This window comes from Benincasa hispida, chromosome 3 (genome assembly GCF_009727055.1).
Source record: "Benincasa hispida cultivar B227 chromosome 3, ASM972705v1, whole genome shotgun sequence".
Classification (NCBI taxonomy): Eukaryota; Viridiplantae; Streptophyta; class Magnoliopsida; order Cucurbitales; family Cucurbitaceae; genus Benincasa; species Benincasa hispida.
In genome coordinates, this window is record NC_052351.1 from 52,800,779 (window position 1) to 52,937,445 (window position 136,667).

A 136,667-nucleotide genomic window follows, 5' to 3' on the forward strand; every position below is an offset into this window, starting at 1 on the left:
GGAGGCCAGAAAACTTTAGTTGATCGAGCTAGACGAATGGAGAACTCAAGCATATGAAAATGCCAAAATCTACAAGGAGCGCGCAAAACGTTGGCATGACAAACAACTATGCGAGAAGAATCTCTAAGTTGGACAAAAGGTCTTGTTATACAATTCTCGGCTACGACTTTTTCTCAGAAAATTAAAGTCACGATGGTCCGATCCATTTATAATCAAAGAGGTATTCCCGTATGGGGCGGTTGAGTTATCCAATGAGGACGGGATCAACGCATTTAAGGTCAACGGGAAAAGAGTTAAGATATATCACGGAGGAGACTTGCATCGCGAGAAAACCTCCGTGGACCTGAGGAATTCCTAACTAAAGAAGAAATGAACTCACTCTACCTTTTGATATCCTTTTTACACCACCAACTCAGAAAAAGAAAATTATTACCAACTCTATCTTTTATATTTTTTACCCTTTCGATTTTTTTTAGCAACGATCGGGGTAAAAAATTGCGGTGGAGCTATGTGATAACCGAAAACCGCGACCAGTTCGTTCAGCCCATCACAATCAAAGAAATCAACTTGCTGCAAAGAAGGATGCGTTCATAGATGATGCGGGTAACAGAGCAAATTTGGGGGTTGTATCTTTCTTTGACTTTGTTTATTCCAAATTTTGCATTCTCGCATCTCATTTTTAACTTTGATAATTTTATCATCGCATCCTCTTTAGTTGGTGCAATCATTAAATGTAGATTACTCTAGTTAGTCACCGTATTTTTTTTTTCGTACCAATTATGATTTCAATGATGAAACGTATGCCTCTATTTCTCATCCATATACTCCAACTTAATTTTAGGACAGTCAATTCATAAAATATTTCTAGAAGTTAGTGGTCCACCAACTTTCTTTCAAACTGACTTTTACGAAACTTCCTAAGAGCATTGCATGAATTCTTTCAGTCTATCAGCAATAAGGATATTGCTGTGTTTAAATTTGGGGGTGCCGGTAATTATTTTCAACCTTGCTACCTTTAGACATTTTAAAAAAAAAATCATAACGTTGAAATCAGATCCTACTCATAGTTGGATGTTCGCATGACACCCGTGGAGGCAAGCTAAAACGAAGGTAAGATCGTGATCAACACATAAATAAAGTGATCGCAACTTCGCTACCAAATGGGCATGAGTTTAGACTGAGAAAGAGCGCCTTGCTCGTAGTTGGATGCTCGCATGACACCCGTGGGGGACCGCCAAAACAAAGGCTAGGCATTTGGATCAGCATAAGATCATAAAAAGAATATCTAAACTACACAAGGATAAAAATCATTTGGAAACACCTCGTTTGAAAAAGTTTTGAAATAAATCATGCGATGTCCTGGAAACAAGTAAAGTCTTTTTTAAGGTTAAACTTGTGGTCCCTAAATTTTAGAAATATTTTAAGAAGTGACCAGGATAAAAATTAAGAAGATTTTAGTTCATAAAATTTGAATAAGGCACCTCGAGAAATCTAGGTAAAGAAAAGTCGGTTGACTCTCTAAAGAAAATCTTTAGTTTATGCTTGAGGACAAACATTGTTTTAAATTTGGGGGTGTGATAACGGGCATAAATGCACGTTATTACAACAAAGATGTAAAACAATGTGGGTATGCGATGATAAAAATATACAAAATCATGTCCAAAAGCGTTAAACTAAGAATATTGCGATCGCATGCGCCCATCGCATAAAAGTAGCTAATTTACTTATTTTGTGTAGGAAAAATGCGTTGGCGCAAAGCAAATTGCGATCCAAGGAATTAGGCGACCGCGCGCATTAGAAGATTGTGATCGTATGCGCTCACAAAAATTCACTCAAGAAGGTGGCCACATTGAGACGGCGTATCAAGGTGAAAGCATAATAAATCATGATGGGACGAAAAGCTGATGATGTTCGAATCTGAATTTAGTTGACAAGCCGTTAACAATACACTGTAGCAAGTACATTCAAGTTTTCAGTGACCATTAATTGACGCATCAGACAGAAGATTTAATGACCTCCCATCATTGCAATCATTAGAGAGAAAAGCTCTTCACCCTGAAGCTCTATCAATACCGAAGGCCACTACTGTTAAACGAGTTCGAATTCTACACAGTTCGCCATATACATAGAAGATAGAAATAGTTAGCCGTTAGTCTATAGTTGTTCATATACTTAGAGGCGGAGGCGAGCGAAGAGAATAAGACGCCGAGAGATCATTTCTGGTTAGCTCAAAAGATTGTCAAGAAGCGCTGAAATAGGAGAAAGGACCGACACTTGCGAAAGCAAGGATATTCTTCTAGACAGAGTAGAGTAAAAGACAGTGTAAAAGCCTTGGGAAGCAAGACATTGCTATCGGGCTTCTTATCCCTACTTTCCATTGTTGTTTTGTATTCTGACTTTATTTATAAAATGGAATTTGCATCTCAACATCTGTTCAATCTCTTCACATTTCGCATGAGTAGCTAAATTTCTGAATGGATTGAAAAGCACTTAGCTAGCATGACCTAAGATATTCACTTTATGCGATCATCTTGTCTTATGTATGCGTCTTTCACCCTTGAGAGATACTTGAGAGAGTAGTCTAAAGAAAGAACCTAGACTTGAGAGAGTCAGGTTAGAATCTAGGCTTGAGAAAGTCAGATTAAAACCGCATAAGCAAGAGATAGAGACTTAGAGATAAATTCTGTTTGTTATCAAGCATCGCATGCACCCAAGAAATAGGATATGATAGTATGCGGTCACCTTGTATATGTGTGTATCATTCATCATCGCATAGACAAGAATAGAGGCTTAGACATAAGTCCTATCGACATTATTGTATACATCGCATGCGTCCTAGAATTAGGAACTATGGCATTTGCATTGAGAGATGACATGCTATTGTGTGTGTGTAGCATGATCGCATAACTTGAACACAATCTTAGGAAGTGTTAACTAAATCCCTTCTCAACCCGTTCCCCGCATATTCATTGTAACTTTCACTGTCATAAACTCTTTACTCAATTCCACCGCATAGGATCTATACTCAAAACAACACACCAACCACTTATTTGTATTTGTCACCGCAAAGGAATAAAAATTTACGAACGCATAATATCTCAGTAGTCCCTGTGTTCGACCCTAAACTTAACAGGAAACCAGATTTATACTTGGGTTTTACTAGGAAAACTTGCATGTACAACGCATAATCCACCACCGTAATTTACACCATTATTTCATCACTTTTACAATGCATCACCTCCATACTTAGACATTATTTTTCTTTCTTGACAAATCCTATGAGTTGCCCATCATGAATTCTGCAAAGTTAGCCTTTATTACCTTCTTAACTTCCATGGCTAACTCTTGGAGTAAAGTTGGCCTTCATGGTTCTTGTTGATCTTATGACGGGAATTGATCTCTTTAGCTCTTATGGTTGAGCCTATGGATCGGCCGTTATATACTTTACCAAATAAAACATTCTCGTGGAATGATCCATTGAGTTGTTCCCTTATAGCTAAGTACTTAGCTATATTTTTCTACTCACAACAATACATATACCATATATATGGAACGTGCAATAACCTATAGGATGTAGAATTCAAGCATCTGACTCTCTCGTTGAGAGTGCATGTGTCTTAACTAGTTGAAGTATTTTATTAATCGATTAAAATTTTATATGTAAATATATCATTTTTAATTCTTTTTTATGGGAGGATATATAAGTCATGACGACCTCCATAAATTTTGTATAAATGATCAATTAAGGATCCTGTGAAAATTTCACAATATTTCACCTTTCTTCCTTTTTATTATTCTTTCCCTTTCTTTTCCTTTTCTTTCTTTTTGCCTTTGTGAAAATATAAACTTTTCCCAAACTTTAAAATACTAGTTTGAGAACACATATAATATATTTGGTTAAAAATCTTTAAAACATAAATTTGTAAATGAATATACTTTTAATTAAATTTAAATATTAAATACATGACATGGAAATTAAATGTAATAAAGGAGATTAATGGATAAGACTATATATATATGTGTGTGTATATTATTTGGTTAATTTATAATAAAATGAAAGATTATTAGATTAGTACATCGGTGCATCTTGGGATGCATTCATCTTTATACATCCACTTTCATCACATACATAAAAAAAATTATTATTTTTTTTTTAAAAAAAAAGTAAGAAGATTTTTTTAAAAAAATGTTCATATGTCAGACAATAAAAGAAATCAACCATCAATGATATTTTTTTTACTGAATTGATTAGGTTATTTTGATTTTGGTGCATATATGTTCAAAAATCGGCATTAAATGAAAATTGAAAAACTTTCGAGGGTACGATATTCTATTTGTTCATACTGGATTTTTGGTTAACAAAATTATTTTAAAGTTTGTAAGCATCATGTTGGGTGAAAATTCAAGTTTTTACAAGAAAAGAAAAAAAACTTTTGGTTGAAAATCCCATGTTGATTATTTTTTAAAAAGGAGTCTCCTTCTTATACTCTCATCTTGGGCCTTGGGTTTGGGTCCCAAAGGGTACCCATATTTTAGAAGGCGTAAGAAGATAGATAAATGTGGGCATGGTAGATATCTCACACACGCACGCCGTCGTCCATCCGTCTGTCTGGCGAGGCGAGGCGTGTATATGTGATTATTTTTCAATAAAATATTTAATTTTTATTATTTTATTTATTTATAAAACTAATAAAAAATTTGGTTCCAGTCTTCAATCGCTCGCGTTGACTTCCACCGGCGCACATTCTATGGTTGGACTCGTTTTTCTCTCCGGCAGTTTCGCACTGCAGTTGGCCTTCAAGGCCTATAAAAGGTGCCAACGTTCCATCATTCCTCACAACTCCAATCTGTCTCAATTCCTTCCTCATTTTCCATTCTTGTTTTCGTTTTTTTTCGAGCATATCATATTAAAGAGTGTGAGTTCTTCGATCGGGTACTGTGCAGCTCCGATCGAGACATTTTTATACATTCTGGGCCATTTTATCCTAGGGATGACATCATAATCTTGTAGAATTGCTTGCACACTTGGGAAAAGCTACGAAACGTCTTAAACATAGCAAGATCCGCAACTCAACCTGTAACGAGTTTCCATTTTGCAGGTTCCATATTTCTCATGACTGTTGAAAATTGATTCGTTGTCGTGTTGTCGTCAATCAACTTGGTAGGTTGCTGACGACTTATGTAAATGTATGTGCTTTGCGACAATAATATTATGTGATACTACGTTCTAAATGATGTATTTGATGCTTAGATGCTTTCGTAGTATGCGTTCGTGTAGTGTTCGCGTGTCATAAGTTTTCTTGTGTTGGAACCGAGTATAATTCCAACACAAGTTTCTCAGAGTGATCTGAGGTCGAACACGGGGATTGTTGTGATTAATGCAATACTAATGTGGTATATGCAACCGGTTAAACAAAAAGAATAATGAATTGGGTTTTAAAAGTAAAATGCAGTAATCAGTAAAATGCGATAATAAAAGTAAAGCGATGATAAAATAAATTGCGGTGATAAATAAAGTGAGAGAATAAAATGCAGTGATAAGTAAATTGCGGTAATAAAGTAGAATGTGGTAAAAGATAAATGAATAAATAATTAAATATATAAAGTGAGGACTAGCTGTGAAGATGCACAAAAGTATCTGATGAATGCGGGGGCAAGTCTTGTGAAATGTGTCAAAAAAATAATGGGTTGAGGGAAAGGACATCGCAAGTTCGTCAATCTTGTTGAGGACGCAACTAAGGTTCCGCTTTCCTTGGCTTACATTTTTCAGTGATCGGCCGCGTTTCTATATGTCTATGGTGAAACAGGGATGAACGTGATGAACACAAGGTTGTTTCCATCTCTGAAAATACTTCTCGCTTTAGTTAACGCATTTTTCCAACCTTCTTTCGAGAGGTGGAATAACATCTTCACTTCTGCTCTCACAGGTGAAGATGTCGTTGAGCATGCTTTAGCTAAACTCAGTTAATTTCTTCAATAAAGATTAACTTACTCGCTTAATCCTTCCCCTTACCCTGGGGATTAGTTACACACGATGAAGAGAATGGATGATGAATGTATGGAGAAGAACAGAGAAACGACGATGAATACAATAATGATATTTAAATTTAGAGATAAGCATTTCTTACAGATAGTGAATGAAAGATTAGAGATGAACACAGTAGATGAATAGAAAATGAGAACAAATACAGAAAGAGTGTCAATGTCTTGACACAGATCCCGATCGGAGACGATTTACTTGTCGACGTGTGATAAGAATGGAGTGGAAAGCTTCCCTCTCGGGCTTGTTTTCCAGGTAGAAGTGACCTTTTGCATAGAGCTTCTTCGGGAATGGAAATAATTGCTTTCTCCAGAGACTTACCTTTCGGTCTTGTCTCGTCTTTCTCCCCGAATTTCTATAAATTGTCTCTTCAGACCAGCCTCCTTTCTTTGAATTTGATGTAGCTATTTATAGACCTTGACACCTTCTGCATCAATGGTCTCGCTCTGAAAAGCTGATAATTCCTGCCATGGCTTAGTGGAAACGTCTACTCTGCTCCACATTTAAATTGTCAGAATCGTACAAAAGAAAAGTTGTACAATGTCAGAAGTCCTTGTGACTGCGTCGCTCTTTACATCTACGATCGATCGCCACATGCAGTGTAATTGTTTTGATCTTTTATCGATTGCCGCATGCGGTGGAAATGTGTTGATTGTTTGAGTCCATGATCGATCGTCGCATGCGTTGCAATTGCATTGTTCTTTCTTTGTTCTTGAATGATTGTCGTATGTTGTGATAATGTGTTGTTCATTTTGTCCTCAAGCGATTGTTACATGTGGTGACCTGTTTTCCTACAAAACAAAGACTTGGACATTCCATTTTGCCATCGCAATGGGGTTAGCTGGTGTGCTTACGACACTTTAACATTTTTGCATTTCTAGGCCAATTTTTATACTGTCGATGCAACTTTTCCTTCTTTTTTGCCACATAATCTAAATAAAACGGTATAAATAACTTGTATTTCTACAAGTTATCAACTTTCATTCGTGACTATTCGTTGCTGTTAAATTTGACCGTCGAAGGTTAGCCAATTACAACAATTAAGACGATCCAAATTCATCTGTCACTGTTTCGATGGCCCTTACAAGTCATAATGACATTACGACATCCAACCTCAATCATTCATTCCAGTTCGAAGGAGTGGACTTCAAACGGTGGAAACAGAAGATGTTGTTTTTCCTTACAGTCAAGAAAGTTGTCGACGTTTGTACCACGGATAAGCCAACCATTCCAAATGAAGATCCGATTGAACAAAAAAATAAAAGAAGTTGTTGATTGGGAAGATAAAGATTTTTTTATGTGAAATTTCATATTAAATGGTTTGACTGGTGATCTGTATGATTGTTACAACACAATGAAGACAACAAAGGAAGTTTGGAACGCCCTGTAGAAAAAGTACCACACTGAGTAGGCCAGGTAAAAAAAATATGTCGTCGGTCGTTACCTCAAGTTCCAGATGACGGGTGAAAAATCTGTGGAAGCCCAGTCCCATGAATTGCAAAAGATAGCCCATGAAATAATAACTGAAGATATGCCCCTAGACGAATAATTTCAAGTTCCCGTTATTATTGACAAACTTCCCCCTTGTGGAAGGATTTTTAAAACACCTTGAGGCATAAAACCAAGGAGTTTTCTTTGGAGAGTCTTATCACCCAGCTAAGAATTTAGGAGGAAGCTCGGAAGTAGGACTAGAAGGAGGAGGTGAACATCGTTCTTAGAAGATCCACCTCTGCCGCGATAAAGCCTGACCAAAAGTCCAAGAGGACAAAAAGGAAAGGTCAGAACCGTGGTTCCAGAAACCAGAATCAACTGAAGAAACAGAAACCCCTTCAGGAGAAATGGTACAGTTTTTTTTGCATTAACTGTAATAAACCTGGACATATGGCTAGGAATTGTAGGAATAGGCGTCATCCTACTTGTCAAGTGAACCTGATAGAAGAACCGTTAGTTTTCATGATCATAGAAGTTAATGTGATTGGTGGTTATGAGAGGTGGTGGATAAACATTGGCGATACGCGTCATATCTGTCACGACTTTTGTCTCTTTAAAACTTATACTAAAACTAAGGATAAAAACATTTTGTTGAGGGATCACCACTCTACGAAAGTTGCTGAAACCGGTGAGGTGAAGCTGAAGTTTACATCCTAGAAGACTCTTACCTTGAAAGATGTCTTGCATACTCCAGAGATAAGAAAGAACTTGGTCTCAGGCTATCTCCTCAACAAGGTCGGGTTTACCAAACAATAAGGACAAATTTATATACCCTTACGAAGAATAATGTATTCGTAGGGAAGGGTTATGTAACTAAGGGAATGTTGAAATTAAACCTAGACATAAATAAAAAGAAATCTTCTGTTTATATGTTGTGTTCTTTGAATGTTTGACTTTGAAGGAAATCTAAACAGAGATATCCATGAGCGAAAGCAAGATCTTTCCAAGCCCATTGTGCAATAATAAATGCATTCACAAACATACAAGAACAGTTATGCATTATAAAGAAAATTACAGCATGCTATCTTAACTAAATACAACAAGAATTTAGAGACATACCTTGAAGAACTATTTTGGCTCAGTTGTACTTACGAGCAATTTGTGAAGGGTAAATGCATCGTTGATTGGTTATATCCAATTGACACATAAATATATATGTGGTGTGAATATTGCAGTTGTCGATTTTTAGTTGAGTGACTGGCAGTTAATGGAAGTTGGTTGATTTAATTAAGGAGTTCAATTCATTAATCAAGTACCACTGGAGCTTCAATCTATAGATCCATAAGACCCCCGGTAGCTCAACTAGGATTAATGAGAATCAAGTTAATTTTGGATTAATTTGAATTGTTCAAATTAATTTAGAGAATTAATTATATATGATATAATTAATATAATGTATTTGATACATTATTATATAAAGTTTTATTTTTTGTTCTGACTGATTCCTCATTCAGGATAAAGTCTCAGGTCCACCCTTATATACATGCAAGAGCATCAATGGTTTGTATACAATTCCGAGCATACCTAGCTTGTCAATGTCTTCATCTCAAGTGAATCCAAAAACTTGTGGTATTTTAGCAAATAAAGCATGCTTTATCGGGCACCATCGGTTAGATCATCCGTCACCTAAAATTTTACGTATTACTTTGCATTGTTTAGGTCTTTCTACTAGCAATTTATTCTCTACTTGTTCTTGCACTAGTTGTTTGCATGCAAAAAAACATCCAAACTTTCTTTTCCAATGTCACATTCTTCTACTTTCATGCCTTTTGAATTAGTTCACAGTGATGTATGGGGACCTTCTCCAGTTTTATCTCTTGATGGATATCGATATTATGTTAGTTTCGTTGATGATTATAACAAGTCTACTCGGTTATTTCTGTTGACTTATAAATCTGATGTCAGCTCTATTCTACATAAATTTGTTCCATTTGTTGAAAACTTGCTATCTATTCGTTTAAAAGTATTTCGGTCAGATGGAACTGGTGAATTTTGTAACTTCTCTGTGTCTTCTCTATTTAATTCTAAAGGAATATGGCATAAAAAATCTTGTCCATATACTACAGAACAAAATGGGGTTGTTGGGCAAAAGCATAGGCATATTGTTGAAACAGGAATGTCCTTACTCTTTCATTCATCTATTCTTATTGAATTTTGGCTCTATGCCTTTTTCACTATTGTTTTCTTGATAAATAAAATGCCTACTCCTACTTTAGACATGTTGTCTCCCTTCGAAAAACTCTTTGGTCACACTTCTGATTTGCTTCACCTTAACGTTTTTGGATATGCTTATCATCCTTTATTAAAACATTATAATAAACATATACTCGAGCCTAAACTTCGCAATATGTTTTTCTTGGCTTCATGCTTGAATACAAAGGTTAATTTGTTACAATCTTCAAACCAAAAAGTCAATTGTTTCAAGTCATGTTATTTTTTATGAAACAATTTTTTTCCTTTTCTTCAATTTCTTCTGCATCTTCCCCTCTGATTTTGAACACACCTACCTCTCAATTTTCTCATCCTTCTCCAGTTCTAGATCCTCCTATTTTATCACCATCTACATATGTACCACTTGTCATTGTGTCTAATGCTCTAGTTGCTTCATCGCTTCCTTTGTCGTCTTCACCACTTTTATCACCTTCACCCGATAGCCCTGCAAACCAAGACCCATGTTCACCAACCCCTATTTCTACTCACAATAATCCCATTAGCTCTTCCTCTGATCTTGTCACTACCAGTTCTTCTGAATTACCCACAACTATTAATCTTCATCTTATGCAAACCCGCTTCAAATCTGACATCTTTAGACCTCGAGCGCTACATACCTTTCTATCTCCTCCATCAGATCCAGTATCTTATACAGAGGCATCCAAATTTCCACACTGGCAGACCGCCATGGTTGATGAAGTCATGGCTCTTCAAGAACAAGGAACTTGGTATTAGTTCCCCAACTACCTCACATGAATGTTGTGGGGTGCAAATGGGTCTTTTGCACTAAATATCATTATGATGGAACTGTTGCTTGGTATAAAGCACATTTAGTTGCCAAAGGCTATTACTATTACAAGACTTTGATTTTGATGAAACGTTTAGCTCGGTTGTTAAGAAACCCACTATATGTGTGTTTTTCACTCTTGCTGCTAGATATAATTGGACTTTACATCAAATGGATGTAAAAAGTGCTTTCCTCCATGGTCATTTGTAGGAAGAGGTCTACATGTTAAAACCTGTTGGCCTTGTTGATAAAACTTGTCCTAATCGCGTGTGCCTTCTTTGTAAGAGTTTATATGGTCTTAAACTGGCACCTCGGGCGTGGTATGATCATCTTACTTCTTACATGTTGACACTTGGCTTTGTGGTTTCTATTGCTAACTCATCCTTGTTTGTTCAATCAGTTGATTCTTCTTTGACTTATCTATTACTTTATGTGGATGACATAGTTCTTCTTGGACCTAATTTCTCGTATATTCATTCTTTGAAAGCTCTGCTGGCGTCTGAGTTCCAGATCCCTGAATTAGGTCGCTTAAAATACTTTCTTGGCCTAGAAATTGAAAATCGTCCAGATGGCCTATTTATTAATCAAGCCAAATATCTCACTGATTTGCTCATCTCTTCTGGGATGTCACCTGCCAAATCTTGTTTGACGCTAATGTTAACTACGTTGATCTCATGCTTCCGCTCCACCTTTTTTGATGTGACATTTTACAGACGTCTTGTTGGATCTCTTTAGTATCTTACCTTTTCACAACTCAACATTTCCTTTGTTGTTAACTAGGTCAGTCAATTTATGCATCAACCAACTGTTCTTCACTTTGCTGGGGTCAAACGTATTCTCCGATATCTTGGAGGGACCCTTACTCTTGGTACTATGTATAAAACCTAGCTCCCTCTCTCTTCATGCCTTTTGTGATGCTAGTTGGGCTAGCGATGCCTCTGATCATCATTCAGCCATAGGTTTTGTTGTTTTTCTTGGATCTAATCCTATTTCATGGTCCGCCAAGAAACAGTCTACTGTCTCTCGATCTTCTATAGAGGTTGAGTACCGCACACTTGCAAATGCTACTTCTTATCTTTTTTGGTTGAGACAATTGTTATGTGATCTCTGTATTTTTCTTTAGGATCCTCCAGTTTTGTGGTGTGACAATATCTCTGCTATCTCCCTGACCAGTAATCCAGTATTTCATGCTCATACCAAACATATTGAGCTTGATTATAAAAAGTGGTTCACAAAGACATTGTTATTCGTTGTGTTGCTTCCAAAGATCAGCTTGCAGGCTTGTTTACTAAAACACTATTATCTCAGACATTTCAAAGTTATCAAGCTAAACTCATGCTAGCCTCTATGTTAGGAATTTGAGGGGGTGTATTAGGTGTTTGTTTAGATCTTCTTCTTGTAACAGATTTCTCAAATAGTTACCATGTGTAGACCTCATATTTGTAGGTGTCAACCCCTTTGAGATAATTGAAAAAATCAAGAGTTTTGTGTACCATCCGATGAAACCGATAAATAGGAGATTTGATGAGATTTGGTATTTCTATGGAAGAGTTGTTGAGTATGCGACATGGGCGGTTGTGAAGGGCAAGAAGCGAATTTGGGGGACGAGGAAATTTTGGTATTGATGAATCTAATGTGTAAATTATAAAGAAGAAGCCAATCAATACTATGAGAGGTTGAGAAGGAGCAACCAAAGTTGTTTTCTAAATATTTAATTTCTACTATTCCTATCACTTAGGTTTTTGGTATAGAGTATTTGTGCAGTTGCTGATAGTTGTACATAGCATTTGCATTTGGATGGCTCAATTTAATAGCTTATTCTCATAAGGTATATGTGGGATTTAAGTTATAGGTGTGACAGAATATGAAGAATATTCTAGCTATTACAAGGTAATTGCACCACTTAGACTAACAAAGGTTTTCGTTGTTGTAATTGATTTTTTTTAGTACATATAATTGCATTTATCTGGCTTCATCTAAAACAAGGTATTTGCTTTTTTCATGTCTAAATTATGAATTATTACTTATAACTAAATATTCTAGAAGATTAACTAATTTGTTGATGAAAACCAAATTGATCTCATCTTAGGTTGTTAGATTTTTTTTTTTTTTTTTTTTGTTTGAGATGCATCATAATGGTAGGGATTTGGTGTCAATTATTAAAATTTGAATAGTATTAAAATTAGTTGTTAGGCTATTTTCACAAAAATAATAATAATAATAATAATAATGAATTTTGCCATTTTTCTAAAATACAATTTCATTTTAGTCATGTATCCAAATCACCCTAATTTATGACACTAGGAACTCTACAAACTCAAGGGAGGCCCATTTTTTAAGAATTGAGAAAGTTGGGCCAGACCGCAATGTTGAAGCACAAATGGGGCCCATTATAAAGCCACCGACGGAGATTTAAAACGCACGTGGGAATTACGTTGTTAGATTAAATTGTCTCGATTTTCAAACGAAGTAACAAAAATAAAAAATATGTTTCAATATATATTTTTTGGGAGTTACGATCTCAGTAAAATAAAATAATAACGGTATTAATTTAAATATTGAATTTTCGTATGTGTCTCATTTGTATCGTCCATTATAATTTTTTTTCATAAATATCGTATGAGACTTATAATTTTATCAATAAAAGTCTCAAACCTTCATAAGTGAATCAATTTGGACGTTTAATTCGAATCTTTGTTAATCTGATATTTAAAACAAAAAATTCATACACATGCAATGATTGATGCATTGAGATTTTCTAGGATAAATTTAATAAATGGTACAAATTAATTCACTTATGATATTTTAAAAGTTGAATTGAAACAAATGGGTTTCGCACGGAATTTTTCCAAAAGAAAAAAAATTGAAGTGACTATAAATTGATTCACTTATAAAAGTTCAAAGTTATGCCATTATTAGTTTAGATTTTTAATTGATAAATCTTAACTCCGTTTGGTAACAATTTCGTTTTTTGTTTTCGGTTTTTGGTTTTTGAAAATTAAGTCTATTTTCTCTCTATTTCTTATAATAATTTACATTTTTTTAGTACAATGGTTGAATTCTTAGCCAAATTCAAAACAAAAAAAAAAAAAAGACAAAAACAAGTTTTTAAAAACTATATTTTTTTTAGTTTCAAAATTTGACTTGGTTTTTTAAGTAAATAATAAGGAAAGAATTTTGGAGGTAAAAATAATACCTATAGATTTAATTTTTTTAAAAAAATAAAAATTAAATAATTGCCAAACACAACTTAAAAATTTAAAGGTAGATATTGCTATTTTCAAAAGAGTTGTTTTTAAATATAGAAAAATAAACTAACATATTTACAAAATATAGTAAAATTTTAGAATTATCAATGATAGATGTTGATAAACATTGATAGACTTCTACCAGTGTCTATTAGTGATATTGATAGACACTGATAGTTCTAAAATTTTATTATATCTTGTAAATATTTTTAACAATTTTACCATTTGAAAAAAAAAATCCTTTTCAAAAAGAAGAATAATTTGTTATATTCTTCAAAAATATAATATATATATATATATATATATATATATATATATATATATATATATATATATATATATATATATATATATATATATATATATATATTTGTTTAAATAACGACTCAAATTCCTTTTTATAACCACACAATTCCACTTTCATGTTGTCCTCAAATTAACTGGTTTTTGGCTAAGAAAACATTTCACATTGAAAGATTAATTTAATAATAGTTATTAAATTAAATTAACTGAAATTGATTTAATAATTATTGAGGAAGAAAAACTCAAACTCTATAGGATATGCAAAAGAATAATTTTGTTTTCTTCATCTCTCAATCACTCAATCTTTATCCCATCTTTTATCATCTTCTTAAGAAGAATTTATTACACAACTAATTATCAATATATAATATATATATATATATATATATATTCAAAGGTATTGAAATTAAATGTGGGATAGAAAAGTCGAACCTTTAACCTCGAGATTGATATTACAAACACTATATCAGTTAAGCTATGCTCATGTTGGTATCTAATTGTCAATATTACCTAGAGAGTAAATGACATTCTAGTGAGTAGTCTATGTAATCTAATAAAATTTTCGTAAATAGTTACTATTCGTGAGAATTAAATCAAATTATAGTAATTAAGCTTGCAAGTCTCCTTAACAATCTTGTCTGTTCATATGATTTTTAAGGATTCAATCTTTACGATTCATAACTCAAATTTAGTTCCTATGATTTAAAATTTTTCAAATTATTTAGGTGCGTAAAATTTAGCATCTTTGACATCCTCTTCTAGGCATTATTTGATTTGGAAAAATATCTTTACACGTTACATTCTCTCACCTTTTGACAAAGGTTAACTTGTGTATTAGTAAATCCTTATTTACTATTTATTACCATGTTTCATCATTTCTTTTCTTCTTTATTGTTTATTATTTTTTACCACGATTTAGAATAATCTACATCTCAAATACAGACTATTTTAACTTATCGATTATATTGTCTCATAAACAAGTAAAACTATAATAACTCACTCAACACGCTAAACATAGCTAAAGCAGCACCTTAGAACATAAAGAGAACAAACTCTGAAATTATTCCATAGAGAGGGGAAAAAAAAAAAGAAAGAAAAGAAAAAGCATTCTTACACAACAATGGAGTGTGAGAGAGAAGCATTAACCTCCCCCCTTCCCTTCAAAGCAAGGAACCCCATCTTCATCTTCCTCACACTTCCAAACCCTTTTTCACCCAACAAATCAAATCCCCATTTCTCCATTAATCACTTCTTCTTCTTCTTCTTCTTCTTCTTTCTAACCCCAAAATTTTCCCTGTAAAAATGAGTCTCAAGCTTCTCACAATCTCCTTCCTTCTAACATCCACTTTCCTCTCTTTTCTCTTCATCCAGACAAAATTAACCAAACCCATTTCCGCCATTAGACCTCTAATGAACTCCATCTACTTCCCCAAATCAAATCTCTCATATCCCCTCTCTTTCGCCTACTTAATCTCTGCCTCCGCCGGTGACGCTGCCCGTCTTAAGCGCCTTTTGCCGGCGATCTACCATCCCGCGAACCACTACCTGATACACATGGATCAGGGAGCCTCCGATTCGGACCACCGCGAAATCGCCAAGTTCGTGAGCCGGAATCCAGTTTTCCGGCGAGTTGGGAATGTTTGGTTGGTGGGAAAACCGAGCTTGGTTACTTATAGAGGGCCGACTATGCTTGCAACAACTTTACATGCGATGGCGATCCTTTTGAGGACTTGCAAATGGGATTGGTTTATCAATTTGAGTGCCTCTGATTATCCTTTGGTTACTCAAGATGGTATGGTGAGTGAAAATGGATGTGTGGTTTTTGGGATTTGATGATGATGATGATGATGATTTTGTTTTTGGTGAATTTCTGTTTTGTGTTTGTTTTTATTGATTGATTGATTCATCTGGGTTTGGAGGAAATTTGCTTGATGATGTTTATTTTGGGTTTTTCAGATATGATTCATGCTTTTTCTGATTTGCCAAGAGATCTCAATTTCATTCAACACTCAAGTCGTTTGGGTTGGAAGCTGTAAGACTGATTTCTTTTCTCAGCTTCTCCTAATTCTATTGTTTTATTTATGTTTAAATTTCATTTTGGTACATAAACCCTTTGAAGATGTTTCTTGAAAAGTAACCATTTTCTATTACATTTATTTTGATTTCAATAAATTAAAAGGTGCAAATTTAATTCCTATAATTGGTAAAACTAGAATTTAGACATGGATTTTATATTTAGAATTTGATTCCGACTGAACCTCTAATTTTTAAAGAATGAGGGATTTATGATTAAATTTTGACTTTTTCAAGATCGTAAGGGACCAAATTTGTAATTTAACAAAAAGTTAATAATACTTTTTTTTTTTAATTTTAAATTTTTTAACTAATAATTGACCTTAAAGTATGTAGAAACTTAAAATCGAGTATTGAGTAAGCATTTTTTTTAAAATATTATTTTGGTTCCAGTATCGATTTTAGTCTTTATACTTCCATAAATCTTAAATTTAGTCCTTACTACTAATTTGTTGTTGATTTTTTCGATTTTTTCGATTTTTTTTATTATCTATTAGATTTTTATTATATACTTTCATATTATATTTCATTTTGTAAAAGTTATTTTTAGTTAACCGATTTTGATCAAAATTTAATTTGGTAGACTACATTTAAGATTTATTGAAGATTCAAGGACTAGAACTAAACATTTGATATTACAAAGACTAAATTTAACAAATTTCAAAGTAAAGGACAAAAATGATGTTTTAACTTTTTTTTAAAAGTAATTTAACCAGATCGAAATTGTTCTTAAATTCTTAAATAATGCTTACGTGTCTAACAACCCATGAATTATAAGTAGTATTCATGCGCTAGTGAATTTTTCCAGTAGATTTTTTTATATGGTTTTTTATTTTATTTTATTTTTGAATTCATCAAATATGAGTTGAGAAATCAGGTAATGAGTTTATTTGGAATAACAAGAAAAGTTATATATGGTTCCTATGGTTAGATAAAATTCTTAAACTTTGTTAACAATTTTCCTAGATGATAGGTGAAGTTAGCTCATAAAGAAGTATATATCTTAACTAATTGAAATGTCGATTGGCATTAAATAACACGAAAGTTACCATTTTAGTCTTTGTTGTTTGTTCTAATTTAATATTCTAAAATGCTCCTTTTATTACTAGATGTTTATAAATGAATACTCCAGTCTCTAAAATATGTCATTAATTTGGAATTTGTAAAACTAAAGAGAGCAAATTGAAAACCAGATATATATTTTTTAAATGTAAATATTTAATGATAAATATATATCTGAAATTTGAGATTTGAAAGGTTGAAATTTGTTATTTCAGGAATAAAAGAGGGAAACCTATCATAATAGACCCAGGGCTCTACAGCATGAACAAATCAGAGATTTGGTGGGTTATTAAACAAAGGACTCTCCCCACTGCATTCAAGCTCTACACAGGTTTGTTAAGCATTAAATAGCTTATTAACTTTGATTCTTACTATATACTGAAACCATGTGAGACTCCTTTTAATGATCTTAAACAGAATTAAATTAGGATTATCATATTCTTAGGGAACAGGTGGCATTTTAGTATAGTAACCATGTGAGACTTCTGATGGATCTTAAATAGAATTAAACAGGATTACCATATATTATTTGGGAACAGATGACATGTGAGCTAATTAAATTATTGTTTACCTAGGGACTAGATATTGTTTGTTCTGGACTTACCTGAACTATTATTTTTTATTTTATTTTATTGATTTTCAAATCTGGACTGAGCTTTCTAGAAAAGGATTGCTTGTCTCCCAATACCTAATTATCTTGATAGAAACTTTAGATTTGTAAATTTTGAAAAATAATAATTTTACGTTTTCTAACAACTGTCTTAATCAACTTAATTATATGCAAGTTAACTAGTTAAGCAATCATTTGAGCCTATGATCTTTACTAAGTAACTTACGCTAGAAGCCAAAATATCCAAGCTCAACTAATATCAAGTGTGTGCTATCAATCTCGAGGTCAGAGATTCAATCACCCACCCTACGTATTGTAAAAAAAAAAAAAAAAGCTAGAAAATTATAAAGGAAGAAAGGAAAAGCTAAGAAAAACATTATTTTTTTTTTTAATGAGTGAGTCAATTTTTAACCTTAAACTTGAAATTAATGTATTTGCAACTAAATTGAAAAATGACTCATGATCTAACAAATATAGTACACAAAATTCAATCAACAAGACAGAAATACCTGAACTGAACCCTAAACTTTTTGAACCTAGTTACAAAGTCATGTTGTTAGAAAGTAATTGAACTTAGCAATAAAATGTTGAAATCTTATTGAAGATATATGTAAAACGACTCAAATCGATACCTACAAAAGCAATCTTGTTCAACCACAATAGTACTTATAGCTAATCTTTTAATCTTATTCTAAAAAAGATTTAAATTTGTAGAAGGCATTCAAGTTTAGGATCCAATTTAATAAAATTGAAATCCAAAAATTAAATCAACACCTTTAAAAAGGATGTTCTCATAATTCATTTGTTAAAAAGTGGTTGCTTGTTGTGGTTAGCAACCTAACCAAACAAAACGAAACGAAGTCGTTTGGTGTGGAATTGGAATGTCATTTTCCACTTTGACCACAAGGTCATTTAAAGAGAAGAGACGGTAGGTAAAAGGGAATTATTATATGGGTTTGGGCATTCCATCACTCTTACCTACCAGCATGTGGTTCCCATATTCATTTAATTTTCTTAATGGTTCACTTCACTCCACAACCTTCACAAGTTGGGATTTTTTGGTGATCCATTTGTATTGATACTAAAATTAAAAGAGTCACTAAAATTAAAAGAGTCAAAGTAAGCCGAGCTCAATTGATATAAAAATATGTTAATGACCATGAGGTATGTGGTTTGAGTCCCTAAATTCTAATTGTATGAAAAAAGGACTAAAATTAAAAGGTTGCACACATATAGGACACGAAAAGTAAAACATTGGCTCTTTTGGGCCCATATGAACTTAGGTTGGTGGATGAGGTACCTATTACCGTTACCATTAATGTTGGGATACCTTGAGAGAATTTGTTATCTGACGCTCTGAATGATGTAGCACATGGATCTAAATTATACCCGTATTTATATAATTTGCATTATTTACGATTTTGGCTCGGTGTCCACTATATACATTCTCTAACTCTATTAGTGTCTCTGAATATGTAATATGATGTTTTCCCTCTAATAATAAAATGCTCTCTTCCTCTGTCGAACATAGCTAACACACAATTAGTGAATCACGTAAATTTGTGTATCGATTCTCTATTGTATAGTTTTTTGTTTTCCGTATTTGTCGATTCCATAATAATTATAAAGATAAAATAAGCACAAAAGTTTGGAAAGTAAAATAGTACATTATTCAATCATTTAAGCTCTTGAGTTTCTTTTTTGGCAGGTTCAGCTTGGACAATACTATCAAGATCTTTTGCTGAGTATTGCATAGTGGGTTGGGACAATCTCCCAAGAACTCTCCTCCTCTATTACACCAATTTTGTTTCCTCTCCAGAGGGATACTTCCAAACCCTAATCTGCAACTCTGATGAATACAGAAACACCACAGTTAACCATGATCTTCACTACATCACTTGGGATACACCTCCCAAGCAACACCCCCGCTATCTCGGCCTTGGAAACTACAAGAAAATCGTCGCGAGCAACCGTCCCTTTGCCCGAAAGTTCAAGGAGAACGACCGCGTTTTGGACAAAATCGACCGCGACATCCTCAAGAGACGCCATGGCCGATTTGCCTACGGCGGATGGTGTTCGGGGAGTGGGAGATTTGGCACTGGGTCTTGCTCGGATTTTGAAGCTGATAACTATGGTGTTTTGAAGCCTGGACAGGGGTCTAGGAGGTTGAAGACTTTGCTCAATAGGATTCTTTCTGTTAGGTACTTCAATAAGATGCAATGCAGATAGATAAATACTATTCTTTGGCTGGCACTAGTACTATATAATGCATGAATAAGATCTCTAGTTTGTTTGACTTTGTAAAAGAATAGATAAAAAGGGAAGGAAAAAAAAAAAAAACCGTGTTTGTACTTCTAAATTTGGTTCAATTTTCAGGGAAAGTAATGCCCAAAATGCTTCTTGGCTTGTTTAACTGTACTGTTTGTTAAAGGCTGTCTGGACGTTGAATTTAGAGTTCATATGCCTTGAAGTTCGTATACTGAATTTATATCTGTGTTCGGAGTGTAGAATTATTTGATCTGAGTTTATATGTCTGTGTTTGGGGTTTGGAGTTGAGTTCATATATTTGATATATCTAATATAATTTTTTTTTTTAAACTCTAAATAATCTTCTTTTATGATGGCTATTTTTGTTTTAAAATTTTTTTATTTAATAATTCTACCCATTTTTGTGTTTGATAAAATATGAATTGCATTTTTTTCTTTTAATTTTTAAAGTGTTTTTTTTATTATTATTTTTTTTTTTAACGAACAACAATTAACTCATTACATTTTTTACAAGAATATAGTTAAATAAAATGGAAAACCAAAGAAAAATCAAAACTTTCTATTTTTAATTTTTCTCCATGAATTTCATCTTCTTTTTCTTCTTCCTATGGTTGCTTTGAATTTTTACTGTCATGAAATTTTTTAATTGGGAAAAAAATCTCTATTTTATACATTATGTGTTACATACTATTCAACTACATACATACTTTTCCAAATATTATTATCACTAATTTGATATGTGAATTCAATTAAATAAAAATATATTTTACAAATTTGTACGTATAAATATTACACTTAACGTAGACAATACTATTATTTATATAATCAACAATATTACAACATACTTTAACAGTCATCGGTCTTACAACATAAAAAGTGGTTGTCGAAGTTGATTATTGAAGATGATTTTCGCTGGAGTTTGTCGTTGGAGCTGGCTGTCGAGACCTGAAGTTGGTTGCATGAATGTGGTATTAGAGTTGGTAGCCAAAGTTTTTTGTCGGAAGTGGTTTTAGGAACCCAAAGTTGATCGTCGAAGTTGGTTGCACGAAAGTGGTTGTCGAAATTGATTATCGAAGATGATTTTCGCAGGAGTTTTTAGTCAGAGGTGGTTGTTGGAGCTCGAAGTTGGTCCATGAAGGTAGTATTGGAATTGGTTATCAGAGTTTTATTGTCGGGGGTGGTTGTCAAAGCCCAAAGTTGGTTGACAGAGTTGTTCGCTTGAAGGTGGTTTTTGACAAAGTTTGTAGTCGAAAGTGGTTGTCGGAGCTTACAAAGAGGATTGTCAGAGTTGGTCATCGGAGTTTGTTATCCAAGGTGGTTTCTGAGCCCAACATTAGTCATTGAAGTTGGTCGTGCGAATGTAGTCATCGAAGTTGGGTCACCAAAATTGTCATTGGAGGTGGTTGTCAAGATCTAAAATTGGTCGTTCGAGTTGATCGTCGAAGTTGTAATCGGAGGTGGTTGTCGGAGTCCGGAATTTGCTCCAGAGTGTGGTATCGATAGTCGTCGACAGTAGCTGATGGGTGGAGTTATTAAAAACATAGGAAAAATGGAGAGTTGGGGTGAGTTGTATACCGATTCAATTCCACCAACATTACCAAACATTGAGTTGGTATTTAACTCCAACTCATATTGGTGAGCCAAATATCCTCTTAATATTTTATATATAGTAATGACAAAATTAAGGCTCTTAATTTGTTTAAGGACCCTTTTTTCTGCGGCCTTCAAAGTTAATTTACTTTTAAGAGGAAACTACACAATTAAGTATCATACTTATAGCAGTCCATTCTCAAATTTCTAAAAATAAAAAGAAATATTCACATTTAGTTTCTTAATTGAACATTATTAGTAAGACGTCCGCTACTTTTTAAAAGATTGAAGTTTCAACATTTCACCTAACATTTATAGTATAAAATGATAATATAAATATCCATGACATCTTTTCTTGTATGAAAATTATATTCATTATTATTTAATTAATTTCGATAAAAATAATTGACTTGATTAAAAATTTACCGAAAATATAGAGTCTAAATTTGAGTCTTAATTTGTTTGTTGTATATTTCCTTAATTCTTATTTAAACATATAAGCTAGAATACAAATCACTAATTAAAAGTATCTAACATCTCTTCAAAACTTATCCCTTTTTAGTTGATAGAGAATACTTTTTTACTCACTTCTCCATTCCCACACCTAAAAGAGATTCAAGAGAAGAAAAGAACACTTTGTCTCCACATTTAAGTCCCTAATTCTAACATAGAATGTGTTATCTTTTTTAAAAGTAATAAGAGCCATAATTCATATATGATCAAAATAATTTCATTTTAAAGAGAGGACTGGACAAATGTCTAAATTAAATATATATTCTTGAGAAACGTCTAAACCTAATTTTTACTAAAAAAAAATGTCTAAACGCCTAAATTTTTTATTTATTTAATTTCAAAATGGACTAATGAACTCTTCCTAAAATCTATACATTAAAGGATATTTAAAATGAAATCAAATTTAAAAAATCAAATATAATGAAAAAAAAATCAAATCTCTTATCCTATACTAATCAAATCAAAACTAAGTAAGGAAATTTAAACTCAAAAACTAGAATCGAATAACATTTTTTTGGAAGAATAAAAAGAAAGATCACACCATAGAAAAGTAAATAAATGTTATCTTCAAAAACAGAGAAATACCAAAAGCTATTATCTTTTTGAAAGCATAAGAAATAAAAGCATTTATCTTTACATCTCTTTGAATCTCGTCTCCTTTTATCTCATAAAGGATTTTTTCTTCCTCCCACTTATCCCTTCCAAGAGAAGAAGGGAATACGTCAAGTTACATTTAAATCTCCTACTTCTCAATAGGGGTGTTCAAAAACTTCGATGATCCAAAAAAATCATCCAAAAAAATCGATCAACCCAACCCAACCGTTTGGGTTTCAACTCATTTGGGTTGAGTTGGGTTCAAATAAATGAAAATTTTATAGGTTAGGTTGGTTCATGGATTCATCTAATATAACCCAAATCAATCCGAATTTATTATTAACTTTAAAATGTATATTTTTTATTACTTATAACACAATTATTTATACATATATTTATTTTACTTTTATTTAATTCCAATAATTTTAAATAATTTATTTTTCAATGACTCTTAACACTTTAGATAGAAAATTTTCACTGTCTAAATTGAAATTAAGTTGTTAATCTTAATTCAATATATGAAAACAATTAAATTAGACTTTTACATATTTACGTTTTCTTCTTAGAATTTTTTTTTTAAATAACTGACATGATTAACCTCAACCAATCCAACCCAAATATTTCATGGTTGGGTTGGGTTTATTTTTTAATAAAGATTATTTAGGTTGAAAAATAAATGTGTTGAATCTAAAAAGTCTTTCAAACAAACCCAACCTAACCCTTGAACATCCTACTTTTCAATGATTAAAATGTTAATGTCAATAGAAATATCAAGGTCTCAAAGATCAAATTGTTATATATTTAAATAATTATAAATTACTAAATATGAGAATTAAATTGTTACCTTTTCTTTTGTAGGATTGTTTAAAAGGAAACTTGGAGTCTATTATTATTATTTAGAAAGTAGGCTTTTTCTAGTTGCACCAACGGTCAGTCAACGTGGTCGGCGGTGTAAAAGCTACGGTCAGTGCTTCCATAAATGCTGTAAAGGTGGGGGTTCGCAAACCCACCACCCAACGGTCTTTTTTATCTTTAACTTCATTCTTTTGTTTTTTTTTTTTTTAATACAATACAATATCAAAACTATACTCGAAAATTGATATATTCTGCTACCAAAGTCAATGGTAGGAAATTATTATTTTTCCTCAAAATAAATAATATAATTAAATAAAGCAATAAGCAATAAGTACATCATAATTAACCCCAAAATAAGAGGTTAACCTCGTTGTGGTGGTCTGAAACAAAAATAATAATCAATCAGAAACTTACCATCGTCCATCAGATCATTTGATCGGAAAGCGATGGCAACCGCCGGAAAAAATTGGCCGGAACCGACGGCATGTCATCGCGAAACCGGGGATGGCGGAGGTAATAAAATCCGAAACCCAACGAAAAGGCCTTAAATGGCACAGCATAGAACAAAAGCGACGCCCCTAAACAAATCACCACAAATATTCCGGTGGCACGTGGGTCCCTCCAATTAAACAACGCTTCCAAACGCTCTCCTTGAGCCGCCACGTCACCCAACAACACCTGGGCCCTACCTCCAAGTGCCCGTAGCCGGTCGTATCTGATCCGAATCTGGTCAGCAGATCGTGCGGTGGGGAATCCATCGAACTCCTCATCGAGTTCGTCCGTACTTACGAAGTCCACGTAGGACAATCTGGGGTCCATGCTGTGGGAATTCCGGTGACGGTAACGGAAACGGAAAGTCAGAATTAAGAAAGCGTACATGAAGATGGTTGGGAGGATTAAGTTAGGGCATAACACGACGGCGATTAAGAGGATGTGGATGAGGACGGTGGTTGGTGGGTGGACCCACGTGCGGATTTCGTCAAACCATCGTGCGAGTGCGACGGCACGTGAGAGACAACCGATGACACGAAACCAATTGGCTTTGCTTCTTCGCATGCTCCACACGTGTGTGTCTGAGTCGAGCATGTATTGAACCACTTCATGACCCATGGCCGGTTCAGACCGAGCGAGCCGAGTTGTTACGATTCTCATGGCAGTGTGGCGGAGGATGTCTTGTTGGGTTGGTCCGAATGGACGGATGTAATGCATTCTTGGGAGCATTGGAGTTGAATATGATTGGATTAAGCTTAGCCATGAGAAGCTGGAGAATCGAACGGCGATTTCGAGGTCTCCCATTTTCTTGGCGCCAGTGGGGAGTAACACCGTAAGGGAATATGTGGTTGAGTATACCTGATTAATGTCAAGAGTCGACAATCGGATTCGGACCTTGCCGACACGTAGGTCTTTTCCGGGTTGTTTGGATGAAACGCCATTGTTTTCACGGTTGTATCTACCATTATCAAAGACACCAATTGTGAGGACGGTGCAAGGGTCGTATACATCCCATGTGTACTGTTCGTTCCAGCGTGGATTGAACCGGTCAAGGATCGTACGGGTTCGAACCCATTTCGGGCCGTATTTGGCCACCACGTAAGCATCAATGGTGCCACGTGTACCGTCCTTGGTTTTCACCGGGAGGAGATTACTAGCGCTGCGAATTCCAACTTCTAAGAGTCCGATTGGCGGTTTCGCTAACTGTTTTGCGGCGGCTCTAACATCGCTGGTCACGTGCGCTGCTTCGTCTAGCACGTGATACCCGCCTTCTAAGCAGATTCGGAGGTGGATCCTCCCGGTGTAAGGGCGGGTTTCATCTCCAACTAGATTGAACCATCGTGACTTTGTGTCCGTCCGATCGTCGGTTCTCTTCTCGATGCTTGCCATGTGGATTTTTGCCTGGCCCACTGGTTGTCCATTTGTCACATCTTCTACTGTCACTACCAAAAACGGCTCAAACGGCTCGGCTGCTACAAATACCAAATCCTCGTTCCATGTGGGATTAGTCGAGCCGACAGTGGTCCTTCCCGTTTTGAAAACTTGTGGACCAAGCTGACCTTTGACGTAAAGCTCGAGGTTCCGAGCCTTGGGTTCGGACTCTGAAGCAAACTGCAAATCCTGGGTTTGGATGACCGTTAATCTCAAATACCACAGCTTCGGAGAGAGATAGACTTTGGCTCGGGTTTCTGGTATCAATCCACCGGAATCCGACTGCCAAGCCTCTTGAAACGCCTCGTCGGCTTGAGTTCCTAACCATACAGCGAGCATGACGTCATTTCCCGGCGACTTCTCCGATTCCAGAGAGTACCATTGCGGAGCTAGAGGACTGTCCGGCGGTACTCTTTTTGGAACTTCCTGCAGATCAAACGACACAGTTCCCAAACAATTCTCCGTTTTCTTGTCATCGTTTTCTTTCTTTTCCTCCGCCCAAACAGAAACTTCAAGAGATGTGGAGTTCAAACCTTCTTTATCGAACGCGAACACTTGATCCCAATCTTTCTCGTTTTGGCTCTTCGTTTTGATACTGTGAGTTCCAATCACGAGCTTTGCGTACATAGGGGATCCGCCATCGGAAGATTCTCTTTTCGCTTTTACGACGCGAACGTAGAGAAACGGCATTCGATCAACAAGATCGTACGCACCACGGCTTCGATCGTTCGACATAGAACGAAGCTCGAGATCGTTGACGGTTAGATCTGCTAGTTTCTCCGTCTCCGATTTCGCCTTCTGTATTTGCTTTGGCTTTTCCGTATGTGCAATTGGCGGATTCTCCACTTCTACAGGCTTCTCCGGTTCAACTGCATGGGATTCCTCCGGTTTAGGATTTTCCGGCGGATTTTCGTTGGACTTTTCCTCTGCTTTTGGTTCTTCCTTCGGCTTATTTTCTTCTTTCTTCTCCTCTTCCTTGACTTTCGATTCCTTTCCCTCTTCATTCTCCGGCGGATTCTCCTCAGCTACTGGAGTAGTTTCCGGTTTCTGCTCAGATTCAGCAACAACACCACCAGCAGGTGGATCTTCATCGATATAATAAATCTTGAGACCTAATTCTCCCTTAATCTGAGAGAACACACTACGTTTCTCTAAAGGATAGTAAATAAGCGATTCAGATCCAGATTTCGCAAAAGTACTTCCAGCGACCTTAACCTTACCAAGAAACGTGCTTCGTTTCCCTGTCTTCTTGTCATTATACAAATTAACCTCCAAAATCTCCGACGCCATAGCCTCCATGTCGTGGACGAGAAACTCGTGCTTCTCGTCCCACTGAGGATTCAGATCTCGAAATTTCGTTTTCGTTCGTCGCCGTTGGCCTTCGAAATCCACAATCGCATAAGCACTGGCCGTTCCTTGCCCATCTTTCGGCATCAAGTTCTTGGCGTTACAGACCTCAACGAAGACCTTCCGGCCACAACTCTCCGCCATTTTTAACCTCGAACAGATTCAAACTTAATACAAATATATAAATCAAGAACAGAGAAAGAAAGTAGAGAAATTGAGAAAGAGAGATTAGGAGAAAGTTCAGCGCTACAGTTTTTTCCTATGGAAAATGAAAACGGAAGATACTCTTTGGAGGGTTTTTAAAAGAAGAGAGGAAAGTTGAGAGGCGCCTGGGCCACGTCAGCAATGACACGTGGACGCCAGGAAGATTGTGGGGTCCACAATGAGCCGTTACAAATGGAATCGTACAAATTTTCCTTCCACGCTCATAACGTGACCTTGGACTGGACTTACTGCATTGATAATCACAGTTAAAAATCCTGCTTTAAATTTTAATCTCTTTTTTTCGTGTATTTTAAATTAATCTTCATTTCTAAGTTCATTTTCAAATTTCAATTTTGTTCACTTTTAATTTTTTTAATATTTATATCGGAAAAATCAAACCTCTAATCTTAAAGGTCCGTAATACAAGCCAGTTTCGCTCCCTCTAGCTTTTATTTTTACCATAAATTTGTAATTTTGACTTGACTTTTGAAGTCTTGAGCATTGTTGTCTCCATTTTCTCGATTTCAATTTTAACTAAAATCTTTTTTAATTTTTAAATTTGTATTAAAATCCTAACAACTAGACCATGCCTCTCCTGTGTGGAAGAAGATCGAACTCAATCAAATCTCTTAGGTTCCATTTGGTAACTATTTTATCTTTTGTTTTTGTTTTTGAAAATTAAGCTTATGATACTACTCCCTCATCTTTCTCCCTCTCTTTTTTTTCTTACTTTACACGTCGTCGTCGTCGTCTTCTCCTCTGCGCGTGTTCTTCTTTTTCTCTGACTCGACGAGTCTACACAAGCAGCTCTGATGCGACCAACTCCAATGAGTAAGAGCGAGAGCGAAAGAATTTTGTGAGTGAGGAGAGAAAGTGAGAGATCAAGACCAAGAGAGAGCAAGAGATGTAGTTAGTGATTTGTGAGTGAGAAAAATAAGAGAGGGTGAGAGAAAGAGAGCGAGAGCGATACCAAGAGTAGGGGTATGCATTGATCAATCGGTGTCGGTTTTGGGAGAAAATCGGCATCGAAAACCAACAAAAAAAAAGTTTGTGAAATCTTTTTTTTTTTTTTGGCAAGCAAAGCCAAAGTGAATGAAAATAAAAAATGAATTGATAAAGTGTTATTGTTAAGTTAATATAATTTGCAACTTAAGTTTAAATCAATCATTTTTATGAAAAAATTTAAATCAATCATGTAATGGGGTTGAAATTTATGCAACATAAAAAATAATAATAAATCAATACTAATGCGATAGGCTGAGGTTTGGGTGATGGTAGTGGACTTACTTCTCTACTTACTTTTTAGGGAAAAAAATTAATAATATTTTTATATATTGGTCAGTTGGTAGGTTTTCTAAATTTTTTTATATGAAAACCGAAAATCGATTGATCGAGTCCTAACCCCAATCAACTGAACTCAATTCGATCGGATCGATTTTCGTTGTCTTTATCCTCACCCCTAATCGAGAGAGAGCAAGATACTTTTTTCACGTGCACACGAGTAAAAAAGTGGGATCCACACGGAATCCTTACGTTCATAACGATGGCCACGTGCTAAGTTGGAGGACTTAGTATAGCCTACCCTACACTTAAGTTTTGCTCCAAATATTATGCACTATCAATCAAATATGAAGATGTATGATAATAGAAAACAATGATAATGTTCAAATGTTAGTTGATTGATATTTTATGTTTTATGTTTTGTGTATTGTTATTTTTACTATTTTTAAAATATCCATATAAATTTTGTCGAACACATTGCATTCATTTTTATAGGGTCATAATTTTAATCTACTTTTTTTTCATTCAAGAGGATATGAAAGTTTTATTAAAAAAAAAAAAATAAATGCCTTGTTATTTAATATGCATTTATTTTTCATTTAGATTAATTTAAAAGAAATGCATAAACACATACTTCTGAGTTTAAAAAAATAAAATAAAAATAACACAGGCTTTTGTTTATTTAGGCCTCATTTGATGACCATTTGATTTTTTGTTTTTGTTTTTGAAAATCAAACCTATTTCTTTCACATTTCTTACAATGATTTGCATTTTTGTTAATTACAATAGTTGAATTCTTTGCCAAATTTTAAAAACAAAAATAACTTTTTAAAAGCTACTTTTTTTAGTTATCAAAATATGGTTAGATTTTTCAAATTATTGGTAAAATGTAACAACAAATGAAGAAATTTGGAGATGAGAATAATGTTCATAGGTTTAATTTTTAAAAAAATAAAAATAAAAAATAAAATAATTATCAAATGAGATCTTAATTATTGAGTATATATATATCAAAATGACCTGGCAAGTTTTGAAGCTTTATATTATAGGTTAGATTTTCAAAATAGAAATGTTTAATGAAATAGTAATGATAAGGATTAAATTTTGATGCAGGTGTCGATTATACTCATACACTTACAAAACCATTTTTTTTTTTTTTCCTTTTAAGAATTGAAATTTATTCCAAAAAACTAACTTTTTCTTTAAAATAAGCAAGGATGAAAATATATCTTATATCCGTAAATCGAATGGTTCCAGATCAATATTATATATCAATTGAGATCTCTAATATCTTTACTATATTAAAAGATGCTATGTAGGGGAATCTTTATACGCCCCTTTTGTCCTTACGTTTTTCATAAATTCCTATATTGCCTTTTTGTTGAGTGGTTGTAACTTTTTCGAGTATAGGTATCCATTTGAAAGATGATGGATGTGACTTTTCCAATTTTTAGTTAACAAAATAAATCTATATATTTAAAAATTAAAGTCTTAGATTGAATAAGTGTAATTGATGTTGATAGTATGTGATTCTTCGAGATAGGGTGTATTGGATGCAAATTAAAACCCTCTTCAGAAAGACACCTCGTTTACGAAACAACGCGACTCAAACGAAATCTTTCATAGAAGAGATACAAATAGGCACATATTTATAACTTCTTCCTTTTGGAGTCCAAGCTTTGGTCATGGGCATTCGACTTTCTCTTCTACCTCGCTTCACTTCACTACTAAATTGAAAAAATCCAAGAGATAATATGGTTGAATGAGAAATTTTGGGTCAATCACCAAATTGCGACATCATTACCAAATTAACGATAAAATTACAAATCATCAAATTTGAGACCAATTAAAAGTTGACAGGTGACCCAAATTGAAATTGAAGACATAAATTAGTGAATCCGGATGATGCCACGTATTTTCAACACGACCATTGGATTGAATAAAATTAGTTTGGTCCAATTAGATATTATAATTTGGACTAGTTCAGTAGAGTCTAAAAATGAGTTTAATAAGGCCCAAATGCCAAAATAGGACTAAATCCAACTAATTGGACCCAAAGGCTAAGTCCATAGACTAACCAAGCCCAAGTCACGAAGCCCACAAAAGAACTCTTTAAATAGAGAGATTGAGGTTCTCTTCATTTATGGGGGTCAGCAATTCTACACTCCATAGAGCCTAGAGGGAATTCTCTACAATCAGAAGACTCCTTGACTACTGAAGCTAACCACATTTGAAAACTAAAGTCCTTTGGAGATACAAGCATTCTTCCAATACCCCAACTTCAAGAACATCCACATGCTCCGCTTTCATACATCAAGCGTACACATTAAACCGAGAGAGAATCAGAGGATCAAATACTAAAGATCCAACTCCACGAAATACGATCCAACTCCACGAAATACGATCCAACTCCACGAAATACGTTTCTCCAGAAGCCTTGTGCGAACACTGATCCTCCAAGAAGATCAAGTCCAAAGGCCGATCATCCAAAAAGATCAACAAGCCCAAAGGTCGATCATCCTAGAAGACCATCAAGCCCAAAGGCTAATAATCCAAAAAGATCAACAGCCCAAAAGTCAATCATTCAATAAGATCGACAAACCCAAATGCTGATCATCCAAAAAGATAAACCAATTTAAAGATTAAAGTTTATTTTAAATGCATCAAAGAATTATATATTAGAGATTGTACTTGCTATATTGAAATCAATATAAATACAAAAATTCAAATTCTACAAAGCAAGTTTCTCCGGAAACCGCGTACGAAATTATTAGCACGTCCAGTGGAACCTATACCTCTCATATCTCTTTCAACATTCAAATAAATCAATGGCACCAAAGAAAATTGCATCCAAAGTAATTACTGCAAGTGATTCCTACCCAGAACCTGTCACTCAGATACACTCAAGGGGATCCTGCATGAGCAAGAACAAGGCTCTGTCATCACGGAGAAAATCTGAAAATAGTTAACATAATCTCCTAAAGACGGGATATTTAACAACTCTGCTCTTGCTTCTAATCCATCAGAGAAAGAATCACACTTTGGTGTAGTGTCTGTCATGATCGCTAACATAATGGCTGAGTTGATCATGGCAGAGATGGAGAGAAAGATAAATTTCCTAATGAAAGTTGTAGAGGAGCGAGATCATGAAATCACTGCCTTAAGAGAACAAATGCACGCTCGTGAAGCTGCCGAGTCAAGTCAAACTCCTACTATTAAAGCTAATGATAAAGGGAAAGCCATGTTGCAGGAAAGCCAGCCACAACAATCAATTTTTGTTGCCTCATTGTCAATCCACAACTGCAAGATATGATCGCCAACTTCATCAGAGCTCAATATAGAGGCCCTTAACAATCTTCTTTTATGTACTCCAAGTCGTACACTAAGAGAATCGACAACCTGAGAATGCCTACTAGGTACTAGCCTTCAAAGTTCCAGCAGTTTAATGGAAAGGGCAATCTGAAACAACATATTGCTCATTTCATCGAAACCTGCAAAAATGTAGGAACCAAGGGAGACCAACTAGTCAAGTAGTTCGTTCGTACCTTGAAAGAAAATATTTTGATTGGTATGATTGTCTAAAATCGGAAGTGATTGATAGCTGGGAATAGTTGGAAAAAGAGTTTCTAAACTGATTCTACAACATAAAGCACACTATTAGCATGATGGAGCTGAACAACACTGAGCATTGGAAGAAAGAGTTGGTCATCGATTACATCAACCGATGGAAAGCTCTGAGTTTGGATTGCAAAGATAGACTCACTAAATTATCCGCAATGGAGATATGCACCCAAGACATGCATTGGGAGTTTCTGTACATCCTACAATGAATAAAATCTCGTACATTTGAGGAGTTAGAAATACGTGTTCATGACATGGAGATGAGCATCGCTAACAGGGGAACTAAAGATTTATAATTCCTGAAAGAAGAAAAGACAAGAATGAAATCAAGGGCACTGAAACGATTATGAATAGTAAGAGAATCTATAGTCGTTCATGCAACCCCAATGAAATTTTCTTCTAAAGTAAAAAAAAATAGAATTTGGAAGAAAACACAATGAGGGCGAGAAGCGTAAACCAACTCTTAAAGAAAGGTAAGAAAAAGTTTATCCATTTCCTGACTCTGGTATTGCAGACATGCTGGAGCAACTGATAGAGAAGCAACTCATCAGCTACCAGAATGAAAGTGACCGAAACAAATAGGAAAATTAGATGATCCTAACTACTGCAAGTATCATCGGGTCGTTAGCCACCCAGTGGAAAAATGCTTCGTGCTGAAGAAGCCAATTCAAAAGTTGGCTCGTGAAAAGAAGATTGAGTTGGATCTTGATGAAGTAGCTCAAACAAACCATGCCACAATAGTGACAACTTCAAGTGTTCCAACACCGTCTGCGTCTTATGATCAAAGAAAAAGCATAATCCAGTTTGGAACCTTCGAACCCATAGGTGTTCAGTTCCAACAAGAGATTCAAACGACAAACTCCTAGAAGAAAGATGATACTGATGAAGATAATGATAAAGGGTGGATCCTCGTGACTCGTCGAAAGAGAAGATAGCCAAAATTTACCCAAAAAGAGTTATGCTTCTATCGAAACTATAGAAGAAGGAACAAGGCAAAAGGATGGCATGGAAGCCTAAGCCTTCTAAGGAAGAAGACAAAGACTTCCCTCAACTTCGACGACCGATAAACTTTGACAGAATTTCTCCCAATAAGCTTCCTCGATAATCATCAAAAGGAAGTATCCGAAGTTATTGCATGTCAAGCTCTCAACATAACAGAAGTCGACAACAATCATATAACTGCTAAAGAAGTTAACAATTTAAAAGATATGAAGCAAAGAGTTTATCTCTTCAATCGTATCAAGTCTTCAACTCTCGATCTTCAGTCTTCCAAACATTGAGTATGGCCATGGTAGAAGAAAAAAACCAATGTCCAACGTCTACTTCCACTTGAACTTCAACCTTCAAAAGGCTAAGTATCTCCACGTCAAAGAAGATCGGCCTTCGACATCTGCTTTTGATCGTCTCAAGATGACAAACAATCGACATAAAAGCAAGATGAAAACCTTGACGACAACACCATTTCATGAAGAAAACGACGAGAAGTTTCACAGTCATGTCCCTTCACGCATGAAATGTTGAGGTTGATGCCTTAAACCTCGTGGGTCTAATAATTTGTAATTGTAATGTACAAACATTTTATTATTTAATAAAATATGAGATGTTTTATTCGACAATCAGTAGCATTAACCCACAAAACTAATAAACTAACATCTATAACTTAAACATGTATGTAGAGACATACGCGTTGATCATGTTTAAGTTGAAGGAATTAGTGTGAGGAGAACCTTGAGCGGAAGCGGATCGTCCAAATTCCATTAATTATCATATACTTAGTTTTCAATAAACACAACAGATATGCATTTAAATTTAAACTACAACATACTTTTATAAGAAAAAAGGTTTCAAAAAACCTCACCTTCGAAGAACCTTTCTTCGTGAAACTCCCTCGAATAGTTACGTTCCTTCTTGAAGACCTTCGTCAATGAAACCTTGAACAGAAACTCGGACACAACCACAAAGAAGTCCTTGGTATTCTCGAGGTGAGAACCAAAGAGTGGTGGACTCTGAATATTTTAGTTATGAGTGATAGTTTGGGTGGAGGAAGAAGAAGATTGAGAGCTTTCAGCAAAAACACAAGAGCACATAACTCTTCTGTAACATTCTCAATCGTTCAACGTTCAACAACATTAAATAAGAAAAAAAAAACTATTTTTTCTTTTTATTCTTCTTTTTGCTATAAAAACCATAACCATCCACTAAAGTGGTTGGAGAGAAAAGATGGAGAATATTATTCAAATAATAATAATAATAATTAATATAAATAAATATGATAACTAACTTATCATATTATATTTATATTAAATTATATGTTATATCAAGTATAACATATAACCTATAATTTTAATATTGTATCACATACAATATAAACTATAGTTTCTCTTCTCTATTTTTATGGCATTTAATATAAATTTTATTTATATTAAATTTAACAACTATGAATCACATTCATAGAAAATATGTTTGAATCTCATTCAAATATTTATTTCCTCCCATTAAGTTATAATGTATCGAATACATTATGACAATTATATCATATATAATCGAAACAATTTAATTATATCATATATAATTAAATCCCTCAATTAATTTGAAAAATTCAATTAATCCAAAATCTGATTCTCAACTAAATCCTTTTGAGCTACCAAGGGGACCTTATGGACTTATAGCTTGAAGCTCCAACGGTACAGAAATGATTAATTAAATTCTTTAATTACATTATTCACCATCCGTTAACTGTCGAGCACTCTGCTACAGACCGACAGCTGCACTATTCGTACTATAGATATCTTTCTGTATCCATTGGATATAACCAATCAACAGTACGATTATCCTTCACAAATTGCTCGTAAATTTGACCAAATTACCATTTTGCTCCTGTAGTTACATCTAACTCCTTAAGTACCACTGATTCCTCTAAGAACAATAGATCATAGTCCCACTATGACTAAATCCCTCTCGGGCCAAGAGAGGGTGTGGTATCACATTGTTAAAGACTTGGAATCAACCCTTAAGTGAGCAATTTATCTACTTACCCCTGCTTCGGGGAAGGACTAAATTCCATCTTGTGTAATTGTGTTCCAGCTCCTCAATCAAATGAATCCCTAAAATGATAGGCTTGTTGAGTCAGTAATCTGGCCACTCTCACCCATACAAATCAAAGGACCGCTCTCATAGGCAAGATTTCACAACCCACTTAGGATTCAGGTCATGTTACCTATGGTCATCCTGATGAAATGTAAGTCTCTATTATAAACGGCGTTATATAATGAGACTAAGCATTTCGTGGTCCAATCTTATACAAACTCCTTTTTATAAAATATCCCTGCTTGCATGTCTAATACATGAATGATCAAGATCATATCATTTGTAGCATTTTACAACATTTGTAACACCTACAAAGCGGGTTATACTCGTAGTATCACCAGGATAATGTACCCAACCTTATCCATCTACTACAGACCATTTAGGTTATCACTTAAACATAACCCACTCATATGTCTCCACATACATGTTTAAGTTACAATGATAATCTTAGATGTTAGTTTATGGTTTGTGGTTAATGCAACTAAAATATCACATATTTTATAGACAAAGTGAATAAAATATCATATATTTTATTAACCACATAAAGAGTTTGTTCATACAATAATTACAAACTATAAGACCCTACGAGATTTAGGGCATAAACCTCAACATGAGTGATAACCTAAATGGTCTGTAGTAGATGGATAAAGCTGGATACTTTATCTTGGTGACACTACGAATACGACCCACTTTGAAAATGTTACAATTGTTGTAAAGTGCTACAAATGATCTAATCCTGATCATTCATGTGGAGACATGTGAGCGGAGGTATTCTATACAAAGGGGTTTGTATAAGATCGAACCACGAAATGACTAGTCTCATTTTATAACACCATTGATAATAGAGACTTACATTTTTCCAGGATGACCATAGGTGACATGACCTAAATCCTGATTGAGTTGTGAACTCTTCTTACCTATAGAAGCAGTCCTTTAATTTGTATGGGTGAGAGTGGGTAGATCGCCAACTTAAAATTTTGGGTATTCATTTGATTGAGGAGTTAGGAATACAACTACACAAGACGGAATTCAGTCCTTCCCTGATGTCGGGGTAAGTAGATAAATTTCTCTCTTAAGGGCTGATTTTGGGGCTTGAACAATGTGGTGTCACACCCTCTCTTGGTCCGAGAGGGATTTGGTCATAGTTCGACTATGATTTATTGTTCATTAGAGAGATCAGTCGTACTTAAGGAGTTAGATGTAATTACAGGGGCAAAACAGTAATTTTGGTCCCGCTATACTTACGAGGAATTTGTGAAGGGTCATCGTACTATTGACTTGTTATATCCAATGGACACAGAAATATATATGTGGTGCGACGAGTGCAGTTGTCCGTCTTTAATGAAGTGACCTCGTTAATCGATGTTGAATAACTTAATTAAAGAAGTTTAATTAATTATTCAAGTGCCTGCCTTTGGAGCTTCAAACTACAGGTCTATAAGGTCCCCTTTTTAGCTCAACAGAGATTATTGAGAATTAATCTTGGATTAATTTAAATTATTCAAATTAATTATATGTGATACAATTAATTTAAATGTATTTGATACATTATACTATAAAGTTTATTTAGAGAGGAATTGGATTTGAATATGATTTAAACATTAATTATATGGATGAGATTCATATAACTGGATTTAGTTGATTTATATTAACTACCATGCATTGATGAGAGGATTAAAAACTATAGGTTATATTGGATGAGATTCACATAACCTATATTAAAAATTGTAGGTTATGTGTTATACACACACACACACCTGAAAGAAATCGAACACGAGGATTTCCAGGAGTAGCAGAAAGATTATTCCATATTACAATCATATATGAACTTTACCATTACAATCTCAAATAGAAACATATGGTTATGGATTAATTACAGAAATTACAGCATGTTAAACAAAAGATCAAGGACAAACGCTACACACTTTTGCAGACTCATCGTCAAGCTCCTTGATCACGAACACTCGATCATAGCAACACAGCAACCTCGAACGCTCGTCCAACGCGACCGCTACATTGCACGAACACCGCGCACTCAAACTAAGCGATCGCCTTGGTCACGAACACCCCAAACAACACGAACGACCTTCACAAAACCTCGACAATGTCGAGTTAAGTATGACACCACCAAAAAGACTACCTTGGTATTCTCTGTGTGATAATCCAGAGAGTGGGCTTTGTGTGGACTTGGTTTGAGGCAGAAGATCAGAGGAAAGCAAACGTATAAACGATTGAGAAAGTGGGAGATGGAAGAACCTATCGTATACGTCGATGCCCAATCGTTTCGGAAAAGCTAAGCGATCGTCTAGAAAAAACTATACGATCGTTTAGCTCATCGCTTAGCTGAGTGTCTGTCGCCTACTAACACTCCATGATCATTTTCCTGAATCCAACTTCCCGTGAGTAATTCTGAGATTGGAAATCTAAAAAATTGGCTTTTTTTTCTTACTAAAATTAGGAAAACATTTTTTATTTTATCTCACGGTTACCATGAAACCACCAATAACCTCCCACTCAATTGGTTACTAGAGAAAAAGAGTTGATTATCTAATAATTAATATTATTATAAACGTAAATGATAACTAACTTGTCATATTATATTTATAATCTATAGTTTTAATATTTCATCTCATGAAACATATAAACCATGACTCTTTTTCTATTCCATGGTACTTAATGTAAATCTCATTTGCATTAATCCTCCACTAGATGTATCTCATACATCATAACAATCATATCATATATAATCGAATTACCTCTTGTCAATTTGAACATTTCAAATCAATACCAAGAACTGATCCTCAACTAAATCCATTGAGCTACCAAGGGGACCTTATGGACCTATAGCTCAAAGCTCCAACGGTACATGAATAACTGAGTAAACTCTTTAGTCATGGGATCCACCATCCATTAACTGCTAAACACTCCACTAAAGACCGACAGCTGAACTTTCCTTACCACAGATATATTATGTGTCCAAACCAATCAACAATGCAACAACCCTTCACCGATCACTCGTAAGTACAGCTCGACCAATAACCGTCATGCCCCTGTAGTTACATCTAACTTCTTAAGTACCACTGATCCCTCTAATGAGCATAAGTCATAGTCTACCATGACCGAGTTCTCTCTTCCAAAGAGAAGTTGTGGCCACTATGTGCAAGCCGCAGAATCAGCCCTTAAGGGTGCAATCTCTCTACTTATCCATGTTTTCGGGAAAGAAGTGAATTTCATCTTGTGTATTTAGTTCCCAGCTCCCAAATCAGACAAGTCCCCAAAAATGTAAGCATGTTGAGTTGGCAATCTGGCCACTCTCACCCATACTAATCAAAAGACCCCCTCAAAGACAGAGTTCCCAAAACACTCAAGATTGAGATCGTGTCACCTATGGTCGTATAGGTGAGATGTAAGTCTCTAGTATCGACGACGTTCTATACAGAGTCTAGTCAACTCGTGGTTCGGTCTTATACAAACTTTTGTATAGATACCCCCGCTCGCACGTCTCCACATTAATGGTCAGGATCTACCATCTGTAGTAGTTTACAACACTTGCAAACCTCTACAAAGCGGATCGTATCCGTAGTGTCACAGGATCAGGTAACCCACCTTATCCTTATACTACAAACCTATTTAGGTGATCACTTAAGTCATGGTCCACTTGTATATCACATTTACATGCTTAAATTTACATAAGAAAACCATGGAGCTTTGTTTATTGGATTGAGTAAATGCCAGAATGAAATAACAGTTATTTATTCAGAAAACAATGTTTATTACACACACACACAATAATTAGTTATTATTATTATTATTTTATTATTATGTTATTATTATTATTATTATATATATATATATATATTATAATATATATATATATATATATATATATATTTCTCTCATCAGATTGTGTTGAGTGGGGAAGTTTTCAACGATTGATCTTTTTCTTTACAGAATGGTGTGTTTTCGGTTAATTAACAAATCTCTCTTAAAAAATTTTCCCAGAGAAACCTTTCCTTCTCTCTAAATCTTCTCCTCCTCTTCCAGAAATCTCAAAGCCCACACAACCCCTGAGGATTCTCTACCCAAAAGAGAATACATAAGGCTCTACTTGGTGGTGTCATCTTTGGGTATTCATGATTACGAATTGTTCGTGGCTGATTCGAGGGATTTCGTGAAGATTTTCGATTAATCAAGGATAATGTAATTTCTAACCCTAATATAATCTTTTTCCACTCTCAGGATGCTGTAAAATTACGTGTTATTGCATAATTCATGTTCTAATATTCATTTTGAAAAATTAAAATTGGAACGATCCTCACTTCCATGAAGAGAAAGTTGTCTGTTGATATAAATACAGAAGGTTTCTTGATGGTGAAGCCAAAACTCATCATATTGATGAAGCATACAAATGAAGAGGGTGATCAAAGTCATGATGAAATAAGAGCTTCAAAAATTTGAATGTAGAAGCTCCTCATAACAAAAGCCTAAACTGCATGTTTCTTCTGGCCTGTATGAACTTAAAAGGTGAACTACCCAAAAAAAAACATTATTTGGAACTACGTTATGACTTTGTCCATATTTATTATAAAGGGTACGTGGGCAGTTTGAAGAAAACTCAAGTTCAGTCCAAAAGAAAAATCTCTCTGCAAACTATGTTATGACTTGATCCCTGTTTATCATAAAGGGTATGTAGGCAGCTTGAAAGAAACTTTAAGTTCAGTCCAGGCAAAAGGGAAAAAAAGGTAGAAAAAAAATATTTCTTCTGAACTACGTCCTAACTTGATCTCTTTCTTCAAGGGTACATAGGCAACTTAAAGAAATTTAAATTCAGTCCATGAAAAAGGGTACCACAATCACCCTACGTGTATTGTTACATAACAAATTAAAGATGTTTATCTTGTTGAGATTGGTGTTCTAAATCTCTCTTGTATTCTCGTAATTTGTAAACTCTATATAAATAAATTGTTATTAATAAAATAGTTGTTATTTTATGAACATACACTCAATCCAATAAATGAAGATCCTAGATTATTTTATGTAATTTAAACATATATGTAGAGACATATGGATGGATCGTGTTTAAATGATAACCTAAATAGTCTATAGTTGATGGATAAGGCTGAGTACCTTATCCTGGTGACACTACGGATGCAGTCCGCTTTGTAGATGTTACAAGTGTTGTAAAGTGCTACAAATGATCCGATCTTGATCATTCATATGGAGACATGTGAAAGAGGGTATCCTATACAAAGAATTTGTATCAGACCGGACCACGAAATGATTAGTCTTATTATATAATGCCGTTAATTGAGACTTACATTTTACCAGGATGACCATAGGTAGCATGACCTGAATCTTGAGTGAGTTGTGAACTCATGCCTATGAAGGCAATTCTTTTATTTGCATAGGTGAGAGTGATCAGATCGCCGATTCAATATGCCTACCATCTGATTGGGGAGCTGGGAACACAGCTACACAAGACGGAATTCACTCATTATCTGATGTCGGGGTAAGTAGATAAATTTCTCCCTTAAGGGCTGATTCTGGGGCTTGAGCATACTGGCCATAACTTCTCTTTGGAAGAGAGGACTCAGTCATAGTTCTGTCTCTTATACACATCTAGATGTGTATAAGAGACAGACCGACAGTTAATGGATATTAGGTAATTTAATTAAAGAGTTTAATTAATTATCCAAGTACCATTGAGGCTTCAATCTATAGGTCCACGAGGCCCCCTCTATAGCTCAACGGGGATTTAGTGAGAATCAATTTTGGATTAATTTGAATTGTTCAAAATTAAATGAGGAAATTAATTATATATGATATAATTAATTTAATTTACTTATATATGATATAATTACTATAATGTATTTGATACATTATAAGATCTGTCTCTTATACACATCTAGATGTGTATAAGAGACAGGTCCTACTCTATAGCTCAACGGGGATTTAGTGAGAATCAATTTTGGATTAATTTGAATTGTTCAAAATTAAATGAGGAAATTAATTATATATGATATAATTAATTTAATTTACTTATATATGATATAATTACTATAATGTATTTGATACATTATAATATAAATTTTATTGGAGAGAAAATAAACATTTGAATGTAATTCAAATATTAATTATGTGAATCGGATTCATATAATTAATTTTAATATAAATGGGATTTATATTAAATACCGTGCATTAATGAGAGAATGAAAAATATAGGTTATATTGTATTTTATTCAATATTAAACTATAGGTTATATGTTATATTTCATATAACATATAGTTTAATACATATTATATGATAAGATGATTATCATATAAATATATATTAAATGGTTTATGTTATATTTTATATTCAAGTTCAGAGATTTCATCGATGCTCCTCCATCTTCAAGTTCAGAGGCTCCGTCGATGCTCCTCCATCTTCAAGTTCAGATGTTTCGACGATGCTCCTCCATCTTCAAGTTCAGAGGCGCCGTCGATGCTCTTCCATCTTCAAGTTCAGAGACTTCTTCGATGCTCCTCCATTTTCAAGTTTAGAGGTTTCGTCGATACCCCTTCGTCTTTAAGTTCAAAGGTTTCGTCAGTGTTCCTCCATCTTCAAATTCAGAGGCTTCATCGATACTCCTCCATTTTCAAGTTCAGAGGCTCCGTCAATGCTCCTCCATCTTTAAGTTCAAAAGATTCGTCGAGGCTCTTCCATCTTCAAATTCATAGGCTTCGTCAATGCCTCTTCAGCTTCATCGATGCTCTTCCATCTTCAAATTCGGAGGCTTCACCACTTCCTCTTTGAAGTCAAGTTTGGGTGTTTCACTCCCTCTTTAAAATTTTGGTGCAGTTTCCTTCATTCTCCAAAATGTTGGTGCAATTTTTCTCATTCTCCAAAATGTTGGTACAACTTTGCTTCCTCCCCAAAAATGTTGGTGCAGCATCGTTCCTTCTCCAAAATTTTGGTGCAGCTTCACTTATTCTTCAAAATTGTTGGTGTGACCCCGCCTCATATGCGAGATCAAGTTTGTTTTGCCTCATGCACGAGAACAACTCTGGTCCGCCCAGCTCCGCTCAAAAGCTTGATGGCGTATCTGCCCCATCTTCAAAGCTTGATGGCATATCTTCCTCATCTTTAAGGTCGGATCAAGAAGTCTTACAATATGATAGAGGCTTGGAATGCACACCAGTTCCAAGTTCATCTAATATTAGTTGTGCCTAGCAGGAATCATATCGTTGTTTGGCAGAGCTGGCAACCACATTTGCAAGCTACACAGTCATTCACATAGGAGTTGTGTCTAGTAGGAGTCAGCTCATTGTTGGTGTTGGATTTTATGCTCTAAAACTCATGGTTTGTAAACAATAAACTTATTATGGTAATCAATATAGATATTATTGAAGTTGCATTCAATAAATTTGTTATTGAATGTATGAATTGCTCATTTCAATTTAGAAATAAATTCAATAAATTAGAGATCCATGGCTATTACATGAGTACTTGAACTTTATCTGGAGACATAAGAGTGGATCTGAAGAAAATCAAGCATGAGGATTGCCATGAGCAGCGGAAGGATCATTCCAAATTCCATTCGAAATTGAACATAAACAATTACAGTACATGAACGCAAACTAACTGGCCATGCACAAAACGAAATTACAATAAGCTTACTAAGAGAATCAAGGGATAGAGTATGCGTACCTTTGAAGAACCATTCTTCAAACTCCTTCGATCAATCCACAAGCGTTCACAGCACAGCACACGAACGCAACGACTGAAACAACACGATCAACATAAACAGCCAAAAGCTCCTCAAACACAACGATCACGAACCCAACGAACGGCCTCCACGAACCAATCAAGTCACGCTCGATTTACAAAGTGAGTGAGGACACCACCACAATGGTTACCTTGGTATTCTCAGTATGAGAATCTAGAAGTTGTGGGCTTTTTATGACCTTGGTTAAAGGAAGATACTGGAGGACCACAATCGTGTAAACGGTCGAGCAAGTGGGAGATGACACAGTATATCGTACAGACGATGTGCTTAATCGTGTAGTAAATGGCAACCTATCGTATAGACAAAGCCACGCGATCGTTTAACTACGATCAGCTGATGAACTATCGCATAATCAAACTCCACGATCGTTTAGTCTCTCTATAGCTATCGCTTAGTGAAACTTTCACTTGATAGCTTAATCCGTGAATTCCTTTCTGAAAGTAGAAACTCTCTAAATTAGAAAAAACATTTTTCCTTTTATCTCACGGTTACCATAAACCACCAATAACCTCTCACTCAATTGGTTATTAGAGAAAAAGAATTAATTATCAAATAATTAATATTATTATAAATAAATATGACAACTAACTTACCATATTATATTTATAACCTATAGTTTTAATATTTCATCTCATGAAACATACAAACCATAGTTCTTTTTCTATTTTATGGTATTTAATGTAAATCATATTTACATTAATCATCCACTGGATGTATCTTATACATCACACCAATTATAATATATATAATTGAATTTCCTCTTGTTAATTTGAACATTTCAAATCAACCCAAGAACTGATTCTCAACATGAATCCATTGAGCTATCAAAAGGACCTTATGAACCTGTAGCTTGAAGCTCCAACAGTACGTGAATAACTGACTAAACTCTTTTGGCACGGGATCCACCATCCGTTAACTACCGGACACTCCACTAAAGACCGACAGTTGCACTCTCTTCACTACAGATATATTTATATGTCCATATCAACTAATCAACAATGCGATAACCTTTCACAAATTACTCGTAAGTATAGTTGGGCCAATTTACCATTTTGCCCCTATAATTATTGGGGTTGATGTCCTAAAGTCTCGTGTCCTATAGTTTGTAAATAGTTTGTATGAATGCTTGTATTGTTAATATATGATATTTACTTCACATCTTGTTTTTTTTTGCTCAGTTACTTGTTTTATTTGTTTTACCACAAACTAATAAACATAAAATCCCTAGTTATTTGTATGTGACTCAAGTAAATATGTGGTGACATACAAGTGGATCATGTCTTAAGTGATAACCAAAATGGTCTGTAGAGTATAGATATAGGAGGGAAACCTTATCCTGGTAACGCTACGGACGCGGCCCGCTTTGTGGAATGGTCACAAGTGTTGTGACTTGTCACAGATAGTCTAATCCTGATCATTCGTGTTGGGGACATGCGAGCAGGGGCATCCTATACAAAGAGTTTGTATAAGACCTAACCACGAAATGTTAACGTCTCGTTATATAACACCGTTCATGACAGAGACTCCACTTCACTAGATTACATAGGTAACATGACCTCAATCCTGAGTGAGTTGGGAACTCCTGCCATTGAGGGTGCCTTTGATTTATATGGATGCAAGTTGGCCAGTTTGTGGCGATTCAAACTCTACCATTTTATGGATTCGTCTGACAGTTTGGAGTTGGGAACTCAGCTACACAAAGATGGAATTCATCCTTCCCCGAGGCAGGGTACAGTAGATGAGACACTCCATTAAGGGCTGATTCCGGAGCTTGAAACGATGTGGCGGCCACACAGCATTCTCTTGGCCCGAAAGGTGTATCGACATAGTTGGAGCTATGTTGTAATATTCATTAGAGGAATCGTGGTCTTAAAAGTGAGATGTATTACAGGGGAAAAACGGTATATTGGCCTAGGACGTCACTTACGAGCATCTGCTGAAGGACATTGTACTATGATTGGGTTATATCTAACTGGACACATAAATATATGCTGGTGGTAAGAAGATTCAACTTTTTTGGTCTTTAGTGGAATGTACTGACAGATAATGGATGGTGGATCTCCGTGCTATAGATAAATATAGTCAGCATATTCATCGAAAATTCGTCTGGAACGCTTCCGAGACCAACCAGGCGTCCCATTAACCAAGTCCTCTGGGAGTAGCTTCAGGGATAAAGTCGAGCAACGACACATGTTAGTTAATTTGAAATGTTCAAATTGACAAGAGGAGTCATAGTAATCGATTATATGACTGGATAAATAATGGACTGTAATTATATGTGATATAATTGGCTAAATACGAGATAAATTATTATGAAGAAATAAATGATAAAATATGATTATATCAAAGAATAGAGAAAATACTATAGTAGATATGTGATATCAAAACTATAGAGTAAAAATATAATATGTTTATATTGATTAAATTATATGATAATTAATCCAAAAATAACGTTGGACGTGGTTAGTGGATCCATCAGTTATTGTAACTGATGAAGTTAAAATGAAAAAGGTTTTCATTTTGAATCGTCCGTCTGTCAATCGCCAATAAAAAGGTTTAGAGAGCACGCTTGGAGAATGTAACGATCGCTTAAGAAAATCGAGAGCTTATACAGATAGCACTCTTCGCCTAAACGATCATCCTTCGCGCGCCAAAACGATTGCCACGCTATTTCTACACGATTGGATAGCTTCTCTACAACAAATCGTATAGTGTGTCAATTTTACTAAACGATCGTGTACCTTTTCCTAAACGATCGTTCAGTAAATCCTACACGATCGTGTAGATCCTCCTAAATGGTAAGACTTCTGCTATGCGATAGCATCGTTTTCCCTCCCACTTACTTATCGCCTACATGATTTGTGTTTCCTCCTTCCTCTACCAAATTCACTAAAGCCCACCCTTTGGTTTTCACTCGAAAATACCCGGGGCTCTTTAATGGTGGTGTCGTCCCCACTGCGCTCGTGTTCGTGTGTGTTATTCGTGTTACTACAGTAGACATTTCCGTGGGCGTTGGTAGATCGCGTGGAGTTTTTCGCTGCGTTGGAGTTCCAAAGTGTGAAGACTATCTTGAATTATTAGCAATGCCATTAATTAAAGATTGTTTGCATAACTGTATATTGAATGTATATTTGTATTTCGGTCACTGTGAGATCAGAGCGATCCGAACGCACTCATAGAACTCTTAGATATGAGATCCTTCAATAATTACATCTAACTCCTTAAGTACCACTGATTCCTCTAATGAACATAAGTCATAGTTCTACTATAACTTAGTCTTCTCTTCCAAAGAGAGATGTGTCACTATGTTCCAGACCTAGAATCAGCCTTTAAAGGAGTAATCTATCTACTTACCCTACTTCGAGGAAGGAGTGAATTATTTCTTGTGTAACTGAGTTCTCGGCTCCTAAATCAGACAAATCCTCAAAAAGGTAGGCTGTGTTAGAGTTGGCAATCTGGCCACTTCACCCATACTAATTAAAGAACGCCCCTCAAAGACAGGGATCCCAAAACATCAGGATTAAGGTCATGTCACCTATGGTCATTTAAATGAGAAGTAAGTCTCAAGTATTAACGACGTTATATATAAGAGACGAATCATCTCGTAATCCGGTCTTATACAAACTCTTTGCATAGGACACCCGCTCGCAGTCTCCACCATGAACGGTCCAGGATCAGACCATCTGTAGTAGTTCACAACACTTGTAAGCTCTACAAAGCAGGCCATGTCCGTATGGCACCAAGGATAAGGTATCCCTCCTTAATCCGTATACTACAGACCTTTTAGGTTATTACTTAAGGCATGATCCACTTGTATATCTCATATACATGCTTAAGTTTACATACAATAACCACGGAACTTTGTTTATTGGATATGAGTAAATGCAAATAAAATAACTCTTATTTTATTGATAACAATGTGTACAATGTTTACAAACTACGAGGCTATGAGAGAATTAGGACACCAATCCCAACAGGATCAAGTTCGAGTAAATAGTCAAAATGGTCTATAGTATATGGATAAGGTTGGGTACCTTATTCTGAAGACACTATTGGATGTGACCCACTTTGTATATGTTACAATTGTTGTAAAGTGCTAAAATCGAAGTGATCCTAATCCGTTCATGTGGAGACATGCGAGTTGGGGCGTCCTATGCAAAGAGTTTATATAAGATCGAACCAAAAAATTAGTCACTCTTACTTTATAACGTTGTTTACTATTTAAGACTGACTATTTCAAAGCGATGACCTAAGTAACTTGACCTTAATACTAAGCTAACTATGAACTCTTATTTATTTGAGATTATCCTTAAATTTGCATGGGTGAGGGTTGGCTCAACAACACCGGCTCAATAAACCTCCTATTTTAGGGGTAAGACCAGGTAGATAGTTGGGGATATAAGGTGCAAGATGGAATTCGCTCATACCTGCATTTAGGGATAGTAGAGAGATTGTTCCCTTAAGTGCTGATTCCAGATCGTGAACAAAGGGCCCCACCCTCTCCCAGGCCCAAAAAGGACTCGATTTGATTATTGGATCTCAAACAAATTGTTCATTAGAGGATCAGTGCTACTTAAGGAACAAGATGTAATCTTGGGAGTAAATCAGCTATTGACCCAGCCGTTATTACGAACAACCTGTGAAAACTTGACTTACTAATTATTGTTATATTGAGTGGACACAATTATATCTACAGTGAGGAGAGTGCAATTACCGGCTTTAAGTGGAGTGACCCGGTACTTAATGAATGTTGATTAGTTCGATTTAAAGAGTTTAACCGATTAATCTTGGATCGCTGGAGCCCATGATCTGTAAGTCCATTAGGTCCCCTACTAGCTCACAAACGGAATAAACCTTTAGAGTGATGAGTTTAATTTTAAACGTTCAAATTCGAATTAAGGGAATTAGTAATTATATGCGATATAATTACACGTTTAATTATTGGATTAAACATAATTTAAAAAAATTAGATAATATTTAAATGTGATTTAAATATTAATTACATGAATGGGGATTCATGGTTGTGAAATCAGTGTTTGATTAACTTAATATTTGATATTAAATTAATATAATTAATTAAATTATTCATCTTATTTGAAGAATTAATTATTGAATTAATCAATGAAATTTCAGTTTAATTAAAGAATTAAAAACCGAAATTTGATATTAATTTTGAAAAAGAATTTCAAAAGTAATAGGAAAATGGAACTAAGAGAAATCCATTAAAATTGAGATTTTCCCACCTGCATGAACACCAAAATCTCACTCACAATTCAAGTAGCAGCTATCTATTTGAGATGCAATCAGATTGCATGAGGTAAAACAATTTATTTCACTTCGTATCCATTCTTTTAGATTTATTTTATATCATTGCATTGTATTTAATTATAAAAACCTATTTTCATAAAATTTGCAACTAAAATTTTGAATTTTAGACAATATGAAGTAGATTGGATGATAACTATATCGTTTCAAATATATTTTTATATTTAAGAACTTTGCAAGAGGAGAAAAAATGGGGAAAGATTTAGTTTTTGTCCATTTAGCATCTCTTAGATTATTTTCTAATATATATTCCACCAAAATCCAACCACTCATTTTTTAGCGATGAACCATTAATTAAGTCAAATGTCTACTGAAAATTGGTTGGAGAAAGAAAAGTTAATAGTATTATTATATTATATCAAGTTGTGTTAAGGATGTCACCGTTTTATTACTTTTATTATGAGTTATTTTAAATTTATTATTTATTAATTTTCAAGTGTCGACCTAAAACATAGTATACTTGTATATAAATCTATATAAGTATAAAAGCAAATCTAAATATTTGAAATAATAAACATCAAACTATATGGCAAATAATCGTACAATTCATTCAATTTTTTTCTTCAAAAAACACAAAATTTTTAAATTTGATTTGCACATTCATTTTATACCATGTACTTTATATCGTAACGATAATGATCTAATTCGTATTTTATAAAATAAAAAAAAATTAATTAATTAATTTTAAATAGTTCAATTGATAAAATACATGAATAAATAAAATTTTTATATGCTACCATTATAAACAGTAATAGCCAATGTGCAATGCATGTGTTATTAAAACTAGTCTTTTATAAATGCTTGTAGAACATTAAAAAAAATGTCATGTAGAACATTAAAAAAAAAGGTCATCTATTTAGCCCAATCTGAATTGGAATATGAATAACAATATTAATAACTTTGTTTAGAAGTACAAACAAATTAATCATTAATCTAACAAAAAAAATACCTTTTTGATCTCTAACATCTTGATCTAGTTTTTATTTGGTTCTCAGGTTTCAAAATGTTACTCATTTAGTCCTTATGTTTTGATATTCATTTTAACTTTGTTTAAGTTTCAAAATATTACAATTTTTTAAACTTTGTTCTAAGTTTCAAAATGTTACAATTTTACCCTTGAGATTTAAGTTTTATTTCTAGTTGGTTCCCAAAATTTCAATATTTTACATTTTTAAGCTCAATTTTTCATCGAATACTCAATTTCAGTTATTGACGTTAATTTTTATTAATTAATTTAAAATAGCTATGAGGTGAAATTTTAAATTTATTTTCAAAAGTAATGAAAAATAGTGAAACTTAAGTAATTATAATTCATTTAGTTATATTAAATTTCTTAAAGTACATTTACAGTATAGAAGGAAAATGAATATTTAGTAAAAAGAATTGAAGTTAAAAATGCAAATACTGAAATCTATGAGCTAAATTGAAATAAAACTCAAATGTCAGAGTAAAATTATAATATTTTGAAACTTATGGATTAAATTGAAATCAAATTCAAAACTTAAGGACTAAATGTATAATATTTTGAAACTTAGGGATCAAATTGAAATTAGATCAAAACTTAGGGAATAAAAATGTATTTTTTCCTAAATTTGTAAATTTTGTAACTTACAAAAAAAAATTATATTTGTAGATACTAATATTGTATTGATATCCGTCAATCTATTCATATAGTTGAAATCTTGGCATTAATATCAACGTTGATATTTTAATCTTTAAAATTAAGATAGAAATTAACGTGATAGCTAATAAGAATAAAATTTAGAAGTTGTACATGATATCTTTTATAACATTATTTATATAAATTGACACAATAAATAATGAGTAAAAATTATTGTGTGAATGATTTTAATTATATAATTTGAAAATAAATTAAGATAGACAATCATAATTTTATCAAATATTTACATAATTGATTGTTTATTTACCAATAACATATAGTAGGTTCCTTTTTTTAAAATAATAATAATAATAATAGAGTATAAGTAAAAAAAAACAATAAAATGTCGATTTCAATAAGTATTTCTAAAAAAAAAAATTATAAAATCAAAAAGTTCAGAAAAAGCTTAAATTAGTAAATCAACCTTTTATGATTTTTAAACAAGTTAAAAGGTCTATTATTTATATTATATTTATATTAGTGACATTTTGTTGCTTACATTTTCATGCTTTATGAAATTTTCTACGATACAATAAAAGATTCCATGTCGATATCAAATCCATAGTAATGTAAAATCTGGACGTGTCAATTGAAAGTTAATGCGACAACAATGAATAAATAAGTTAAGGGAGGTAGGTGAATTAATTATTAAAAAATTTATTAGTCTAACTTCCTTCCTTGGCTTTCTCTAAATTTAGATGCGTTTAAATAAAATAAATATAAAGTTCATTAAAAGTTAAAACCAAATCTGCAAACAGAATCATACACAAACACTGCTCGAAAAAAGGAATCTTTATTTTTTTAATCATAACATATAATATATATATAGTTGTTTTATTTTGATAACAGGAAGATTTTTGTCAGATGTTTTCTTACATTAAAATAAAAGGGTTTTTTAAAAAAAAGAAATAAAAGGGTTGATTTCCTAAAAATAATTAATTATTCAAATGGTTAAAATACTATTTTGTTCTATATTTTGGTCTTATTTTATTTTCATAGTAATTCTTTTTAATGGTTCAAATGTAATTTACATATTTTCGTCAAATCTTAAATCTAGTTATTTTAAAATAATTTTAATGTAAAAAATATTATGTAAATATATTTTTAAAATTTATAAAAAGAATGTTAATAATTTTTTAAAAAAATGTTAACGAGCATCATTGGCTTTTTTAGATTTATTGAAATATAAGAACTAAAATTGAATGAAACTTAGAGTATAAGAATCAAATATTTTAAAAAGAGTGCCATTTTTTTTTAAAAAAAATCCTAAAACAGTATAAGACAAATTGGATTAATGTTGGATTGTGTTGATGCTTTGAGCAGGGAAAATTAAAAGGATATTGTCCTTTTAGAAACTATTTAGAAAAATATTGTTGTTGTTTTTTTTAAATAAGTCGAGGGTTGAAAATTCGACCTAGATAGGTTGAATTTTGAACCCTCGGCCTTCCCGTTTCGTTTTACATTTGTACGTCGAACTTTGAACCCTCGACCTTGCCCTAACATTATTATTGAGTTTGTTTAATTATCATTCCGAAGACCTTCCTCATAATTATTTGATGTGGAGAGAACGAAAGACCTTCCTCATTCCCGAGACCTTCCTCATAACATTCATAATTATTTGATGTGTTAGAAATAGAGAGCTAGAGTTTGAGCGAGATCGAGATCTTGAGAGCGAGATCGAGATTTTGAGCGAGAGCGAGATATCCGTACAAATTTCCCTTTTTTTCTTTTTTTAATTATTACACATTCCACTTTCTTTCTTTCTTTCTTCCTTTCTCTCTTTTTTTTTTTTTAACAAAAAGTCATTTTTTATAAAATTTCTCTTAAAAATTATTTTTTAATTAATAATAATTAAAAAAAAAAAAAAAAAAAAAAAAAAAAAAAAAACTCCATCAAAATCTTGGTACCAAATGTACAAAAGGAATCCAAGATCATTATTGTAAAATCTTTTAAACTATCGACCTGATTAAAACTTCTGTTATTTATATTTGTAAAATCTTTAAACTATCGACCTCACTACTGTGATTAAAATTCTGTTTTTATATCAATAATGCAGTCTTATTTATAGACTTGCATGTGAAGGTTTTGAGTGTTGATTTGATTTATTATGTCCCCAAATTATTATTTTAATTGTAAATTTGAATATTGAAGTTTTTTTTTACTAACTTTTTAGATTTAGACTATCTGATGTTATTATTTATGTCAATGACATTTAAAGCTTTATATCAAAATAATTACTATTCATAATATATAAAATATATTTCATAAAATAAAAAAATGTAAATTAAATATCTCATTTTATAAAAATAATTACAAATCAATGTGTTCACAAGGAGGACGTCGTCGATTTCGAGCTGGTTGTCGTCGTCGACTTCGAACTTTGAGGTTTGCTCGAGTTCTTCTTGATGTTGCTTCTGGTACCTCTGCAAGCATTTCATAATATAAATATTCATTATGTCTCCACGACCCGACCACGTCCATGCACTTATGAAGACGAAGGAACCAGCCTCTGATCATAATGTCATGAACCAAAATGTTGGCATCATCACCATTGGACTAACATAATCAGTTTGGACTTGTGTCTACATCATAGGGGCAACTCTTCCACATTATGTGCAACCTCATCATACTCATCCTCTTCCCAAACAGGTCCTCTACGTCTAGGAGTTGGTGGAGGAACATAGATATATCGTACATATAGTGAATTTCCTCCATATAGCTTTGGTTATCACTACATATAGCAAAGACCTGATTCGGATATTCGCAACTCAACGGAGTCTACGGTTGTTCGATCTCTGTAAATTATAAAAACAATTAGACAATATTTAAAATAAATTTAATTAAAATAATTAGATAATATTCTTTTCATGACCCACAGCTGCTCCGGACGAGTGACGTAGCGCCTTGTGATATTATTATACATGAATATATTTTGGAGTGACATCTATGTCAAACTGTTCAAGAGAAAACCCCACTGCAATAACCTTACACATAGATGTCATCGCACTACAAATGTGCAACTTTTTCGGACAGTCCTTAGGTCAATATCATGCAGTACAGGTTCAGTATTATAAGGCAATGGGACATTCTGCTAAAAACCGAATTGTCTCATCACCCTGTCAGGAAAGATGTTCATTACATGTGAAAACATATGAGAGGACTCATCGTCCGCCATATGTTCTAATCATTCGTCACAAAAATTAAGCAAAGTATGCATAATAATTTTTGTACGGCTCCCAAATAACCTGAAACAACAAAATTATATTAGATAATATTAAAGACAAATACAATAAAATGTGTATAAATAATAATCTTAGGTTCGGTGTAATGTACCTGTTCAGGTTGAAGCAGATCAAACATATATCTATATTGGCTGACTACATGTGTGGCTGTTCTAGTCACACAAAATCTGTCTCTCCACCTAAATTTTAAATTGACAATTTAGAATTTAAATTACCAGAAAATGATATACAAATTAAACTGAATTAAAACAACATACCAAGAACCGTAGACTCGTCCAACTAACTGAGTGTCATTAACATGTTGTAGTTGTGGAGTCATTGTTGGAAATCGCTCCCAAGTCCATAGTTGCAAAAGTATGAGAGGCCAACTATCTTTCGAACCTCAGGTCTTGTTGCTTTGCATTTTTTGTCTATACAACCATGCCAAGCATGCTCCACCCCACGAATACCACCCCGCATCATGGAGTTTAGCTAACATGGCAGGAATCAAGTGAACAAAATGACTTGATTTATCTGAAAACAGACTTCCACCCATATTTTGTAGTATATATGCTTCACGCATATTTATGACGGTTTCCTCATCTGCATCATCTATGAGCTTACAAAATTGTGTTCCTAGCAATATTAACTTAACCTTGATCTTTTAATCTTGTCGGCGAGGGGTGGTCACACGAGGTACAGTCGAAACTTCTAACCAGTCATTGTACATCACTTCAGTGACCGGCTCACCATCAACAGGTACACAATAAAACACACTGCTATGTTTGTAGAGTGATAGTGACTCTCTAACAGACTAATGAATGTATGTGTCTCGGGCCTCCATCTCTCAACCAAAGGTGCGATCAAATGCCAGTCCAACTGAATAAATCTTAATTTGGCAAACCCATAGAATCTGTGCGCAGTAGTAGTAGCAGTCGAGGGTGGAGACGGGATATGCACTGGAGAACTGCCTCTCGACGCCTGCATGATATTTCTCCAGTAGTACGATCTCACCATACAAACAGATGATCGATGAATGGACTGGTCGTACAAAACATCGGGATCAACAAGGTCCTGGTTTTAAAGCCATGATCTGAAAAATATATATATATATATATATATAATATATTATATATATATATATATATTATATTTTTAATTAAAAAAAATATTTGTTTCTCAATTAGAAGAATAATGTACAACTTAATTAGAAGAATAATGTATAAGTTAATTAAAATAATAATGTACAACTTTTTTGTATTAATCATATTACCATTTGTACAACAAAAATCCCAAGAATTTGCGTGCCATTTTCTAAAAAAAAAAAAAAAAAAAAAGACAAACATCAATTTTTTGTATTATACCTTTTATAAGAAGTATATTCAAAAATATTAAATTTTTTAGTTTATAAACATAAACTTTTTAAGTTTTATGAACATCAACTTTTTAACATAACAATAAGTTAAACTTCTTATAACTATTTTAAACATAATATAATTAAACTTTTATAATTATATTTAAAATAAAACAAATTAAACTTTTCAAATTAAATAAAAACAAATTAAACTCAATCTCGCTCTCGCTCACAATCTCACTCTCTCTTACAATCTCGCTCTCGCTCACAATCTCACTCTTTCTTACAATCTCGCTCTCTCTCATAGTCTCGCTCTCTCAATCTCACTCTCTCTTACAATCTCGCTCTCTCTTAGAATCTCGCTTTCTCTCACAATCTCGCTCAGAATCTCACTCTCTCTTACAATTCAAAATCTGTTTATTGTTTTATTTTTCATTAATGATTATTAATGTTTTTTTTTTCTCATTGGTCATGTTATATTATTATATATTTCTATGGAAAGTAAATAAAGTAAAGACAATTATGAGCGAGATCCTCAAGCATTTCTTTAACAATTGTCTTCCTAGCGATGCTCACAGAGATTCGGCCACATTTCTAGCGAGATTCTTTCTATAGCGAGATCCCCATCACAAATTAGCGAGATTTCCTTCTAAAGCGAGATCCTCATCACAAAATTGCTTCACCCACTTATCTTCCTTGTCGAGGGTTGAAGTTTCGACTTATGTATGTCAAAACTTCAACCCTCGACAACCCTAATATACATAATATTTTCAAGTTTTTCTTTGTTTGTCGAGTTCTCAACTTTGACCTCTACATTAATCGAATCCTCAACCCTCGATTTCTAGCCTCGAACTCCCAAAACAACAATATTTCTCTAAAATTTTGAAAAACACAATATTAATATTAAAGGTCCTTTGAGCATGGTACACATGGAGTTTTTTAAATTTGATAATTAAAATTTAAAATATTCATCTGGTCTTTTTTTTTTTTAATTCTTCTTTCTTTTTTTTTTTTAATATAAAATCATAAATATAGAGCTTGAAGTGAAGTTTAACCTCATAACATTTTAGATGATGAATATTCAATCAAAATTTCAAATGTTCGAAACTTCAAACACACGTATCATTGAACTCATATTTATTATATATATTATAATAATAATAATAATAATAATTATCTTTCCCACCACATGCGGTAAAACTAGAAGCAGAAAGAAGATGTTAATCATAATAGATTTTTTTAAAATATTTTTTTAATTTTTATTTTATACCTCTATCTTTTTTTTTGACAATTTAATTATATAACTCTAGGTATATGTACTAACATGTTAATATAATTACAATTTCAAGTCATACAAATTTGAGATACTCTTGATGAATGAAAATTAGATAGGAAATAATACAAAAGGAGTCATGAGCAAAATAATTATTCTTCATCAAAGTTTAAGAAACTATAAAAGACCCTTGAAAGTTTTTTTTTTTTAAAAAAAAAAAAAAAAAAAAAAAAAAAAAAAAAAAACAATATAACAAAGACCAGAAAGATTATTCTTTAAAGTTCTGGTACCAAATAAGCACAAAATTTCATAATTCAATGACTAAACTTGTGATACATCCCTAAATATTTTTTTCTTTGAAATTACATGTTTAGTACCCGAACATTAAGATTTGTCTATTTATACTAAATTCTCAAAAGTACAAATTTAACCTAGAAATGTTCAAATTTTTTAGAATTTAGGAATTTACTAGACACAAATTGAAAAATCAATTATTTATTAAATACTTTTAAACAACAATTAAGGGTTGTTTGGAGACCCAACATGAGATGGTATATCCCTACATCTTATATCATCTTACTGTTTAGAGGCTCATTATCCTATCTCACTGATTTTTAATTATTTGTGGGTCCATTTTCGGAATTTGTTTCGTATCTCACCGTCATTTTCCTTCCGTATATCGTATATCATCTCAGTGCTTGAACATACTCGATTATCTTCGATCGTTCATACTCAATCAGAAACATCAGAACTTCTCATATCCTATATCATTTCAGTACTCTAAACAGCCTCTTAAATAGATATAAACATCAAAACTTGAGAGAGATAAAAGAGACCATTGATGAAGTGAAAACTTTTTTTTTTTTCCTTTATAAAAAAAGGCAAATGATATGTAATTTTGTAGTTTAGTGGTTGGGTTGGGAAGTGAGGGATGTCTTTTTTCTGCCAAAATGAATGTTGCACTGTTACGTCTGAGTCAGCCCCCTCATGAACGTTGAGACCTATTAAATATGCCACGTGTCACTCTGTCTCTCACGTGCCTTCTTTTTTACTATAAAAATAATAGCTGACTCACTGCACGTGCCACGACTCTGCTTATCCCATTTTTTTACTATTTCTTTTTGTCCATACGTGTGAATCAAAGGTCTCAATCACTAATCAACCGGGTGTTAAAAAAAATCCAATAATCCAAAAAAAACCGATAACTCAATCCAACTCTTATAGTTTGAATTGGATTATCAATTTACTTTATGATTTTTTAGATATGATACAATTATATATACATATATTTGTTTTTTTATTTAATTTCATTTTTTTAGACAATTTATTTCTAACAACTTATAAAAATAGTTTTTAGCACTATGGAGCGAAAATTTGCATTATATACAATTTTTGCATATTGACATTTTACTTATTTTCATAACAAAATTTTAAATAAATGACCCGATTAACCCAAATCAACCCAACCTAGTATCTCATGGTTGGGTTGAAGAAATTTACGACTCAAACAATTGGGTTGGGTCTAAAAACTACTTCAATTTAACCCAACTCAACCTATGAACACCCATGCTAATGAATGTGACGTTACTATTTAGTGTTCAATCAAATTAGTACATGAAATTTCTCATAATTGTGTTTTTTTTTTCTCTCGAACATCTAGATAGAGATATAGACCTAAATCAATTAAACTTTGTACAAGTTAATCGAGAGGATCGGACTTTAATATTTAATATGGAGCTTTTATGATACTTTTATCCGTATCAATGAATCTCACTCTTACCGCACACAAACAAATAATTAAAATATTTTTAAAAAGAAGTAAGAATAATTTATTACGTGACATATTATAATTTGACAATTTAATTAAATACATAAAGATAATTGCACCTAGTTATTTTTTAAAAAAGAAATATCAAAATATATCACGATTCAAAACTCCCTTTATAAATTCTTCTGCCTGATATGCTTATTGATCTTTTTAAAGAATTGATTAATCAAAATCTTGAAATTTTGTATGTTTCAAATGTCTAATTCCCACATGTTAAGGGTTTCAAGTCTTTAAATAGTTTTTATCTGCAAAGAGATCCCAATCTCTTGAGAATTTAACTATTATGGATTATGTCTCTTATGAATCATAGCTAGATTATAATTTAACACAAATTTATTTTTAGTGAAGTCAGGTTAAGTTGGTTTGGGTAAAACCAATTCTTAAATGAAAAATTTGGGCGAATCACTAGTTGTCATGTCATCACAACGAAAACTCAAGTCTAATGTGAAAATTACAAATTGGATCGAGCGAGTAATTAAAGTCGCTTGAGTCCAAACGTCCAACACAATTCAAGCTCCTTGTGGAAATTTAGGCTAAAGAAGATATTGGGCCCAAGCAAAGCCCAATTTTTTGGGCCCAAGAGCAATTGGGCCCAAGCCCATGTAAAACTCGTGAAACTCTATAAATAAAGACCTTACCTCTTCACTTAGGGGAGAGGTTAGAAGAACTAAAGGCCAAAGTTATGTGAAAATATAAAGTTTCAAAGATTGGAGCTCTAGAGATCTAAATATTATAACTTCTCTCAAGCTCAAAAGATTTGCAAATATAACGCCAAACTTTGAAGAACTAAAGTTTTAAAGAGTATAACTCTGTTGAAGCTCATTCTGAATCTCTTATCCAAGTTCCAAAGAATATAGTTTCTCTGAAGCTTTGAGGATCAGGCAACATCCAAACCCAAAAAGTCAAAGGTTGATCCAACTCCATCAACAAACCATGAGTTAATTCAACACGATCAACAAGTCAAAGGTCAATCCAACTCGATCAATAAACCAAAAGCTGATCAAGAGATAAACAAACTTAGTATTAAAGTTTACTTTTTTTTTTTTTTTTTTTATAGAGAAATCATCAAATCATCAAATATTAAATTTCTCCATAAATCCTGTCAAACACTATAAAGAATAATTTAATTGGACTAACTCATTTTGTTCGATAAACAAGCAAGATTGTTTAATCTGTCAAATTTTTCATACTTTTTATTTAATTAAAGAACACATGTTATTTTGTAACGGGCTCTCTCTATATAATTTGTCATTACTATATAAATAATTAAAATTAATGATGTCTGTAGTCATGATTAATTGAAATTTAATATTCAACAACTACATCAAAAGTCATTGATGGTTTGATCTCAAATCTTACAACTGTTTATCTTAACAGAAAAACTAAATAAATAAGACTTACATATCCACGAGTAGGAAATAAAAAATTCATTTTTATCTATATTCTAGTAAGCGATCAATAATGACCCTGAAGTTTTAGTTTCACCGATTTAAACTTTTTTTAATTAAATTATATATGTATAACCTACTTTGTATGTTATTTCAAAAAAAGTCTGAATTTTTTAAAATTTCAGTAATATTCTTAATTTTTTTTTTATAAAAAAAAAATCCAAAATCCAACAATGTATCGATTTTGGAATAAAACTATTAGTACTTTATTAAAAAAATATCGTTGAATTTTAAAAGTTTCGATAATATATTTAAAATTTTAAAAATTATTATAAAACATTCAATTATTTATATACGTTATTATCTCGTTAATTAATAAGTAGATAAATAAACTTTCAAATATGTCTCAAAATTTGTAAGTTTGGATCTTAATTTGGGCCGCATTTGACGCGCGGCCCAATATGGGCTTCCTTGAATTTCTTGGAAGAAAGGCGAAGAGAAGTGGTCATGGCGGTTCCACGAAGTCCTTTTTGCCGCGAATCCAAATTCCATCTCAGAAGCCAGAGCTTCGATTCGATTCCATGGAAGCCCCTAGATTCCAGCCTCTCGTGAAGAAGCCATCCCTATCGTCGTCAACTCCATTTCTCGAAGGATTCATCTTCCGCCGCGGCAATTGATCGGAGAGAATCGTTGGGCATGGATGTTCGTGATCACTACAAGGTGCTAGGCTTGAACAGAAGCGCCACGAAGGAAGAAATCAAGGACGCATTCAGGAAGCTGGCGAAAGAATTTCACCCTGATAAGCATTCCCATTCACCCAAAGCAGTAAAGGATTCTGCTACTTTGAGATTCAAGCAGGTTTCCGAAGCATATGAGATCCTTGGCGATGATTGTAAGCGTGCTGATTACAATATTCGCTCTCGTTGTGCCTCTGGTCCATCTGTTAATCAACAGTATTATTCGTCTTATAATTCTTATGCCCATGCGAGTGGACCTAGATATGGTTCTTCTTCTGGATTTACCTCTCGCTCTGGTTTCAATGCCGATGGCTTGGTTACGAATTTTCATATGCTGCTGCGCTTTCTCACCACGCGTGCATTTCTTCTCAATTGTGCTTTCGCCGGGTATTTATTCTCTGCCCTAGCCCTTTTGTTCTTTAACAATACGATCTATGTTTTGAATTCCCGTAGCAAATTGCTTCAACTCTTACTTTCACTAGAGAAATCCTCCTATTCCCTTGCACCCTGGAATTCTTGTCTTGAATCTTGATTTTTCATCCCTTTTGCCAATTCCTTGATTGGATATACTTGTCACCATTGTTCCCGTTCTCCAAGTCCTGTTTTCAAATGTGACTATGTAGTTCACTTTTCCAATTTCAGATTGTTGGCAGGTGAGATTGGCACAGTTTTTGGTTTATTTCTGTGTGCCTCCTCCATCTCTGCGTTTTTCATTCCTAATTTTATTTCCTTATTCTCCGTATAAATTTCGGTGTGTGTTCTTGTTCTGCATTATAATTTAGTATGAACGTTGGTGGAATTTGCAGTACCAAGCCCAAGACTTCATCTAAAAGTAGTAGTTCTTTTTAATGTTTGCAGAATCTTCAGATCACTGTTGACTATATAATTAACCCCCTTGAAAAATGTTTTTATTGGCTAACAAAACTTTTAGCCATTCCAATGGTCATATCGAACTCACTCTAAGGACTGTTTGGGGCACTGAAATGATATAGAATGTGGGGAGTTCTGATGTCCTAAAATGGACCCATAAACAATTAAAATCGGTGAGATAGGATAATGGGTCTTGAAATGATATAGGATGTGGGGATATATCATCTCATGTTGGGCCCCAAACAGCCCTAAGTAGTTGGTTGGTATGGTACCTTAACTAAGTCCTACACAGAAACGTTTGTCAAGTTATGTATTCGAAGATCATTTGGTTCAATGGTAGCAAGAATTTATTGGAACGTTTGATTTGTGGGGAGGGGTTTGTTATTCTCTGGATAAGCTTCCTCCATACCAGTTCTTACTGCCGTTTGAATCTGAAAGTTGCTCGAAGTAGACATCTGAGAATAGGAAAAGGTTTGCTGCTGACTTGAGAGAAAAGGGACTTAAAACGAAACATATCAGAGGGAGCTAAAAATTGGATCATTACATCAGCTATGGACACTCTTACATAATCAAGTTGTTAAGGCTCACCTTGATTACATTTTAGTTTTCACCTTCTCTTTAACAAATTCTTGAAAATAATGTTTTTAGTTTTCAAAACTTGGTTTGGTTTTTATAAAATATAGGTCGAGAGTGGAAAACAAAATAAAGAGACTTATAGGTGGAAATAGTAATAGTGTTTATAATCTTGATTTTCAAAAACTAATAAAAAAATGATTATCAAACATGCCTAAATTAGTTGATGTTTTGATGACTAATATCACAGATGCCATTGAGAATAATATGAGTTTGAGTTCATCTTGAGCTTTGAGTTTATTGACTATGGGCTCTTTGACTGGGACATAGTTATCATTCTTACAAATTTTGTGCAGTGTTTTAGTTGGTGGCATGTTCGCGATTGACACAAGTGGGGAGGCTTTGTGGAAGATGCATAATTCTGGGGTATGTAATTATTTGTTCTCTTCCCTCCCTCTCTCCCTATTTACCTAGCAAAATGCCACCATTTCTGGATATGAAACATTGTTGTGAGTGTTCCTTAAAGCTCAAGGCACTATAAAACGCAATAATCTTCTCAGCCGAAAAAAAGAAAAAAAAAAAAAGCCTGACTGTTTTTGTTTTTTCTTTTTTGGGACACTATATATAAAAGTACTATATAGAGTAGAAAAAGCATAATTGGAGTGAAAACGTGGAAAAAAAAAACCCTTAACCTAAGAAATTTTGCATTTAAGTTTGGTAAATTTGTTATTTAGTTAATAAAGAAGGAAGATCCCTAATTATTACTATTTTCTAGCCTTCACAAAAGGCGTGGCTGAATGCGCTCCTTATTTTATGAGCCTTGCCTTAAAATGCTTAGGCGCGCGCCTTAGAGGGCTTTTTAAAATCCTGTCTTTTTCCAGACTTTGCAAACCTTACATGTATTTTCTTATAAATAGTCTTAAACATGTTTCTGGTTTTGGTTGGGAGTTCTCCGACTTATCTTGTGTTGGTCCTTATGGTGTCAAATGTTCTATTTTATTCTTTAAACTTTGCATAAAAGACTAGTTTTTATCATTCATTTCTGTTGGTCATATAACGAAAATCTAAATTCATTTGGAAAGTGAGGTAAAATTAATGCCAATGATGGTTCATGGACTAAACATAATATTTGAAAGCATATGAACCCAAAATATAATAAGCATAAACATGTGCTGTGTAGATTTGAAATCATATAGGTGTTTTAAATTACTTAGAAAATTAAAGTGTACGATTTCCAGATTTTACGAACCGAGTAACTTGACTGTTTCCATCTATTCTGAGTCTGACGATGGCGAGTCAATTGAATGGTCAAGATTGTGACTGGGAGAGTTTGTTTTGTATACAGAAATCATTTGAAGAAGCCATGGAATCAATCAATAAAGCCAAAACACATGAAGATGCTTAAAAGGGGTTTGCATTTGGATTCATTTGTCCTACCAGCAGACCAGATTGTGTTTTCATGTCCTCTTCCTGTAGAGTTGGCATTCCACACAAGTGAAGTTGAAACTGACTGGACTATACAAGGAATTAAATAGCTGATTGAAATGTAATATATGCTCTCTTTTTTCTTACCCCTCCTTTATGTGAATATACATTGATTGATTATATACAAATTTTGTTAAGTGTTCTGCATTTTCTTGTGGAGGCAGTCTTGTTATGAAGCAAAGATACTTCATGTGAGGCAAAGAATTCGTATTAGACACGTATCGGATACCGGTACTCTCAGATACGTATCTGACACGCAATTTGATGTATCTATTTCTACGCATATCTTTTTTCAAATAAAAAAATACAAGTAACGACTCATTTAATCTTTCTCAATCTAAAATTAGGCAACCTATTTAAAAAATTCATTACTTGAGTCCAAAACTAAAAGAAAATAAATAAATAAAAGATCAAACTTAGAATCATCTAATCTTCATCTTCACATTTGAGTCCTCACAAAGTCCACCAAAATATAAATCATTTGGATATCTTCAACAATTCAATGAAAAAGTTCTTCGTTTATCTTCATACTTCTCCCTCTAATATTCTTTTTCTTCTTTGTAATATGAGTCACTTTTCTATTGCATTTCATTAACTATTGTTTTTAATATCTTAGATATATTTTTGTATTGTATTTAAGTGTTTGTATTATTGTTATTAACGTGTATGCTAAATTTATCTATATCATAGATTTTATTAAGAAAAAAAAAACGTATCTTCAATGTATCAGTATCCTCGTTTTTTAGAAATATATATATATTAAAAAATATATAAAAAATAACGTATCTTTAGATGTATCCGCATCTTAGTTTTTTAGAAATTGACGAATTTCCATATCCGATCGTATTCATATCGTGTAATCGTATCTGTGTCTGTGCTTCATAGCAGTCTTCTCTCGTAGATTATATAATAAACTGATGTGACATATTTTCTGCTAATAATTCTAGATTGTGGTGAAAATGTTTGATCAATGTGATAATTTAGGTATGTTTGGTAACTATTTGGTTGTTTAGAATTAAAGCTTATAGATACTATTTTTACCTATTGAATTATTATTATTATTATTATTATTATTATTATTATAAATTTTGATATCTAATTTTTAAGTGTGTTTTTTAACACCAATCTAAATTTCGAAAAATTAGTAGTTAATTTCCGGTTTAATTATAGAAAATGCTCTCGAATTTTGTAATTTGTTTAAAAACATTTCTATATTTTTAAAAGTTATAATATTATTTCAAATTAAGATATGAAATGATGCAGCAATTATCTAGAAAGAAAATTTAGATTACCACATCATTTTAGGTTATCGTTGCACAGTTTTAAGTCACGTTTTGTGTTTGAAATTCTATTTCATGGATATTATTGAAATGTTTATCAAAGTTGTTGGGTAAAATTGCAACTTTTGAAAGTATATGACTATTTTTTTTTTAAAATAAAGGGCAATTATCGATTTATACTCTTAAATTTGGAGGATTGTATCAATTTAAACCCCAAACTAAAAATTGTATCAATTTAAACATTAACTTTGGGTATATCAATTTAAACTCTAAATTTTAGAATTTGTATTAATTTAAACTCTAAAATAATAATTATATCAATTTATACCTTGGATTTTCATAAGGATATTAATTTAAATCTTCAACTTTCATAAATATATCAATTTAAACTTTGAACATTCATAACTGTATCAAAATAAAACATAATGAAGGATTTAAGCTGATATAATTATGACCGTTCATAAATTAATACATTTATAAAAGTTCAGGGTTTAAATAGATACAATTATTAGTTTGGGTTTAAATCGATACGATTTTCAAAGTTCAGGGTTTAAATTAATACAATTATTAGTTTAGGGTTTAAATTGATACAAGACCGAAAATTTAGGGATATAAATTAGTATTTACCCTAAAATAAAAGACAAATTCAAGGGTATTTGTTGCGATTTAGCCTTAATTTTTTTTTCTTCTTTTCAATGGAAGGATAGAAGAAAAGTGGAAGGAAGCAGAATAGAGGAAAGAGAAAAGTAAAAAAAAAAATTACTCAACCTAAAATCAATATGAAAATAATTGAATATGGGACATCATTTAAAAATTGAAATGTCAATAATGCAACGTCTTTTTTTGTTTTTCTCAACTAATGGTCAACTTCACTAGATAAACCATTTATAACTATTTTTTAAATTTAGGAATTTAAGATTACTTAGGAGGTGTTTGGCATGTCAACATGAGTTAGGTTGAGTTGGTAGAAATTACGGCTCAATGTTTGGTTCACCAACTTTAAGTGTTGGCGGAGTTGAGTTGGTTATTTTTACCAATTCACTCCAATTCATCTGAACTCTTCCTTCATCTAATGTTTTTAATGGCTCCACCCTTCAGCCATCATCAGCGATTATCGCTACCACACTTTGACGACATATCCCGACGACCACCTTAGGAGGTCAACGCTAATGACCAATTCTGAGCTTCGGCAACTACCTCCAACGATAACAACTCTGACGACCACCTTCACACAAGTAACTTCGACGATCACTTTCATGCGGCTAATTCTGACGACGAACTCCAGACTCAGGCAACCACTTCTGATGACAACTCTAGCAACTAACTTCGATGACCATCATCCTGCAGCTAACTTCAATGACCAACTCCAATAATCACCTTCGCACGAGCAACTCCGACGACCATCTATGACGATCAACTCCGAGCTCCAGCAACTATCTTCAACGACAACCCTAATGACCAACTCTGACGACCACCTTTGCATAAGCATAATTTCGCAATTATTCTCCTATCAACATACTTTCTAAAAATAAGCAACAACATTGTAAATTTTAGAGGCACCATATAAATTTTAAGATCAATTTCATAAATCTCTCTCCCTTTTGAAATCAATTGAACAATGGCCCTTAATAAGGGACAAAAAGACACTTAGCACATAAATCAATTTGAGGGTAGAAATATCAAATAAATTTTCAAAACATAATACTCCAAATACAATAGCTCCCCCTAAAAGAATAAATAATAGGCATGAGAGGGATACGTGTGCTTGTTCCAACTCTGATCTCTCATCTATTTATTTTTCAATCAACTTATGTGCTACGTGTTCACAATCACATTCTCATTCACACACTCTCTCAATTTCTTTATTTGCTTTATTTAGTTTATGCGTCACACAAATTACTACATCACCATTTATTGACAATACACCCCTGTGTTCGACAGCAGAGAATCACTAACTGAACTTGTTCTTACTTGAATTGAGATCCCATGCTCGACCTCGGTCCTCACCGAAACTACCTCCTAATTATTTTATACTTGGGTTTTTAGGAGAAAACTTGTGTGAATTATTAGAGGTTGAGTATATATTCTTGAGCATGATTGAGCACACAACAAGTGGACATCCAGATTACAGCATTTATTTTGTGATAATGTAAAATGTCCGGGCATCTGGAGATTCTCGGGCATCCTATGATGCCCATACGGCAGGCATCTCGGGAGTTTTGGATGTCCTCCTGAAACATGAGTTTTGTGGATTCCTCTACCGAGGGCTTCTTTTTTTTTCTTTTTTTCTTTTTTAATAACTTTTTAACCTCTTTTCCATATATATATAAATATCACTCTTCTCTTTTTCATTTTATAATTAAAATAAATACTGTGAACTATATGTATTTTACTCTCTTTGACTATGTTTTAGTACAAAGATATTCAAATTCAAACTAGTATTTATTTTATAAAAACTTTAAATTAATATATATTATTTTGTTGAGAAAAATAACAATTAAAATAATAAAACTATATTAATTTTAAAAGAAATTCAAATTTGATAAAAATAAAATGTTATATAAGTTCAAATTATATTGTATTATTTATTAACCAATAAATATATTTAAGAGTATTCTTCGAATATTATGTAAATTTAATGCATTCCTGTGTAGGAATCCTACAAAACAAACATGATTATCAAATGATGTCGAACATTTGTAGTTCTGAACATCTATTCAGGGCATCTAAAGATTCCAATTATCTACATTTCTGAAAAATAAACAACCCTTAAAGTATATTGTGTGGTTATAAATTATAGTATTTTGTTTATGTTAAATGCGATAGTTATATATAGAAGGGTGGTTACTAAAAGAAAGATTATGCTATCCTTTTATAACTTTCTTGTTTTCTAAACTAATTCCACAATTCCTCCAACAATTAGTTTGAGATTCGTTAGTTTTAAGTTCGCAGTTGACTTTCTATACTCAAAATTTTGTTTAATTATTAGGGAACAATTTGTGATGGATTGAGTGTTGTTGTTCATTGTTATACGTTTTATTTATATGCACATAGATATTTTTGTGGACATTATTATTTCATTTGTTAGTGGAAGATTAGACTTGAACATAAATCTAACTTATATTTACCGAAATGTGCTATCTTATTCCACTAAATTTGAGCTCATCTTATGATTTTACATGTTTATTCTATAATCTCGTAGGTAACGAGCATTAATATGGTAGAATCTGCCATCGGGACAAGTTTCGAACTAAAACGAACCAAAGCGGAGCTTTGAAAGTATCAACCAAGGAAAAGATGAAAATTACCAAAATGCCCCAGTGGGCAACGTTGCAATGCTGAGGCGATGCGCTAAAAACAAAAATGCACACTAAGCAGGAACATTGCAGCACTATTCGACGCTGCGACATGACACGAAAGACAGAAAGGTCAATTTTCAAGTAGTGCCACGATGCTACAAACTTTGACAGGAGAGAGATGAACCGGTACTTGCCTGCTATTATAAATGCATCATTTTTTCCAAATTAGGGCATATCATCTCAGGATTGCAGCCTCTAACTCGATTTTCTCATTTTTCATTCTCAACTTTCTTTTTACTTGTATTTTGTTTTATGAATATTAGATTCGATCTTGGCACACCATGAGAGGATAAGGCAAGTTTTTTTTCTAGCTTAAGGTAGGATAAAAACCTATTATTTTGGTTGGGAGACTTGCAATTTTCTGACTGCTTGCTGGAATTTATTGTTCTTGAATGTAGTTTATCTTCTATGCATCGAATTTATAAGTTATTTGGCCAATTCTCATTTGTTCTTTGTTGAGTTGGAGAGAGAGAAGCATATATGTGTTCTAATCTTGAAAGAACAAGGGTTAAAGCATGCTTGGGTGTGAATTCTAGGTTGTTTGGAACGATCCTTTCAGAACATTACATGATTTAACTTACTTCAAAAACGAAACAGTTAGTAACTTAGGCTATCTGGTGGTTGTCAATAGTCTTAGCTAGATTCCCTAATTGAATGCAAATGTTTAATTGGAAGAGACACTTTTGAAGCCGATTGGTTGAACATCTAGATTAATTATGAAATTAATTAAGGAATTAGGGCATGTTGCTTTTGTCTTTTGGGTAAACGAGTTAAGGATAAAACCAACAAGCATTGCATCTTTAGAGTTCCGCGATCAATCAAAATGAAAGGGTAGAATCCAAATTCCCTAGGCTAGGCTTTTAATTAATTCGATCTCGTATTTTAATTTCAACTTTTTAATTGTATGTAGTTTTACATTCAAGCATTTAATTTCTTTGCAATTACAAAACAAATAAAAACTCCCAATTGTGATCGTTGAATTAAAGTTTCCAGGTAAGATCATTCTTAGATTGTTTATGGATTCTACCTGTTCCTAACTAGCTACAAACTCATAAGAGTGGTTAATTATTATTTGTTCTAAGCTCCTACAGGCTCACGAACGATGACCATAAAAAAACGTTTGAACAAAAAGATGTTTGCAAAAAAACGAGTTTACACAAAAAAATCATTGTATTGTATTAGTGTAAAATACAAATAATCAATTGTTTGTATAAGAAAGGGAAACAAACCATTAACCATAAAAATTAAAATTCATTTTCCACAAATGGACAAAAAAAATTGGTTTTGTTTGTTTTCTTTTAATTAACATGATGGTTGAGTTAAAATTAATTGAGGGCTAGAGAGTAAAGAAAACGTTCATTTTATTGAAATATGACATGCCTTTGGGAATGTAAATGGAATTGTTATGTAATCGAGTGTTCAATTTGTTTGATGGAAATATATTACATTTTTCAAGAAAACAAAAAGTTATTCAATTTTTAAACTTTTTTAGTGTCCATGATTGAGAGTTAATTAATTGTGAAAAATTTTCATTTTTTTGGAATATGTTTGGTGTTTAGGAATGGGAAAAAAATATTTTACGCGATTAAGTGTTCAAAAATTCAATTCAAAATTTGTGTTTAGTATATGTTTATTTTATATGAATTTATCATGTTTTAAGAATGGAAAAAAGTTAAGCAGTTAGTGTTAAGAATTATAGGAAAATATGTGTGTTTGTATATATGTATGTGTATGTATTTTGAAGCAAAATCAATTACATTCGGAATAACACCAGATACCCCAATTCAACTCAATTTTGCACCTCAAACATAGACTTTATGACTTAACGTAACTCAACACCCAAAACATAGACATTTCAATTCAATTGTGCACCTCAAACACATACAATTTAATTCGATAAATAATTTAACTCCCCAAATAATGATTTTCAACTCAACTTAACTCTATGCATCAAACACTTCTTTAGAGATCAAATAAAAATTGTCTAGAAACTAAAAGTATAATTTATGAGCTAAAATTTTGTACATTTGAGTTTGTCGTTTTATGAGTAGCGAAATTCAAACATAATCCAAAAGAGAAGAAGGAAAAAAAGAGAGAGAGAGAAAAAAAGAAACTACCAACTATAAATTGCCTGAATTTGATACCAAATAAATCTAAATATTTTTTTGGCTAAATTATATAAACTACCTTTGAGGTTCATCGTTTGTGTAAAAAATATTTTTGAACTTTTAAAAGTTTACTTAAACTTTCCAAAAGAATTAATATTGGATGGAAACCAATATTTTGTTTCAAAATATCATTGAGCTTCAAATGTTTCAAAAATATCATTAACCTTTTAAAAAAATACAAAAAAATATCATTTAATATTAATATATGAACAAAAATTGTTAGCACATTATCGCAAAAATACCCATAAACTTTCAAAAAGTTACCTTAGTAACCTTATATTAAAGAAAAGTTAAATATGCTTTTTATATTTACACCCGGTTACTCCCTCTTTCATTTTATTTTATTTTTTTCTCCTTTCACTCTCCTTGTTGATTGTTTGACCTTTGTTTATCTTGTAAAACAAAAATAAATAAATAAATAAATAAATAAATAAAAAAATGCCCCTTTTAATTAAAGTATATGGATTATAATGATATAATAATAACAATAAGGGAAGCACTAAGGAGATCTTAAGGCTTATATATTTAACAAGGTTATATATTAATAGTTGAGTCTGTGTTAATAGCTTCTTACTTTTTTTTTTCTTTTTTTGTATTTGGCTATTTATTGTTTTGGTAAATTTTAAACGAATATTTTGATTTTTGGAAATTATGAGATTTTGGGGGATTTTTTTTTTTAACTTGAAGTTTCAATTTATATTTTGTTGTGGAAAATTGATGTAAGAATTGGACAAATGAAAAATAAAATGAGAGTATCTATATGGGAAAAAATGATATGTATATAATTTGTTTTAAAATCGATTTTTTCGAACTCAATAAGCTTCAACACGAATTGATCACTATACTAATCGTAGGAGCAATTTTAAACAATTTCTTTTAAGACTAAGAGTATTAATGCAGCCTTTGAAAATTCAAGAATATTTTTTAAACGAGTATTAACACAGTTTCTATTCATATGCTAACAATAAGAGTATTTTTTTAAGTTTTGTTAAAGTTTAAGAGTATTCTTGAAATTTTTGAAAGTTCAAGGTTATTATTTAGACTTAATAAATTTCAACAAACTTACAATTAATATTTTATGTTATCTTAAAAAATTAATACAAAATTTTGGTTAATTACTAAATATAATTAATTATATTTATTTAACATAAAAATATTCATTTACTGGAGGTGGGAGATCAAACCTCGATCTCTAAGGAAAAAGATCATGTTAATCATTGCTTAACTCAACAAAATATTAGATTAGTGTTTTAATTTATACAACCCTCAAATTTTAGTTGTACAAATTATTTTTTTTTTCCTTAGAATTGAGGGAAAAAATAAGAAATGAAATCCTTATAGATTATAATTTAGTTAAGAAAACAATAATATTACTCTCATAATTGGCCTATTAGCTCAGTTGGTTAGAGCGTCGTGCTAATAACGCGAAGGTCGCAGGTTCGAAACCTGCATAGGCCAAATTTATTTTCAAATACAAAACTTGGGTCTTTGTCAAATAATATCCTAATATATAATAAAGTCTCTGATGAGTGAAATTCCTGATGGCTATTCACTTTAACCGTTCTAGACACAACTTTAGTTGCACATAAATATATATTACTTAGGTTAAATATTTGTTATAAAAAAAAAAAAGATTTACTGTCCACTTAAGTCTTACATTTTTAATTGTTATTCATTGTATAGGAGTTGAACTCTATAAGATTAATCACAACGTTTTTATTACATGATACCTACAATCACTAGTAGTAGAACAAAACCGATTAATGAAATTATAACTAAATATGAAAGGGTATTCGAATTTTTGATTTATTGATCGAGAATATGTATTTTACGTCAGTTAAACTATATTTGTGAAGAATTAATTAGAACAACTATAGTAATTTATAAATGGTTTGTGAATTTAAAAATATGCATTAATGAAATTGTAATTATATGATTATAATTTTGTGTGTTTTTGGAGGTAATGGATCAAATTTAGAAGTTTCGTCATTTGATTGTAACAACTTATAATTGAACTTAAAAAAACCAACCAATTCACTTGTATTTTGTTTTTTAAAAAATATTATGGCTAAATTATAACAAAATGTCCTTAAATCTGATATTTTGGATAAAAATAATACTATATTATCAACCGTTTCAAAAATATCCTATAACTTTATAAAGTTTTAAAATATCCATAAATTTTAAAAGTATCCCAAACCTTTGTAAATATTGGACAAAAGGGAGAAAAATGAGAACATCTACCAAAAAAAAAAAAAAGATATTTATATGCATTGTTTAAAAATGATTTTTTTACCAACTCAAGAGAACCTAAAATAAATTGATCATTATACTAACGACGCTGACATTTTTATTTTTTTTTTCTTGAGAGATTAAGAGTATTAACTCAAATTTTGAAATTTCAATGATATATATAAATAAATAATTTAATCGGGGACGGGGACGAGGCGAGGATACCCTCCCCGTCCCCAACTGGGGACTCGATTAGAATTCTCAATTTGACCAGGTCTCCGGTCAAACCAGGGATTCCCTGCCCTGATCGGGACAAGGACCCACGTGGATGAGATTTTTGCCAACTCTACCCATGATCTCACCATTTAAAATGGGTAAAAACTAACAAAGAGAATCAAACTCCCAAACACCCTGCCCAACATTAGACAAAGCCCATCTTGCTAAAGTATGAGTAACTCTATTAATTAGCACACCTCGGGATAAATTTAAGCCCCTTGGCGTGAGTTTTGAACATCCTTTCCCTAATTTTCCCAAAAATGACACCTTGTGGATAATTAGATCGATAGCTTTCACCTGCCCTTAAGACTCGGACTCCAACAAAAAATGAGAATAGCCCCTATCATAAGCCATTTTTACTCCAAATAAGAGGGCAATGTTTCAGCTGAAAGAACATTCATTCATCCATTGATCGTCTTTGAGAACGCCTAACACCAAAATTCCATTCGAATTTCTAAAGGGAACTTAGCGTACAAGTTTGGAATCTTAAGTCTGGGAATATTAAGCTTGGGGATTAGCCTGAGAGGTTTAGATAGTCGGTTTAAGAAAACCGTGTTTTGAGTGCAGGTTTTAAAGGTCTAGGTTTGGAGTGCAAGTTTAGGAAGCCTGTGAAAAATGCAGATTTATAAATCTCGAGTTTGTAAAATATTTTCTTGTATTTAATTTGTTGGTAGATTTTAGATTAGTTCAAACTTGTATCTTGATTATTTTATTATGGTTAATTTTAAATTAAACTAAAATATTTAGAAGATTTTTTATTTTTGAATTTTGGAATAGAGATGTGACTAAAATTATAATTTTATTTAATTTACTATTTTAATAATTTGTTGTTTTGATTTTAGTAGGTTTTGCGGTACAACTTCATAGACTTTTATCACAACTAATTTGAAAATTAGTGTTTTTTTTGTCATAACATGCTAACTTCAAATTGTATTTGAGGAATAAAAAAAAATCATGATATCATGAAGTTTGAGTTTTAATTTTTATTTGGTCACCAAGTTGTTTCAACATTTTAATCTTTTACATTTAAAGATTATTTTAAATCTTCGAGCTAGTTAAATTGACCAACGAACAAAAAATGAGAATGTTAAATTAAATTAGGGCTTTCTATACATATAATTTAAATAAATATACCAACTACACAATTGCAGTGTAAATGAGCTATTATTTTAGACAAAAACTAGGTCAAATTTACCTTTTTAACTCTCGAAAGTTTCTTGTGATTATGAATTTTCCAAAATAACTTCCTTTTCAGAACCTCTACAGGTAAGGAAAATATCTCAAAAAAAAAAAAAAAAATCCAAACAATATTGCTCTCATAAGTGAAAGCAAGAATCGGTGATAAGTGTTGAAGAAGAAAATGAGGTATATTTGATATATATAACACTATATATTTGAATTTTCTAAAAATAAATTAGTATGCTTGATAAGTGTATAAATAATACAATCTGTATAACATATTGTCTTATATATTGAATGATATATTCAATGTATATTTACATTTTTCTGTATATTTATAAACACACACAAAAATAAAAGTAAACCATGGTATATGTGATGTATATTTATATTTTTCATCATATTACTTTTTATATTCGACATATACTTTAGATCTCAATAGATAGATGATTGATTTTCAACTAAGAAAAATATAAAATAAATTAAATATCCTTAGGTAAAGGAAACATTAATTTTAAACAACGAAAGAAGGAGAGATAACTAACAAATATGATATAATAAAAATAATAATTAAAAAACTCCAAAAGAAAAAAACAATTAGAAAAGAGACACTGTATTTTTTTTAAAAAAATATCATTATAATAAAACTAAGAGCTTCTTTGGAATGACTTATAAAACAATTTAAAAATGTTTGCTAGCAGGATCACCGAAGGTTGGCCGACGGTGACCGTCGGAGTTAGAAACCGGAGGTTGGCTGACAATGGTCGTCAAAGGTGACAATCGTGTTGAATTTAGTGTTTTAAATCTCGAATCTTGTAGTTTTTATTTTGAAAGAATAATTTATTTATTTAATAAAATAAAACATATTTTATTTGACATTCAGACTGCATTGATTCAATCCAATAAACTAAAATCAAAGGTTATGTGATGTCACTTGAACAATATGTGGAAACATACAAGTGGTTCATGTCTAAGTTATAATCTAAAAGGTCTACAGTAAATGGATAAGGTTGAGTGTCTTATCCTGATAACACTGCGAATACGGTCCACTTCGTAAGTGTTATATAAGTTGTAAATGCTATAGACAATTGACCCATATTATTCATGTGAAGACACGTGAGTGGGGTATTATGTATAAAGAGTTTATATAAGAGTGGACGAACCGCGAAATGATTGGTTTTCTTTATAATACCGTTACTTGAAAAAACTAATATTTCACTATGATGACCATAGGTGACTTGACTTTAATTCTGACAGAGTTGTGGACTCCTGTTTATGAGAGTAATCATTTAATCTATATGAGTGAGAGTGGTCGTGTTAACCGACCAAGCCTACCATTTTGGGGATTTGTCCGAGTAGGGAGTTAGAAACACACTACACAAGAAGGAACTCACTCCTTCCCGGTCTTAGAGAAAGTAGATAAATTGCTCAATTGATAGCTGATTTTGAGTCTTGAACAGTGAGGCTTCAACCTCTCATTAGCTCAATATATGTTAGTTTATAGTTGGACTATAAATTGTTTGTTCATTAGAGGAATCGGTGGTACTTAAAAAGTTAGATGTAACTACAAGAAGTAAATCAATATTTCGACCTAGTTGTAGTTATGAGCAATTTGTGAATGGTCGACTCGCTGTTGATTGATTATATCTATATACACAGAAATATGTATGCAGTGCAAATAATGCAGTTATTGATCTTTAGTGGAGTAACGATAGTTAATGAATATTGATGAATTTTATTAATGAGTTTAATTAATTAGTCTTATATCATTGCAGCTTCTAATCTGTAGGTTCATAAGGTTCACTAAGGATATTAATGAGGAATGATTTGAATGGCTCAAATTACTTAATTTTTTTTTATATTAACATGATTAATATATAGTGTATTTTGATACATTATATAATATGATTAATTATAAATATGATCTATGATCCAAACTCTATAAGAGAGATATTTAAATGATATTCAAATGTAAATTCATATAAAATTATAGTATAAGAGAGATGCATGCATATAAATATGTGATATTTATATGTTAATCAATTAATTCTTTATTGAATATGATTTATTATATAATTATTTAATTTATATGTTAATTGATTAAATAATAGTTAATTAATCGATTAACAAATAATAGAGTGGAAAGCTCGGAGAGAGGGTTACCCTCTCCCTATAAATATACCACTATAACCCTTACAAGTAAAAGTGTTTTTTGGGTGAAATTTAACCTAGCTTTTACTCTCATATTCTCACTCTATATACTCCACTCTCTCAAGAACATTCCCTCAACCTTCATTTCGTCTTCAAAGTGTTAGAGTCCATACATCTAGCTCGAATCCTAGAACATAGAGGGAAACTCTTGTGGTGGTATCTTTGTTTATCGAGAGGTTCGAGTTTGTTTGTGACCAAAGGAGATGAAAACTCGAAGAAGGGGAATCTTCAAGGGCAGAGTTATCTTTTTTCTTTCTTCCTCGTTAGAAGCATGCCCAAGCATAGTTTTATTAATGTTTATCCCATGTTTGTATGATTTAGTTCACTTTTGTGTTTTATAAAATTGATCTTCAAATTGATACAATTGTAAAAGTTTGAGATTCAAATTGATACACTTATGAAGCATGCCCAAGCATAGTTTTAATAATGTTTTTCCCATGTTTGTATGATTTAGTTCACTTTTGTGTTTTATAAAATTGATACAATTGTAAAAGTTTTAGATTCAAATTGATACACTTATAAAGTTTAGAGATTAAATTGATATAATTATTAGTTTAAGATTTAAATTGATGTAATTTTCGGAGGGATAAATTTAGAGTATTTAAATTAATAAATGAATACGAAATGGACAAAAATTTGCAATTTTTTTTTCTCGTTTGTGAAAAGGCAAAAATTTGCAAACTTGTGCATCTAAAAAATTAATGTTATATTACTGTCACAATCTCTCTATTCTTTTCTCCTTCAAAATTTCGAGATTAAATTCGACCAAAGTCCACTGTAGATTTCAGTTTGGCGGCCGAAATCATACTCTTCTTCCCACTTCTCGGATTTATGAACCAAGCCAGTTTTTGCTTTAGCTTTCGCAGGTATGTAATGCTCTTCGCAAGCTTTTCTTCTCTTATTCGTCCCTATTGTTTCAATTTCGCGGATTTATGAATGTATGTATATCGATACTTGTTATGCTGAGCTCAATCAATTGAATGAGTTGAAATTTCATGAAGAATTTAATTTCTGGTTTTGGGTTGGGTTGGGTTTCGTTTGTTCTGACTTGGGCAAATTCTATGCGTAATTTTGGCTTTTTTCTGGTCAGAGTTCTCTGTTGCCTCTATATTGTTGATAATCTTGTTAAAATGAAGCAATGGAGTGTGTTCATCAATTTGAGTGTAAACAAATTACAACATCTTATTTAACTGACAAGCTGCAGAGATAGGCTTTATTGTTTTAGCTTCTTGGATTGCTACTTATTTTTGCTTTTCTTGTTCAGCTAAGCAGACGACCATAAATTTATACAATCTCTGCTCTATTTACAGCCACTCTCTTCACTATGGTGTCAGAGGGATCTGAATCAAAGGTACGCGTGTTTTTCAACCTCCTCGCCCCTGAGAAAACGTTTCAGGATATTATGAGATTTTTTGTGTAAAGAAAATGTTTAGAAACCAGTGGAGGGTAAGGATGACTTCGGGCGATAAGGGCATAGTTGTTTAAAGGGGAAGATGGATCAGTAGAGCCATGTTTGTAAGGTCAGCATAGGTGGGGGTCCATTTCTTATATTGAGCCCAAAAATGTAGTTTTTGCCATGCCAGTCTGTTCCATATTCTTTGAGTCGATAAGAGGAGAGGGGTTGCAGTTTCTCAAGTGATTGTGTAAAGATTCTAGGTCTTACTTACAATAACATTGATTCAAAACAACGATTACATGCAAACAGCTAACAGCTCTATAGAACTACTGTTCTATTACAAAATATCCAAAAAACATGAAACACATACAAAAGAGAAAAACATACTAATAACCTCCTGCCACACGCAAGCCTTACCAAACACAATTCAAAATAACCTCCAGCCCACTAACGGTTGGGCCCACTCCCATTTCCCTTTCTACCCCTTCTCACATAAGTATTCACAATTGGAGGTATAACAGATCGTAGAGTAAGGTGATTTCTAGGGTGGAGTAAAAAGCCTATAAGGGTATTGCGGAGGTAGTTGGTTGGTGTAAAAGTGGTGATAACATGGTGGTAAACGAGAAGAGTTTTGGTGTAGTTGACAAGGATCATGGAACAGGGTAGAAGAAAGAAAGGGGCGTTTAGATAGTGATTGAATGGTTAGTTAGTTGAACAAGGGTAACTTGATACTTAAAACACATGGAAGTAATGTATGTGCGAGTAGAGAAAGGAGGTAGTGAGATTCTGATAGTTGGTGGGAGTAAATAGGATAGTCGGAATTTATGACCATTATAGACACGAAGATTCTTCCCAATTAGGAGTTTGTTGTAATTTGTTATGCTGAGTATTACTCCTATTGGAAATGTGGTTGTCCATGTTGAAATATTGATAATTAAATGTACCGTAACCCAACAACTTATGCTTTTGGATTAATTGGTGATTTAACATGGTACCAGAGTAGGAGATTATTATCCCTGTAATGTCATTTCCTTCCTAATGAATATTGATTTCTGCTTGTTGGGTATCCTACAAAATTTTAAGCCCACAAGTCAGGGAGAGTGTCAAAGTATTGATACCATAGCCCATTAACTCAAGCTTTTAGGTTTATTGGTGATTGACACTCCACTTGATTTATTATGTATCGTAGAACCCTAATTTTTGGTGGTATTCCAACAAAATTTCATGAATCAAGAGTCTCAAGGGAAAGTAAAAGCATTCTTTAAAAAAAAAAAAAATCCAATTCTACTAGATAATAATTCATTTTACAACGAATCGATCATTTTCCCTTTGAGAATTTATGATTAAGGTCAGAAGTTTTGGTAAGTTTTATATAATATTCTCTCTCCATTTCTTTTTGTCGTTATATCTCTAAGTATTTTATGTCGATTGGAGTGGTTTTTATGAGCCCTAGGATCACTTTTCCTTTTAGATTTGTCTTGACTACAGTGGAAAGTTTCTTTCTTAAGTAGACTATTCTTGGTGGTGCTAAAATCCATAACCACTTGTATAAAGAGCCTCTTTTTCATTATATCCAATACTCATTACTCAAGGTTGACTAAGAATTGTTGTTGGATTATATCAGTTATGCTTGATGATTTGGGTTTTAGCTATGCTTTATCTGATAGGGATACTTTGGATGTCACCGATTTCCTATTGATGATTGGGGGCTTTTGTTGCAACAACTTTGGGAGAAGGGATCGCCACGTCTAGGTTCCTAGTCCTTCTAAAGGGTTCTCGCGTAAATCCTATTTTCTTTGTGTTGTAAACCCTTTTCCTATGAGAAAGGAATAAAATATTGATGTCGATATCGATATCGGTATTTTAGGTATACGAATATATCGGTACAATATCAACATCGACGAATGTTTCTATAAATAAAAAATTTATACAAATTAGTTTAATAAATAATTAAGCTCCTTTTACTTCCAAACTAAGTTTTAGACCTTGTTATTAATATTCATATTCATATTGAGGTTTGAAGATGATATATATTTTTAATGTTTTAAAGATATCAAAGATATTGATTAATCCTTGATATCAATGACGAACCCTCCAATTTACGGATATATCAATGAGTATATCGACATAGCGATGGATATATCGACATATCAATAAATATTTCAATCCTCACCCTTGAGTGAATTGGTCTTTCTCTAGTCGTGGAAGGTGAAAATTTTGAAGAAGCTTAAGTTTTGTCAAGCAGGTTCTCCATGGAAGAATTAATACATTTGATAGGTTTTTGAGGAGGGTTTCCAAATTGGTGGTGCCTTTGGGTTGCATCGTCTTCAGGAGGGTGGTGGAGGGCCTAGACCATATTCTCTGGTCATGTGATTATGCGCACTCACTTTGGAGCCAATTTTCTTCTGATGAGTTTGGCTAGACACAGAGGCTGTAGGGATATGATCGAAGAGTTTTTTCTGCACCATCCTTTTCACGAGAAAGGAAGGTTTTATGTGACATGTTGGAGTGTGTGCTATTTATTGGGGGCTTTACCAAGAAAGGAACAAAATAATTTTTAGAGGGTTTGGGAGGCTCCTGAGTGAAATGTGGATGTGTATTAGGTTCAATGTTTCTTGATGGGCATAAGTATATCTTTACGTTTTATTTTGTTAGATTGGACTGAATTTCCCGCATATTCTTTCATTTTTTCATAGAAAAAAGGATTGTTGTTGGATTGATGCCTTTGGTAAGTTATTTATTTATTTTTTTTAAAAGGAAGAAGGAGGACAAGGATCTCTTTCCTTTGTCTTTCAGTGGGTAATTGTGTGTTTAACCTATTTAACTTCCATGTTCAGGATAAAACAACGAGCAATAAGCTTTTGGATGGTTTGAAGTACAATGTTGAGGTGGCAGAAAGTGTTGCTAATGAGGCGCAGGTGTGACATCATCTTTAGTTTTCACACCACATCCCATCCCTCTCCCTCTCTCAATCAAGTTTAAATTTGAGTTTCCTCTTCGATTTAACACTGAATCCAATTATTTCATGTTAGCGTTTGCCAATATTGGAGGCAACACCATTATATGAGCAACTGCTGACGGTGTATCCCACTGCTGTGAGTTTCTTATGTATTTCAATAATTTTCTTTGTCAACCTTCACTTAAAGTAGCTGCATTTTGAAATTTGAACCTTGCTTATTGCTGGGTTTGTGAGCAGAGATAGAGTAACTATTTCATGGGCTCAGCTAATGCTGGTTGGTACTCATATTTTTTAGCATATCATATGACGATTTCTTTCCTTTGAAAATTTAAGTGAAAGCCAAGTCTTAAAAATGATAGATTTTAGATTAATCAATTTCAATATCAATAGATGTAATTTAGAAAAAACCCCAATAACTAATATTGATTCTACCGGAGATGTTGGAACCGAGAATGGCGTACGCGGCAGAGTGGGGCAAGGCTAGGTATCCTCTCCCTCTAAATGCCACTAGGAATCTATTATAATAACTATCTCCAACTGGCTTGAATTATGAAAGAGAAATAATTAGAGAAGGATCTAGACAAGGACTGGCATGTAGCAGGAATGGAATACACTAATTCTTTAATTTTATTCTGCCTGCCTAGTCACTCAGCATCTAAGCATTTTTGTCCATTGTGCTTGGTATGGTTGCATTTTGTTAGGTTGTAATCGCACAGAGAAGTTTTTTAGGATCACTTTTGGTAGATGACAGAGAATGTTTCTTTGCAAATACTAATCTGAGATAGAATTAACAATTAAGGATTGCTTCAAAGAGGTTGTAGTTGCTTAAGGGAATTTATAGACTTTACAAACTGGATAGAATCATGGAGTGGTGTTGATTTTACTAGGGTTGTCTGTCTGTCTCTAATCTTGAATTGGAGAGGTAAGTATTATGTCATATCAATGAAAAGTTCATGATTTTCCTGTTATTGGGGATGTAAATTTCCAATATCATGGTTCATGTCCTTTATGTTTGTCTATGCAAACACCGTAACACCCTTTCCTACTTGATCACCTAATTTGTAAGTTTCTCAGCTAGTCTCAATCATACACGGAAAAGTAGTTCTTCCTTTTTAGTTGGATGTAGGTTTATATACCTTTTGGTTCTATCTATGCACTAACCATTTTCTTCAGGCTAAATATTGGAAGCAATACGTGGAGGCACACATGGTTGTAAATAATGACGATGCTACAAGACAGATATTTAGCCGGTGCTTATTGAACTGTCTACACATCCCTCTTTGGTATGATCATCGTTTCACCTTTTAGTTATTAGTGGATGAATTTCATCTCATCATGGTATGGCATGGTGCAACATTGTTTAAGTCGACCACCATATTTTAGCATCTCAAAATTTTGGGTTGGTTACTTTCTCTTGCTTATATTTCAAGGCTTGAAAATTGTTTTTGTACCATTCTTATCATTTTTTGTTGATGCATTTCAACTATATTTGAAAAAATAATTAATAGATAGGCTACTGTTTCTAAAAGAGATTCGGTTCTTTCTATGGGAGGTTAGCCATGGTAGTATTAACACAGCAGACGTACTTATCAAAAAGGCCCCATGGATCGTGTCTGCCCTGAGTTGGTGTGTCCTTTGTCACCAATGTGGAGAATCCATTATGCACATTCTTGTTTTCTGTGACTATGCTCAATCGTTTTGGCAGAGGATGTTATCATGCTTCAACTATAGCTCCTTTTCAGTGAAGTTACTTTTAAGATGTAGGATAGCATATCAATACAAGACGAACAAAAATCTCCCTGTTCCCGTTTTCAAGTTTCTCTGTTATCCTCCATCTCTGGCGACATTTCCGAGCAATGCATACTTTAACCACCTTTCTTCTCCCTTTCAATGGCTGCGATGAAAGTGGAAAGTTGCAAATTCCTCAACTCCTTTTATTGCATCTGGTTCGAGAATGGCTTCTTCCAAATTGAAGACGTTGAAGCACAATTTTTTTTGAAAGTAGTAAAGTCACAAATGGGCTGGCTCACGGAGGCTATCATGGAAATAACTCGAAGGCCTGACAAAATTTCTTCCTTCAAAATGGGAGTGATGTTCACGGAAGGACAAGGATATCGAAATTCAAAGTAGAGTTAGGATGGATTATGAGATGCACAGTATGACCGACAACAGGTGGGCGACACTTCATCCATGTGCTATCGGGCCACTCGCAGCAGGGTTGGCTTGCTTTCCTCAAAATGATACAAAGCTTCCAGATGAAACACGAGTACATGTTATGGCAAAGGAATCAATTTTCAAGCTCTAATCTATCCAAGCAGCATCATAAGGTTTTTGAGGAGAATTCATTTCAATCACAAAGATTGAGTTACACAGACATGGTGAAGACAAAGCGTCATTCTCATACCTCTGTTTCGGAGTCTGGAAAATAGAGCACTGGCAGTGATAATCTGGTGAGGCAGATGACATCCCCTGTTTCAGCAAACGAAAAACAAAGCTCAAACTTATTTTGGGTGTGCAAGAATATGGAAGTATACCAACAAGATTTTGATAACTTGTGGATTGTCTCAAGGCTGTTTGTTTTTTATGACTGGAAGGAGATCACTAAAGTGCTAAAGGTTTTTTCCAAACTAAAGTAATCATAAATCTGTTATTCGCAGAGAATGCATTGTGATCAATTTAGATCAAGGTTCAGTCGAGGAATTCATCGAGAAAACAGGCAAATTGCAGGAAATTGGTCTGTCCCACTTAAAGTTTGAAAAATGGAACAAATTCAAACACAGCCGGCCATTGTTAACAAAAGGTTTTGGAGGATGGATTAAATAAGGAACCTCCCTCTAGATTATTGGAGTAGGAAAATATTTGAAGCTATAGGTGCTCGTTTCGGTGGCTTAGATGATGTTGCCTTAGAAACACTCAATCTAGTTAATTGTTCTGAAGCAAAGATACATGTTAAAAGGAACCTTTGTGGTTTCATGCCATCCACAATAGAAATCACCGATTTTACTAGGGGCAACATCCTTTTAAATTTTAGAGACGTTGAAGTCATTAACCCTCCCCAAATCGCTAAGGGCAGTCTATTTTTTAAGGATTTCTCCAACCCGATTGATTTACAGAGGCTGCAACTGGTTATGATTGATGAAGAAGTCAACGATTTGTTTAATCTGGAAAGTGTGGAGTTTTTAAAATAATTTTAAACGATTCCTTCTCATTCAAGGAACCCATTTGAAGCGTTAAAGATCAGAGTTCAAAGCCTGATAGCTCCACTGGCGCCGGAGAAGATGGGAGTAAACCAGTTAACTCCAGTAGACAGTGTGAACACTCCCAAGGAATCCAAAGAGTCCCATTTAATGATGGGAGAGAAGAAACAAGAGGACAACTGTAAGAATTCAAATGAGGCAGCCCAATCATCCCCTTCAACGAACGCAAAAAGAAAACTCCCAGTGAACAGCTGCCCGACACCCTCCCTGGGAAATCCCAATTGTCTGGGAACTCAAGCAGCCATTCTCTCTCTCCAAAAAGCAAATACTCAAAAAGAGTAAAGATTCAGTCTCAAAAAGTTCCAAATAAGACCTCTAACAACTCCTCTGCTTCTTATGGCCACCGATTAATACCTAAGAAATACTCAAAACTACTGAAGCGATTTCCCAGACACTTTGCAAGAGAACAAACTTCATTCATCAACTCATGGTCACTAATAGTAAATCCAGACCTTCCAGAAAGCTGCTGCATCAAAGTCCAAGTCCCCGAAGCAAAATCATTAAGGTCAGAGCATACTCTATCTAATACTAAGAAGTTTATTCAATCTGATTTCACAATGCCAGGTTCTAGTGTCTATTTTGTGTGAGGCGTTCTGGAAGACAATTTCAGTCCATGCCACCAGAAAGACCAAGCTTTAGATATCAATAATATAAGTGCAAGCAGTGAGGAATTAGAAGGTAGTGAAACAGGGGAAGTACAAGAAGAAGCAGAGTTTTTAACCAATTTTGGCGATGATATTGGTGAGTTATTCTTGGAAGAGCACTCAACAAAAGAGGAAGCTCCAAAAGGCCTACCCATTAATCCGATGAATAAAGAAGAAGTCCCTCAGCACTTGCACTCAATAATTGAAGCCTGTGATATCATTCTTGGCTAATAGATAAAGACATCATTTTGGGGCAGATTGCATAGTCGTTGATCGGCATAAATATGGAAATTCTATCTTTGAACATAAGGGGGCTGGGAGATACGCTGAAAAGGATGGTAATAGGAAGCTCATCAAGAAAATTAATCTGGATTTGGTGTTGCTGCTGGAAACCAAAAGGGGGGAATTCGACATGGATATTATCAAATCCTTTGTGCAGTTCAAAAGAAGTAGGTTGGTTCAGTGTAGAAGCCTTTGGAAAATCAGTGGGAATATTAACAATGTGGGATGAAAGCAAGGTGTCAATTATTGAAGTACTCAAGGGAGGTTATTCACTATCTGTCAAATGCAAGACAATTTGCAAGAAAGAATGCTGGATTATGAACGTTTATGGCCCATCTGACTATAGAGAAAGAATGCACATTTGGCCGGAGTTATATTCATTAACAGATTATATAATGGAACCTTGGTGTCTAGCAGGTGATTTCAACATGACCAGATGGCCTCATGATAGTGTCCCAATGAGAAGAATGACAAAAGGCATGGGGAAATTCAATAAATTCATTGCAGATAATAATCTGATGGAGATTCCTCTTTCCAATGAGAATTCACTTGGGTAAGGGATGGAAACATGACTTCGAGGTCACTTGTAGATAGATTCTTTGTATCAAAAGAATGGGACGAGACATTTGAAAATACGAGTGGAAGACAAGACAGGTTGTCTTCTGACCATTTTCCTTTATTACTAGAAGCTGGTTCTTTTGAGTGGGGGACCTCTCCTTTTCGTTTTTGCAACAGCTGGTTATATAATAAGGAGTGCTGTCAGTTAATTGAAGGATCATTGAGCAACTCCCATTCCCAAGGTTGGGCTGGCTTTGTCATTTCTGCAAGGCTGAGGAAATCAAAGTCAGCTCTAAAATCATGGAAAGCAAATTTTAAAGCAGTAAGGAGAGTAGAGGAAGAGCATATTCTCGATGAATTAGAAAAATTGGAAAGCCTGGAGGATGAGGAGGCAGACTTGAACTTAAATTCGAATTTGAGAATTTCCTTGAAGGCCGAATTAGTGGAACTACTTATGGATGATGAAAGGAATCTAATACAGAAAAGTAAGCTCAACTGGTTGAGACTTGGTGACGAGAATGCTAGCTTCTTTCATCGATTTCTAGCTGCAAAGAAAAGAAGGAATCTGAATTCTGAGTTGATTAATGAAAATGGCATTTCAATTTTCTCTTTCCGGGTGATTGGAGAGCTAATTCTGAATTATTACTCATCACTATATTCAAAATCCTTAGGAGCAGGCTCAATTCCAGCATTGTTAGAATGGGGAAAAGTGAATGCATCACAAAATATCAGCCTCACAGCATATTTTTCAGAAGAAGAAATAAGGTTCGCTTTGAAAAATCTTGGGAAGAATAAAGCTCTGGAGCCTGATGGATTCATAGTGGAACTCTTCTTTAAATTCTGGTCACATTTCAAAGAGGACTTTAAGCGGCCATTTGAGGGATTTTACAGAAATGGAAAGCTGAACGCGTGTGTCAAAGAATATTTCATATGTTTGATCCCGAAGAAAGATGATGTGGTAATGGTCAAAGACTTTAGATCTATTAGTCTTACCTCCCTAACTTATAAAGTTGGGGCAAAAGTACTAGCACAGAGGCTCAAGAAAATTATGCATTCCATCATTGCTCCCACTCAAAATGCCTTCATTGAAGGAAGACAAACTCTGGACTCAATTCTCATTGCAAATGAAGCGGTAGAGGAATATCGAGCTAAAAGGAAAGAAGGATGGATATTAAAACTGGACATGGAAAAAGCCTTTGATAGGGTGGATTGGACTTTCCTTGAAAAAGTCCTAATGGGAAAAAATTTAGATCCAAAATGGATATCATGAAGGATGGGTTGGATCTCTAATCTAAAGTTTTCGATTTTCATCAATGGAAGACCAAGAGGTAGGATACTTGCCACTCGGGTTGTTCATCAAGGAGATCCCCCTTCTCTCTTCCTCTTCATTTGATGTAGTAGAATTGGGATAAGTTAGGATATTATAGACAAATCCTTAATTGATTAGGATGGGATTAGTTTCCATGTTTGATTAGAATTAGGATTAATTTCCTTGGTTTATTAGGATTAGGATTAGTTTCTTTAACTAATTAGGATTTGGATTAGTATCTTTGATTAATTAGGATTAGGATTAGTTTGCTTTCCCATTCTCTATAAATAGAGAGATTGTCTTTTTTTCTTAACAACTTTTGACTCATAATAAAGACTTTGATTTTATTATTGGAGATTTCTCTCCTTTTATCTCCTAGGCTACATCAATTTGGTATAAGAGCAGTCGTCTGAACCAACGTTGATTGTCGTGGATGGAAGACCGGGAAACTCTTGGTGATGCTTATCGCAAGAGGGAGCTTTATGAGCTGTGTGTCACGGTCATGCTTGTCCAGGGCCTGTTGCCCATGGCCGCATGCCCGATCCAACCCCCTTCTAGCATACTTTCATATCATGTATTGTATTAGCTTAGTTAGCTTGCTTTCTTTACATTTTCATTGTAAGTGACCACTCGCCCTTTTGCATATGCAAGGGTGCCAGTTGGGCTTTTTGTTCAGAATTGCACTATATGGGGATAAGACTAATCATCACTTCCCCATACCCGGAGTAGTACTCTATAAAGCTGTTGTTGTTGCTTATTGCTTTCTAGCCTACTACAATCTTTTTTTCTTTATTCACACTCACAAAAACTGCTTACGAAAACCTGTTCTCCAAACCCGTTTTCTAAAACCGTTTTCCCTAAAACGGGGGTGGAGGTTGCAAGAGGCACTCGGTGTGCCACCGGCAATCCGTATTCGAGTTGGCTGACTTGTTCGTGAGCAGGAACAAGTGCCGCACAATCGCTAAGAGAAGCTTCCGAAAGAGCGATTGTGACACTGTGCTCTTTGTTGAACAGTCCACATCTATATAGGGGGAACCCTTTAAATTTTAGAAAAGAAAGAAAATACCGAGATTTTTTTTTCAAGATTTTGCAAGAATTGACTATTATCGACCAAGGATGACAATGAAGAAAAAACATAGCAGTTGGTATAGGCAAGAAAGTCAAATTTCCTCCCAAAAGCAGTGCTAGAATTCTGATTCAAGTGATTCAGAAGTAGAATTCCAACATAATAATTTCACATGTTCGATTTTCTCAAAGAACCTATCATTATCCACATTTGAAATTTGATTATAGTGATTCTAGCGATTCCAATGAAGATTCTAATGCAGTTTGAAACAGGATAACAAGGCGACATTATCAAAAAAGAGCCCAACGATCTAATCAAACTGGTTTCTCAAGAAATTGACGTAAGAATTGGGAGTTAGATGATTCAGAAAATGATTCAGAGTATGAAAAAAATTATTATCACCAACATGAAAGAACACCCATGAATCATTCCAACACAAATTTGGAGGCCGAAACATTTTCAAGAAAACAAAAATATTCAAATAAAAACATCTATCAAGAGGACTTTCAAAAGAGAATGAATGAAATTCGAGTTCTTTTGGAAAAAATTCAAGAAAGGCATAATTATAATCTTCAAGATTTTTCAAGAAACCATCAAGAATCACATTGTCACTCAAGAAGATCAAGAACATCAAATGGGCTGTGAAATTGAACAAAAAATGAATCAAGTAGATGAAAAAAAAAAATCAATTGAAGACGAGTTGAATAAGAAAGGTAGAAAGATCGAAGAGGAGCTTGCGTTGGAAGGAGAAAAAATCGATGGGACTAACAGACATAGAGGTTGCTCAATTCGAACTAGATGATGAAGAACAATTAATCGATGAAATCAACGATGGAGGTGTTGAAGAAGATGAAGCCTCTGCAAAGAACGTGTCTATTTCGTTAGATCAATTAACTGAGCTACACACCCAACCACAATTACCTCAACAGCAAGAGAATAGAGCAGAAATTAGCCTTGGCCACCAAGAAAGACAACAAGAGAATCAACAACACAACAAATGTCCAAGATTTACCAATAATCGTTCAAGAACAACCAGGGTCAAGGTTATATAAGAGGAAATACTGGGAGGATGTGAATTCTTTAAATGTGGAAGAAAAAGATACTCATGGGCAACCTAATTCGAAAAAAGTTGAAAATCTTTTTCCTCCATTCCTTGAGGAGTCTGCATATATTTTAACAACAAAGGATTTTTTGAACAACTTAATTGTTGGGTTCATTGATGATAGTGTTGATGGAAATAATTTTACCTTTCAAGAATCAAATATTCAATATATTGATGTGGCTCGTGAAAATTGGTTGTTATTGGTGCCCGTGTTCAGAGATTTGTCCGTTTGAGTGGCATACTTTTTAATTTTTATCTTCATTTTTGTTTTAAAACTCGAGGACGGTTTTTTTCTTTGGGAGGGATAGAATGATGTAGTAGGATTGTGATAAGTTAGGGTATTATGGGAAAATCCTTAATTGATTAGGATTGGGATTAGTTTCCATGATTGGTTAGAATTTTTTTTTGAAAAGGGAACGAGACTTTTTCATTGAAATAATGAAATGATTGGTTAGAATTAGGATTAGTTTCCTTGGTTTATTAGGATTAGGATTAGTTTCTTTGATTAATTAGGATTAAGATTATTTTGCTTTCCCATTCTCTATAAAATAGAGAGATTGTCTTCTTTTATTGATAACTTTTGATTCATAATAAAGACTTTGATTTTATTATTGGAGATTTCTCTCCTTTTATCTCGTAGTTACATCATCATTCTTATAAGTGAAGTTGTGAGCTCCTTAATTAATAGGCTTCATGCCAAAGGTCTTTATGAAGGTTTTGTGGAGGGAAAAGACAAAATACATGTCCCCATCCTACAATTTGCTGATGCCTTGATTTTCTGCAAAAATGAGATAGAAATGCTTGATAATCTGAAGAAAATCATTGAATTATTTGAATGGTGTTCGGGCCAGAAGGTAAATTGGGACAAATTTGCTCTAATTGGAGTTAATATGGAGAATCAGGAAGTTATATCAGAGCTTCCAGGTTAAACTGCAAGGTTGACAGCCTTCCTTTCTTTTATCTTGGCTTACCATTTGGGGGCTATCCAAAGGAAATGTCCTTTTGGCAGCCGGTAATAGATAAAATTCAACAAAAGCTCGACAAATATGTCGATACAATCTTTTGAAAGGAGGAAGAGCAACGCTTTGTAAGTCGGTTTCCTCTAACTTGCCCACTTATTATATGTCCTCCTTCTTAATGCCGGATAAGGTAGTTAATTCCATTCAATGTTATCTGGCATAAAGGAGGCAAAATTGATCATTTGATTAAATGGGACATGGTCTCTCGGAATCAAAAGGATGGAGGCTTGGGCCTTGGAGGTCTAAAAGTGAAGAACTTGGCATTACTAGCCAAATGGGGTTGGAGATATTTTAATGAAGAAAATTCCCTTTGGCACCAAGTAGTCAGCAGCATACATGGGCAAGATCAGTACAATTGGCACACAGCAGGCAAGGTCAACTTAAGTCTAAGAAGTCCTTGAATTAGCATATCAAGAGCTTGGGTGGAAGTTGAAACTTTAGCTATTTATAAGCTCGGAAATGGGAGAAGAATCAGGTTTTGGTTGGACCCTTGGATCCATAAGTTGCCCTTGAAAATGCTCTTTCCCAATCTTTTTAAAATTGCTCTAAAGTCGCGAGGTTCTGTAGAGGATCATTGGTACTCTGTCCGCCACTCATGGGCAGTTTTATTTTGAAGATTCTTAAAAGATGATGAGCTGGAAGATCTTCAAAACATCAATGGGTTGTTATCACAGAAGAAAGTGGTGGACAGCATTGACAGAAGACTTTGGTCTTTGGAATTTGATGGAAAATTCTGAGTTAAAATCCCTGGTTAAACATCTCCAAACTTCCTCTCCATTAGAACGAGGTTTGGAAAAGGCAATCTGGAAGTCTAAAAGCCCGCGTCAAGTCAACATTATGATTTAGATAATGATATTTGGGACATTGAATTGTTTGGAGGTTTTGCAAAGGAAGCTCTCAAATCAGTGTTTGTCTCCCCTACAATTTGTCCTCTTTGTATGGCAGCAAGCGAGACTTTACAACATATATTCTTTGAGTGTTCCTATGCTACTTCATGCTGGCACAATTTACTTGTAACATTCAATACAAGCTGGGTTTTCGGGAATTTTTTCAGAGATAATGTGGAGCAGATTCTGACGGGTCCATCCTTAACATAAGCACCTAAATTCCTATGGAACAATGCTATCGAAGCTCTGTTAACGGATTTGTGGTTTGAGAGGAATCAAAGAGATCTTTCAAAACAAAGCAACTCATTGGAGGGATCGGCTTGAGACAGCAAGGCTCAATGCATCTTCATGGTGTTCCCTTTCTAAATTTTTTGAAGACTATTCCGTGCAAGACATAAGTCTAAATTGGCATTCTTTTTTCCAACAGAATAGCTAGCCCTTGTTATTGTATTTAGTACTGTTAACTTTGTTTGGATGTATTTATTATTATTTTTTTAACCCCACCATTGATGAACTGCCACATCTTCGTCTCGGAGCTGGCCATACAAAGCCAAACACTGCCAGTAAGCTCGCCGGCCGCCCGCTGAGACCTTCCGACCATTTTTCTGTGGCTTGCGTTCCAAGAAAAGTTTGTCGACCAACCGAATAGCCTTTGATTTCATCATATCCTCCACAGCCTCGGCTTCTGCTTTCATTACGACGTAATCTTCGGCATTTACGTTAGTTGACAGCCAATCCAATATGCCGACTTGTGGTTCCTTTGAGGATGGCTCTTGATCGGTACTCACTGTCTCGATCTTGTACATTTCGAATTTCTTGTTTCTGGTAGGGTAGTTATGGTCGAACCAGCTTGTACCGCATTCGCCTTCCTTCTTTGGAAGTCCAACTTCGATGAAAACCTTGGCAGGAGTAGCTTTTGAGAGAATTGGCCATCAAATTTGGAAGTTATCGTGTTCGTTGCAAGTATCGCCTCGATTTTTGCAACGTTACTCGCGGTGGTTCGAGGAGGACATCTGCGAGTTCATTTAGGGCTGTTGCTCTTCTAGCATCGGATTCGTATGCTAAGAGTCGTCACCGAGAGGGGGATTTGATCTCATTTTGGCCTAATTTGGTCTTCTCCACATCGACGAGAGTAGAATCATCAGATTGTTCAAGCATTGTTTGATGCGATTGAGGATCCTCTGAGAATGGATTCGAAATAAGGTAAGGAAACGATGAACAAAGCCAAGAGCACGACTCAAGTAAGAAATCTCAAAACCCTAGATTCTACTACAGGGTGCTTATTTGTTTATTTATTTTTTTTAAAAGGAAACAAGTCTCTTTATTAATAAAGTGAAAAGAGATTAATGCTCAAAGGACAAGAGGGTTATACAAAGAGCAAAAAAGAACCTAAGGAATAGGAGACGTGCACCCGTGCATCTCAACTAGGCTCACACCCCCTTAGCGCCCCTCATCATATCTATACAAAACTAACATAACAATAAAAGCAATGGTCAATCAAGGGCCCAAGACAAAACAAAATAAAATACAAAACAAGCGAAAATAGTTGCTAACTGATATGCAATAATGCAAATGAAAACTGACAACTGCAACAAATAATACAAAACAAAATTGAGACAAAAAGACTAAAATTTTGGGAAGATGAAAGTCTACCAGTTTAAACATAATTCCTGTATGGAGAAATCTTTGAAAGTCTTGCATAAAGTGCACCAGGATGAAGCATTTCTCCTTGCTAATTCAACCCGATCCATCCAAACTACTTCTTTGTGAAGGAAAACTCTTTGGTTTCTTTCAAACCACAATTCTGCAAGTAAGGCCTTAACCATATTAACCCAAATTAACCTAGGGCGCTTCTTTAGTAAAGGGCCCATTAAATTTTGCTGAACATTATTACTAAAGTTGTCTCCGAACACCCAAACAATGTTAAAGACGGAGAAAAATTTCTACCAACATTTTGCTGAATATGAACAATTAAAGAATAAGTGCTGCAAATCTTCACCATCCTTTTTACACAAAGGGCAAAGAGAAGGTAACAAGCAAACCGAAGGGAACTTTCTTTGCATGACTGAGGAGCAATTTAGGAGGGCAAAAATCATTCTCCACACTTGAATATTTACTCTCCTCGGACTTTTACCCTTCCATAAAGCCTTATAAAGACATTTGTCCAAAGGGGATGAAGGGGAGAGATGAGTAGTAAGGGACTTTACTGAAAAATTACCGGATGCTTCTAAGGACCATGTTCTCGTATCAAAATTTTCCAAAACTCTCTTACCAGAAATTAGAGTTAGCAAATCCTGAAAATCTATTATCTCATTGTCTTTAAGCAACCAACGAAAGACAATTGACCAAGAAGCCAGCATGTGATCCCAATGAGCTGCTATGGATCCCTTTGGTAACAAAGCAATCTTGATAAGTCTTGGATACCGAATATTTAGAGGAAGTGCATCTACCCAATGGTCAGTCCAGAAAGCAATCCTAGCACCATTGCCAAGTTTGAAAGGAGCCAAAACTTCCACTTTCAACCAAATTCTCGAAATGCTAATCCAAGGGCTTCTCAAACTATTTCCAGTCTTCCCATTTGTATGCCAATGGAAGGAGTCTTTTCCATGAATACTTCTAACCACCTGTCTCCATAAGGGGTTTTCTTCCTCCATGTATCGCCAACCCCATTTAACTAGTAAAGCCTTATTTTTAATTTTGAGACCATCCAAACCGAGACCTCCATCAATTAAGGAACGTGTAACAATGTCCCATTTCACCAAATGGTTTTTTTTACTACCCTTTTTGCATAATTCGTTCTAATGAAAGAATTGCTTTTTCGGGCATTGCAAATAAGGACATATTATAAGTTGGAAGATTGGAAATGACAGAATTACACAGGGTAGCTCTCCCTCCTCCAGACAAATTAAATCTCCTCCATTTATCTAATTTTTTATAAACTTTATCACTGCCAAAAAGAAGCTTGCTTTGGGCACCTACCTAAAGGCAGACCCAGATAAAGAAAAGGCAAAATTCTGCCTTGCAATTTAAAGATCCAGCCATTTGCAGCAACTCATTTTCATCTATATTAATTCCACCTCAGGCTGATTTTTCCCAGTTCACCTTTTGTCTTGATCACCATTCAAATAACTCAAAGGCTTCTTTCAGTTTGAATAACATACAAGTATCATATTTGCAAAAAAGAAGAGTGTCATCTGCAAATTGGAGAAGTGGAATATGAATCTTCTCCTTTCCTACCTCAAAACCTTCATACAACCCATTTCCATAGAGCTTTATTTAGAAGAGCACCCAACAACTAGGAGGAAAAGGAATGGTGATAATGGATCACCTTGCCTAATTCCCCTAGATGCAAGCATACATCCTCGTGGCCTTCCATTAATAAATATAGAGAATTTGGGATTTTTTATGCATCCCATAATCCAAGAAATCCAATGCGGAGCAAAACTTTTAGAAGACATTACTTTTTCTAAAGAAACCCCAATCAACATGGTCAACAACTTTCTCCATATCGAGCTTAAGAATCCACCCCATTTTCCTTTTTGCTTGGTATTCTTCCACCACCTCATTTGCAGTTAACACTGGTTCTAGTATTTGTCTGCCCTCAATAAAAGCATTCTGGTATGGGCCAATTATAGTGTGCTTATCTTTCTTCAATCTTTCCGCAGGAACCTTAGCAACTACCTTATAGGTTAGGGTAGTAAGGCCGATTGGTCTGAGATCCTTAACAAAAACCGCATCCTCTTTCTTTTGAATTAAGCATATGAAATTTTCTTGGACATGTGCATTCAGTCTTCCATTCTCATGAAAATCATCAAATAGCTCTTTAAAATTCTCTTTTGCCAAATACCAAAACTTGGAAAGAAACTCCTCTGTAAAACCACTGTAAACTCCACTCTTATCCCACATGGTCTGCATATGAATCCCTGCAGGATGCTTAATTACCAAATACAGACCAGGAACATGGTCATACTTGTGGGGCTTTGATCGGAAAGCTTGAACCAAGCTGAACGCCATGGATTGATTGAACTGAAAACTTCAAATTGCCGGAGGTATTAAAAAAAAGGTTTTTGCGTGGTTGATTTGGGGCAGAAGCAGAATTGAAGAAAATTGCAGAAAAGATATGAGCAGGGCAGAGAGGGAGAGGGGAAAGCTAAAGCAGGGGGAAAGGGAATCTTTAGTGAGTGCAAAATCTGGCAGCGGTGTAAGACCCACAAGGGCTACACGAGAGGATTGAATTCTTGACCATGAAAACATCAACTGCCTCATCCGAAGCACCTCCGTGGTTTCTCCTTGCAAAAGAAAATTTTGTTTGGATGTATCGGGTAACCATAGATTGATGTTATTGGCTTAGTAAGGGTGTTAGGGCTTTATTGAACTTGGATATTATGATTCTGTATTTCGATGTGAGATATCCTTGGATATGATGAGGGTGCTATGGGGTGTCAACGTAGTTGAGATACCGGGTGCACCTCCTGATCATTCTTATATTGTACTTTGTACTTTATTTTCATTATATCAATGAAAACCTTTATTTCTGTTTCAAAAAAGGATAGGCTACTGTTTCTATATGAATCTAGTGTTTGCATTTTTGCATTTAGTAAATTCTTCAGTTTAGCACCGAAGTGTTTGCATTTTCAATTGGTCTTCTTAATCGTTGTAATCTATTTTGTACCCTTTTAAAAGTGTTTTAAAAGAGGCAATTGTTCAGAGAGACCACTGATCATGTTCAAATTTTGGAGGTTATTTAAAATTATAAGCACAATCAGTAACTTGATAGAACGAACCGAAGGTACTTCTGGACAATTCTGAACCCTCCAGTCTTTCAATCTTTTCTCATTCATAACTAAAAGATACCTTTCTCAATACCAATCTTTCCAGCCTGATTTTGAGGCTAAGTAATCATAAGTGAATCAACAATGAGTTTTAGTTGCCTTCTTTGTCCACAGTAATCCATTTGACCAGTTAAACAAAATCTATGCACAATTCAGATTATTATCATTTTTACTGAGTGAAGCATGGTAGCTAGAATACTTTGGTGCTCTTTTCACATGGTCTTTTTAGTGGAAAGATCTTTTATTTCTCTAAGCTTCCTTTCTGGCCGTTAAATTGAAGAATTCACTTCTGCTACTTTTGTTATTCAGGCGTTGCTACATCCGATTCATTAAGAAGGTGAATGAAAGGAAAGGAATGGAAGGCCAGGAGGAAACCAGAAAAGCTTTTGATTTTATGCTTAGCTATCTTGGTGAGCTTCTACAAGTTATTTTCCCTCTACTTTCTTTTTTGAACTTTGCTTGTTTCACATCATGTTTTTGATTATAGACCATATCTTAGGTCTCTCATAGAACCTAGATTGAAGTAGAATAGAATTGAAATATATAAAGTAAAGCAGCACAACCACTCCAAAGTAATTTGAGCTACTTAGTCTTTCCTCTCTTGAGATCACTCAAGTCTAAACCTGCAAACTATAGCTTTGCCTTTTCTTCTCCCACTCACTCATCCTAGTAACAATACTGCTGTGCTCTTAACTCTAGTATCATTTCAAATCATTATTGAACCCAAAAACTTTAAGGGGATGGGTCATGGTAAATTTAATCTTATACCAAAACTTTGTAACTATCATATAGGCATTATTTTGCATAGTTGGAGTTTGTTCGTGTAGAGGGATGTCTTTTTTTGTGGGCTTGGTTTTTTGTATATCCGTGTATTCTTTCATTTATTTATAAATGAAAGTTGTTTCTATCAAAGAAGTACAAATCTTAGATCGATACTTCCATTGTAGCCAGCATGAAACCACAAAGAGGCTAATAGCTTGATGGAAATTCTTTTATCCAACGGAAGATTCACATGGGTGAGAGAGTAATGCGGCTTTACGCTCAATTATAGATCGATTCTTTGTTTCGAAGGAATGGGATGAAATCTTTGAAAACAAGACTGTCAAGACAGGTCCAGTTATTCTCTGACCATTTCCCTCTCTTATTGGAAGCTGGAGCATTTGAATGGGGGCCTTCTCCATTCCGATTTTACAATAGTTGGCTGCACAACAAAGACTGTTACCGGTTAATTGAAAGAACATTGAGTACAGTCCATTCTCAAGGCTGTGCTGGTTTTGTAATATCTGCAAAGCTGAGAATGTTAAAAATAGTGTTGAAAGAATGACAAGTTAACGATAAAACAGAAAAGAAAAGAAGAGAAGAGTACATTCTTGAGGAATTAGAAAGAATGGAAATAATGGATGAAGACAATGAAAACACTGATAGTGACCTGAACTTAAGGCTGTCCTTGAAAGTGGATTTACTGGAAATTCTCAAAACAGAGGAAAGGAATCTGTTACAAAAAAGTAAACTCAACTGGTTAAAGCTAGGAGATGAGAACACCAATTTTTTTCCATCGGTTTCTAGCGGCAAAAAAGAGGAGGAATCTGATTTCAGAGCTAATAAATGATCAAGGCACTCCAACCAAATCCTTCCGGGAGATTGAAGAGATGATTTTGAATTTTTACTCATCATTTACTTGAAATCTTTAAGTGCAGGCTCAATACCTTTACTGTTTGATTGGACCAAGGTAACAACAGCCCATAATATCAGCCTAACAGCTCAATTTTCAGAAGAAGAAATAAGATATGCCTTGAAGAATCTTGGGAAGAACAAAGCTCGGGGGCCTGACGGATATACAGTTGAATTTTTCATAAAATTTTGGAGATACTTCTGAGGGGATTTCAAGCAGCTCTTTGAGGAGTTCTATGAAAATGGGAAGCTGAATGCTTGTGTCAAGGAGAATTTTATATGCTTAATTCCAAACAAAAGATGCGGTTTTGGCCAAAGACTTTAGACCCATTAGTCTCACCACCTTAACATATAAAATTGTGGCAAAAGTCTTAGTCGAGCGACTATAGAAAATTATGCATGATATTATAGCACCCACCCAAAGTATTGAAGGAAGGCAAATCTTAGATCCGATTCTCATAGCCAACGAAGCAGTCGAAGATTATAGAGCTAAAAGGAAAAGTGGGTGGATTCTCAAATTTGACATGGAAAAAGCATTTGATCGGGTGGATTGGACTTTTCTTGAAAAGGTCCTAATTGGAACATTTTTTGATGCAAAATGGATAACATGGATGATGGGCTGTGTCACAAATCCAAGATGCTCTATATTCATTAGTGGAAGACCAAGAGGCCGAATTATAGCTTCAAGGGGTGTTTGTCAAGGGGATCCTATATCACCCTTACTTTTCCTTTTGATAAGTGAAGTATTGAGCTCGTTAATAGGAAGGCCTCATGAAAAAGGCTTCTATGAAGGTTTTCTTGTTGGGAAGGAAAAAGCTCATGTGTCTATTTTACAATTCGCGGATGATACCTTGATTTTTTGCAAATATGATGTATAAATGCTTGATAGTCTGAGGAAAATCATAGAATTTTTTGAATGGTGCTCGGGGAAAAAAGTAAATTGGAAAAAATCAGCACTAGTTGGAGTTAATTTAGATGATCAAACAGTTATCACAGCAGCTGGAAGACTGAATTGCAAAGAAGGCAACTTGCCTTTGACATACCTTGATTACCCTTGGGGGGCTATCCAAAGAAAGCCTCCTTTTGGCAAAATCAAGCTGGACAAATGTAAAAGGTACAATCTATCAAGAGGGGGAAGAGCAACACTCTGTAAGTCTATCCTTTCTAATTTACCCACTTACTACATGTCCTTATTCCTCATGCCGGAAAAGGTAGCTAATTCAATAGAACGATTGATGAGAAATTTCTTTTGGGAGGGGCACAAAGGGGGTCAAATTAATCATTTGATAAAATGGGAGGTAGTCTCTTGAAATCAAAAGGATAGTGGCTTGGGCCTTGGTGGGATAAAAAAGAAAACTATGGCATTACTTGCCAAATGGGGTTGGAGATACTTTAATGAGGAAGATTCCTTTTGGCACCAAGTTATTGGAAGCATCCATGGAAATGACTTTTTTAATTGGCACACAGCAGGAAAAGTTAATTTAAGCCTTAGAAGTCCTTGGATTAGCATTTCAAGAGCATGGGTTAAAGTTGAAGCCTTAGCACTTCACAAACTCGGAAATGGCAACAGAATCCGATTTTGGTTGGATTCTTGGGCAGATAAACTGTCTCTAAATGTACTCTTTCCAAAAATATTTAAGATTGCTCGTCAGTGGTCCTTAGAAGACTCTTGAAAGACGATGAACTAGATGAATTTCAGAATCTTATTGGGCGGATCTCAAGGAAAAAGGTGATAGACAGCCCTGATACTCGATTCTGGTCGCTAGAATCAGGGAGTTCTTTTTTGGTCAAATCATTGGTTAATCATCTCCAAATCTTATCCCCACTGGAAAAAGACCTAGAAAAGACAATTTGGAAGACCAAGAGTCTGCGCCGGGTCAATATCACAATTTGGATTATGATTTTTGGATCCTTAAATTGTCCGAGACACTTCAAAGAAAACTTCACACACACTGTTTGTATCCTTCAACCTGCCCTTTGTATGACAAATAATGAAATCCAGCAGCATCTGTTCTCCGAATGCTCTTACGCTATTAAATGCTGGCAGAATCTATTTAATATATTTGGCATCAGATGGGTATTTGGCAGGTCCTCCCGTGAGAATACATTGCAGATTCTAATTGGACCTAAGCTGAAAGCGGGCCCAAGGGTGCTATGGATTAATGCAATCAAAGCACTATTATTGGAAGTGTGGTTCGAGAGAAATCAAAGAATATTCCATAATAAAGCAACCCATTGGCAGAATTGTTTCAAAGCTGCAAAAAAACACTTTCCTCCTTGTGGACTTGAAGATTTGTAAGATGTCTAACAAGTGGAAACTAATATTAATTGAGGAGGAAATGAAACTAAGTGGTAACCCAGAATCTTAAGTCTAAAGGCATGAAGATTTTTAATATTCAAGGAAGAAAAACTAACAGAAAAAGGTAAAACTTTTGAACTTTAGGTGTCAAACATTACAAATTAAGCAGAAAAGATAAAATCCTAATTTGATATATATATATATATATATATATATTTTGAAGAAAATCCTAATCTGATATTTAAGATGTCATATCTTTGACATTAATTTAAACCATTACTTATGTGTCAGTATCTAACGGTAATATTGCATTTTCTACTAGGTGTTGACATATCATCTGGCCCTGTGTGGATGGAATACATTGCCTTCTTAAAGTCACTTCCGGTTTGTTGAACTCCTTATATCACATATTTCTTATCACCATTTATTAATGAGTTTGGTGGTTTGTTAATATTATAGATAATTGTTGTTCAGTTTGTGCCACCGTATAGGCTCTAAGCTCGCAGGAGTCACAACGTATGACTGCAGTGCGGAAGGTCTACCAGAAAGCTATTATCACTCCTACCCATCACATTGAGCAACTGTGGCGGGACTATGAAAATTTTGAGAATTCTGTCAGCCGTCAACTGGCAAGTCAACTTCATCTTTGGCTGTGGTCATGATTTCTTTTATTGATCTTAGCTGTTGCATTTTTTTTTTCTTTTTGATAAGAAACAGAGAAATGCATTAAACCAAGAAAGAAAGGAACAACCTAAGTGCGAGGGTTGAGGAACCCCCCAAACAAAATCAAACAAGAAGTGCCCTCCAATTGTTTAAAATCATAAGGAGACTATAGTTACAAAATAATTTAGTGTAATTTGTACACCATCAAGAGGCCGTGTTCTGAACCTGGGCCCAAAAAGAATCAAAAGAGGTAAACTTATCATCAAACAACCTACTATTCCGCTCGTTCTACAAATACCACAAAAGCGCGCAGGTTGCACATTGCCAAAGAATTCTAACTTTAGCCACAAAAGTTTGCACCATTCAGGCCATCCATAAACCAATCATCAATTTGCTTAGGGTGGCAACTAAGCACCCCGAACGTGTAGGATCAATATGGAAACCCTAAAAGGGGGTGTATAGGGTTTATTTAGACTAGTGAAAAACTTTTTTACTAATGTGGGCCAAATTAAACAAATTACCAAACTTTTGTTAATTAGTAATTTAAACAAGAATTTTATGCAAATATGAATTCAAAAAGATCAATAAATTGGTATTAAAAAATTCAAGAACAAACTACAGCAATTAATTCTATGCAATGAAATATATTGCAAAATTAAATAGGAGAGGGATAGAGAAATTGACATCGGGAATTTTATAGTGGTTCGGCACAACTGGTCTACATCCACTTCCCAAGCTCCTCTTAGGTACTTCACTAGAAGTCTTTGACTCTTTCTATGGCTTAGAGTTGAACTGCTACAACGTTCTTTTTCTAGGCACAAGAATAAACTCGATCCTTTCCAGGGTTGAGGATCAAACCGTTACGACTCTTTTTCTGGGATCAAGAACAACCCTTGCAAAATGTTTGTAAAAATAAAGAGCACACTTGACAAACTCTCTACAAAAGTGGATTTACAAATTTAGCAGTCAATAAATCAATCCTCACAACATAAAATATCTCTTTCAAGAAGAAGATGAAAAGAAGAAAATTGAAGCTTGGAGAGAGAGTAACAATGGTGGCTTAATGAGTTATGGAGGATTGAAAATAATAAAAATTGTTGTTGAAATTTAGAGAAAATGAAGTGTTTAAAAAGAGAAGGAAGATGGTGAAAACCACATTAAATTTGGACCCTTGGATCTTTGTAAAATTCAAATCAAAGGTTGAGATTAAAAGTAAATAAAATAATATAAAATATATTTTTTTTCAATTTTAAAAACAACTTCCAACGGTCACTATTGCAAGAAAAAGTAAAATAGATTTTNCTTATTTTTCTATTAAAATATTAGCGATAAGTTCGATAGAAATTGAACCAATGGTACATAATTACACCCTTGCCTAAGTTTTAAAAAAATTAAAACCAAACCAAAGTCCAAAATCTATTTTCTTTTTAAATCCAACCAAAACTCACCATGTGTCACTCTTCAAATGCTCCACTTGTTATCCTCTAATTGAGTCAAATTTGATGAATTTGACGTTACGTCACGTCATCAGCTCGGGATTTTTTCTTTAAGATTGTTTCGGCCATATTTTCTTCGTTTGAGGTCCTATTTAGGTGATTCAAATTGCGTTGGAATCGTTGTTCCGAGCTCTACGTAATGGACACTTCAAAACACTCAAATTATCAATAAATAAAAGTAGGTTTGTTATTATCAAAATATTACTTAATTAATTAAAATTGATTAATTTGAGATTAAGGGCCATTCCAACAGAACATAGCAAGAAGACAATTCCTACCTCTAGACGCAAAATCACAGTGTAGAAACAGATGGTCCACAGACTCCATCTTTTTAAGACAAAGAAGGTTGATGGAAGGGGAGAGGGACTAATTAGGGAACTTCCTCTGAAGCTTATCATGAATATTTAGACTTCTATAGGCAAGGGACCAAAGGAAGATCTTCACTTTTTTAGGAATTTTTAATTTATAAATAAGGTTGACCAAAGGCAATTTAGTTTTTGAGACACCCATAGTCATTTTGAGGAAGGTGGACTTGGTAGACAAGCTGCCCGAGGCTTCCAGATTCCAACGCGAACTGTCCCTAGTATCTCTCACCACCCAATCGGTTAGCAACTGGGCAAGAGCAATGGAGCTACCCATCTCTCTGTCAAAAATTCCTTTTCCTAACCCCAAATCCCACGCCTGGTTCAAACTATTTCAACAATCCGTAATGACAACATATGTTTTAGTAGAAATAGCATAGATATCGCGATAAAGGGAAGCAAGAGGTTGGGGAGTACACCATTTGTCTTCCCAAAACCTGATTTTTCTACCATTTCCCACCACAAAGTCCACAAACCGAAAAAACTAATCTTTTTGTTTCATAATGCTGTTCCAAAATCTGAACTTCCCTTTGTCTCTCGGTCTCAAGGAACTCCAACCATGGTCATCCATGCCATAAATAGTTCTAATAACCTTCCTCCAAAGGGCTGTCTCCTCATGGCAGAACTTCCACAACCATTTCATCAACAAAGCACCGTTCTTTTGACTTAGGGACCCAATACCAAGCCCACCGTAGATCGTAGGGTGGGAAGACCATTGCCACTTGACAAGATGATAAGTCGGTTTAAAACTCCCACCGTCCCACATAAAATCTCTAATAATTTTCTCCATCTTGTTGATATAACACTTAGGGGCCTTCAGCAAAGAAAAGAAATAACACGGTAAACTGTGAGAACTAATTGTGCAAGAGTTAACCTCCCTCCTTTAGAAAGGACCAAACCGCGCCATTTATCAATTTTCTTTTTGAACTTCTCTTCAAGAGCATTCCACGCCACCTTAGAAGCATTCCTTCCTCCTAGAGGAAGCCCAAATAAATAAAAGGGAAGCAATCTACTTTGCAACCCAAAAAATCCACACTGGTAACAAGCTCATTAGGGCTCAAATTAATCCCAATAAGGGAAGTTTTGGAAACATTTAGGGAAAGACCTGAGCCCAGTAGGAACAGGTTGACAACCAACCACCGAGCCTTCAAATTCCCCACACTCCAAGAGCAAAAGATCAACGTATCATCCGCATTAGTAACCTCAACCAAAGGCCTACCAAAGGAAAATCTCTGACCATTCTTCTTTCACTACAGTACAAAATAAGACTACCGAGAGCATCCCCAACAATTGTGAACAAAAAAGGAGAAAGGGGTCCCCTTGTCTAAGGCCCCTCTGAGCCACAATCTTCTCCCTTGGTCTCCCATTAATGATAATAGAGAAATTCGTAGAGGAGAGACAACCCCAGATCCACTTCATCCAACTTTTTCCGAAACCTTTATGCTTGAGGACCGCATCGAGAAAATCCGAGTCCACCTTATCATAAGCCTTTTCAAGGTCGAGCTTTAAAAGAGCCCCTTTCTTACTCAAAGCTCTCCACTCTTCCACAGATTAGTAGCTTTCTTAGCTGTTGCATTTATATGCTGGACTTATGTTCCAGATGAATGAAAAACTAACTATATTTGCGTCTTTAAGCGCATGTTATATACACACATGCACATGTATGTATCCATGAATGTATATTTTTTTCTGTAAAGACTAGTAAAAATGATTGATTTTATTTTCTGGAGCAGGCCAAGGGACTAGTGTCTGAATATCAACCAAAATTTAATAGTGCTCGAGCTGTCTACAGAGAGAGGAAGAAATACGTCGATGAGATTGATTGCAACATGCTTGCTGTACCACCGACTGGCTCCCCAAAGGTAATTTTCCCCTTCTTTTTATGATATGTGATTGGTGCCATATGTTTCTATTCTTCAAGCTTGTGAATACGTGTGATTGTTCATTCAAGGATGCTGCAGCTATCTTTTTTTTCTTAACGAGGGTTTTCCTATCTTTTCCTCGCTCTCTTTTTTTTTTTTTTTTTCTTTTAATTGTACAACAGTGCGAAATTGAACGTCATCATCGGTGCCACTGTTGTGCTGAAAAGGTTGCATTATTTCATTGGCTAACTCTGCTTTCAAAGAGGTCATCATCGGTGCCATCATTGTCCTGAAAAGCTCTGCGTTATAGCGAATTAAATGAAGCCTCTTCTAAATCTCTGCATATTTTCCAATTTTTTTGTGGAATCTTGTTTTTCTTTTGCTCCTCTTTTTGACGAGGGGCAAATTTTGAATCAGGAGGATTTTAATTTGAAATTTTGCTGAATTCGACCTATTTTAGTTGGAAATTTTTTTGATCAAAACATGATTTCAAATCATTTTGTTTTTTAAATTCTATGCTTTTTTTAATTCATTCCAAACACAAAAAATGATGATTTGAAATCCTTCAAAATCTAGTAGTTCCAAATAGGTGTAAATGCATGGAACTTATCATGTTTGATTGTTAGATATTAGATATCCCCCTGCAGAGGATTACTAATATGTGGTAAATACATTATGTTTTTTGTGATCGTTTGGTGGGTAATATGAAGTTAAAATTATTGCTTAATTTGCTTTCTTCGTTGGAAATTGGTGACATGCTCTGGTAAGGCTGTATTACTGAAGCATCCTACCATGGATCGGCACTGAAATTATCCAAGGGTTTAAAATTTGATCTCACAGGAAGAGCTGCAATGGATGTCATGGAGGAGGTTAATAGCGTTTGAGAAGTAAGAATTTCTGCTATAGGTGTTTCTTACTTCGGTTTGTGTTGAAAATATTTGGTGTCACTTTTTTTTTTTGTGGCATTTGGGACATACATACTATGTTCCCATTCCTCAAGTTTATGTTTTCAATGACGATGGAATGCCTTGCTGGACCTCCTATAGTTAAATCACCCATCAATCCAAAAGTGTAAATTTAGTTATATTAATACAGCAATACCTACCTTCACTTTTGGGTCTTGAAAATTTATAGAAGGCTCAAGAAGTAGAAATTGAATATTAGTTTACAAATTTAGGGTATCTTGCTCTGGTACCATGTTAAATCACTAACCAACCCAAAAATTTAAGTAGATGGGTTACGAGAAATTTAACTATATCCAGTACTTCAATATGATTTAATATGCTTCCACATTTGTTACTATGGAAACATAAACTTTGAGAGTCTCTTGGACACATCACATACAGAGCAAAGTTAATATTTGGTATTTTATTTGGTTTATTATGGCGTTTTCTTACGTTATAGTGAAACTGAACAATAAGAAGAAAGTCGTTTGCAAGCATTTACCATTTTACCTGAACACGTGGAATTTTTAATTTTTTTTAAAAAAATTATTGTTATTATTTTATGGCCTTTCTGCAAGAAACCAATTTGAGTAATTGAGTGCCTTCTGGGCCCCTTCTGCCTGTCAATGATAATTTGAATAGACAAATTATTATTAATATTTTGTGTATAAAATGTATCGTCTGTCAATGTTGTTGATCTATTGCATTGGGGTTGCGTTCTGATATTGAGGCCAATTTTAATTTCTTGACATATTTGATCCAGAGGAAATCCTCAGAGGATAGACAGTGCATCATCCAACAAACGGATTATATTCACATACGAACAGGTAGCTAAAGATTCAAAATCATTGATATGCTCATGGCGATTACATTTGTGTTATGGGTTATTAAGGACATTCATCATTCATCAATTAATGATAAGATTTTCTTTTCAGATGTAGAAGTAGATTTATGTTCAAAAGTTTTTGCTTTTCCAAATAATTGAATTTAGCTAATAGTCTCGTTATTTATTTTTATTGTCTATTTTAAATTTATTTATTTATTTTTTTATAAGAAACAAAGGTAATATGTTCATCAAAAGAGCCAAAAGCCCCCTCCCGCAAAACTAAACAAGAAGAGCCCTCCAATTGTTAATAATAATAAGATGGCTAATTTAAATTTAAAATTATGGTTCAATTGAAAAAGAGACTTCAGCGCTAGAATACTTTTGGCCTGTCCTGAGATTTCATGTTTTTGTTGAGAGAAACTGATTTAGGCTTCTCATGTAGTTAGATTTATTTACCGGTATGAATTTTATGGTTTACTTGCTTCATTAAACAATTAAAAGTTAAGTCCAATTTGGTCATTTGATTTTTGGAAATTAAGCATATAACCATTACTTCAATCTATACTTTCTTTGTTTTTGTTATCTACATTCTAGGATGTTTTCAAAATTCACACCAAATTTTAAAAAATAAAAATGTTAGTTTTTAAAAGTAGTTTTTGTTTTTGGAATTTGACAATAAATTCAAATGAGAGGAAAATTATTATAAAGAGATTGTGAAAAAACAAGCATAATTTACAAAAACCCAAAACTAAAAGCCAAATGGTTATCTAATAGAGTCTAAATAATTTGTTTTTAAATTTAAAATTCTGTTGCGATCTTTGGCATATTACATTTAAAAGGAAGTTTGCATACATATTTGTGCTCTAAGTCAAATATATGGAGTTTGGTATAAATTCAATGATAGACAACTTAAAAATTCTACTGAACACAAAAACTTAATGACAAGGACCAAAACACATATTTATGAAAGTTTGATTGTCGAGTCAAGGCCTTCCCTCCACTACACGCTAGGTGTCACAATCGCACCCTCGTAAGGATCTCGAGGCGATTGTACAACACTTGTTCTGCCGTTGTACAAGTCAGCCAATCCAAATTCGAATAGCCGATGGCACAATGGGTGTTTCTCACAACCTCCACCCCCGTTTTTGAGAAAAGGTTTTTAGAAAATGGGTTTAGAGAAAAAGGTTTTCACAAACGTTTAAAAGCATGATTAAGTAATGCAAATTAGTCGTACAACTAGAAAGCAATAAGCAACAACACGACTTTATAGCCAACAACTCACGGGTATGAGGATATGATGATTAGTCTTATCCCCATATAGTGCATTTTGAACAAAAACACATCCACCACCCTTGCATATGGAAATGGACGAGCGGTCACACACTAAGAAAAGTACATAGAAAGTAAACTACTTAGCAAAAGGAAATACATAATGATAAAAGCATGGTAAAAAGGGGTGGAGGCGGACATGCGGCCATGGGCAACATGCCGTGGACAAGCATGATCGTGATATTCTCCCGCACTCAATTGGTTGACGTCCCTGTCAACTGACTCTGCTCGAACTCAGCAAATTGTTGAGCAATTGCCTTGAGGTCTTCTGCGCGCTCCCAAGGATCTTCCCTGTCGTGGAAGCTTTTCCACCTCTCCAGGAACTCTTCCAAACTTGGTCCCGATCTTCCAATTCAGTCACTTCTTCCATCAAGTCTCTCATTGACTTCTTCCTCTATTGTTTCCTTGGCATGGCAGGCAGAAGGGTCACCACCTTATATCGCTCATCAGCATGGTCGGAGTGATAGGTTTTCAATCTACTTACGTGGATGACATGTTGAATCTCCATCCATGATGGTTAATTGCACCCGATAAGAGGCTTTCCAGTTTCGATGACTTCCATCGGTTCTCTATAGCTGCTCACGAGGCGACGTTCTCTTTGGGCTCGACATCGAGACTGTCTTAGGCACAATCTTACCCGAACTTTGTTCCTTGGTAGGAACTCTCGGTGTCTGTGCTTCCTTCTCCTCCTCTTTGGAGGCAGGGATTTGTGTAAACTGTCCGACTCGATAACGCGACATTTTCCCAAGACACACAGAATGTCTTGAGGGGCCTTCTCTTCCGTGGTTTCAACTGACTTATGGGTAACGTCCTCCAATTGGAGGGCTGAGATCATCTTTATCCCATTCGGTTGTTTGATCTCGGCATGCACAATGGTGGACGTAGACCTTGTGATCACTAGACACTTCGCGAAGGGTATTGGTATTACCTTGTGTTCAAGCACGAATTCCATCCCCAACACCATGTCAAAGTCATCCATTTTGACAATCACAAAATCGGCATGGCCACTCCAATCCCCCAATATTACGACTGTTCTCTTTACCATACCTGTAATAGGCAAGGCCGTAGAGTCCATTGCTTTCATTTTCCCTGTGCCTCCTTCCAAACAAGGATTCAACCTTTTGGTCGATCTATGGTTGACCCAAGCATATACATACATCAATCGCACCCTCGTAAGGGTCTCAAGGCGATTGTGCGACATTTGTTTTTGCCCTCGAACAAGTCAGCCAATCCAAATCCAAATAGCCGATGGCACAATGGGGGTTTCTCACAACCTCCACACCTCGTTCTTGAGAAAAGGATTTTAGAAAACGGGTTTAGAGAAAAAGGTTTTCGCAAACGTTTGAAAGCATGATTAAGTAATGAAGATTAGTCATACAGCTAGAAAGCAATAAGCAACAACACGGCTATATAGCATACAACTCATGGGTATGAGGATATGATGATTAGTCTTACCCCCATATGGTGCATTCTGAACAAAAATACATCTGCTACCCTTGCATATGGAAATGGGCGAGCGGTCACACACTAAGCAAAGTACATAAAAAGTAAACTATCTAGCAAAAGGAAATGCATAGGATGAAAGCCCTGGAAAAGCAAGGGGTGGAGATGGATATGCGGCCATGGGCATGCGGCCATGGGCAACACACCCTGGAAAAGCATGATTGTGACACTAGGCCTTTCTTCCTCTTTTTGTACATACCTTAATGATGGGAAGCCATTGATTTGATGTGCATGTGCATGTGCCAAACACAGAAAATGTGGAGACCTAGCATCAGGAGTGAGTCCCACCTTATAGCACATGAAAAAGAAAGAAGGAAAAAAAAAGAAGAAAGAGAAGAAGAGAGAGAAATCCAACCAAGTTTTAGTATAAGCATTTTCTTTGCTTCTAGCATGGGCTGTTTTTTATTTCAAGTTATCTCCTGTTTCGAAATGGTTTCATCTTGACATCCATTTCTTTATAATTTTACTATTATTATTTTATTGATTTCCTTTTTCCACTTGGATCTTTTAGTGTCTTATGTACCTGTACCATTATCCTGATGTATGGTACGACTATGCTATGTGGCATGCAAATAATGGATCAACAGATGCTGCAATTAAAGTATTTCAGCGAGCTTTAAAGGCTCTTCCTAGTAAGTTAAATTCTTTTTCTTTTCTGTTGGTATTTTCTCCATTGATATCCTGAAACTTGATTCTCTTATGTCGTGAATGTGATAGTGATTTTCAAGCATGTATTTTAGTTTCTTGCTTTCTTGTTTTTTTCATTAATATACGGTGTTGATCAAACTAATAATCTCCTTGGGTACATGTTTAGTATTTGCTTAGCAGATTTGTCTCAAGTAGCTCAAACATTTTGGTTCCTGTAATTTATACTCCTAGTGTCAGTTTCTCCTCCCCCCCTTTTTCCCTCTCTCTCATTCTACAATCACCCTTTCTTTTACTTTATACACAGACTCAGATATGCTAAAATATGCTTACGCCGAGCTAGAAGAATCTCGTGGATCACTTCAGGCATGGAGTCTCGATTTCCCTCAACATTTTGTATGCCTAGGCTGTCCATTTGTATAACTCTGATTCTTTATTGCAGTCTGCAAAGAAAATATATGAAAGCCTTTTGAGCGATGGTGTTAATGCGACTGCACTAGCTCATATTCAAGTGAGTATCATTATTTCTTCCACATACATGCTTGGCTCCGTAAAGATAGTTGGCTCACACTTAATCAGGACTAGTAAACTGTCGAAGACTTTAGAACCAAGGTTTTATGGGAAAATGAAAATCATATTAACTTCCCTGTTTTTGTGGAAGTGATGAATCTTTAGTGTTCAAGGGAAAGAATCTTAGCTCAGATATGTTTGTATGGATATACTATTAATGTTATAGATCATGTCAGGTTTTAGGCTGGGGTGGGATCTTGTGATTAAACAAGGGTGTAGAAAGATCCTGATGTCTTGTTATTGGCAGAAACGGGGAAGAAATTGAATTATTTCATTTTCATCTCCTAGAAATTCTTTGTTGTATGGTTTACTTTGTAAAATATCTGTATTGTATGCCTTGCTATCGAGAATTTTTCGGGAAGGATATCACACTGGTGGCTTGTGGTGCAGTTTATCCGTTTTCTTAGAAGAAACGAAGGAGTTGAGGCTGCTCGCAAGCACTTCTTGGATGCTCGCAAATCCCCAAATTGCACGTATCATGTTTATGTTGCTTATGCCATGATGGCCTTTTGTCTCGACAAGGATCCCAAGGTCTCTCTCTTTCCACTTTGGTAATGCTGTCTAGATCTGACCAGATACTCTTGATCCTTAAGAGAAGGAACTTATTGTTATCCTTATACTTTTAACGTTGTCATTGGTGTTAAAATCAATGTAATTGCTTCTATTCGCATATGAGGTTAAGATATGGATTGTACGCTCTCTTAATGCTCTGCCCTTCGATGCTTTGGATAAATTAAATTATCTGGCTCCTATGATCATGATTAATTAAAGGCATGTTGCATGTAGCTAACAAAGAATATGCGTAGATGTTGATTTAGTTAGTTCACGTATTTACCATATCTAATTTATTAGATGTATTTAAATTGTGATCATAAGATTTTTCCTTATATGTTCTAGTTCTTTCTTCTACTCAAGCGAGAGCCTTGTAACTACTGTACAATGATAATTATTATTTTCTGAATTTTACTTGAAAATCAGCAGTATCAGCTTATCTACTTATCTTTAACGATGCTGCAGATTGCACATAATGTTTTTGAAGATGGAATGAAGCGGTTTATGAATGAATCCACGTATATTCTTGAGTGAGTTTGACGATGTCTGATATTCTGGTACTGTGAGCTTTCATCTGAATCCACACATTGTGGTGACAATTATTATAAAGTTTCAATAAGTTAACAATCTTTTACCTGCAACTCTTGAGAGTCCGAATACAATTTTCAGATTACCCTTTACCCCCTACAATTAAGCTAAGGTTTTCACTCTTTGGGGGTATAATATCTGCTCTTTAGGAGTTCGAAGGTTAGGAACAAAATTATTTTTGATGGGGATAGGGAAGTATTCTAAAAAACTTTTCAACAATGTTCCAGTAGCTTCGAAACCCCTCCTGTTTCTAATGAATATCTTGGAAAAGCTCCAGTGTCTTAGATTTTCTTTTTTATATCTTTTTTTTTTCATAAATATTTTATATTGTTTCATATATAAAAAATTTGTTTGCATTTTGCATTGTAGGCCTGAAAAAAGCCTCACTTTTTTTTCTTTCCTTCTTTAGTCCTACCTGTAGGGCTATTGCGATTTTAAAAAACATTACTAGAATTGGGGAGATATTGATGATGTGAGATAGCTTAACTTGGTGGGTCATGAATGGCTGCCAACAACCAGAACTTCATAAATATCCTCTATTTTGTTTACTGTTCAGCAGAAAAGTTTTTTGGCCCATAGCCTGTTCAAGGGAATAACTTTTAATCATCTCCTCTCTTATGGCTTATAAAAAGTTATTGCCAACTTTTTTTTTTACAGATATGCAGATTTCCTTGCTCGCTTGAATGATGACAGAAATATTCGGGCTTTATTTGAACGTGCTTTAAGTACCTTACCTCTAGAGGAGTCTGCTGAGGTAGCTGAAATTCTGTGTATTAATTTTATTCAACAAAAGGACGAGCTTTTAGCCTCAACAAAGTGCATGGTGCATTAGTGCTTATTCTTCTGTTTAGCAATTTTATATACAAATGAACAATGGATTTAAGTTTCCTTGTTTCTTTTCTAGTGCGATTCTAATTGGATTGAATAAGAAAAGAAGTTAATGTTTTTATAATACTTCAAAATTTTAGATCTTTTCTCTACTTAACCTCCATGTCTCATTGACCAATTTTATAGCAAACTCACATTAGTGCATTAACTTTTTGACACATACACCCGACTAAAAAAGAAAAAACTCGTTCTCGAGTTCGAATAAATAAAGCTTTAGTTATTATTAGTTTAGTTGTTAGTTTTAGATTAACAAGTGGTTAATTAGTGTTCAGGACGAGTTCATTCTTTTTAAGTGGGGTTGAATGATGAGGAGAATTGTTAGATTCTTTGTAAAGTTTAGTTGTTAGTTTTAGATCAACTATTGGTTTATTAGTATTTTAGATTGATTTAATTTTTTTTATCTTATTTTCTTGTAAATAGCCGCTTTAGGGTTGTAATAAGAAGCTTTTTGAATATATTTGAAAATAAAATATTGTTCTTATAGAGTCTGCTTTCAATTTTAGGAATGGATTTCTCTTGTTTGGCCACATATTTGACCTAATACCAACCCGCTTCATTAGTATAACATGTGTACTCCTAATTTTTCATGTACACATTTACATGCCTTTACTGGCCTTGTGGATTACCACTGAAAGCAGTTCAGTTTCTATCTGATAATATGTTTTAACAGGCATAAAGTTGTTTTTTAGTACTAATTTTAATTTTTAGGTCGTGCATTCCCACGTCTCGGATCAGTTAGGATTCCTTCACCTGCACCAAAAGCCTATCAAAGTTCCCAAGAATAGAGTAATGCTCTGGACAATTTTATTTATGAAGTTCAAGGGAAATTACAGTCTGAAAAGAAAAGTACTCAACAATTCAACAAGGAAATAAGAAAAAGAACCCTAATCTCAAGCACATTCAAGAGGGCTGGAATTCCACTCCTACAAGCTAAGCTTGCCCAATTTTCCCCAAAACATTCCCCCCTACCCTCTACGTAAAGCCCTTCTTAAATCCCTCATTCCCCCATAACCAACTGGTCCCCACTTCTAACAAACAGAATTTTTACCAATTAATCCCTCCTCTCTCTTCCTTATACCTTCTTACCCTTACGTTTATATGTATTTATAATTAGGGGCCTTACACATTCCTGGTTCATTCTTTGATAAAGGATTTTTAGTAGGGTCCAACTACCAACAATCTTCTTTAGTCATCTCGAAGGATGCATATGAAAATTTTAGGTTCTCATGAGATTCCTGGTTCATTCTTTAAGAATGAGTATAAAAAATGTTGGAAGCTCATGAGAATTTTGCTTCTATCTTCGTGGGCATTTGTTCCATGGTCTTGAGAGGACTTTGTAGCTTGCGTTTAATAGAGTTCTTTTCTAGACTCTTTGGTGTGGGCGGAATGGTCGTATTTTTTGAGACTCTTCTTCCTCTTATGATTATTTTACGGATTTGGTTGTCTTGAATGCTCTTTGTTGCTGTAAATATAAACACCTTATAGTCTTTCTTTAATTTTCAATTGGAGATCTTTCATGTAATTCATCTTTTGGTGTTTGAGAGTCTATTAACTCCCTTTATTTCATTCATGAAAGAAATTGTCTCTAATATAAAAAAGTGTTCAATTTCTTGCCTCCTTTTTGGGCTTCTATTTCATGGGTAAATTTGGACATTTTGTCCAAAGCATGTCATGTTCTTCTCTCTTATTTTCTCAGTATTTCGTGTTTAATACTTTGTTGTGCATTTGCATCAATGATTTTTTTTAATATACTTTTTTTGTGGGTTTGGTTTCTGAGGTATTCTAGACGTCTTTGTCTTCTCTAGGTTTGGAAACGGTTCATCCATTTTGAGCAAACTTATGGAGACCTGGCTAGCATGCTGAAGGTACTACTTATATTTTTAATTTTTTTTTTCCTTATTAATAAGAAACGGAAATGCCCTCAAAATAATCAAAGAACCGCTTAAGGGCATGAAGTAGATACTACCACTCCCACACAACTAACAAAAGAGAAGCTTCCACTTGTTAATAATCATCGTCCAAAGGCTGTAATTGCCAAAGAATTTAGTTTGTACACCACCAAGAGGCATTGTGATGTAGCCTTAGAGATAAAAGGAGAGATATCTCCAATACTAAAATCAAAGTCTTTATTATGAATCAAAAGTTATCAATAAAAGAACTATTTATAGAATTGGAAAGTAAATTAATCCTAATCTTAATTAATCAAAGAAACTAATTCTAGTCCTAATAAACCATGAAAACTAATCCTAATCCTAATCCTAATCAATTAAGAATTAGACCAAGATACCCTAATTTACCCTAATCTTACTATGTCACTAATCCTAACCCTAATAAACCAAGAAAACTAATCCTAGTCCTACTCAATTAAGGATTAGACCAAGATACCCTAATTTACCATAATCTTACTACATCACATTGTGTTGCACCAAAAATTAAACGACTCAAAAGAAGAAAACTTATCTTAGAAAACCTTTCTATTCCTTTCCTTCCAAAGGTCCAAAAGACTTTTTCCTTGCCGCCAAAGAACCTACCATTGGGCTTCTCCATTAGCCAATCACCAATTTTCTTAGGTAAAACAGAATTCCAATTTCCACCCCCAAACACTTTAAAAATAGTGTGCCGCCCTTCAGCCGCGGAAGGACAGTGTAGAAACAAGTGCTTGTTGGACTTCTCTTCTTGAAGGCATAAGCAGAATATAGATGGAGAGATCATCCAATTTTGGAACTCCCTTCGTAGCTTCTTGTGGGTACACAAGCTTCTTTTGTCTAGCAACCATAAGAAGACACACTTCTTGTTTTTTTTTTGTTTTTCTGTTTTGGGAATCTTAAATTGCCAGATTAGATTCACCATTGGGTAATTCAATCTCATTGCCCCATTGGTTGACTTCATAAAGGAAGATTTAGGAGTGAAGTTGCCCGTTGTATCAATCTTCCAGTTCTTAGTCATTACCCACCATCCATTGCTTCACTGTCACCTTGTTCCAGAATCTGTCTAATTATACATGTCAATGTATCCACATGCACTGTTCTTTTTTGGCTGCATACAAGAAACATCAAATGACATCAGGTCATTATCGAGTTGTTAGATACATTTGATTTTGGGAATTCAGGCCTTACACATACTCAGTTAGCTGGTTTGTATGCTGATATGCATATCTATTTTTTAATGGAATCTCATGTTTCAGTCCCTCAAAGGTTCCTTTTTCATGTATGTAAACATTACAGTAATTTATCGTAAGGATGTCTGGCTCCTGTCGAAAGGGTGCAACCCTCTCTTGGAAATTCTCAGATACCTTTTTGAAGGATGGGTATGTGAACGCACTCTCCCTTGATGAAACCCCTCTTTTGTTATTTTTTTCTTCTTGATAGTTCAGTTTAGAGAAATGAGTGAAGAGATCATCGATTGATCAATTATCCATACCACAAAAATCATGCAAAGAAGGGGAACGAGAGTAAATGATCTTTGTCCTTTACAAACAACCTATCACATTATCTAGAACACATCAAGAAGAGGAACAAAAACAAAATATCTCTCTCTTTTGCAACGTATCACAAAATTTAACCTATTTATTGTTAACTTTTGAACAAACGTCTACATTTTAGAAGGGACGCTTTAAGTATCTCATTACAAGGATTGAACCGCATATCTAAACAGTAGAAATGGAAAGAAATATTTACAAGTGAAACTGGCACTTGGATTACATGACAAAAACATCCATTTCTTTAGAAATTATCTTTAAAGAAGATATTAAATGATCATGGGATACAAAGGCATAAGTTGATCTTTTATCAATACTTTAACACTCTCCCTCAATTTTGGACTTGAAAATTTGTAGAATTCAACAAGAAGAAAGCAATCTTATTTGGGATGGAAATGACATTATAGGAGTTTGAAGTTTTAACTCATGACCTCTCACATTGGTATTATTAAATCACTAGTCAACCTAAAGGATTAAGCTGATGCCAGATGGGTTATGACAAATTTTATATTATATCAACAGTCTAACATTCCCCTCCCTTGTGGCTTGAAACTTTGTTAAAGGACCAACAAGTTAAATTCAATATAAATGGAGGAGGAAATGACTTTACAGGGGTTCAATCTTAGGATCTCCTACTCTGATATCATATCAAATCACCAATCAATCCAAAAGCTTAAGTTGATGGGTTAGGAAAATTTTAATATCATATTAACACTAACAAATATCATGATAGATCACTAATGAACCTAAAATCTTAAGTTAATGGATTACTGTAAATATAATATAATATAATATAATAATAAATTTATTATTTTTATTATCAACACTTTAACAGAAAAAAAAGGAAAGAAAATACCAATAGGTTTTATAATGATGTGAGTGATGACTCTCCTTTGGCGATTATGGTTTGAAAAAACAATCTGTGCTAAGGGGAGGAGTCCAACTGGGAGTTCTTTCAGGGTTTGTGTTAAATTTTTTGTTTCTATTTGGTGTACTCTCACTAAAGCTTTTTGTAATTAAGAGTTAGTTCTTAGTTCAAATTTACACAAATTGTTAACTTATGGTAACCCCTTTCACATGGTGGGAATATCTCATCTCCCTTTTTCTGTACCATCTTTATTAATACATTTCCCTGTCTCCTATAAAAAAGAAAACAATAGGTTTTACTTCACAAGAAACAAAGAACAGACAGTAACATTATAAGTATTAATGTAAGGGAAGTATTTCTTTAAGGGATACAATGGTCTTACCAGTTACAACCTTGGAAGGTGAAACACGTATGCAATTTCATTTGTTATCACATTTAGACAGTGCCAGGCCTTGGAAGAGAAAATTTGAGTAGTTGTTTTCATCATCACCCACATGGATAGTGCAGAATGTTCTCCCACCTTTTCATATATTTGTAGCCTTTTACAGGTTGAAAAAAGAAGAAAAGAAGCTCTTTCTCAAATGGGTGAAGATGGAGCATCAACATTGGAAAGTTCATTGCAAGATGTTGTGTCCCGGTATAGTTTTATGGATCTCTGGCCTTGCACATCTAGTGATCTGGATAATTTGACCAGACAAGAGGTAATTGCGATTCTGTTCTTTGTATTTTGTACATGATTTTCTATGTATGTCTTTAATAATTTTTGTTTCGTCTTCAGTGGTGCATTTTGCAATTACATTTTTGTATAAACTTGAAATGATGTAAATTGTCAAGTCCTAGTATGCACTCTGACGTGGAAGTTCGGACTTTTCATTGTATTTCTATTTTGTGTTAAAGAAATTTATTGTTCAATGCCATAACTCACATGACTTCAAATTTTTATTCCTAAACCATAATTATATGGAAATGGAGGGGAAGGCAGACCCTGTTGATTAACTTACCCTGGAAAATACTTTTGGAATGTAAAACAAGGGGGCGGTACATGTTTGAAATTTTAACATATTCCTTGTAAACTCTTTTATTTGACTGGTGCTATTTCCACTCTTTCAGTGGCTCGCTAAGAACATAAATAAGAACTCAGAAAAATCTGGTCTGCCTAGTGGAACTGGCTTTTTAGGTAATTATATTATTCTTTTCTTGTTAAAATATTTTGGTAATCTTTGTTTCTGCTGGGTAAGCTCTGTTCTTTTTGATTCAGATACCAGTTCTGCTGGTTTTATGAGCCATTCAATTCCATCTACAAATGTTGTTTATCCTGATACCTCTCAGATGGTGATTTATGACCCCAGCCAAAAATTAGGTATTAATGAAACTCTTGACTTTTATCCTGCAATTTAAGTAATATGGATCTAATCAAGTTCTAAGTTATCTATCTTTTACGAAAGTCTTAATTGGTGGTATCATATTTTCAGAATCTGGTGATTAATTAATGTAATTATTAGCCGTTCAATTTTCTAATATAATGTTTAGCAGTCCTCGCAATATTTTGAATTGCAATGAAGCTTTCGAAACCAGTTACATTGCACCTACAGCTCTCAGAAAGAATATTTAAATATCATTGTCACTTTATCATCACTAATGAATTCTGTAGAACTTCCTTTTTTGACTTTCTTGTGGCAACTGCTGGGACTACTGGTTCCCTGCTCACATACTAGTTTTGATGAAATGGATTTTGTTTTTCCTTATGAGGAAATATAAGGGAAGAAAGAGTGAAAATGATCCAGATTAAATACTTGGAGTTGGGTAAGTAGAAGTCAGATTCAGATATTCTTAAATTTGGTGATGCCATTAGATAAAATTAGGAAAATTCAGTCATATGCCTGACCAGATATTTTTAAAGTTGGAGTAAAGGAAATGTTTGGCTAATTAAAACATGTTACATATGCAATGGAATAACATTTACTGAAGTAATAGAACAAACTGACTAGAAAAAATAAACTTTTTGTTCAAGGATCTTAAGAGTAACTCCAAAAATCCTGCTAAAAATAGACAACTCCGTGTTCAGACTAATACCAATTGATTATTTGACTTGATTTTGCTAAAATTGCTCACGATTTGGTGGTGACAGGAATTCTTCCAACTGCAACAGCTTCAGGACTTCCTGCTAATCCTTCAAATCCAGTTTCTGTTGCGAGTGGAGGACCGACTAATGTATTTGATGAAATATTAAAAGCAACACCAGCTGCATTAATAGCATTCCTTGCAAACTTACCTGCTGTTGATGGTAACCTTTCTTATTATGTCTTATTTTGAAGGCGGTAATGGTTATGATTGCAAATAAAGTTTCATGTTAGCTAGGGAAGGGGAGGATCCATAGTATAAAAGTGAGAACAATTATCTCCATTTCTGTGAAGCATTTTGGATAATGCCATAAGCAAAACTATGGGGGCTTGTGTTCAAAATGGACAATCTCATATCATTTTGGAGATTCGTGGAAGTTATGTTGTTACTAACAATAATATGCTTCAAGATTATTCAATTTCTTTCTCTCTTATTGTTGTCTCAATTTACATTTTATCTCATCAATAGTTCACCATTTGAACATTCTATCAAGAATCTATTTGAATTGAGTACTATTTTGCAGTTCTCTGGATGACCGTCAATTTGCAAACCATTGTTTCTGAGTTTTATTTTATGTTATTTTATTTCGGGAATAAGAAACGAGAGATAGGCCACGTTCTCTTGAACTTTAATAGCCCCTTTTATGAACTCTTCCTACAAGAGGTTGGGAACTCGGTGGCCAAATCATCCATGATCCAGCCATTTGTTACTTCTTTTATTTCCTAAATTCTGTTAGTGTAAGATTCCTGATGGAAACTGAAGTCTGGAAAATTTTCATTAAAAAAACGGAACCGTGCAAATGAATACAGCAAGCTATTTATTGAGCTTGAGACCCACTAACCAACTAATTAGTCTTAGAAAAACTTAAACTAATCTGCTGGGCAGAAAACAGAATAACCAGGATTGGTTCTAAAGAAATAATGCTAAATATAAAACTCCTCAAAGAATTAAACATAAAGGCCTACGGTAAAAATTAATTAACCTAAGAATGGCTAAATATCCCAAGAAACTTGCAAGATTAGCCCAAGATACTATAAGACTGTTTCAATTCCTTTGGTATTAATGCACTGTACTAGGTAGGTGGGCAGGTTTGTACTTGAACTGCATCTTAAATAATTAACTGTTGGTGATATCCTACATTAGAGAAATTAGTATAGTTGTGAGTCAATCAAAATGCTTGCTCCAATATTTACTTTCTTTCCCAAGCTCACTAGGCTGGCTAATGGAAGGTTTCCATCTCATGAAATTTCAGGTCCGACCCCAGACGTTGATATTGTACTATCAGTTTGTCTTGAGAGTGACATACCTACAGTTCCATTGGTCAAATCAGGGGCAACACCAGCACAAGTTTCGGGTGGTCCCGTTCCTACCACTAGTGACCTTTCTGGTTCAAGCAAGTCTCATGCATTTTCAAATTCCTCCCTAAAGCATACTAGAGACAAGCAATCGGGAAAGAGAAAAGATTACGACAGTATGTCCTTTCTTTATTCTCTATTTACACTTTTCATTGGTTTATACTTTCTGAAACTTCGATAATTACTTTCTAGTGGTAAAAACTTTCAATTGCATCCCTCAACTCCGAATTGTAATTATATTATATATGGTCTCTGCTGTTCAACACCATGAACTAAATGATTACATGAGTCGTGACATGTTTATTGTGCAAATATTACCCAATATGGAACGATGTGGCTGAAAATTAAATAGGAACTTATGACAACTTTTTAAAACAACAAATCAAATTCCTTTATTGACCCTGCTACTCTACTTTTTGTCCAGCTATGCTCTTTTTCCATTTATCTACATATTGTGCGAAATCAACTATTACTTGTTTAACAGATATGTCATGTCTATCGTTAACACGGATTACATAGAATTACAACTCTAAGTCTAAGGACTACATTTATAATTTTACCTAATTTAATTATCAAAATGATGTAATCAATCATGACTTTTATGAGGGGTTGGACTGTTGGACTGTTATGGTGAGTTAGCTAGCGGTTAACATTTAGCTGTAAAATCACTGGGCTTTATTTTCTGTTACTTTGCCTTCGGTTTGCAATTGTCAGAGTTAATAAAGTTTGATACATTCTTAGAACTCACCATATACTCGTAAACTTTAGGTTTAATCATTAATGACACTATTGATTTATTTTTGTCATACTGTCAACTACTATGACTGGTTTTCAAGTTTTCTTAAAGTCAAAAGTTTGGATGATGAATTTGATGGTCCACTTTACGGTTAGCATAATACTCCTGTATAGAGTACTATGAAATTACTACTTATAGTTATTATGAATTTAGTCCTTAGCTTCAAAGACAACATCATTAGTGTTCAAGTCTAAGAAAGAAATAGTAATACAAGAATGTGAATCTCTTGTTTTAATATTATCTCAACTCATCATTATAAATTAAAAAATTTGTAACTTTTCTCAACCCATTTCTAACAAGTACCAATTACATTTTCCTGATAGGCTATGCAAGTCTGTACCTTCAAATATTGCATTGGGATTGATTTCGTTATACTAATTTGATCAAACATCGTATCTCAACACTTTAATCTATTCTTATATTACATTTGAAGTGTGAAGTTTACCTATTGTCATGTTGGTTGAGTTTGGATTTCTTTTTTTCTGTATCTTTACATAATCTTTGTTTTCTTAAAAGAGAGAGAGAAAAAATATTTGACCTTTCTATTGCTTGAGGAGAGTGGCCTTGTTTCCAAGTTGTCAAAGTTGGTGGATGGATTCTTACCTCTCCTATTTTGGCCTCATCATACACATGGTTATTGGTTGTGATAGATTTAGTGGTCTTCTTTCAAGAGCTTCCGTATTGAGTTATGTTTGATTTAACTTTACTTTTTGGATAAGTCCAGTTATTCGGTTGTATTTACTTCATTTTGCTTATTTCATTTCACTATACTTTTGAGTTTTTTTTTTTTTTTTTCATCAATGAAAAATCTTGTTTCCTTTTTAAAAAAGATTATTTGATCTTGTTATAACTAGATGTGGCATTTGTTTATTGGTTGATAGGACAAGAGGATAATGAAAGCACAACAGTCCAAAGTCAGCCATTGCCTAAAGATTTTTTCAGGATACGACAAATCCAGAAAGCGCGAGGAGCTACTTCTTCCCAAACAGGTTCTGTTTCCTATGGAAGTGCTATTTCTGGAGATCTATCTGGTAGCACTGGTTGAGTTCAGTATGCTTTTCTTTCTCTAATTTTTTGTCGAAGTCTATTCTTTACCATTTAAGTTGATAATAGAGATACTCTCATTTTCCTCAAAGTTTATCTTTTAAAGAAAGCTAGAACAAGATCATTTTGCTTCAGAATCTTATGCTTGCTACATTCATAGCTTACGTATTTATTTTCTCCTAACAAAGGCCTTTGTTTATAATGATGAATGTACATTATTTTGGCTGATTTGAGAGGTCAAGTTTAATGCTATTTCATAGATTTTGTTTCTTTAGTAAAGGTCATGTAATCAGATCTTACTGGTAAGGGTAACTATGGGACCTCCAAATATGAGAGGAAGAAGGGCAAAAAGGGAATTGTAGAAGCTGAAAGGAACTCCATTGGAGGCGGCGGAGGCACGTTGTGGAGCAGCGTAAGGAGGGAGGACCAATGAAAGGGGTTATTTGTAGGGTTTTGGGAAGGAGGAAACAGGGAAGATTATGTGAGAATGAGAACTTTTGGGAGTGACGGTCTCTAATTGCCGAGTATCTTTTCATTTGTTTGTTGCTTGTTCTTCTTATTACCGTGTATCATGAGCTGGAGACTCTTGTTTGGATGTTGATATTGTCTGTTATTAATTGTATATCTCAAGAAAGTTTGAATACTGATTTTTGGACATTGGGTGGTATCTTGCTTGGGAGTGTTTGTGTTTGTTTCTTGTGCAAGGGAACCAGATACCTAACCATAACCTATTAGTCAAGTTCAATCATCTTGATGTTTGGGTTATAGATTTGTGCAAGTTTATTGCAACTTTTCCCCTCTATGTGTTGAATTCCACTGTTTTATGCCTTGCAAGACAAGGCTTTGGTCGAATCAGAAGCTAGTTTTTTGTTGCAAGTATGAATAGTTTTGAAGGTTGAGTTCGGTTTCAAGTAGATGGCCCTTTTTGTGTTGGAAGAACTTCATATAGAAATAGATTGTATTTATTTATCACCCTACAAACAAGGGTATGGTGTTTTTAAAATAAAGTTCATAAACATTAGGTAAACATTACTTTTACCTATGATTCTTTGTTTCTTTTGAAAAAAGTTCTATATTTTAGAAGTGTTTTAAAAATTCATGCAAAACTTTGAAAATGAAAAAAATTGTTTATTGAAAAATTATTTTACGTTGGAATTTTGGCTATGAATTTAAATGTTTCTTTAGAAAAATATGAAAGCTATTGTAAATGAATGTGTATTACGAGCACAATTTTTAAAAATAAAAAACTAAAAATTTTAGGTCTTGGTTGATAATTACTTGATTTTTTGTTCATTTAAAATTAAGTTTATATATGCTACTTTCATTTACAAGTTTATTTGGATTGTTAGCTAATTTTTACCAATATTTTTCAAAAATTAAAAATTTTAAGACTAAAAAATGTAGATTTTATTTTATTATTATTGTCTCTTTGTTTTCGTTTTCTTTAATTTTAGCAAGAATTCGAATGTTCCCTTAAAAATTTTGAAAGCCACCGTAAGAAAATTGATAGAAAACATAAATTTCGAAAAAAAAATGGTAGTTGTCAAAACGGGCTCTTAATTGAGTTTCTGTTTCCTAATTTTGTTTTTGGATTTTAAAAAACTGTACTTTCTGCGACATTTTATTATCTTGATTTTAAATTGAAAAACGTTTTCAAAGTTTATAAAGAATAGATAATTTGAAAACGAGGATAAAATGTTTTTAAAAAGGATTTTGCAAGTTTCAAACCATGGCAAGGCTGACAATGCTAGTGTGTTGGGGATTATCAAAGTTAGCACAATTCAGAAATAATTGACACTAATTCCTTTTTTTTTTTTTTAAAGAATTGAATTTTTAGTGAAAGCGTCTGATCGTTTTGCTTCAATTAAATTTATGAAATTCAGTTACGTAATATTTCAAGTTAAATATGCCTTTGAAAAAGTTACATAGGAGGAGAAGTTACTACCTTTGAAGAACTGTCTTTAGAAACTTCTCCTAGTCTTCATTAAAATGTAACACATAATTCTTGAATTGAATACCACCAGCAGATCTTCTATGTTATTCTCTAGGCAAGGAAGGGATGGTGAGATGAAAGAGAAGAGAACGGTGTCATGCAGATAATTATGTTAAGCTTGACACATACATTATTCATGCTAATGAAGGTGAAAGCAATGCAAGAAGGATTGTTGCATGTGTTTTGTTTATAAATAGGTTTTGTTTTTCAAAATTTAAAAACTAATGCTTCCTTCAATATTCAATATATTTCTTCCACAAATTCTCTTTGACTCTCCAATTTAATTAGTAAAATTCTCTATCTTTCACTAAAGTTTCGGTCTCACAACCGTATTCTTCAACCAAATAATAGCGAGAATTTATCGTCGGTGGTGCTGATTGTTCGTGGAGACGAAGATATTTGTGGAAACTATAAAGGTTGTATTTCTTTCGTTGCATACTTAATCCTTGTTTATTTAATAATTAGAGTGTTATGATCTGTTGCTTCCGCTGTGCATGTTTCTTTTAATTTCATCATTTACTTTAATTAATTAAATATTAATTAATTCAATCTAATTTAATTAATCCATGATTAAATATTATATATTTAATATAATGTATATATGAAACATATTTTAATATACATATTCTCTCATAACTTACTGTTTTAATATGAATCTCATTCACATCAATTTTAAACTTATAGATTTAATATGAATCCTATTCATATTAATTTAATATTTAAATCTTATTTAAGTACTAATACTCTCTCTTTATATAATTTAAATTTGAATCTAATTTAAAATTAACTTTATATTATAATATATCTATATACATTATATTAATCATATACAATTAACATAAATCTCCTTAAATAATTTGAACATTTCGAATTCTTTCAACACTAAATCCCTTGTTTAACTTGTTATGAGTTAGCAGAGGGACATAATGGACTTACAGTTATAAGTTCAAATGCTGCAATCTATCGTACAGAAGGTCTTGGGGAATTCCTTACTGAACTTCAAGGCGCATATCCGCGAAGCGACGAGACCTTGAAAGCAGCTTTTTCAAGTGTCAGTAGCGGGACGTTCTGTCAATCGGGGAAGGTTTTTGGCCGAACAGGGGAGGCGAGAACATCTTGATCGAAAGCTCCCCCCTATGAGATTAATTAAATAAATTAATCAACATTCATTAACATTGGAGCACTCCATTAAAGATCCATAGTTGTATTCTTATGAATTGCAAAATATTTATGTGTCCATCGATTTAACCATTTCATGTAATTCTATCATTCACTAGTTGTTCGTAACTATAACTGAGTTAAATTACCATTTTACCCCTATAGTATGAACAATCGGTTTATAGTCTAGCCATAAACAAAATCTCTCAGGCCAGTGAGAAGGTGAGACCTCATTATTCAAGTCTTGGAGTCAACAGAAACAACTTATCTACCTACCCTAAGGGCAGAAAAAAGTGAATTCTATCTTATATAACTATGTTCTTAGCTCCCCACTCAGTTTTGTTCCCAAATTGATAGACATATTAAGTTGGTGACTCAAGACACTCTCACCCATATAGATCAAAGAATCGTCCTTATAGATAGGAGTTCAAAACTCACTCAAGATTATGGTCGAATCACCCATGACCATCCAATTGAAATATTAAACTCTTCTAGTTGTTAAAATGGTATATTATTGAATAAATCAAAGTAATTTAGAGTACATAATCAACCTTCTACAAGGTGAATAAATAGACATCAATAAACCAATAAAAGAAAATACATGAACGAAAAATACTAAAAAGGAAATGATAATGGAAAATAAAATAATTATGAATAAACCCTAATTTCCTTTTAACACTCTCCCTCAAACTCAAGGTGATAGATTGACGAACAACTTGAGTTTGCAAAAATAACTTGCAATACGATAACTTTCAAAACAAATCAACAAATCGGGGATGGAAACAGAAATCTACGAAGAATCAAAACACGAAAAACTTCTAGACTGAAATAGAAACCCACGAACAGCGAAACCAAGAACCTTCTAAGCTAGAAATATAGATCCTCATATAGAGATCTATAACAAAACCTACGAAGAACGAATAAGAACTTCTGGACTAGAACAAAAATTCTTATAGGGAGATCTAAAACAAAACCCACGGATTTGAAAAGGGAACTATCAGAATGAATGAACCGAACCAAAATAGAGGCTTTAAACTAACCAAGCTTGGTTGAACCAGACTAAAAATTGAAATTGGTGTCTAAATTGCACTGAACTGGGATGAAGAACTGAACTAAAGCGATCTGACTGAGCGGCCAAACCAAATAAGTTGAATCGAACAGATCTAAATGACATGAACTGATCTGTCTGAACCAAACCGAACCAAAGTTGATTAAACTAGAGGCCTACTGGAATGCCCAATCTGAAATACTACTGAAACGCCAGATCTGGAACGATATTAGCTCATGTGAATGGAGTTAAGGCGAGACCCACGGTAATAGAATACCCATAACCTGAAACTGACGTAAATGGAATGAAGACGAAACCCACACGTGATTGGAAGAAGAAACCCACATGCAGATGAAATGAAAAAGACACGATCTGAAACCCACACACTAAAGCGATAGAGAAACTTGGCCGGAGATGGACGAACTTTGTCGACGGCCTACCAATGGGTCCCCTTCGTCAACGGATTTGTTGGGATATGAGGAGCAAGAATCCCCAATGTGAGATCTAAGCGACAGAGACTTGGGCGAACCAAATCTTGACAGAGGCGGAAGCGGCGAATCTATACGAACGACATGCTTGTAGAATAAAGATGAAATCCTTGTATATGGCAGAGAGAAAACATGTAGAAAACGAGTGACGGGTCTGACCTAATGGGAGAACCTTGAGCGGAAGTGGATTGACCAAATTCCATTTTAATTGAATACAAGGTTTACAGTAAAGATGTGCATTCAATTCTAAATTACGGCTTGTTTAAGAAAGGGTTTCAAGAAAGTTTTTTCTTTTTCCTTTGAACAGTTCACGAACAACTTGAAGACCTTCTCTAATCAGGTGAGAACACAAGAGTGGTGGATTCTGGTTATTTTGGATTTTGAGGGAAGACTTAACGTAGAAGAGGGATTAAGAATTTTCACAAAAAACTTAAAGACACAGATCGTTTACACTTTCTCAATCTCGATTGACCAACCTCAGCTAGAAGAAAAAACTTTTTCTTTTTCTACTTACCAAAAATAACCACCACCCACTTACTGTGTAGAGAAAAGAATGGGAAGGGAGTTGTAACTCTTCCTCTTATTATTAAAATAGTAATAATATAAACATAAATATGATAACTAACTTATCATATTATATATATATATATATATATATTAAATTATATGTTATATCAAATATAATACATTAACTCTATAGTTTTAATATGTATCACATACATATAAATTATAGTTTATTTTCTCTTTTATATGACATGTAATATAAATCTTATTTATATTAAATTTAACAACTATGAATCCAATTCATAAAACTATATTTGAATCTTATTCAAATATTTATTTTTCCCATTAAGTTATAATGTATCAAATACATTATGACAATTATCACATATAATTGAAACAACTTAATTATATCATATATAATTAAATTCCTCTATTAATTTGAACAATTTAAATTAATCAAAAACTAATTCTCAACTAATCCTATTGAGCTACTAAGGGACCTCATGGATCTGTAGCTTGAAGCTCTAACGATACATGATATTAATTAAAACTCTTTTACATTAATTATTATCATCCCCGTTAACTGTCGAGCACTTCACTAAAAACCGACAGTTGCACTCTTCGTGCTATGATAATTTTTGTGTCCATTGGATATAACAGATCAATAGTACGATGACCTTTCACAAGTTGTACACTAGGCCAAATTACTGTTTTGCCCCTATAATTACATCTACCTCCTTAAATACCACCGATCCTCTATGAACAATGGATATAAGTCCAACTATGACTAACCCCTCTCGAGCCAGGAAGGGTGTGGCGCCACATTGTTCAAGACCCGAAATCAGCCCTTAAGGGAGGAATTTATTACTTACCACTGCCTCGGGAAGGAGTAAATTCCATCTTGTGTAGCTATGTGCCTAGCTCCCCAATCAGACGAATTCCCAAAATGGTAGGCTTGTTGAGTCGGTGATCTGGCCACTTTCACCCATACAAATCAAAGGACCACCCTCATAGGGCAGGAGTTCACAACTCACTTAAGATTCAGGTCATGTTACCTATGATCATCCGGGTGAAATGTAAGTCTCTATTATGAATGACGTTAATATAATGAAACTAAACATTTTGTGGTCCGGTCTTATACAAACTCCTTTGTATAGAATATCCCCGCTCGCATGTCTATACATGAGTGATTAGGATCAGATCATTTGTAGCACTTTACAACAATTGTAACACCTACAAAGCGGGCCATATTTGTAGTGTCACCAAGATAAGGTACCCAGCCTTATCCATCCACTACAGATCATTTAGTTTATCACTTAACATGATCCACCTGACAAAGGGGCCATATTCGTAGTGTCACCAAGATAAAGTACCTAGCCTTATCCATCCACTACAGACCATTTAGTTTATCACTTAAACATGATCCACCCGTATGTCTCTACATACATGTTTAAGTTACAAAGATAACCTTGGATGTTAGTTTATTGGTTTGTGGTTAATGCAACTAAAATATCATATATTTAATAGACAATGAATAAAATATAAAATATTTTATTAAATACATAATGAGTTTATTCAATAATGTTTACAAACTATAGGACCCTACGAGATTTAGAACATCAACCCCAACAGGATCTGCCTTTGTCGTGGTCGATCGACAGAGGCAAAGAAAGGACGGGCTTTGGCGGCTAAGGTTCAATAAGACAAAATCTAATGTTCTGATACCATGTTAAAATTCTATGTTATTGAATAAATCAAAGTAATTCAAAGTACACAATCAACCTTCTACAAGGTGGATAAATAGACATTAATAAACCAATAAAGGAAACTACATGAATGAAAAATATCAAAAAGGAAATAATAATGAAAAATAAAATAATTACGAATAAACCCTAATTTTCTTTTAAATGGTGTTATAAAAAGAGACTAATTATTTTGTGGTCAAACTCTTTGTATAAGATACCGCCACTCGCATGTCTCCATATGAACGACCAGGATCAGATCGTTTTAACACTTTACAACTATTGTAACAATTACAAAGTGAGTCGTATTCATAATATCACGAGGATAAAGTACTCAACCTTATCCATATTCTACCGGCCATTTAGGCTATTACTTAGATATGATCCACTTGTATGTCAACCACATACATGTTTAAGTTACATAAAATAACCTTAGATTTTAGTTTATTGGATTGAGTTAATGCAAAAATAATATAACTCTTATTTTATTAATAACAATTTGTTTAAACAAGTTTACGAACTACGAGAACCATGAGGTTTAGGACACCAATCCCACAATCTCCACATGAACGATTTGGATAAAATCGTTTGTAACATTTACAATATTTGTAACACTTATAAAGTGGATCGTATTCATAATGTTACCAGGATAAGACACTCAACCTTATCCACAAACTATAAACCTTTTAAGTTATTACTTGAACACGATCCACTTGTATGCCAACTACATACTATTCAAGTTACATTAAATAACATTGAATCTTAGTTTACTGAATTTGAATTACACAAGAAAATAAATAACACTTTATTTATTAGGAAAAAAATATTTTATGTCGAGAATGTTCTAAAACTCGCAGTTTGTAAACATTAAACATATTCTATTCACAATAAAGGTATTATTAAGATTTCTTTCAATAAAGGTGTTATTGAATTGCATTCATTCCTAAATCCAATAAACTAACCCATGGCTATAACATAAATACTTAACTTTATGTAGAAACATAAAAGATGATCAAGTTTTAGTATATAGCCAAAATGGTCTATAAGTATATGGATAGGGTTGAGTACCTTATCCTAGGGACACTATAGATGCGACTCGCTTTGTATATCGATACAAATGAGGTGATCCCAAAGTCATTCATATGGAGACATGCGAGTGGATACATCCTATGCAAAAGATGTTTGCATAGGACCGGACCACGAAATAATCACTTTTTCTTTCTAACGATCGTTTATTGTTAAAACTTACTATTTCAATGTGATAACCTAAGGTAACTCGATCTTAATTCTGAGTTAACTATGAACTATTGTTTATTTAGGATTATCCTTTAATCTACATAGGTGAGAGTGCTTCAACATCGCCGCTCTATAAGCCTCCCATTTTAGGTGTAAGACCAGATAGATAACTGGGGACATAATCTTGTAAGACGGAATTCACTCCTACCCATCTTAGGGTGAATAGATAGATTGCTTCCTTAAATTCTGAATCTCGGTCTTGAATAAAGAGGCCCCACCCTCTCGTGGCTGAGAGGAATTCAGTTTATTGGTATAATCATAAACCAATTGTTCATTACAGGATCAGTGGAGACTTAAGGAGCAAGATGTATTGTAGGGGTAAAACGGTAAATTTGACCTAGCTGTAAATATGAACGACCTATGAATGATCGACTTACTGAGTATGGTTAAATCAAGTAGATAAAAATATATGTACAGTGAGGAGAGTGCAACTATTGAGCTATAGTGGTATGTCTCGACAGTTAACGAATAATGATTAATTCGGTTTAAAGAGTTTAGCCAATAATCTCAAATCGTTGGAACTCATGATCTGTAGGTCCATTAGGCCCCTCTACTAGCTCATAAAAGGATTAAACCTTAGAATAGTGTGTTGAGAAAATTTGAAATTTTCAAATTCGGTTTAAGGTTTGGATTATTATATTTGATATAATTGATGTTTAATTATCGAATTAAACATTACGGATTTATAGAATTGACAATATTTAAATATGATTTAAATATTTAATGAGGTGTTATATTAATTTAATATTTGATATTATAATTAATTGATTAAATTGGTTTAATTATTTATCTAAATTAATTTATTAAATTTATGAAATTGGTTAATTAAAATTTGAATTCATGAAATTCAAAATTATAAAATTTATTTAATTAAAATTGAATTTGAAAATCAGTTTTTAAAATAAGTTTTATATTTAAAATTAATTCAATTTCATGAATTATTGCAAAATTTAATGAAAAGTGGGATAATCCCATACTTTTCCTTGAAATACACCTCATGCCACTGATATTTTATTGGAAAATTGAGTGGCTTCATCTTGTTTAATCTGAGTTGCATGGTTAAGATCTATATTTTGAGATTTTTAATTCAGATTTGAAAAAAGGCAATCCAAAATTTAGAAAGAAGAAAATAAGTTTTTCTCTCTTCTTCAACTCTCAAAAACCTATATCAAATTCATCTCAATTTGAGTTCCACCACTCACTCTAAGACCTAAGATTAGTAGAGAAGACCCTTGTGATAGTCTACTGCACATTGATTGAAGAAGAAATTTGTGATGAATTCAAACAATTTGGAGGAAACATCAAAAGTATTCGTTAGAAACCCTAATATATTGAAAACCATGAACATGTATGTTTTTTTGGCTAAAATTGATGTAGTTAGAGTGTTTAGATCTTTAATTGTTTCGGCATGTTGAATGTCAACTCCATCATTTTATTCATTTACTAATTTGTTTATAAATTTACAAACCACTTTTTTATGATATAAACCCCAACACTTTTGAGGTCAAAGTCATTTTAAATTCTTGTACTCACTAGTTATACTAATAAATAAATAAACCAAATTTCTCTTAATTCTTTTATATCTTATTCCAATTTTTTTTATGTGTAACATGTATTTCTGATATCTTATGTTATATTATAAATATTAGTAGCTTGCCAAAGTGAGTATAGTTTAGTGGTAATTACAAAATATATGTATATATATAGGGAGAGAGGCTAACTTGTTGCTTCATTGAAAATATAGTAATAATTATGGTGGTTGTTTATAAGAATATTAATTATGGTGGTTATTTTTTATTATTGCCTTTAGACCTATTCCTTTTGCTATTTGTCTCTTAATTGATTTAGTGAAATATATATAACATTTATAACACATTTGTTTTCTGTTAATGGAACGAGTTAAATGCCCAAAACTAGTATATTATATTCCTTTATGTTTGATAGATTCTTATGGATGTATATAGAAATATATCATTGATTTTTTTTTCTTAATTATTATTATTATTATTTTTTATTTCTAGTTTATTGACTACTATCGCAAATAGAGTCTAAGTAACAAATAAAAGTCTATCAATAATAGAAGTGAGAGAATGAAGAAATATATTAGTAATAGACTTTTATAACTATCTATCAATAATAGACTTCCACCACTCTATATCAATGATATATTTATATCACTTTTATTAGTGATAGACTTTTATAATTGATAGTTAGTGATATAATTTTATTATTATCTATCATTGATAGTCATTGGTAGACTTCGATTACTATCTATCAATGAGAGTGATCTTCTATCATTATACATAACTGATAATGTCGATGATATACTTTTACCACTTTCTATTAGTGATAGATTTTTATCACTCTATATTACTAATTATATTTCAATCACTGATAGTCAGTGATAGAAGACTATCATTGGATATATTCATTTGATACTTTATTTATTTGAGGATTGTGTTTAATGATAAACTGATAGTTTGTCTTTACATGTAATCATCTTGATAATTTGAAGGCAAAGATACAACCAAAATCTATAACATGATGATTGATTTGGTAGAAGTATATAGAAGTATCAATGATATTGTAATGACTCACATTTTTAAAAGAAGTTAATTTTCGTCAACTAAATTTAATTTTGAATTTCATCTCGGTTAAGTTGGATTTTGTCATAAAACCTTTATCTGTGCCACCTCTCTGTTGTGCAAAACTTTCACGTCCCTGACAATAATCTATATAGATTTCTCTTCATAACTTAAATTTTCGTTCAATTGCAAGAGTCCACCACATGGGATGGATCTATCACATACCTCCTCAACATGGAGACATGAAAAACATTATGGACTATAGAGAGCGACGGTGGCAAAGCTAACTGGATAGGCCACAGGACAAATCCACTCCAAGAACTCGAATGACCCAACGAAACGTGGACTTAGCTTTCCTTTCCTTCCAAACCTCAGAACACCTTTCATAGGTGCTACTTTCAAAAACACTTTATCACCTGCTCCGAACTTAAGATCTTTATGCCTAATATTCGCGTAACTCTTTTGTCTACTCTGTGCTGTTAGCATTCGAGCCCTAATCTTCTTCATGGCTTCATTTTTCATTTTCACTAGCTCAGTTCCAACCAACTTTCTTTCACCAACCTCACCCTAGCAAACAAGAGACCTACAACCCTTACCATACAGAGCTTCAAATGGTCGACATGCCAATGGTAGCCTGGTAACTATTATTATACGCAAACTCTACTAAATACAAGTGGGAGTCCTAACTCCCTAAAAACTCCAACGCACAAGCGCGCAACATATCCTCCAGCATTTGATTTAAGCGCTCTGTTTTTCCATCAGTTAGGGTGTGGAAGGCTATACTAAAATTCGACAGAGTCCTCAATGCTTCCTGGAGGCTCTTAAAAAAACTGGAGGTAAAACGAGGGTCTTTGTTGGATGATGACATTGGAACCCCATGCAATCTCACTATCTTCTTCATGTATAACTAAGCCCATTTATTCACTGAATACGTGAGCTTCCTTGGAATGAAATGCTTCACCTTAGTGAGCCTTTCCATTACCACCCATATCACTGAAAAGCATTGTCCTAGGTAAATCCATAATGAAATCTATGGACACATTCTCCCACTTCCATTCTGATACACTCAATGGTTGTAACAAACTCGCCGGCTTCTGCCTTGGGGCCTTCACTGTTGGCAAACCAAACATTTGCTAACATAATCAGCTATCTCCCTTTTCATATCGGACCATTAATAATATCGTTTAAAATCTTGATACATCTTGGTTTTGGCATGATATATCGAGAATGAGGAGCTATGAGCTTCTACCAATAATTCTCTTTTAAGGCCATTATCTGCAGGTATGCATAACCGTCCCTAATACAAAAGTCCTTGATCCACGAAAACTGAAAATTCACTGTCTTAAACCTAACTTTATCTGACGAAATTTTCGAACAAGGTACGACTCGCCCTGCTGTGCATTAATGATTCTCTTTCTCAAAGACGGTCGTACCACTATTAACTGTGTTAGTTGTGAGGTAACTTCCCCCACTGCCATTGTGATTTCTGCCTGTTCCAGATCATTACATAGTTGAACCTACTTGGTGATCAAGGCAGTCGAATGAGCTGTCTTTGTGCTGAGAGCGTCAACCACCACATTCGCCTTGTCTGGTTGGTATAGAATCGCACAATCGTAATCCTTCATTAACTCGAGCCACTTATGCTTTCTCATATTTAACTCCTTCTGGGTGAAGAAGTATTTCAAACTCTTATGATCAATGAAGATTTGTATCTTTTTCCCATACAAATAGTGTCTCTAGATTTTCAAGGCAAAGACCACCACTGCTAGTTTTTAGTCATGAGTATGATAATTTAGCTCTTCAACTGGTAGGAGGCACAGGAAACCACTTTACTGTATTGCATAAGCACATAACCCAACCTTTTCTTAGACGCATCACTGTAAATCATAGAACTTCTGGAGCCATCTGGTACAGTAAGAACCGATGCAGAAACTAGCTTCTGATTGAGATTCTGGAAACTGTCCTTACAAGCTTTGCTTTAAACAAACAAAGCTCTCTTCCTGGGCAACTGAATCAAAGAGGTGGCCATGCAAGAGAAATTCTCTACAAATCGATGGTAATAATCAGCCAACTCCAAGAAACTAGGCATCTTACTGACTGTCGTGGGGTGGGGCTAAGTCATAATTGCCTCAATTTTTGCTGGGTCCACAGAATCCCCACCTTTCGACACCACGTGCTCAAGAAAAGACACCTTACGCAGCTAGAATTCACACTTTAAGAATTTAGCGTACAACTTATTCTCCCTCAGAGTTCCTAGGACTTTCCGAAGATGCTCCTTGTGCTCTGCTTCTGTATTGGAATAGACCAAGATATCATCGATGAAAACAATTATGAAGGTGTCAAGGAAATCCTTGAACGCTCGGTTCATCAGGTCCATGAACACTGCTGGTGTATTGGTCAAACCAAAAGATATTACAATGAGCTCGTAATGTCCATATCTAGAACAGAATGTAGTCTTAGGGATATCACTGTCCTTTATCTTCAGTTGGTGATAACTTGACTGGAGATCGATTTTCGAGAATACAACAGCTCCCTGTAACTGATCAAACAGATCATCAATTTTGGGGAATGGATACTTATTCTTGATGGTTACCTTATTCAACTCTCTATAGTCTATGCATAGGCATAAATAACCATCCTTTTTCTTCATGAACAACACTGGTGCACCTCATGGTGACACACTCGGACGTATGAAACCCCCTTCCAGCAGCTCTTGTAATTGGATCTTAAACTCTTTCAGTTCTACTTGAGCCATTCTATAAGTAGCTTTGGAAATGGGGGTAGTGTCTGGTTCCAAGTTAATGATGAATTCTATCTCTCTCTACGGCGAAAACACTGGGAGATCCTTCGAAAAAACATCTGGATACTTCCTCACAACTGGCTCAGACAACAAGATGACCTCAGGGTCTCTAACATCAACCACACTGGCCAAAAGACCCCAAACACCCTGACTAACCATCCTCCTGGCTTTTAAAGCTGAAACTACCCTAGGTGAAGCCTCAGTCTTAGCTTTTTTTTTATAGGCGGATTAAACAAAACTTCTTTACAAAAAAAAATCTATGATGGCATGGTTAGCAGCCAACTAATCCATGCCTAAAATCACATCAAAATCTGCCATATCTAGGACTAACAAAGTCTAACATATGCTTCTTTATTACAAGCTGACACGCTTTTACTATCTGTGTCACATGAATAACATCTCCAGAATGAGTAAAAAATGACAATACATAATGCATCAACTCTAATTCTATACTAGCATGCTTTATACACATACGATATGAACGAATGGGTCGAACCCGAGTCAAATAATACATAAGCGTAATGCCCCAAAATGGGAAGTGTACTTGTCACCACTGAGTTTGACTTATTTGCCTCATGCCGAGTCATAGCATAAACTTGGCTTTGCTGTTGCTGTCGACTTGAACTCCCATGTTTTGAATTCGGAGGCTGACCCCTACCACCACCAGAAATACCACTAGGGCATTAGTCGGCCGTATGTCCTACTTACTTACACCTGAAGCAAGTCCTTATACCAATTAAACAACGTCCCCAATGATGCTTCCCACATGACTTACACATGGGCCTATCCCTTCAGATTCCTCCTGCATTAGCAGCTCACTGCTTGATGTGTCCTAGCAGTCTGTCTGTGTTATGAACCTTCTGCGAAGGCTCTAGTGCTCTTTGATAAGCTTTCTTCTTCTTTTCTGAGGTGGATTCTGAAGGAACTCTTATTCAAGAGTACCTACGAGCGGACACAGATCTTTCTAGTTCATTGTGATAGAATTACCACATATACATTCAAACATACTTTCATAATGCTAAAGAGATCAAAAAATCATACTAGATGAAGATTTCTTCTTCACAGCGAGTCTGAAGCCCAACCGTCTACCTCGAACAGTCACCACTCGGACAAAAGAAAACGGAGAAGACAGCACCACTTAGAGCTCTCAGTATTCTTGGAGTGAGAATCTAAAGTGTGAGCTTTGTTCGGATTTGGTAGAGGAAAAGAGGAAGAGCGACCGTATACAACGATCAAGCAAGTGGGAGATGCGGTCGTTTATTGTATAGTCAACATGCTTGATTGTCTAGGTGAATTATACGATCGTGTAGTAAAAGTAAGCAATCATCTATACGATCATGTAGGAAAAGGTAAACGATCGTGTAGGAAAAGTTAAACAATCGTGTAGGAAAAAGGTAAGTGATCGTCCAAAAACGATCGCATAGGAAAAACTAAGCGATCGTTTATACGATCGTTTAGTAAATATCGGGAGCTAAATGATCGCTTAGGAAAAAGGTAAACGATCGCTTAGGAAAAAGATAAACGATCGATATGCGATCGCTTAGCAATATCGTATATGTAAGCGATCGTGCAGTCCTTATTATATAGGCACTGATTTTCTAAACGATGACACTATCTTTTTCACAATACTTGCGTACACCGAGATCAACACACCGTCTACTATTTATAATGCACTCATCCGTTATTTTAAACGAAGAGGCACCTTCCCATTTCCTTTATAACCGTCCAATGAATGTGATCTTATCACATTCAAAACTTATAAATTAATATCAAATATTAATTACAATATTTTTCCTATATAAATCATATTTATATCCAATTTTCTCCAAATTAATGTATCTCATACATAAAGTTAATTATATCATATTTAATTAACTCGTTCAATTATAGCATATATAATCGAACTCCCTCTTGTCAATTTAAACATTTCAAATTGACCCAAAAACTGACTCTCAACTTGTATCCAAGCTACCAACGGGATCTTATGAACCTATACCTCAAAGCTCCAACAGTACATGAATAGCAGACTAAACTCTTTAGTCACGATATCCACAATCCGTTAACTGCCACACATTCCATTAAAGACCGACAGTTGAACTCTTCTTGCCATAGATATATTTCTATGTCCATTGGATATAACCAATCATCAGTACGATGACCCTTCACAGATGCTCGTAATTACAACAGACCAATTTACCATTTTGCCCCTGTAATTACATCTTCCTCCTTAAGTACCACTAATCCCTCTAATGAACAATACAACATAGTCCTACTATGTATGAACACCTCTCGGGCCATGAGAAGGTGCGTAGCACCAAATCGTTCAAGCCCTGGAATCAGCCCTTAAGGTGTAGGATCTAAAGGCAACACTAGAGGGGGGATGAATAGGGTTGACTACCATTTTTTAAAAAAATAATTTTATCTTCAAACAATGCTCAATAAAGTTAACCCATTAATTTGATTAAAGAAAATTTATGCAAGACAAAACTTAAATCATGCAAGCTATGATAACTTCAAATTTAAAGACAATTTAATCAAGGATAAATTTAAATAACACACTAAAAATTAAATCATGCAATTTGGAAA

The 136,667-nt window shown here is 34.1% G+C and overlaps 4 protein-coding genes and 1 non-coding gene across 5 annotated transcripts; 4 read left to right on the plus strand and 1 right to left on the minus strand.

Annotated features, from left to right (window-relative positions):
* The first annotated feature begins 15,115 nt into the window (after positions 1 to 15,115).
* On the plus strand, positions 15,116 to 20,302 carry LOC120074345 (beta-glucuronosyltransferase GlcAT14A). Its single transcript, XM_039027439.1, has 4 exons — positions 15,116 to 15,872; positions 16,037 to 16,112; positions 17,431 to 17,546; positions 19,534 to 20,302. The coding sequence occupies exons 1-4, from the start codon at positions 15,383 to 15,385 to the stop codon at positions 20,052 to 20,054; spliced, it is 1,203 nt and encodes a 400-aa protein (XP_038883367.1). The 5' UTR covers positions 15,116 to 15,382; the 3' UTR covers positions 20,055 to 20,302.
* Positions 20,303 to 23,832: 3,530 nt separating this feature from the next.
* Positions 23,833 to 27,169, minus strand: LOC120072748 (FT-interacting protein 3). Its single transcript, XM_039025227.1, has one exon. The coding sequence runs from the start codon at positions 27,057 to 27,059 to the stop codon at positions 24,069 to 24,071; it is 2,991 nt and encodes a 996-aa protein (XP_038881155.1). The 5' UTR covers positions 27,060 to 27,169; the 3' UTR covers positions 23,833 to 24,068.
* A 32,248-nt stretch (positions 27,170 to 59,417) lies between these two features.
* On the plus strand, positions 59,418 to 62,738 carry LOC120072686 (chaperone protein dnaJ 72). Its single transcript, XM_039025134.1, has 3 exons — positions 59,418 to 60,050; positions 61,463 to 61,532; positions 62,452 to 62,738. The coding sequence occupies exons 1-3, from the start codon at positions 59,623 to 59,625 to the stop codon at positions 62,509 to 62,511; spliced, it is 558 nt and encodes a 185-aa protein (XP_038881062.1). The 5' UTR covers positions 59,418 to 59,622; the 3' UTR covers positions 62,512 to 62,738.
* An 8,044-nt stretch (positions 62,739 to 70,782) lies between these two features.
* On the plus strand, positions 70,783 to 70,856 carry TRNAI-AAU. The gene has a single exon. It is a non-coding gene; the product is annotated as a tRNA-Ile (tRNA).
* Positions 70,857 to 76,002: 5,146 nt separating this feature from the next.
* Positions 76,003 to 121,157, plus strand: LOC120072750 (cleavage stimulation factor subunit 77). The gene is made up of 24 exons (XM_039025229.1): positions 76,003 to 76,162; positions 76,561 to 76,647; positions 79,530 to 79,610; positions 79,725 to 79,787; positions 80,825 to 80,934; positions 94,917 to 95,017; positions 98,900 to 98,961; positions 99,069 to 99,206; positions 102,832 to 102,960; positions 103,801 to 103,847; positions 104,668 to 104,731; positions 108,074 to 108,194; positions 108,515 to 108,573; positions 108,650 to 108,718; positions 109,168 to 109,308; positions 109,795 to 109,859; positions 110,575 to 110,671; positions 112,611 to 112,670; positions 115,700 to 115,852; positions 116,262 to 116,328; positions 116,410 to 116,511; positions 117,280 to 117,435; positions 118,525 to 118,743; positions 120,305 to 121,157. The coding sequence occupies exons 2-24, from the start codon at positions 76,621 to 76,623 to the stop codon at positions 120,466 to 120,468; spliced, it is 2,295 nt and encodes a 764-aa protein (XP_038881157.1). The 5' UTR covers positions 76,003 to 76,162; positions 76,561 to 76,620; the 3' UTR covers positions 120,469 to 121,157.
* Positions 121,158 to 136,667: the final 15,510 nt, after the last annotated feature.

Excerpts from the sequence above, each read along its gene's own strand:
- LOC120072686 (XM_039025134.1), top strand. The coding sequence starts at position 59,623 with ATGGATGTTCGTGATCACTACAAGGTGCTAGGCTTGAACAGAAGCGCC. Across the intron at positions 60,051-61,462 it reads CTCAATTGTGCTTTCGCCGG|TGTTTTAGTTGGTGGCATGT; the intron begins GTATTTATTCTC and ends AATTTTGTGCAG. Across the intron at positions 61,533-62,451 it reads GGAAGATGCATAATTCTGGG|AAATCATTTGAAGAAGCCAT; the intron begins GTATGTAATTAT and ends TTTTGTATACAG.
- LOC120072750 (XM_039025229.1), top strand. The coding sequence starts at position 76,621 with ATGGTGTCAGAGGGATCTGAATCAAAG. Across the intron at positions 80,935-94,916 it reads TGTCTACACATCCCTCTTTG|GCGTTGCTACATCCGATTCA; the intron begins GTATGATCATCG and ends TTTGTTATTCAG. Across the intron at positions 109,309-109,794 it reads GTCTCGACAAGGATCCCAAG|ATTGCACATAATGTTTTTGA; the intron begins GTCTCTCTCTTT and ends ACGATGCTGCAG.
- LOC120072748 (XM_039025227.1), bottom strand. The coding sequence starts at position 27,059 with ATGGCGGAGAGTTGTGGCCGGAAGGTCTTCGTTGAGGTCTGTAACGCC.
- LOC120074345 (XM_039027439.1), top strand. The coding sequence starts at position 15,383 with ATGAGTCTCAAGCTTCTCACAATCTCCTTCCTTCTAACATCCACTTTC. Across the intron at positions 16,113-17,430 it reads AGTCGTTTGGGTTGGAAGCT|GAATAAAAGAGGGAAACCTA; the intron begins GTAAGACTGATT and ends TTGTTATTTCAG. Across the intron at positions 17,547-19,533 it reads TGCATTCAAGCTCTACACAG|GTTCAGCTTGGACAATACTA; the intron begins GTTTGTTAAGCA and ends CTTTTTTGGCAG.